The sequence below is a fragment of the Sebastes umbrosus genome, chromosome 21, assembly GCF_015220745.1.
Source record: "Sebastes umbrosus isolate fSebUmb1 chromosome 21, fSebUmb1.pri, whole genome shotgun sequence".
NCBI lineage: Eukaryota > Metazoa > Chordata > Actinopteri > Perciformes > Sebastidae > Sebastes > Sebastes umbrosus.
This window is the reverse complement of record NC_051289.1, coordinates 20,076,769-20,198,664: the sequence shown is the minus strand read 5'-3', so window position 1 is coordinate 20,198,664 and position 121,896 is coordinate 20,076,769. Positions and strand designations below refer to the sequence as shown.

At 42.4% G+C, this 121,896-nt stretch overlaps 4 protein-coding genes, 2 long non-coding RNA genes and 25 other non-coding genes across 38 annotated transcripts in view; 30 read left to right on the top strand and 1 right to left on the bottom strand.

The window, feature by feature from the left end:
• Positions 1-1,418: 1,418 nt before the first annotated feature.
• LOC119480632 lies at positions 1,419-4,765 on the top strand. Of its 3 annotated transcripts, XM_037757112.1 has the most exons (3): positions 1,419-1,872; positions 3,649-4,073; positions 4,497-4,765. In XM_037757112.1, the coding sequence occupies exons 1-3, from the start codon at positions 1,803-1,805 to the stop codon at positions 4,725-4,727; spliced, it is 726 nt and encodes a 241-aa protein (XP_037613040.1). In that variant the 5' UTR covers positions 1,419-1,802; the 3' UTR covers positions 4,728-4,765. The 3 variants fall into 3 exon arrangements, with proteins under 3 accessions (XP_037613040.1, XP_037613039.1, XP_037613041.1); XM_037757111.1 differs by lacking the exon at positions 4,497-4,765 and having other exon boundaries at positions 1,426-1,872; positions 3,649-4,425; XM_037757113.1 differs by lacking the exons at positions 1,419-1,872; positions 4,497-4,765 and adding an exon at positions 2,322-2,726 and having other exon boundaries at positions 3,649-4,425.
• Positions 4,766-5,812: 1,047 nt separating this feature from the next.
• LOC119480633 lies at positions 5,813-8,619 on the top strand. The gene is made up of 2 exons (XR_005204971.1): positions 5,813-7,209; positions 7,839-8,619. It is a non-coding gene; the product is annotated as an uncharacterized LOC119480633 (long non-coding RNA).
• A 4,341-nt stretch (positions 8,620-12,960) lies between these two features.
• Positions 12,961-47,688, top strand: LOC119480634. 2 transcript variants are annotated; one of them, XR_005204973.1, is made up of 3 exons: positions 12,961-13,253; positions 18,331-18,456; positions 47,561-47,688. It is a non-coding gene; the product is annotated as an uncharacterized LOC119480634 (long non-coding RNA). The 2 variants fall into 2 exon arrangements; XR_005204972.1 differs by lacking the exon at positions 12,961-13,253 and adding an exon at positions 16,476-16,631.
• On the top strand, positions 19,410-19,491 carry trnas-aga. The gene has a single exon. It is a non-coding gene; the product is annotated as a tRNA-Ser (tRNA).
• Positions 20,893-20,964, top strand: trnag-ucc. Its single transcript has one exon. It is a non-coding gene; the product is annotated as a tRNA-Gly (tRNA).
• trnag-ucc lies at positions 23,139-23,210 on the top strand. Its single transcript has one exon. It is a non-coding gene; the product is annotated as a tRNA-Gly (tRNA).
• Positions 24,610-24,681, top strand: trnag-ucc. The gene has a single exon. It is a non-coding gene; the product is annotated as a tRNA-Gly (tRNA).
• trnaa-ugc lies at positions 25,384-25,455 on the top strand. Its single transcript has one exon. It is a non-coding gene; the product is annotated as a tRNA-Ala (tRNA).
• trnas-aga lies at positions 25,990-26,071 on the top strand. The gene has a single exon. It is a non-coding gene; the product is annotated as a tRNA-Ser (tRNA).
• Positions 26,788-26,859, top strand: trnag-ucc. The gene has a single exon. It is a non-coding gene; the product is annotated as a tRNA-Gly (tRNA).
• Positions 27,562-27,633, top strand: trnaa-ugc. Its single transcript has one exon. It is a non-coding gene; the product is annotated as a tRNA-Ala (tRNA).
• trnas-aga lies at positions 28,199-28,280 on the top strand. Its single transcript has one exon. It is a non-coding gene; the product is annotated as a tRNA-Ser (tRNA).
• Positions 28,997-29,068, top strand: trnag-ucc. Its single transcript has one exon. It is a non-coding gene; the product is annotated as a tRNA-Gly (tRNA).
• On the top strand, positions 29,771-29,842 carry trnaa-ugc. The gene has a single exon. It is a non-coding gene; the product is annotated as a tRNA-Ala (tRNA).
• On the top strand, positions 30,408-30,489 carry trnas-aga. Its single transcript has one exon. It is a non-coding gene; the product is annotated as a tRNA-Ser (tRNA).
• trnag-ucc lies at positions 31,205-31,276 on the top strand. The gene has a single exon. It is a non-coding gene; the product is annotated as a tRNA-Gly (tRNA).
• Positions 31,979-32,050, top strand: trnaa-ugc. The gene has a single exon. It is a non-coding gene; the product is annotated as a tRNA-Ala (tRNA).
• On the top strand, positions 32,616-32,697 carry trnas-aga. The gene has a single exon. It is a non-coding gene; the product is annotated as a tRNA-Ser (tRNA).
• trnag-ucc lies at positions 33,413-33,484 on the top strand. Its single transcript has one exon. It is a non-coding gene; the product is annotated as a tRNA-Gly (tRNA).
• Positions 34,187-34,258, top strand: trnaa-ugc. The gene has a single exon. It is a non-coding gene; the product is annotated as a tRNA-Ala (tRNA).
• trnas-aga lies at positions 34,799-34,880 on the top strand. The gene has a single exon. It is a non-coding gene; the product is annotated as a tRNA-Ser (tRNA).
• On the top strand, positions 35,256-35,327 carry trnag-ucc. Its single transcript has one exon. It is a non-coding gene; the product is annotated as a tRNA-Gly (tRNA).
• Positions 36,229-36,300, top strand: trnaa-ugc. The gene has a single exon. It is a non-coding gene; the product is annotated as a tRNA-Ala (tRNA).
• Positions 36,841-36,922, top strand: trnas-aga. The gene has a single exon. It is a non-coding gene; the product is annotated as a tRNA-Ser (tRNA).
• Positions 37,296-37,367, top strand: trnag-ucc. Its single transcript has one exon. It is a non-coding gene; the product is annotated as a tRNA-Gly (tRNA).
• On the top strand, positions 38,919-39,000 carry trnas-aga. Its single transcript has one exon. It is a non-coding gene; the product is annotated as a tRNA-Ser (tRNA).
• On the top strand, positions 40,418-40,489 carry trnag-ucc. Its single transcript has one exon. It is a non-coding gene; the product is annotated as a tRNA-Gly (tRNA).
• trnaa-ugc lies at positions 41,183-41,254 on the top strand. Its single transcript has one exon. It is a non-coding gene; the product is annotated as a tRNA-Ala (tRNA).
• Positions 43,461-50,629, bottom strand: map3k8 (mitogen-activated protein kinase kinase kinase 8). Of its 2 annotated transcripts, XM_037757109.1 has the most exons (8): positions 50,479-50,629; positions 49,146-49,520; positions 48,882-49,052; positions 47,524-47,785; positions 46,502-46,608; positions 45,255-45,407; positions 44,152-44,398; positions 43,461-44,058 (listed from the first exon to the last, which is right to left on the bottom strand). In XM_037757109.1, exons 2-8 carry the CDS (start codon positions 49,491-49,493, stop codon positions 43,934-43,936), a joined length of 1,413 nt encoding a protein of 470 aa, XP_037613037.1. In that variant the 5' UTR covers positions 49,494-49,520; positions 50,479-50,629; the 3' UTR covers positions 43,461-43,933. The 2 variants fall into 2 exon arrangements, with proteins under 2 accessions (XP_037613037.1, XP_037613038.1); XM_037757110.1 differs by lacking the exon at positions 50,479-50,629 and having other exon boundaries at positions 49,146-50,150.
• A 908-nt stretch (positions 50,630-51,537) lies between these two features.
• LOC119480743 (mitochondrial poly(A) polymerase) lies at positions 51,538-67,903 on the top strand. 3 transcript variants are annotated; one of them, XM_037757281.1, is made up of 9 exons: positions 51,538-51,716; positions 53,075-53,238; positions 53,375-53,608; positions 54,498-54,722; positions 56,625-56,836; positions 59,406-59,632; positions 62,069-62,161; positions 62,276-62,349; positions 66,995-67,903. In XM_037757281.1, the coding sequence occupies exons 1-9, from the start codon at positions 51,560-51,562 to the stop codon at positions 67,331-67,333; spliced, it is 1,725 nt and encodes a 574-aa protein (XP_037613209.1). In that variant the 5' UTR covers positions 51,538-51,559; the 3' UTR covers positions 67,334-67,903. The 3 variants fall into 3 exon arrangements, with proteins under 3 accessions (XP_037613209.1, XP_037613208.1, XP_037613210.1); XM_037757280.1 differs by having other exon boundaries at positions 51,539-51,716; positions 53,072-53,238; XM_037757282.1 differs by having other exon boundaries at positions 51,552-51,716; positions 53,110-53,238.
• Positions 67,904-111,921: 44,018 nt separating this feature from the next.
• Positions 111,922-121,896, top strand: part of jcada (junctional cadherin 5 associated a) — a 27,961-nt gene continuing 17,986 nt past the window's right edge. Inside the window, exon 1 of one of the 2 annotated variants that reach the window (XM_037756869.1) lies at positions 111,922-112,277. The gene's annotated coding sequence lies outside the window, so the exon portion shown is untranslated. Of the gene's footprint in view, positions 112,278-112,314; positions 112,559-121,896 lie in introns of those variants that run through there. The other variant, XM_037756870.1, reaches the window with a different exon arrangement.

Here is a 121,896-nt window from a genome sequence, read left to right as displayed (position 1 = left end):
GACTTACTGATCTTATACCTTCACCATAAAGAGGAGATGTCAGGATTGGACCTGGGGCCTCATATATGCAATGCTATAATTCAATTCTGTACCTAATCATACCTTACAGTTAGGTTAATTAAGAAATGTTGAAACACAGAAATATGTAAATTTGTAGAAATGTAGCAATGCATTGAGGATATTTATTTATTTAGTCCTGTTTCCTGAATTTATGAATTATATTATTTATTTCTATATTAATAAATAAATAATTTTATATTATTACTTTATTAATATTTTTTTTTAATTTCATTTATTTATTCTTTTATTCAAATATAAAGTTATTAATGTATGTACTTCTTTCAGGATTTATTCATGTATTTATAGTTAGGCTATTTATTTTTTGATGAATAAGTCATTCTGTCCTCCATGCAGTCAGGGACAGAGAGAGAGGAAGAAAGTCAACAGAATAAATACGAGACACAAGTATCATCCATGTGTATTATTATGTCTATTATTATATTATTATTATATGTATTTCCGTCTGCTGAGAAACCTAAAAGTGCGATTATAATAGCTTGTTGGTTGAGGCTACACTTAGGAAATGAAAAAAAATAGCTTTAGATGTTTCTTCCTCTTTGATCAGCCTGTAGACGTTTTTATGTACAATTATATCAACATATACGGAGCGGCTCCATAAAAATCTAAGTTGTCTGCAGGTGGGGTTTTTTCATCTAAATATTCACCTGTAGCATCATCAGCAGGAATATAGTCCCCTGGTTTGATGCACATAGAATTTGACGCAGGCTCATACAGCGGGGGAACCTTCATTAATGGAAGTCCTCTGGCATCTATAATTAATTGAACTGTGCTTTTACATGAAGCAAATCTCCAAACCTCTTTTCCTCTGCTACCAATTAAAAATGTGTTAAACACACAGTAATAATAAAAACACGTCTCAGTCTTTTTTTAAATAACTTGCGCACATCACCAGCAGAAACAGGCCTACCCTTTTTCCCAACGCCCCTCTGCACTACTGTGAACATGAACAGATGGGATACTTAACCTTAAATAATAATAGGCCTATCATAATATCAATACTACTACTACTACTACTACTAAAGATAAATAAATAATAATAATAATAATAATAATAATAATAATAATAATAATAAAATGATTAATTATTATTTCGTTATTGTTTTAATTTAATTACTAAAATAGTTGCAGGTTGTTTTTGTTGATGGACTATAATAGTTTCCGTTTAAATATAATCAGGCTTTAATACAAAATAAAAAATTAAATCAATCTCATATAAAATAGCATCTTATTGCTAATAATAATAATAATAATAATAATAATAATAATAATAATAATACCTTCATTCTATTTAAATGGTCCATATTTTGTTACACTTTGTTTAGCTCTTTTTTGTGTTAGCTGATGCATCTTGTTTTTTGCACTATCCCCTTTGCTGCTGTACACTGAAAATTTCTCCACTGCGAGACTAATAAACGAATATCTTATCTTATCTTATCTTATCTTAATTAAATCCCATATTAGTTTCCTAATTAGAGCCCACGCCAGCAACGTGTCACTGGTAGTCAAGGTGATGCGTAATGACGCATTTAGGGTCTCCTATAAAAGCGGAGGCCTCAGTTCTAATCTCATTCTGCACCTGAGCTCTGACAGTGAAGTGAAGTGAAAACTCATCAACTGTGGAACAAAAGTGTCGATTTGTTGAAAAGTGAAAACTTTGAAAGCAAGAAAACATCTGTACTGAACCTTTGACATCTAGAAGTGAGAGAGAGAGAGAGAAAACAATGTTGTTCTTCCCGCGTGAGATCTACCTGCTGTCTGCAAGCATCAGGCGTCTGCTGGATGACAGATATGGTAAATAGCTAGATATCATTATTAAATAGAGCATGATAGAAGATAATAAATTAACTGATACACGTATATGATATTTATAATTAGATTTATTATATATAAATATTATATATATATATGTATATATATATATATAATATTAATATTATTTTATATATATTTATATATTATATATTTATTATTATATATAATAATAATAAATATATATATATATATAATATTATATATATATTGTTATCATATATATATATATTATTTAATATTTATAATTAGATTTATTATATATAAATATTATATATTATATATTATATATATATTATATTAATATTATTTTATATATATTTATATATTATATATTTATTATTATATACAATAATAATAAATATATAAATATATAATATTATATATATATTGTTATCATATATATATATTATTTAATATTTATAATTAGAGTTATTTAATTGTGTTTGGTTGAAAATATTTCCCCAAAACAGCAAAAAACAAATCAACTAACTTGTTATCTCCATATAATGTAGACTAAAGGTGGAAAACAGTATGAATAATGTGATTGAGTGATTGTTTTTGAGGCGTTCATATCTCAGATATGAAACAAACAAAGTGTTTTTTATCTTTTGTTCGAGTTTAACATTGAAAGTTTAGGACAAAGATGGCGACTGGGCCATTTTTTAATAAATGCTAAAATAAAGTTGAGCTTGTTGCCACGGAAACGACGTCAGCTATTATAACGGCGTCAGAGACAGACGTGTGACGTCAGAGTGGTCGACCTGGGCCTGTTGTTGTTGTTTATATCTGGATGAAGGAGTTAGTGAGCACGTTTTCGTTGTTGAAGCTAGCCGGTAGGTTTTTAAGAAAAGTTAGCTAGTTAGTTAACTTTGAAGTGTCCTCGAGGATTAAATATGTTTTAATATGCGCACCACATTCCTAATTATTGATAAATAAACACTAGTCACGTATAGTAGAGTTATTATGGGAAACGGATGTGATGCAACCGTGACCTAAACAGACTATAGCTTCGTTAATATGATAGTTTAAGGACATTAGTTTTTAATGTTAATGTAATATGTATATATAATAATGACCTTGAAGTCCCTCAGTTCCGTTATTACTGCTGTATTGTCCCCATGTGTCAGAAATATATATATATATATATATAATATAAATATTATGGTTTGTATTAATTCATCACAGTTTGACAGTTAGCCTGCTTGAAACATGGAGCTTAGATGTTAATTACTCTCTGCACACAACACCAGATAACATGTGTTTTTAAATTTAGCTTTTCTGTTATGATATGTTAAACAAGTTCAGCTTCACAGGGAAAGTTACATTTTCATCTTTTGATTTGATCATGAATGTAAATCAAAGTATAGAATTGACAGCATATTTTACATGTTATTGTCAGAGAGGCAGACAGTCAATCTGAAGGATATTTTAATAGTAGTTCATTCTTATGTCACTTGTATGTGTAGGTGTCAAAATCTAACAGAAGAAACATTTTTTAATGTTTACAAAACTGAATTTGGATTGTGTTCTGTTTGATGTCGTGTTGTCTAGACATTATTCATGCTGGGCTTGAACCACATCAATAATCTTTAATAAGGTTTTCCACAATAAGATGTTTTTATGTTCTTCTGTGTGAAATGATGTGAACTGTGTTTAAAGCTGTTCTGACTTGTTAATCTGGGCTTTAATTAGTCCAATCATGTCATCCTGACTATAATGTGACTAATGTTTTCCTTTCCTTGACTCTCCATTCAGCTTCTCTGATTCGGCCCGGACAAGTCCTTCATCTGGTAGTCACCAACTTGAGGAACCGTCCTCTGAGCAGGGCCAGCGTGGAGTCCATGGGGGAGTCCCTCGTGTGCATGTACCACAACCTCATTACAGGCTTCAATGACTTTCCTCTAGTCCCGCACAGGGGAAAGTTACGCATACGTCGCGTGGCCACACCCTTCGCGAGGCGGAAGCAGAAGCAGAGGCATAGAGAGAACACCAGACCGTCTCCTCCAGAGGAAGCACCGCCAGGTCTGATTGTGCTCGCTCCCCATGCCAGGCATACTCTTCCAACTATTCTGACTCCAGGCATTCCTGAGAGAGCAGATCTGGGAATCCTGATGGGGGACCACAGGAACCACGTCCGATGCGTCGAGGTTGATGGCAGGACTGTGACCAGAGTCGTCTCCCTTGTTTACCGCTCCGATGGCACTCAGCTGAGAAACCGCTGGAGGGTGAGCGACTACGGAGCAGACGGACAAGTCCTCATGTCAACCCTCTGCAAATTCAACACAGAGACGCAGAGTCAGAGTCAGAGTCCGAGTCCGAGTCCGAGTCCGATTCCGAGGCAGAAGAGAAAGGTCGCTGAGGAAGGGAGCAGTGGCCGTCCGTCTCTGCCAGAGAAACGCCTCAGAGTGTGATGGGATGACTTGAAAGACCCTGCATGTGACTGACCATGTTTGTGTCCTGAGCGTCTGGCAGTGACAGCAACACCCCTGGTAGCGTCTTGCACCGGGGTCTGTCCACCAGCGTGACATAAGAGACATTTATTTGTTACTCCTCAGGGTCGGCCTGTGCGTCTGGCAGGGCCGGCGCAAAGGCTAACACCCTCCCTTGTTTACCGCTCCGACGGCACTCAGCTGAGTAACCGCTGGAGGGTGAGCGACTACGGAGCAGAAGGACAAGTCCTCATGTCAACCCTCTGCAAATTCAACACAGAGACGCAGAGTCCGAGTCCGAGTCCGAGTCCGAGTCCGATTCCGATTCCGAGGCAGAAGAGAAAGGTCGCTGAGGAAGGGAGCAGCGGCCGTCCGTCTCTGCCAGAGAAACGCCTCAGAGTGTGATGGAATGGCTTGAAAGACCCTGCATGTGACTGACTATGCTTGTGTCCTGAGCATCTGGCAGGGACAGCAACACCCCTGGTAGCGTCTTGCACCGGGGTCTGTCCACCAGCGTGACATAAGAGATATTTATTTTTGACTCCTCAGGGTCGGCCTGTGCGTCTTGCAGGGCCGGTGAGGCCTCTGGTCGCGTCTTGCACCGGGGTCTCTCCATAAGAGACATTTATCTTTTATTCCTCAGTGTTAGCCTTTGCGTCTGGCAGGGCCGGCGCAAAGGCTAACACCCTCCCTTGTTTACTGCTCCGACGGCACTCAGCTGAGTAACCGCTGGAGGGTGAGCGACTACGGAGCAGACGGACAAGTCCTCATGTCAACCCTCTGCAAATTCAACACAGAGACGCAGAGTCCGAGTCCGATTCCGAGGCAGAAGAGAAAGGTCGCTGAGGAAGGGAGCAGCGGCCTTCCGTCTCTGCCAGAGAAACGCCTCAGAGTGTGATGGGATGACTTGAAAGACCCTGCATGTGACTGACCATGTTTGTGTCCTGAGCGTCTGGCAGGGACAGCAACACCCCTGGTAGCGTCTTGCATCGGGGTCTGTCCACCAGCGTGACATAAGAGACATTTATTTGTTACTCCTCAGGGTCGGCCTGTGCGTCTGGCAGGGCCGGCGCAAAGGCTAACACCCTCCCTTGTTTACCGCTCCGACGGCACTCAGCTGAGTAACCGCTGGAGGGTGAGCGATTACGGAGCAGACGGACAAGTCCTCATGTCAACCCTCTGCAAATTCAACACAGAGACGCAGAGTCCGAGTCCGAGTCCGAGTCCGAGTCCGATTCCGAGGCAGAAGAGAAAGGTCGCTGAGGAAGGGAGCAGTGGCCGTCCGTCTCTGCCAGAGAAACGCCTCAGAGTGTGATGGGATGACTTGAAAGACCCTGCATGTGACTGACCATGTTTGTGTCCTGAGTGTCTGGCAGGGACAGCAACACCCCTGGTAGCGTCTTGCACCGGGGTCTGTCCACCGGCGTGACATAAGAGACATTTATTTGTTACTCCTCAGGGTCGGCCTGTGCGTCTGGCAGGGCCGGTGCAAAGGCTAACACCCTCCCTTGTTTACCGCTCCGACGGCACTCAGCTGAGTAACCGCTGGAGGGTGAGCGACTACGGAGCAGACGGACAAGTCCTCATGTCAACCATCTGCAAATTCAACACAGAGACGCAGAGTCCGAGTCCGAGTCCGATTCCGAGGCAGAAGAGAAAGGTCGTTGAGGAAGGGAGCAGTGGCCGTCCGTCTCTGCCAGAGAAACGCCTCAGAGTGTGATGGGATGACTTGAAAGACCCTGCATGTGACTGACCATGTTTGTGTCCTGAGCGTCTGGCAGGGACAGCAACACCCCTGGTAGCGTCTTGCACCGGGGTCTCTCCACCAGCGTGACATAAGAGATATTTATTTTTGACTCCTCAGGGTCGGCCTGTGCGTCTTGCAGGGCCGGTGAGGCCCCTGGTAGCGTCTTGCACCGGGGTCTCTCCACCAGCGTGACATAAGAGACATTTATTTTTGACTCCTCAGGGTCGGCCTGTGCGTCTTGCAGGGCCGGCGAGGCCCCTGGTAGCGTCTTGCACCGGGGTCTCTCCATAAGAGACATTTATCTTTTACTCCTCAGGGTCGGCCTTTGCGTCTGGCAGGGCCGGCGAGGCCCCTGGTAGCGTCTTGCACCGGGGTCTCTCCATAAGAGACATTTATCTTTTACTCCTCAGGGTCGGCCTGTGCGTCTTGCAGGGCCGGCGAGGCCCCTGGTAGCGTCTTGCACCGGGGTCTCTCCATAAGAGACATTTATCTTTTACTCCTCAGGGTCGGCCTGTGCGTCTGGCAGGGCCGGTGAGGCCCCTGGTAGCGTCTTGCACTGGGGCCCCTGTAGACATACAGTCTGAGGGGTAAATATTGTACATATGTAAATAGTTTGTTCATCATGGATGTAGCACACAGGTCAGCGTTTTCGGTGCGTCATGCACTGGTGCGACTTGCACCGGTGCGTCTTGCACCGGTGCGTCTTGCACCTTTCTTTATTTCTTGGAGCCGGCCTGTGTGTCTGACATGGTGAATTTAAAGGGAGCCATGGGGAACTCACCTCCTGAAACACCTCCAACTTTATTTATTGTTGCTGACTCATCATCAGTTGAGATCAAGCGTCAGGCTCAGTGAGGAAAGAGAATCACAGCCTATCCACCAATGACAGACAGGACGAACAGGAGAGGACAGACTGACTGACAGAAGGAGAGGGAGAGGACAGAGACAGCTTGATATAAATCAGGGATGGCTTTGACTCCACCTGCACGTCTCGCCCAGCTAACTGGACCAACCAGCTGTGGACAGAGTGATGAACACGAGGCTGGTTGTGAAGGATAGAAACCTGGGAGCCAAGACGTTTTGACTTTTAAATGAAGACCAACTCTGCTGTGAAACGTCACCAGGAGAGTGAACAGACTGGTAAGTAGTCCTTACAGAGATTCTGTCTCCCTTGTTTATCGCTCCGACGGCACTCAGCTGAGAAACCGCTGGAGGGTGAGCGACTACAGAGCAGACGGACAAGTCCTCATGTCAACCCTCTGCAAATTCAACACAGAGACGCAGAGTCCGAGTCCGAGTCCGATTCCGAGGCAGAAGAGAAAGGTCGCTGAGGAAGGGAGCAGTGGCCGTCCGTCTCTGCCAGAGAAACGCCTCAGAGTGTGATGGGATGACTTGAAAGACCCTGCATGTGACTGACCATGTTTGTGTCCTGAGCGTCTGGCAGGGACAGCAACACCCCTGGTAGCGTCTTGCACCTGGGTCTGTCCACCAGCGTGACATAAGAGACATTTATTTGTTACTCCTCAGGGTCGGCCTGTGCGTCTGGCAAGGCCGGTGAGGCCCCTGGTAGCGTCTTGCACCGGGGTCTCTCCACTAGCGTGACATAAGAGACGGCGTGCACTGCGAACTCATTTGAAAAGATAAATACTGGTACACATTTATTTGTTGTTCTGTTAATGAAAATTCCTATTTTGATCAACAGTTCTTCTGTGTGCCTCATTGCTGAAGTTATAAACTGTTATTCCCCTTATCTGCCATTTGTCTTTTAGAGAGAGACGAGGAGCTGCGACGAGACAAGAGGAAAAGGAGACGGGATGCACCGTCAACCAGCTCATATAAAAAGAGAAATATACATTTATTAAGTTATTATCAGAATTCTTATATAGTTCAATAATTCTGCTGTAGTTTATTAATTATTGTCTCCTTTTGTTTGTCTTTTGTCTTTTAGAGAGAGGAGAGGAAACGAGGAAGAAACGAGACCAGACCAGACCAGTCCAGACCAGACCAGAGACAAGACGGGATGTTTTGTGAACCCTCTCCTTCAAAAAGATAAGTAGACATTTACTCAGTGTTTTCATCAGATATTTCATTCTTTAAATCTCTCATTTAAAAAGATAAATATTCATTTATTGTGCAATATTATACTTCTGTTAGAAGCCACTGCTGTAGTTATTAACGTTTATTCCCCTTGTCTGCCATTTGTCTTTTAGAGAGAGACAAGAGGAGCTGAGACGAGACAAGAGGAAAGGGAGACGGGATGCACCGTCAACCAGCTCATATAAAAAGAGAAATATACATTTATTAAGTTATTATCAGAATTCTTATATAGTTCAATAATTCTGCTGTAGTTTATTAATTATTGTCTCCTTTTGTTTGTCTTTTGTCTTTTAGAGAGAGGAGAGGAAACGAGGAAGAAACGAGACCAGACCAGACCAGTCCAGACCAGACCAGAGACAAGACGGGATGTTTTGTGAACCCTCTCCTTCAAAAAGATAAGTAGACATTTACTCAGTGTTTTCATCAGATATTTCATTCTTTAAATCTCTCATTTAAAAAGATAAATATTCATTTATTGTGCAATATTATACTTCTGTTAGAAGCCACTGCTGTAGTTATTAACGTTTATTCCCCTTGTCTGCCATTTGTCTTTTAGAGAGAGACAAGAGGAGCTGAGACGAGACAAGAGGAAAGGGAGACGGGATGCACCGTCAACCAGCTCATATAAAAAGAGAAATATACATTTTTTAAGTTATTATCAGAATTCTTATTTTAGATAAATAATTCTTCTGTAGTTTATTAATTATTGTCTCCTTTTGTTTGTCTTTTGTCTTCTAGAGAGAGGAGAGGAAACGAGGAAGAAACGAGACCAGACCTGACCAGTCCAGACCAGAGACGAGACAGGATGTTTTGTGAACCCTCTTCTTCAAAAACATAAGTAGACATTTACTCAGTGTTTTCATCAGATATTTTATTCTGATTTTATTCTTTAAATCTCTCATTTAAAAAGATAAATATTAATTTATTGTATGATATTATAGTATATAATATATAGTATATTTTATACTATAATATCATACAATAAAATAATATTTATCTTATCTATAATATTATTATATATTATATATTATATAGATATTATATTGTAGTTATTAACTGTTATTTCCCCTTTTATCTGTTATTTGTCTTTTAGAGAGAGAGGAGAGGAAATGACATGAGGACACGAGACAAGAGAAGAAGAAAGGAGACAGGATGCACTGTGAACCCTCACCTTTAAACAGATGAGTCTACATTTACTTTATGATTTTATACTTTTATTTAAAGCCGCTGCTGATGTGATGAACTGTTATTCCCTCTTATCTGCCCTCCTTATCTTCCCTCTTACCCTTCTTTTTAAAAAGATAAACATGTGTTTATTTAATGTTACCAGCATGAGTATACTAATACATATTTACTGTGTTCACCATGTTGCTGATGTGATGAACTGTTCTGTCTGTCTTTATCTATTTCCAGATGTGTTCTCATCTGCAGCAGCATAACAGACAGTCTGTTGTCCTGAACATCATCCCGTCTGTCATCACACACAGATGGTGATCTACCCCGGTAAGAAGTGAACCACCTTCGTAGGATGGAAAACCCAGAGTTAACCCTGAAGTTACCTCGCTAACGCCAAATCCTGCTTCGTAGTACAGACCTCTGGTCTCCACAAAGTCTTCAAGTGTCACAGCTCCATGTGTCAGCTTTAACATGTCAGGAGTTCCTTCAATCAACAATGAATGAATCCTTCTGATATGTTCAATCTGTGTACTCACATGATGAACGTCCTTTATATTTGTGTTAACGCTGCTGTCTGTCTTTAATAAACTTGTCTTCATATGAATTTACAGTGTGTTTGTGTTGATACTCATGACATCTGGAGGAAACTGATTACATACTGAACATTTTAACCACAGTGTATTTGTTCTGATCTGTTCAGTCCATCCAATAATAATCAGGATGAATCACATACTACAAGTATAAAAGGTCAAAGATACAACTCAGTGTCACATCTAAAGTTACATCATAGTGGTAAGGTAGAGCAGAAAAGTAATTTTAAAGGTTTCAGTGTCACATTAATAATAATCTCTATTTCCATCACTGCAGTAGATAAAGTCTGAGTGATGAAGTGGGTTTAAACAGTAAAAGTCTGCATGAAACTTCATGTGTTGTTTGTCAGACACAGATTACTTCAAGCCTAAATCATCGAAGGGCTCTTATTAATATAAATAACATCTTCTCATTCAGTTTGATGCACAAGAAATCTCAAGATCTGAACATTTAAACCACCGCTTCTAATAATTCAAATAGTTCTGACAACTGACAGGAAATCAGATATCAAAAGATACACAGAAATGGCCATCAGTTTGTTTTAAGTACTTTTTTTTATTATTTTTAAAAATAAAAAAAGATAATTTTCAATCAGAATCACTTACATAGTAAATGATTAAATATCATTAACAGATAAACACATTATGTTTGATAAATTGCTAAAGAGTGAGTTGGGCTGAAAACACAATGAGAATAAAATATTGTCTGCATTATCAGTATTGACATATGTTATGTGGGATATGTAAAATAAAAATACATCATCTTTGAGAACAGAGGACCCAGATTTCCATTTTTTTTCTCCATCCACTTTGGAGCCGATCCCAGCTCACAGCCTGGACAGGTCACCAGGGTGTGAGCTGGGATAGGAGGCTGGAGGAACGTGGGGAAGTAAAGGATGCTGTGTTGTAGGCCATCAGAGTGAGGATGTGCGCCAGCAGCACACTACCCTGTTCAAGAGTCCTGATTTCACCAAAGATCTCCTCCTCTGTGAGTGAGGGTTTCACAGGAGTATATTCCTAACCCTCTCTGGAGGGAGAAATTACACCTGATCATAATGAGGTAAGCAATAAGGCTGTCTTTTTGTTCTCACTGATACTGATGTTTCATGTTTGCTGGTTTAATATTTGGTTAGTAATGTTCCCTGTTGTAATGTCTCCATCTTGTCGCTCTAACAGGTACAGGCTCATCTCCACTCATCTCCTGCCAGTTCATCAGCATTAACGTGCTTCTTGCCTTTCTAGTTTTGTTTTATGAAACCTGTCACCTGCCTGTTTTAAACCTCTACCTGATTTTTTGGACTTTGGATATTAAAGTTTTGACCTCATGATTCCTGCCTGTGAGCCAATATACACCTTCACTTTGGCAATAAATCACGGATTTATCACCTCTCCTGTCTGCCCACTTTGTCTGCATTTGGGTCCTACTGAGCCCCCCTAGACCCTAGGAGAAAATTGTATTAATTTGTTCCCTCAAGTTAGTAAGTCAAGTTACCTCATAGTGCACTTCCTCCAATCATTCCTGAGAGTCAAGACAGACTTGACTGTCAGACTGAGGGAACGAGTTAATAAAATGTTCTCCTAAGGGTCTAGGGGGGTTCCGTATGGAAGAAACATCTCAACTAACAAGCATTCAAATCGCACTTTAAGGTGTCTCAGCAGACGGAAATTCATAGAATAATAATAGAATAATACACATGGAGGACACTTGTGCTTTATTCTGTTGTCTTTCTTCCTCCCTCTCTGTCCCTGATTGCATGAGGACAGAATGACTTATTCATCAAAAAATAAATAGCCTAACTAAATATATAAATAAATCCACTAAAAAATGTCTGCTGTAAAACAGGCTAATTATTACATATTTATTAATACACATGCAAACAACACTAAAAGAGACTATTATTTAAAAGGGAACTTGAAAGACACACCCGTTTATTTTCTCAACTATCCTGTTCATGGTCACGAGGTAGGCTTTAGGCTTAAAGTTAGTTGAAAACTCCATCTTTAATTAAAAAATGAATATGAGAGGCACACACAACTCAACCAATGCTTGAAGGCGATACACAATGTGAATAAACTTGGGGGACTTTAAAATGAATTCATAGTTATTTCTAACCTGCATTACCTAATAAATAGCCTACACAAAATGTAGCTGATAAAAAGGAACCGTGTCAGAGGTCAATGAAGACATGTTAACGTCACACGACTTGCTCGAAGAATAATGCTCTGGATTGATGTAGCTGACTTTCTACAAAAGTTGAATGTGGAAATAAATGTGTTTCATGTAATGCTATATTTTAGTCAAGATAAGATTGAAAATAGCATGCTGTATATCATACAATTATTTTTGGGGAAAATGTCATATTCATAAGAAAAAATGGTCAGGAGCCAAGACAACTTTTCCTGCAACATTAATTAATTCAAACAATATAGCACCATCTTACCCAATGTTAAAAACAAAACAAGCCATTAAGACCTTTAAATTATTAAATGAATATAACATGATGTATATAGCATAAACTCTGGCATTATGAAATGTATATGTAATAATTGTTGTTTATCTTCTTTTTTTTAATTGTCTATGTATGTTTGTACCTCTGTTAATAAATAGATAGAAAGATAGATAGATAGTAACTTTATTAATCCCGAGGGAAATTCAAGTTTCCAGCATCACAGTTCCATAGTGCAAAACATGTTAGTAAAAAGGCAGTAAAAAAGAATAGTAGTGCAAAGTACAAAGTACAAAAAAATATATACCAGATATAAAAATACAAGGAGGTGAAGAAAATTGTTAAAACTGAATATAGTGCTGTGATACAGGACTATTCAAAAAGTGAATATAGTGCAGAAGAGACTGTTAAAAATTAATATAGTGCAGGGTAACTCCAGTAATTAGTCTATGAAAGGGCACTGTGTGTAATGAGCATGTGTTCAATAAAGAAAGCATTAGAAAAAAGAGAAAAAGAGCCCCCTGCCACAGAGGCACACGGACAGGATGTGGTCTGGTTTATTAAAACAAATAATGATCGCGAAACTCAAATAGATGAATAATGAATCAATACGGAAGTCAACAGCCCAAACATCTGTCAGTGCAGGTGAAAGGCCGCTCACTGATGTAAGTAATGTATGTAAGTAAACACTACAAAATGAAGAGGTGGCGAGCTAATTTATAGTAACCTTAGCTAGCTAGCTAAAGTTTCACACGTGTTTATTTCAGCCCGTTATCTCCTGTAACGTTAGCTTTAGCTCTGTAGCTTCCTTTACTATAAAACACCGGCGGGCCTCTGAATCACAGTTTGGGAGGAAGCTTCAAGAGAAAACAAGGTTTGGCTTCATGTTATCCAACATTATATCAAGTTGATAAACTTACTACAAGCAATTCATAGACTAAGCTACTGGAGTTACCCTGCACTATGCTCATTTATAACAGTCTCTTCTGCTCTATATTCACTTTTTAACTAGCTAAAGTCACTAGTGACTAGCTAAAGTGACTAGTGACTAGCTAAAGTGACTAGTGACTAGCTAAAGTCACTAGCTAAAGTGACTAGTGACTAGCTAAAGTCACTAGCTAAAGTCACTAGTGACTAGCTAAAGTGACTAGTGACTAGCTAAAGTCACTAGCTAAAGTCACTAGTGACTAGCTAAAGTGACTAGTGACTAGCTAAAGTGACTAGTGACTAGCTAAAGTGACTAGTGACTAGCTAAAGTGACTAGTGACTAGCTAAAGTCACTAGCTAAAGTCACTAGCTAAAGTCACTAGCTAAAGTGACTAGTGACTAGCTAAAGTCACTAGCTAAAGTCACTAGCTAAAGTCACTAGCTAAAGTGACTAGTGACTAGCTAAAGTCACTAGCTAAAGTCACTAGCTAAAGTGACTAGTGACTAGCTAAAGTGACTAGTGACTAGCTAAAGTCACTAGCTAAAGTCACTAGCTAAAGTGACTAGTGACTAGCTAAAGTCACTAGCTAAAGTCACTAGCTAAAGTCACTAGCTAAAGTGACTAGTGACTAGCTAAAGTCACTAGCTAAAGTCACTAGCTAAAGTGACTAGTGACTAGCTAAAGTGACTAGTGACTAGCTAAAGTCACTAGCTAAAGTCACTAGCTAAAGTGACTAGTGACTAGCTAAAGTCACTAGCTAAAGTCACTAGCTAAAGTGACTAGTGACTAGCTAAAGTGACTAGTGACTAGCTAAAGTCACTAGCTAAAGTCACTAGCTAAAGTCACTAGCTAAAGTCACTAGCTAAAGTGACTAGTGACTAGCTAAAGTGACTAGTGACTAGCTAAAGTCACTAGCTAAAGTGACTAGCTAAAGTGACTAGTGACTAGCTAAAGTGACTAGTGACTAGCTAAAGTCACTAGCTAAAGTGACTAGCTAAAGTGACTAGTGACTAGCTAAAGTGACTAGTGACTAGCTAAAGTCACTAGCTAAAGTGACTAGCTAAAGTGACTAGTGACTAGCTAAAGTGACTAGTGACTAGCTAAAGTGACTAGCTAAAGTGACTAGTGACTAGCTAAAGTGACTAGTGACTAGCTAAAGTGACTAGTGACTAGCTAAAGTGACTAGCTAAAGTGACTAGTGACTAGCTAAAGTGACTAGTGACTAGCTAAAGTGACTAGTGACTAGCTAAAGTAACTAGTGACTAGCTAAAGTGACTAGTGACTAGCTAAAGTCACTAGCTAAAGTGACTAGCTAAAGTGACTAGTGACTAGCTAAAGTGACTAGTGACTAGCTAAAGTGACTAGTGACTAGCTAAAGTCACTAGCTAAAGTGACTAGCTAAAGTGACTAGTGACTAGCTAAAGTGACTAGTGACTAGCTAAAGTGACTAGCTAAAGTCACTAGTGACTAGCTAAAGTGACTAGCTAAAGTGACTAGCTAAAGTCACTAGTGACTAGCTAAAGTGACTAGTGACTAGCTAAAGTGACTAGCTAAAGTGACTAGCTAAAGTCACTAGTGACTAGCTAAAGTGACTAGCTAAAGTGACTAGTGACTAGCTAAAGTCACTAGTGACTAGCTAAAGTGACTAGCTAAAGTGACTAGTGACTAGCTAAAGTGACTAGCTAAAGTCACTAGTGACTAGCTAAAGTGACTAGCTAAAGTCACTAGTGACTAGCTAAAGTGACTAGCTAAAGTGACTAGTGACTAGCTAAAGTGACTAGCTAAAGTCACTAGTGACTAGCTAAAGTGACTAGTGACTAGCTAAAGTCACTAGCTAAAGTCATTAGTGACTAGCTAAAGTGACTAGCTAAAGTCACTAGTGACTAGCTAAAGTGACTAGCTAAAGTGACTAGCTAAAGTCACTAGCTAAAGTCACTAGTGACTAGCTAAAGTGACTAGCTAAAGTCACTAGCTAAAGTCACTAGTGACTAGCTAAAGTGACTAGCTAAAGTGACTAGCTAAAGTCACTAGCTAAAGTCACTAGTGACTAGCTAAAGTGACTAGCTAAAGTCACTAGTGACTAGCTAAAGTGACTAGCTAAAGTGACTAGCTAAAGTCACTAGTGACTAGCTAAAGTCACTAGCTAAAGTCACTAGTGACTAGCTAAAGTGACTAGCTAAAGTGACTAGCTAAAGTCACTAGTGACTAGCTAAAGTGACTAGTGACTAGCTAAAGTCACTAGCTAAAGTCACTAGTGACTAGCTAAAGTCACTAGTGACTAGCTAAAGTCACTAGCTAAAGTCACTAGTGTCTAGCTAAAGTGACTAGCTAAAGTCACTAGTGACTAGCTAAAGTCACTAGCTAAAGTGACTAGCTAAAGTGACTAGCTAAAGTGACTAGCTAAAGTCACTAGTGACTAGCTAAAGTCACTAGTGACTAGCTAAAGTGACTAGCTAAAGTGACTAGCTAAAATCACTAGTGACTAGCTAAAGTCACTAGTGACTAGCTAAAGTCACTAGCTAAAGTCACTAGTGTCTAGCTAAAGTGACTAGCTAAAGTGACTAGCTAAAATCACTAGTGACTAGCTAAAGTCACTAGTGACTAGCTAAAGTCACTAGTGACTAGCTAAAGTCACTAGCTAAAGTGACTAGCTAAAGTCACTAGTGACTAGCTAAAGTCACTAGTGACTAGCTAAAGTCACTAGCTAAAGTCACTAGTGTCTAGCTAAAGTGACTAGCTAAAGTGACTAGCTAAAATCACTAGTGACTAGCTAAAGTCACTAGCTAAAGTCACTAGTGACTAGCTAAAGTGACTAGCTAAAGTGACTAGCTAAAATCACTAGTGACTAGCTAAAGTCACTAGTGACTAGCTAAAGTCACTAGCTAAAGTCACTAGTGTCTAGCTAAAGTGACTAGCTAAAGTCACTAGTGACTAGCTAAAGTCACTAGCTAAAGTGACTAGCTAAAGTGACTAGCTAAAGTCACTAGTGACTAGCTAAAGTGACTAGCTAAAGTGACTAGCTAAAATCACTAGTGACTAGCTAAAGTGACTAGCTAAAGTGACTAGCTAAAGTCACTAGTGACTAGCTAAAGTGACTAGCTAAAGTGACTAGCTTAAGTGACTAGCTTGTAAGTAACTAAGTAAACACTGCAAAGAATGAATTATCAAGCTGACGAGCTAACTTATTGTAACTTAAACTAGCTTGCTCAAGTCTGACACGTGTTTATTCCAGCCTGTTATCTCCTGTAATTTCCTTTATACTTCAATAAAACACCGGCGGGCCTCTGGATCACAGTTTTGGAGGAAGCTTCAACAAAAAACAAGGTTTGGTTTGTTATCCAGCATTATATAAAGGTAATAAACTCCCTATAAGCAGGAATACCAGTTAGTGAGTTAAACCAGAGCTTGTAAGTAGCTAAGAAACACTGCTGAATAGGAGTTAGCAAGCTAACAAGCTAACCAGACTTATTCTTATTCATTCATTAGTTCTTTAAGCATGTTAAACTGTGTCAGTTATAATCAGTTGTGGTTCTGTTGCTATATTATTATACTTGGGCTTTGCATCTTCTATAGTAGGCCTATAATACTCCAATAATAAGGTGGTGTGTTTGTTGTGTTAATGGTTGAAGTGTCTTCCTGTGTTATTTGTAGCCTACAGCATCACTCTATAATATATTATAGGATGTCTATAGGCTGGAATCAACAGCAGCCAGCCAGACAGACGGGGAGGTAATCATGCAGAGCTGAGGTGTGTGAGCTCTTCATTCAGGTTTTAGGAGCAGAGTCCCAGTCAGGATGCTCCTCCATAAATACAGAGACACATTCTGAGTTTCAACAGTGAATAAAAGATACTAGGAGATATTGGGTTTGGGGGGTCGACCCCCAAGAATATTTGAAGGTTTTTGACTTAAAACTATGCATTTTGCATCATTTTGGACCATTATGAATTCTAGTTAAATAATTATTTTATTATTCATCGCAGCCTTAAAGGGACTATTTGTAACTTTCAGAAATGCTTCTTAACAGCGACACCAATGAAAGTCAGCGCCGGGCTTGCGCTTGCTCGCTCTAAATATACCTGAACGAGCATCGCTCAAAACAGTGAGGCGACACACGTCAGCTAAAAGCACAATATCACTCTATATTTCAGCTGCTTGGCAGTAATGTTAGCTGACCAGACGAAGGTCTCTCCATGAACATGATTTAGATCTGGTCCTAGTGTTGGCTTTTCCTGCCTAAGTGCAGGCTGATGCAGCGGGGCTCTGCAGCATGTCTGCTCTTGCTCTCTCCGCCCGCAGCCGGAGAGAGCAGAGGAGACACCGGCACCCGGTCGGTAACGAGAGGGTCTCTGAAGAGCTCCGTCACTTCACAAGACACAGGAAAGCTCTGTTGGTCTGGAGGAACTGCAGAATTTATTTCTGCACAAACATCCCCTGTGCATTCACTAGATATTCTCAGAGCTAAACTCTTCTGCAGTGTGTAGTGAGCGCGCGTTCACGTCTAGAGGTGGAGCGAGACAGCGAGGACGCGCGCGCATTGAGTGAAGGAGAGCATGCAGCGGAGACGAGGCTCCAGCCACACGCAAGCGCGCATATGCGAACGCGCATGTGTGACGACCTGCTACATTTATGCGCGTACAAAGTTACAAATAGTCCCTTTAAGTCTGAACTTTTAATTCTTCTGGAAATGTTTGTTTTGTAAAATCATATTCTATAAATCAGAAGAGCTGAATCAGAAAACTTTTAAATAATGTTTCATTAATTATATATGTAGAAAAAACAATTCACTTATTATTTTACAAAAAGGACGTGAACATTGTATTGATAAATAACACCACCTTTGTTTTCCCTTTAAGCAATAATACCAAAAGTTTATCTCCAGTCTCATACACTATTCAAATGCATCAGTGTAACGTTGCTGTAGATAGGTGGTTATCATAAAATGCTTTCAAGTCTGCATTCAAAATGTACCATTGTCACTGAATTGGTTGACAATTAACCTTTTTTCCCGTTTGCCTTTTTAGTATGTGTGAAGTACACTAAAGGCAACGAGTTGGAGACTTCTGGAGGAGAATGGCTCTGAATTTGTTTGAGAGGAGACGGACAATCACACTGATGCATGGAACGGCATCATTCCACAGCCTTGCAAGGTACACTTCCCCACACATCACACTCTGTCCCTTTTCACGTGCATGTGACTTCTAGATCTTAGTAGTGGGTTACCTCGAGGTTACTTTTAGAAGAATGTGAACCACTGTCATCCTGTGGGCAAGTTATGGAACTAAGACTAACGGGTGCATTTTCTGAATAAACATCCTATGTTGGAAGTAACAAAATTAAATTGAGTTAAAGTCATATCCCAAGTTCAAGTTTACATCAGATAAATCAATATCAAAAATACTTACTTAAATTGACTCCACATGAATGGAGGACAGTTAAGGAGATTGTTGTAATGTTTTTACTTTCACTTTACAATTTGTCCTTTAGCTAAAAAAAAAAATGGTTATAATTGGGATCTACTCAGGGCCGGTTCTAGCCTACTATTTTTGGGTGGGCAACTTGTGCGGTGGGTAGTTAGAGAAGAGGACCTGTAGGTTGAGGTTGCGGTTCGAACCACTGGAACAAAAATTGGTATTGACTACTACATTTCTGGTATCGTGACAGCCCTAGTGGTAGAAGGCATGCTTTGCATGTAGGAGGCCCTGGGTTCAATTCCCAACATCTTCAATAGGCTTAATATTGCCAACAGTGAAGGTGTGATTACAGCACATGTGGCCTGGTCAGCTGAAAGAACTTGAAAGTTAAAAGCATTTTACACTCAAGACTGAAAATACTCGCACTTTGTACGTAAGAGCTTGTACCCGAGTGGGAGGGTGGGGGATAGATAAGGAGCAATAAGAAAGGACATGAAAAGCGGTTGAATATTTCTTACTTAGTAAAGCAAAGACAATTGTGGTTTTTATTTGGTGGTGATGGGCTATCTGTTGTAATTCTTATCTGTAAGATATTTGCTAATTTCGTAAAAGTAAAGGTTGAACTATAATGAAGGACAGGTGGTATATCTATTAATTTAGCAGCCAAACAACCTGTACTTGGCAAGGTGGTTGTCGTGGCCGAGTGGTTAAGGCGATGGACTAGAAATCCATTGGGGTCTCCCCGCGCAGGTTCGAATCCTGCCGACAACGTCAGAATGTTTTGAACAGTGGGAACCAAAGGAATTTTCACAGTTCTCTACGAACAGAAAATGTTGAGTTCTGAGGAATGTAATAGGGTTTTTTCCGTTGACACTTTTGGCCGCGCCCGGTCAAACCATGCTGTGCTGATTTGCAATTCCATTACCAGTTTTAGTGAGAGTTGTGCCGTGCCCACTGCACCACATCCAAGATTGACCTTTTTTCTGGAGTTGGGCCAAAGTGCGCCCGACCTGCCTTCAAGCTTGCAGAGACATCTCGCCGGCCGCGGCCAACCTGTGACAACCCTCCTTCTCCCCCTCAAACAAGCCTATGTTGCGAGACTCAACTCATGTCTGTGCAGGAGACCAGTAGCTTCTAACAATTCTTTGTTAACGGGGGAGTATAGGAAATGAAATGTGTTCATCCACCGTTTTACAGCCACTTTGACCACTACACACACCTTAAAGCGGGTTGTTCTGTTGTAATGGAGACGCAAATCCCTGCTGTGCTGGGCTGATGTGCTGAGTCAAACCGAATGAAGCCAAGCCAGCAGATGTTTATGGAAAAACCCTATAAATTTCCACATCAGAAAAACTAAACTGTTTGCAACATCAGTTCGCCAGAGCCAGGCAACCTCCAAACTGTGTCAAATCCTGGTCGGGAGGCTGATGCACGCTGAACCATTCAGATGTGATGTGGGTTTGACCTGCATCCACGTGTTGGTCTGAATGGGGTGTGAGTCACTCTACATCCCTTTTTGTTCATTCTCTTCTCTTGTCATGCTTGTGCTCTGTGTCTCTGTTTTCACAGATGATGTGACTCAGTGGTAGAGCAGTTGCTTTGCATGTATGAGGCCCTATCAATCTTTATAAAGCTCTATGTCAACAGCAATGAAGCTGTGCGTACGTGGCCTGTGTGTGGCCTGGTAGACAGCTGAAAGAATTTGTAATGCTGCGTTTACACATGTAGGAGGCAGTGTGGCCCCATGAATCTGTAGCTCTTTGTGTGTCTTGTGTGAGCATGCAATTTACATACTGTGCTCTGAATGGACAGTAGTTTTCTGATGTAGCTGCCACATTAATTTCCTTTTTTGTTTTCCTGAATAGTTTAATTTCTGTCTTTTTTTATCTCGTGATAAGCGTTGTTGATACTGCTTTAATGCAACAGTGTCCTGGAAGCAATACCCACTTTTGAGAAGTGGGAGTCAAAGGACATTTGCAAAGTTCTATACTAAGAGACACTACCGATACTTGATAAAAGCCAGATTCTGAATCTCAAGGGCAATAAAACAAAGTGGAGGTTTTGGGAATGTACCTCCCCCTTCCTCTCCTCCATTCCTTCTCCTCTTCTTTTCCCTCCCTCTTCCGTTTCTGACAAGAAGTGGAGACGATGCTGTGGAAAACTTACCCTGCGGCGATGGTGGTATAGTGGTGAGCATAGCTGCCTTCCAAGCAGTTGACCCGGGTTCGATTCCCGGCCATCGCAAATGTTTTATTTTCTGGCAGTGTTTTTGGTACAAGTAAAATCACTCTATCTTGGAAGGATAGAGCTTGATATACGTCCCCAGACAATGATTACACGTCATCAGGGCACTAGACTGTGACCAAAATGATCGCATATGGAATCTTTTTTTGGGAGTGTGGGAGTAAAATTTTTACCTAGTCGCATTTTGCGAGTGCATGATCATTACTATTTTGGTAACACGGTAAGAGCGTTGGATATTGCAGATGAAAGCAGTGCTTTTTGATCCTCACTGGCGCAGCCTCTCTCTCCTCTCCTGCACTCTCCTCTGTTCTATGGAAACCCTCGATGATGAAAATGACTGCACGTTTTGTGTAGCGCGCCGTTATTATTAAACCTCCGTGACATCATAAACACACACGCATACACACTGTATTCGGCCGATCCGTCCCGCACGTACACACACACACACACACACACAGACACATACAACATGTACCGCCGGCCTCTGATCTCAGGAGCTGCAGCGTCAACGGGGAATTATTCTCAAGTCAGTGAGTTAAACTTTCTAGTAGTTACCAGTAACGTTACAGTTGGCTAACGTTAGACTGTTGGATGTTAACGGTAACGTAACCAGTTAACGCTCACTAACGAGCCGGCAGCCGACCTTTGCAATCACAGTGAGTGAGCTGACGATAACTTTACGTTAACGAGGAGTCAAAACTCTGCCACAGCTCAAATGATGTTACTGATGTTAACCACTTATTTACTTATTTACTCCTCTCTTTGTCCCCTTTGGGTAACAAGGCTGCAATGAATGAATTTAGCTAGCAGGGCCGGTCCTAACTTTTTGGGGGCCCTATGCAAAATCTTGTTTTTCGACCAAATGCAATTTTTTTCGCAGCAATATGAAATAGATAATAGAAAGGGAATTATGATTATACATATTATATTTAAATAATCACAATTAATAATTATGTTTTTACGCAAATAACCACTACAGATGGCAATAACAAACTACAGTTAATGGAAAAAGTTAATTTCAGACCCTGCTCACGCGCATCACACACTGCAGAGCGCCAAAGTTTTGCTGTTCACCAAAATGAAGCGGTCTATCGTTGATTATTTAAAAAAAACAAATGAGGAGAGAAAGGAGGAAGCTGGTGGTGAGGGAGAGTCTAACAGAGGTGCCGAATCAGACACCACCGATGATGAATGTGCAACAGGCACGGATAGACTGGCTGACAGACAGGTGAAGAAAAAGAAGTACCACTTTCAGCCACAATGGCTAACACAGTACCCGTGGTTATGGTACGAGGGGAACACTGTGCTGTGTTTTTATTGTAGACAATGTGGTCCGGCCGGTGCAGGCAACTCTAAACTTGTTAGTTAAAATATTTTGCAAATATCAAGTTTTGAGGCGTTGTCAATGTTTCACTAGGGTATGTAAATTAAGACAACTATTTATTAGCATGCAAGGTCATTGATTAATACCATGCTGTAACCCAAAAAAAAGGGTGCGACCAAATCATGTGCTTGTGCGACCAACTGAGAAAGTTGGTAGCACCAGTGCTACCAGTGGAAAACTTAGTCTAGAGCCCTGGTCATGTTGTGTCACTCATGCTGGATTTATCAACAAGTGTTTTTCTAGTGATTAATTGCTGAAGTCATTCATAGCTTCTCAGCTGTGAGGATTTGCCTCCTCTTTTTGTTATGTAATGACACAATAAACCTTGATCGCTCTGACAGACCCATCGTTGTTTAAAGTGACGCCTTCTCCCGCTGGCAAATAATTTAACCTCCAGAGGTATACTACTCCCTTGCCGCTCATCATCACTTCTCGTCGGATTGTGCCCCGGCTGTAGGAAAAGGAGCTCACCTACTGAAAGTTTGAGAATGAAAACACTCTGGGGGTGTGGAGTTGGAATGAAGTGTGCTTACCAGGCCTCTGTAGCCCACTCCTCATCTATGCTGGAGGCGAGAGGCTACTGTTTACCTTTGTGACGAAGGATAGAAATATTGTCACTAGTTTCCAGAGTTGTAAACTCAACTTCTTGGACAATAAGGTATCATCTCACAGATACCTGAAGCGAGCCATCCCCACCAATGCAGCCCCATGCATTTTTGAAATGCAGGGCTTGTTTCCGTCTCAATACCCAGAAAAATTGGATAATTTGCTGTAAAAAACGTCTTGTGCAGCGATGGTGGTATAGTGGTGAGCATAGCTGCCTTCCAAGCAGTTGACCCGGGTTCGATTCCCGGCCATCGCAGATGTTTTCTTCTTCTGATGACAGTATACTGTTGCTTGGTTTTGTTTTCAGAAAGTAAGCAGTAAATCCCCGGCATCTCCAACAGTTATTATGGTCACAGTAAAAGGGTGACTTTTGGGCAGGTTAGTATGTGGATAGCTATGTTCACAATACAAAACTTTCAAGTCATCTGATATGTCTTGACATAAAGTAAGTTCCTACTGTGAGCCCAGGTTTCCACGCAACCCGTGTCTTGCGCTCTCATTGGCTGTAGCTCGTGGCTGGAGTCAGGTCCCGACAGGTCTAGATATTTAGCATGCTAGATATCCGGAATGTGGCTGCGAGGCATCGGCGAGCTTCTCGGCTCGCGTTTTTCAGCAGTTCACACATGACACTTGAACGCCGATGTGCGAGTGGCGAGACAATGTCGATTTGCCTCTGATCTGGGGCTTTTGTTGGGGAGCTCCAAAATCTGTCGGAGAGCGGAAAATCGGGGCTACATTTGTGCAGTGCGAACCAGCTATAAGGAGAACTGAAAAGATCAAGCACTGATAGCACAAAGAAAATAATGCAGCAACTATCACAAAGGCAAGAAAACAAAGTGGAGATTTAACTGAGCAAGTACGTTACATATACTGTATATACCCTGTTCTTCTCAGCAATTGGGAAAGTTCAGAACATTTTTTTTTAAATTGGTATCTCAGCCTTTTTACAGGTTGTCGTGGCCGAGTGGTTAAGGCGATGGACTAGAAATCCATTGGGGTCTCCCTTGCGTAGGCTTCCTTGCGGAGACATTTCAGGTGCAACTTAGAAAAAAACATCATTATCACAGCAAACAAAGTGTTTCTTTGACAGTAATTGTTAATTGAGTAGACACTTGATTTTGTGTGTTGTCTCTGAGAATCCTTAAGACTGTCAGTCAATCAAACCCAATTTTTGATACTGTGTTTGATACAATATTGAAAATAAGTAAGTAGAGGTGACAGGAACTTGTCATTTTAACGTAAAGGGGAAACTCCACCGATTTTACACATCATCTCTTAACAGGTTTTGGGGAGTACGACTGCTCATGTGAAAAAGTTGCATAAAGCCTTTTGTGTAACCGGGGAGCAGTGTGCAAAGTCTAATAAATGTCCTCAAGTCAGTGTCGGTTGGGGCCGAATACTGGGTCCGCACCATTAGCATGCCGGCGTACGCCTGCGGTGCACAGAGTAGGCAGATTCTGCAAACTATTTAAAAAAACATACACCCTTGTCCCACTGAATTCAATCGGCGTGTACGCTTACCTCGATCACATGGCTTATACAAACACAGTGTATCATCTTTCATGTACCTGAAGCGAGCCATTGAAATGCAGGGCTTGTTTCCGTCTCAATACCCAGAAAAATTTGAAAATTTGCTGTGAAAAATGTCTTGTGCAGCGATGGTGGTATAGTGGTGAGCATAGCTGCCTTCCAAGCAGTTGACCCGGGTTCGATTCCCGGCCATCGCAGATGTTTTGTTCTTCTAAAGACAGTATACTGTTGCTTGGTCTGGTTGTCAGAAAGTAAGCAATAAAGCTGGGGACACCCCAAACCGACATCAAACACCTAGCCGCGACGAAGGCCGACTGATGCGTCGCCTCACGTCACCTTTGTTTTGGCCGACAAGTTGCAATTGAACACACCGCAAAGACTAAAGCCGACGGACAGTTAGCATATACGTTCTGTGCCTGCCTGAGACGAAATAACTCTCCCTACCAGCAGGTCACGGTAGTCTGTATTTGTCATTCAAAAAGGGAAACCGGAAGACTGAGGACGGCGGATATACAGGCCGTTATTTTGATACAGACATAAAATAAAGCAGTGTTTGCCGACCACATAGCTTCATTCCAGATGGCCATGTCGTTTTGAAAATATTCGTGTATTGGAATGATCAGATGAGATCAAGATGAAAAATGGGAAGAGTCCTCTCTGTTTTTCCTCTTGACTATACACGTTCCAAACTTTGCGACGACTGGGTATCGGCTTGGTGTGTCAGGGCCTTAAGGCAGTAAATGTCCTACTTTTCCACTGTGATTGCTGCTATAGTGGTGCAAACACTATATTTCAAAGGTTTTAAAGCAACGTACCAGATTAACCTAAAGTGTTTTATACAGATTTCTTCTTTTATTCAGGTGTATAGGTATAATTGTCAAGTATTTCTAATAACCACAGGGGATGTAGCTCAGTGGTAGAGTGCATGCTTTGCATGTATGAGGCCCCGGGTTCAATCCTCGGCATCTCCAATAGCTGTTATGGTCACAGTAAAGGGTGACTCTGTTGGGCAGGTTAGTATGTGGATAGCTATGTTCACACTACAAGACTTTCACAGTCATCAAAAATCTAAACTGCAAAACTTGTCTTGACGTATAGTAAATTCCTTCTGTGAGCCCAGGTTTCTGCTCAACTCGTGGCTGAAGTCAGGTTCAGAGACTTAGCATGCTGGAATTTGTCTGTCTTTTGAGCAACTTGAACGCCGATATGCGAGTGGCGAGACAATGCCGATTTGCCTCTGATCTGGGGCTTTTGTTGGGGAGCTCCAAAAACTGTTGGGGAGCGGATAATCAGGGCTGAATTTGTGCAGTGCAAACTAGCTATAAGGAGAACTGAAAAGATCAAGCACTGATAGCGCAATGAAAATATTGCACCAACTATCACAAAGGCAAGAAAACAAAGTGGAGATTTAACTGAACAAGTACGTTACATAGAAATGCCCTATTCAAATTCATTTGGAAAGTTCAGAAAATGTTTTCAAATTATTATACACAGCTGTTTTACAGGTTGTCGTGGCCGAGTGGTTAAGGCGATGGACTAGAAATCCATTGGGGTCTCCCCGCGCAGGTTCGAATCCTGCCGACAACGAATTGCACTTTTTGGCCGTGGAAGCCCACCAATGATACTTGCGTAGGCTTCCTGCGGAGACATTTCAGGTGCAACTTAGAAAAAAACATCATTATCACAGCAAACAAAGTGTTTCTTTGACAGTAATTGTTAATTGAGTAGACACTTGATTTTGTGTGTTGTGTCTGAGAATCCTTAAGACTGTCAGTCAATCAAACCCAATTTTTGATACTGTGTTTGATACAATATTGAAAATAAGTAAGTAGAGGTGACAGGAACTTGTCATTTTAACGTAAAGGGGAAACTCCACCGATTTTACACATCATCTCTTAACAGGTTTTGGGGAGTACGACTGCTCATGTGAAAAAGTTGCATAAAGCCTTTTGTGTAACCGGGGGAGCAGTGTGCAAAGTCTGATAAATGTCCTCAAGTCAGTGTCGGTTGGGGCTGAATACTGGGTCCGCACCATTATCACGCCGGCGTACGCCTGCGGTGCGCAGAGTAGGCAGATTCTGCACACTATTTAAAAAAACATACACCCTTGTCCCTCTGAATTCAATCGGCGTGTACGCTTAACTCGATCACATGGCTGATACAAACACAATGTATCATCTCTCATGTACCTGAAGCGAGCCATCCACACCAATGCAGCCCCATGCATTTTTGAAATGCAGGGCTTGTTTCCGTCTCAATGCCCAGAAAAATTTGAAAATTTGCTTTAAAAAATGTCTTGTGCGGCGATGGTGGTATAGTGGTGAGCATAGCTGCCTTCCAAGCAGTTGACCCGGGTTCGATTCCCGGCCATCGCAGATGTTTTGTTCTTCTAAAGACAGTATACTGTCGCTTAGTTTTGTTGTCAGAAAGTAAGCAATAAAGCTGGGGACACCCCAAGCCGACATCAAACACCTAGCCGTGACGAAGGCCGACTGATGCGTCGCCTCACGTCACCTTTGTTTTGGCTGACAAGTTGCAATTGAACACACCGCAAAGACCAAAGCCGACAGACAGTTAGCATATATGTTCTGTGCCTGCCTGAGACGAAATAACACTCCCTACAAGCAGGTCATGGTAGTCTGTATTTGTCATTCAAAAAGGGAAACCGGAAGACTGAGGACGGCGGATATACAGGCCGTTATTTTGATACAGACATAAAATAAAGCAGTGTTTGCCGACCACATAGCTTCATTCCAGATGGCCATGTCGTTTTGAAAATATTCGTGTATTGGAATGATCAGATGAGATCAAGATGAAAAATGGGAAGAGCCCTCTCTGTTTTTCCTCTTGACTTTACACGTTCCAAACTTTGCGACGACTGAGCATCGGCTTGGTGTGTCAGGGCTTTAAGGCAGTAAATGTCCTACTTTTCCACTGTGATTGCTGCTATAGTGGTGCAAACACTATATTTCAAAGGTTTTAAAGCAACGTACCAGATTAACCTAAAGTGTTTTATACAGATTTCTTCTTTTATTCAGGTGTATAGGTATAATTGTCAAGTATTTCTGATAACCACAGGGGATGTAGCTCAGTGGTAGAGCGCATGCTTTGCATGTATGAGGCCCCGGGTTCAATCCCCGGCATCTCCAATAGCTGTTATGGTCACAGTAAAGGGTGACTCTGTTGGGCAGGTTAGTATGTGGATAGCTATGTTCACACTACAAGACTTTCACAGTCATCAGATATCTAAACTGCAAAACTTGTCTTGACGTATGTTAAGTTCCAACTGTGAGCCCAGGTTTCTGCTCAACCCGTGTCTTCAGCTCGTGGCTGAAGTCAGGTCTTGACAGGTTCAGAGACTTAGCATGCTAGATTTCTGGAATTTGTCTGTCTTTTGAGCAACTTGAACGCCGATATGCGAGTGGCGAGACAATTCCGATTTGCCTCTGATCTGGGGCTTTTGTTGGGGAGCTCCAAAAACTGTTGGGGAGCGGAAAATCAGGGCTGAATTTGTGCAGTGCAAACTAGCTATAAGGAGAACTGAAAAGATCAAGCGCTGATAGCGCAATGCAAATATTGCACCAACTATCACAAAGGCAAGAAAACAAAGTGGAGATTTAACTGAACAAGTAAGTTACATAGAAATGCCCTATTCTCAGCAATTGGGAAAGTTCAGAAAATCTTTTGAAATTATTATATACAGCTGTTTTACAGGTTGTCGTGGCCGAGTGGTTAAGGCGATGGACTAGAAATCCATTGGGGTCTCCCCGCGCAGGTTCGAATCCTGCCGACAACGAATTGCACTTTTTGGCCGTGGAAGCCCACCAATGATACTTGCGTAGGCTTCCTGCGGAGACATTTCAGGTGCAACTTAGAAAAAAACATCATTATCACAGCAAACAAAGTGTTTCTTTGACAGTAATTGTTAATTGAGTAGACACTTGATTTTGTGTGTTGTCTCTGAGAATCCTTAAGACTGTCAGTCAATCAAACCCAATTTTTGATACTGTGTTTGATACAATATTGAAAATAAGTAAGTAGAGGTGACAGGAACTTGTCATTTTAACGTAAAGGGGAAACTCCACCGATTTTACACATCATCTCTTAACAGGTTTTGGGGAGTACGACTGCTCATGTGAAAAAGTTGCATAAAGCCTTTTGTGTAACCGGGGGAGCAGTGTGCAAAGTCTGATAAATGTCCTCAAGTCAGTGTCGGTTGGGGCCGAATACTGGGTCCGCACCATTATCACGCCGGCGTACGCCTGCGGTGCGCAGAGTAGGCAGATTCTGCACACTATTTAAAAAAACATACACCCTTGTCCCGCTGAATTCAATCGGTGTGTACGCTTAACTCGATCACATGGCTGATACAACACAATGTATCATCTCTCATGTACCTGAAGCGAGCCATCCCCACCAATGCAGCCCCATGCATTTTTGAAATGCAGGGCTTGTTTCCGTCTCAATGCCCAGAAAAATTTGAAAATTTGCTTTAAAAAAATGTCTTGTGCAGCGATGGTGGTATAGTGGTGAGCATAGCTGCCTTCCAAGCAGTTGACCCGGGTTCGATTCCCGGCCATCGCAGATATTTTGTTCTTCTAAAGACAGTATACTGTCGCTTAGTTTTGTCGTCAGAAAGTAAGCAATAAAGCTGGGGACACCCCAAGCCGACATCAAACACCTAGCTGTGACGAAGGCCGACTGATGCGTCGCCTCACGTCACCTTTGTTTTGGCCGACAAGTTGCAATTGAACACACCGCAAAGACCAAAGCCGACGGACAGTTAGCATATACGTTCTGTGCCTGCCTGAGACGAAATAACTCTCCCTACAAGCAGGTCACGGTAGTCTGTATTTATCATTCAAAAAGGGAAACCGGAAGACTGAGCACGGCGGATATACAGGCCGTTATTTTGATACAGACATAAAATAAAGCAGTGTTTGCCGACCACATAGCTTCATTCCAGATGGCCATGTCGTTTTGAAAATATTCGTGTATTGGAATGATCAGATGAGATCAAGATGAAAAATGGGAAGAGCCCTCTCTGTTTTTCCTCTTGACTTTACACGTTCCAAACTTTGCGACGACTGAGCATCGGCTTGGTGTGTCAGGGCTTTAAGGCAGTAAATGTCCTACTTTTCCACTGTGATTGCTGCTATAGTGGTGCAAACACTATATTTCAAAGGTTTTAAAGCAACGTACCAGATTAACCTAAAGTGTTTTATACAGATTTCTTCTTTTATTCAGGTGTATAGGTATAATTGTCAAGTATTTCTGATAACCACAGGGGATGTAGCTCAGTGGTAGAGCGCATGCTTTGCATGTATGAGGCCCCGGGTTCAATCCCCGGCATCTCCAATAGCTGTTATGGTCACAGTAAAGGGTGACTCTGTTGGGCAGGTTAGTATGTGGATAGCTATGTTCACACTACAAGACTTTCACAGTCATCAGATATCTAAACTGCAAAACTTGTCTTGACGTATGTTAAGTTCCAACTGTGAGCCCAGGTTTCTGCTCAACCCGTGTCTTCAGCTCGTGGCTGAAGTCAGGTCTTGACAGGTTCAGAGACTTAGCATGCTAGATTTCTGGAATTTGTCTGTCTTTTGAGCAACTTGAACGCCGATATGCGAGTGGCGAGACAATTCCGATTTGCCTCTGATCTGGGGCTTTTGTTGGGGAGCTCCAAAAACTGTTGGGGAGCGGAAAATCAGGGCTGAATTTGTGCAGTGCAAACTAGCTATAAGGAGAACTGAAAAGATCAAGCGCTGATAGCGCAATGCAAATATTGCACCAACTATCACAAAGGCAAGAAAACAAAGTGGAGATTTAACTGAACAAGTAAGTTACATAGAAATGCCCTATTCTCAGCAATTGGGAAAGTTCAGAAAATCTTTTGAAATTATTATATACAGCTGTTTTACAGGTTGTCGTGGCCGAGTGGTTAAGGCGATGGACTAGAAATCCATTGGGGTCTCCCCGCGCAGGTTCGAATCCTGCCGACAACGAATTGCACTTTTTGGCCGTGGAAGCCCACCAATGATACTTGCGTAGGCTTCCTGCGGAGACATTTCAGGTGCAACTTAGAAAAAAACATCATTATCACAGCAAACAAAGTGTTTCTTTGACAGTAATTGTTAATTGAGTAGACACTTGATTTTGTGTGTTGTCTCTGAGAATCCTTAAGACTGTCAGTCAATCAAACCCAATTTTTGATACTGTGTTTGATACAATATTGAAAATAAGTAAGTAGAGGTGACAGGAACTTGTCATTTTAACGTAAAGGGGAAACTCCACCGATTTTACACATCATCTCTTAACAGGTTTTGGGGAGTACGACTGCTCATGTGAAAAAGTTGCATAAAGCCTTTTGTGTAACCGGGGGAGCAGTGTGCAAAGTCTGATAAATGTCCTCAAGTCAGTGTCGGTTGGGGCCGAATACTGGGTCCGCACCATTATCACGCCGGCGTACGCCTGCGGTGCGCAGAGTAGGCAGATTCTGCACACTATTTAAAAAAACATACACCCTTGTCCCGCTGAATTCAATCGGTGTGTACGCTTAACTCGATCACATGGCTGATACAACACAATGTATCATCTCTCATGTACCTGAAGCGAGCCATCCCCACCAATGCAGCCCCATGCATTTTTGAAATGCAGGGCTTGTTTCCGTCTCAATGCCCAGAAAAATTTGAAAATTTGCTTTAAAAAATGTCTTGTGCAGCGATGGTGGTATAGTGGTGAGCATAGCTGCCTTCCAAGCAGTTGACCCGGGTTCGATTCCCGGCCATCGCAGATATTTTGTTCTTCTAAAGACAGTATACTGTCGCTTAGTTTTGTCGTCAGAAAGTAAGCAATAAAGCTGGGGACACCCCAAGCCGACATCAAACACCTAGCTGTGACGAAGGCCGACTGATGCGTCGCCTCACGTCACCTTTGTTTTGGCCGACAAGTTGCAATTGAACACACCGCAAAGACCAAAGCCGACGGACAGTTAGCATATACGTTCTGTGCCTGCCTGAGACGAAATAACTCTCCCTACAAGCAGGTCACGGTAGTCTGTATTTATCATTCAAAAAGGGAAACCGGAAGACTGAGCACGGCGGATATACAGGCCGTTATTTTGATACAGACATAAAATAAAGCAGTGTTTGCCGACCACATAGCTTCATTCCAGATGGCCATGTCGTTTTGAAAATATTCGTGTATTGGAATGATCAGATGAGATCAAGATGAAAAATGGGAAGAGCCCTCTCTGTTTTTCCTCTTGACTTTACACGTTCCAAACTTTGCGACGACTGAGCATCGGCTTGGTGTGTCAGGGCTTTAAGGCAGTAAATGTCCTACTTTTCCACTGTGATTGCTGCTATAGTGGTGCAAACACTATATTTCAAAGGTTTTAAAGCAACGTACCAGATTAACCTAAAGTGTTTTATACAGATTTCTTCTTTTATTCAGGTGTATAGGTATAATTGTCAAGTATTTCTGATAACCACAGGGGATGTAGCTCAGTGGTAGAGCGCATGCTTTGCATGTATGAGGCCCCGGGTTCAATCCCCGGCATCTCCAATAGCTGTTATGGTCACAGTAAAGGGTGACTCTGTTGGGCAGGTTAGTATGTGGATAGCTATGTTCACACTACAAGACTTTCACAGTCATCAGATATCTAAACTGCAAAACTTGTCTTGACGTATGTTAAGTTCCAACTGTGAGCCCAGGTTTCTGCTCAACCCGTGTCTTCAGCTCGTGGCTGAAGTCAGGTCTTGACAGGTTCAGAGACTTAGCATGCTAGATTTCTGGAATTTGTCTGTCTTTTGAGCAACTTGAACGCCGATATGCGAGTGGCGAGACAATTCCGATTTGCCTCTGATCTGGGGCTTTTGTTGGGGAGCTCCAAAAACTGTTGGGGAGCGGAAAATCAGGGCTGAATTTGTGCAGTGCAAACTAGCTATAAGGAGAACTGAAAAGATCAAGCGCTGATAGCGCAATGCAAATATTGCACCAACTATCACAAAGGCAAGAAAACAAAGTGGAGATTTAACTGAACAAGTAAGTTACATAGAAATGCCCTATTCTCAGCAATTGGGAAAGTTCAGAAAATCTTTTGAAATTATTATATACAGCTGTTTTACAGGTTGTCGTGGCCGAGTGGTTAAGGCGATGGACTAGAAATCCATTGGGGTCTCCCCGCGCAGGTTCGAATCCTGCCGACAACGAATTGCACTTTTTGGCCGTGGAAGCCCACCAATGATACTTGCGTAGGCTTCCTGCGGAGACATTTCAGGTGCAACTTAGAAAAAAACATCATTATCACAGCAAACAAAGTGTTTCTTTGACAGTAATTGTTAATTGAGTAGACACTTGATTTTGTGTGTTGTCTCTGAGAATCCTTAAGACTGTCAGTCAATCAAACCCAATTTTTGATACTGTGTTTGATACAATATTGAAAATAAGTAAGTAGAGGTGACAGGAACTTGTCATTTTAACGTAAAGGGGAAACTCCACCGATTTTACACATCATCTCTTAACAGGTTTTGGGGAGTACGACTGCTCATGTGAAAAAGTTGCATAAAGCCTTTTGTGTAACCGGGGGAGCAGTGTGCAAAGTCTGATAAATGTCCTCAAGTCAGTGTCGGTTGGGGCCGAATACTGGGTCCGCACCATTATCACGCCGGCGTACGCCTGCGGTGCGCAGAGTAGGCAGATTCTGCACACTATTTAAAAAAACATACACCCTTGTCCCGCTGAATTCAATCGGTGTGTACGCTTAACTCGATCACATGGCTGATACAACACAATGTATCATCTCTCATGTACCTGAAGCGAGCCATCCCCACCAATGCAGCCCCATGCATTTTTGAAATGCAGGGCTTGTTTCCGTCTCAATGCCCAGAAAAATTTGAAAATTTGCTTTAAAAAATGTCTTGTGCAGCGATGGTGGTATAGTGGTGAGCATAGCTGCCTTCCAAGCAGTTGACCCGGGTTCGATTCCCGGCCATCGCAGATATTTTGTTCTTCTAAAGACAGTATACTGTCGCTTAGTTTTGTCGTCAGAAAGTAAGCAATAAAGCTGGGGACACCCCAAGCCGACATCAAACACCTAGCTGTGACGAAGGCCGACTGATGCGTCGCCTCACGTCACCTTTGTTTTGGCCGACAAGTTGCAATTGAACACACCGCAAAGACCAAAGCCGACGGACAGTTAGCATATACGTTCTGTGCCTGCCTGAGACGAAATAACTCTCCCTACAAGCAGGTCACGGTAGTCTGTATTTATCATTCAAAAAGGGAAACCGGAAGACTGAGCACGGCGGATATACAGGCCGTTATTTTGATACAGACATAAAATAAAGCAGTGTTTGCCGACCACATAGCTTCATTCCAGATGGCCATGTCGTTTTGAAAATATTCGTGTATTGGAATGATCAGATGAGATCAAGATGAAAAATGGGAAGAGCCCTCTCTGTTTTTCCTCTTGACTTTACACGTTCCAAACTTTGCGACGACTGAGCATCGGCTTGGTGTGTCAGGGCCTTAAGGCAGTAAATGTCCTACTTTTCCACTGTGATTGCTGCTATAGTGGTGCAAACACTATATTTCAAAGATTTTAAAGCAACGTACCAGATTAACCTAAAGTGTTTTATACAGATTTCTTCTTTTATTCAGGTGTATAGGTATAATTGTCAAGTATTTCTGATAACCACAGGGGATGTAGCTCAGTGGTAGAGCGCATGCTTTGCATGTATGAGGCCCCGGGTTCAATCCCCGGCATCTCCAATAGCTGTTATGGTCACAGTAAAGGGTGACTCTGTTGGGCAGGTTAGTATGTGGATAGCTATGTTCACACTACAAGACTTTCACAGTCATCAGATATCTAAACTGCAAAACTTGTCTTGACGTATGTTAAGTTCCAACTGTGAGCCCAGGTTTCCGCTGAAGTCAGGTCTTGACAGGTTCAGAGACTTAGCATGCTAGATTTCTGGAATTTGTCTGTCTTTTGAGCAACTTGAACACCGATATGCGAGTGGCGAGACAATGCCGATTTGCCTCTGATCTGGGGCTTTTGTTGGGGAGCTCCAAAAACTGTTGGGGAGCGGAAAATCAGGGCTGAATTTGTGCAGTGCAAACTAGCTATAAGGAGAACTGAAAAGATCAAGCGCTGATAGTGCAATGCAAATATTGCACCAACTATCACAAAGGCAAGAAAACAAAGTGGAGATTTAACTGAACAAGTAAGTTAATTAGAAATGCCCTATTCTCAGCAATTGGGAAAGTTCAGAAAATCTTTTGAAATTATTATATACAGCTGCTTTACAGGTTGTCGTGGCCGAGTGGTTAAGGCGATGGACTAGAAATCCATTGGGGTCTCCCCGCGCAGGTTCGAATCCTGCCGACAACGAATTGCACTTTTTGGCCGTGGAAGCCCACCAATGATACTTGTGTAGGCTTCCTTGCCGAGACATTTCAGGTGCAACTTAGAAAAAAACATCATTATCACAGCAAACAAAGTGTTTCTTTGACAGTATTGTTAATTGAGTAGGCAGAGTCTGCACACTATTTAAAAAAACATACACCCTTGTCCCGCTGAATTCAATCGGCATGTACGCTTAACTCGATCACATGGCTGATACAAACACAATGTATCATCTCTCATGTACCTGAAGCGAGCCATCCCCACCAATGCAGCCCCATGCATTTTTGAAATGCAGGGCTTGTTTCCGTCTCAATGCCCAAAAAAATTGGAAAATTTGCTGTGAAAAAAATGTCTTGCGCGGCGATGGTGGTATAGTGGTGAGCATAGCTGCCTTCCAAGCAGTTGACCCGGGTTCGATTCCCGGCCATCGCAGATGTTTTGTTCTTCTAAAGACAGTATACTGTCGCTTAGTTTTGTTGTCAGAAAGTAAGCAATAAAGCTGGGGACACCCCAAGCCGACATCAAACACCTAGCCATGACGAAGGCCGACTGATGCATCGCCTCACGTCACCTTTGTTTTGGCCGACAAGTTGCAATTGAACACACCGCAAAGACCAAAGCCGACGGACAGTTAGCATATACGTTCTGTGCCTGCCTGAGACGAAATAACTCTCCCTACCAGCAGGTCACGGTAGTCTGTATTTGTCATTCAAAAAGGGTAACCGGAAGACTGAGGACGGCGGATATACAGGCCGTTATTTTGATACAGACATAAAATAAAGCAGTGTTTGCCGACCACATAGCTTCATTCCAGATGGCCATGTCGTTTTGAAAATATTCGTGTATTGGAATTATCAGATGAGATCAAGATGGGAAGAGCCCTCTGTGTTTTTCCTCTTGACTTTACTTGTTTGCTTGCTTTCTACACGTCCGTTTCTCTTCTTGTGCACTGATTTGTTTAAGCTGAACCAAAGGATGAACTGCCAATGAGAGTGATTTCTCTTGGCACCGCCAACTCAACATGCTGAATCGGTTGAAAAACGTTCAACACGGGCAGACTAGAGCCGACGGTGCGGGACAGCGGGAAAAAAATGCCGACGAGCGCTCACCGACGGCCCCAAACTGTGCGACGGCTGAGCATCAGCTTGGTGTGTCAGGGCCTTAAGGCAGCAAATGTCCTACTTTTCCACTGTGATTGCTGCTATAGTGGTGCAAACACTATATTTCACAGGTTTTAAAGCAACGTACCAGATTAACCTGAAGTGTTTTGGTCAGATTTTCTTCTTTTATTCAGGTGTATAGGTATCTTTGTCAAGTATTTCTGATAACCACAGGGGATGTAGCTCAGTGGCAGAGCGCATGCTTTGCATGTATGAGGCCCCGGGTTCAATCCCCGGCATCTCCAATAGCTGTTATGGTCACAGTAAAGGGTGACTCTGTTGGGCAGGTTAGTATGTGGATAGCTATGTTCACACTACAAGACTTTCACAGTCATCAGATATCTAAACTGCAAAACTTGTCTTGATGTATGTTAAGTTCCAACTGTGAGCCCAGGTTTCTGCTGAAGTCAGGTCTTGACAGGTTCAGAGACTTAGCATGCTAGATTTCTGGAATTTGTCTGTCTTTTGAGCAACTTGAACACCGATATGCGAGTGGCGAGACAATGCCGATTTGCCTCTGATCTGGGGCTTTTGTTGGGGAGCTCCAAAAACTGTTGGGGAGCGGAAAATCAGGGCTGAATTTGTGCAGTGCAAACTAGCTATAAGGAGAACTGAAAAGATCAAGCGCTGATAGTGCAATGCAAATATTGCACCAACTATCACAAAGGCAAGAAAACAAAGTGGAGATTTAACTGAACAAGTAAGTTAATTAGAAATGCCCTATTCTCAGCAATTGGGAAAGTTCAGAAAATCTTTTGAAATTATTATATACAGCTGCTTTACAGGTTGTCGTGGCCGAGTGGTTAAGGCGATGGACTAGAAATCCATTGGGGTCTCCCCGCGCAGGTTCGAATCCTGCCGACAACGAATTGCACTTTTTGGCCGTGGAAGCCCACCAATGATACTTGCGTAGGCTTCCTTGCCGAGATATTTCAGGTGCAACTTAGAAAAAAACATCATTATCACAGCAAACAAAGTGTTTCTTTGACAGTATTGTTAATTGAGTAGGCAGAGTCTGCACACTATTTAAAAAAACATACACCCTTGTCCCGCTGAATTCAATCGGCGTGTACGCTTAACTCGATCACATGGCTGATACAAACACAATGTATCATCTCTCATGTACCTGAAGCGAGCCATCCCCACCAATGCAGCCCCATGCATTTTTGAAATGCAGGGCTTGTTTCCGTCTCAATGCCCAAAAAAATTGGAAAATTTGCTGTAAAAAATGTCTTGTGCGGCGATGGTGGTATAGTGGTGAGCATAGCTGCCTTCCAAGCAGTTGACCCGGGTTCGATTCCCGGCCATCGCAGATGTTTTGTTCTTCTAAAGACAGTATACTGTCGCTTAGTTTTGTTGTCAGAAAGTAAGCAATAAAGCTGGGGACACCCCAAGCCGACATCAAACACCTAGCCATGACGAAGGCCGACTGATGCGTCGCCTCACGTCACCTTTGTTTTAGCCGACAAGTTGCAATTGAACACACCGCAAAGACCAAAGCCGACGGACAGTTAGCATATACGTTCTGTGCCTGCCTGAGACGAAATAACTCTCCCTACCAGCAGGTCACGGTAGTCTGTATTTGTCATTCAAAAAGGGTAACCGGAAGACTGAGGACGGCGGATATACAGGCCGTTATTTTGATACAGACATAAAAATAAAGCAGTGTTTGCCGACCACATAGCTTCATTCCAGATGGCCATGTCGTTTTGAAAATATTCGTGTATTGGAATTATCAGATGAGATCAAGATGGGAAGAGCCCTCTGTGTTTTTCCTCTTGACTTTACTTGTTTGCTTGCTTTCTACCCGTCCGTTTCTCTTCTTGTGCACTGATTTGTTTAAGCTGAACCAAAGGATGAACTGCCAATGAGAGTGATTTCTCTTGGCACCGCCAACTCAACATGCTGAATCGGTTGAAAAACGTTCAACACGGGCAGACTAGAGCCGACGGTGCGGGACAGCGGGAAAAAAATGCCGACGAGCGCTCACCGACGGCCCCAAACTGTGCGACGGCTGAGCATCGGCTTGGTGTGTCAGGGCCTTAAGGCAGCAAATGTCCTACTTTTCCACTGTGATTGCTGCTATAGTGGTGCAAACACTATATTTCACAGGTTTTAAAGCAACGTACCAGATTAACCTGAAGTGTTTTGGTCAGATTTTCTTCTTTTATTCAGGTGTATAGGTATCTTTGTCAAGTATTTCTAATAACCACAGGGGATGTAGCTCAGTGGCAGAGCGCATGCTTTGCATGTATGAGGCCCCGGGTTCAATCCAATCTCCAATAGCTATTATGGTCACAGTAAAAGGTGACTCTGTTGGGCAGGTTAGTATGTGGATAGCTATGTTCACACTACAAGACTTTCACAGTTATCAGATATCTAAACTGCAAAACTTGTCTTGACGTATAGTAAGTTCCTACTGTGAGCCCAGGTTTCCCCTCAACCTGTGTATTCAGCTCGTGGCTGAAGTCAGGTCTTGACAGGTTCAGATACTTAGCATGCTAGATTTCTGGAATGTGTCTGCTATGTGTCTATGGGCTCGCGTTTTTGAGCAACTTGAACACCGATATGCGAGTGGCGAGACAATGCCGATTTGCCTCTGATCTGGGGCTTTTGTTGGGGAGCTCCAAAAACTGTTGGGGAGCGGAAAATCAGGGCTGAATTTGTGCAGTGCAAACTAGCTATAAGGAGAACTGAAAAGATCAAGCGCTGATAGCGCAATGCAAATATTGCACCAACTATCACAAAAGCAAACAAAGTGGAGATTTAACTGAACAAGTAAGTTACATAGAAATGCCCTATTCTCAGCAATTTGGAAAGTTCAGAAAATGTTTTCAAATTATTATATACAGCTGTTTTACAGGTTGTCGTGGCCGAGTGGTTAAGGCGATGGACTAGAAATCCATTGGGGTCTCCCCGCGCAGGTTCGAATCCTGCCGACAACGAATTGCACTTTTTGGCCGTGGAAGCCCACCAATGATACTTGTGTAGGCTTCCTTGCCGAGACATTTCAGGTGCAACTTAGAAAAAAACATCATTATCACAGCAAACAAAGTGTTTCTTTGACAGTATTGTTAAATGAGTAGACACTTGATTTTGTGTGTTGTCTCTGAGAATCCTTAAGACTGTCAGTCAATCAAACCCAATTTTTGATACTGTGTTTGATACAATATTGAAAATAAGTAAGTAGAGGTGACAGGAACTTGTTATTTTAATGTAAAGGGGAAACTCCACCGATTTTACACATCATCTCTTAACAGGTTTTGGGGAGTACGACTGCTCATGTGAAAAAAGTTGCATAAAGCCTTTTGTGTAACCAGGGGAGCAGTGTGAAACGTCTGATAAATTTCCTCAAGTTATGTCACTCGAGTCAGCATCGGTTGGGAACGAATACTGGGTCTGCATCATTATCACGCCGGCGTACGCCTGCGGTGCGCAGAGTAGGCAGATTCTGCACACTATTTAAAAAACCTACACCAATGCCCCGCTCAATGCAAGCGGCGTGTACGCTTGCCTCGATCACATGGCTGATACAAACACATTGTATCATCTCTTATGTACCTGAAGCGAGCCATCCCCACCAATGCATCCGCATGCATTTTTTAAATGCAGGGCTTGTTTCCATCTTAAAGGGACTATTTGTAACTTTCAGAAATGCTTGTTAACAGCAACACCTGTGGCCGTTAAGTCAATAAAAGTCAGCGTCGGGCTCACGCTTGCTCACTCTAAATATACCTGAACGAGCATCGCTCAACACAGTGAGGCGACACACGTCAGCTAAAACAACAATATCACTCTATATTTCAGCTGCTTCGCAGTAATGTTAGCTGACCAGACGAAGGTCTCTCCATGAATCAATGCTGATCCTAGTGTTGGCTTTTCCTGACTCAGCAAAAGCGGGTCGGTGCCGGGGCTCTGCAGCATGAAGAGAAACGTTATTGTCTCCCGACTGCGTACGCAGGGAAGACACCGGCACCCGGTCGGAGACGGTAACGTTTCTCGCTGCGGAGCCCCGTCACTTCACAAGACACGGAAAACCTCTGTTTGTCTGGAGGAGCTGCAGCATTTATTTTTGCAGAAACATCCACTGTACATTCACTAGATATTCTCAGAGCTACTAACTCTACTGCAGTGTGTAGTGAGCGCACGTTCACGTCTAGAGGTGGAGCGAGACAGCGAGAACGCGCGCTGTGTGAGTGAAGGCAGGCAGCCAGAGGAGGAGAGGCTCCGGCCACACGCGAGCACGCATAAGCGAGCGCGCATGTGTCCCGACCCGGTACATTTATACGCTTAAAAAGTTACAAACAGTCCTTTTAATGCCCAGAAAAATTGCAGAATTTGCAGTAAAATGTATTTTGTGCAGCGATGGTGGTATAGTGGTGAGCATAGCTGCCTTCCAAGCAGTTGACCCGGGTTCGATTCCCGGCCATCGCATATATTTTCTTCTTCTAAAGACAGTATACTGTTGCTTGGTTTTGTTCTCAGAAAGTAAGCAGTAGAGCTGGGGACACCCCAAGCCGACATGAAACACCTAGCGGCGACGAAGGCCCCCTGATGCGTCGCCTCACGTCCCCTTTGTTTTGGACGACAAGTTGCACTTGAACACACCGCTAAGACTACAGCCGATGTACAGTTAGCAAGTACGTTCCGTGCCTGCCTGAGATGAAATAACTCTCCCTACCAGCAGGTCACGGTAGTCTGTATTTGTCATTCATAAAGGGTAACCGGAAGACTGAGGACGGCGGATATAAAAGCCGTTATTATGATACAGACATAAAATAAAGCAGTGTTTGCCGACCACATTGAAGGGAAGAGCCCTCTCTGTTTTTCCTCTTGACTTTACTCATTGGCTTGTTTTCTACACGTCCGTTTCTCTTCTCGTGCACTGATTTGTTTAAGCTGAACCAAAGGCTGAACCGCCAGCAGCAAATGTTCTGCAAATGTGATTGCTGGTATAGTGGTGCAAGCACTTTACCTGGTTGGATTGCCGGTCATCGCAGTTGCATTTCACAGGTTTTAAAGCAACCTACCAAATTGTACCAAACAACGTAACAAAATTGTTTTAGTCCGATTTTTTCTTTTATTCAGGTGTGTTGAAGAAATTGTCAAACCTTCTCAGCAGCCACAGGGGATGTAGCTCAGTGGTAGAGCGCATGCTTTGCATGTATGAGGCCCCGGGTTCAATCCCCGGCATCTCCAACAAGTTTTATGGTCACGGTAAAAGGGTGACTCTGTTTGGCAGGTTAGTATGCGGATAGCTATGTTCAAACTACAAGACCTTCAAAGTCGTCCGATATCTATACTGAGTGGACTAGTTATACTGGGACAGACAGGCTGAGTACATCAACTGCATTGAGGGAAGCTATGTTAACATCTTGCTGAAATAGAAGAAGACTGAATAATTCTTGCATATTCAGAAGTTCACATAAGGTCAGAATAAAATAGGAGGGCCAAAGATATAGATACACCTAAACCCCTGTAACAGGACACGTAGCCCATGAATAACATTCAACAAGTTGTATCTACTGTTACCAGCAGATGGTAGTATTTGTCTTCCTCAATCATTGGGAAACCATTGAATAGTACTGTAAACGCTGCCGCTTTCAGATCAGACTCTGAGGCAAGCCCCTCCACAGCAGAGCTCGACGCCCACTCACATGTGACGCTTTTAGAAAGAGGAAGAGTAGGCCTGAGCCACAGATCGGAGAAAAACAACTCACACAGTCACTTGGGTTTCCCTGATGCAAAATCAGTAGTAGATACTGCCCATGACTAAATAAGAACAATTCAAAGTAATGTAGTAGAGGGCTTCGCTAAAACTTTATTCATGCCTCATCCGTGATCTAGCTGCTTGATGGGGAATCCAGGAAACCCCACACTAAGCAGTTTCCAATGAAATGGTAGTTTGGGATTTTTTTCACCATTGTTTTGCTCTTTTTTGATGGCATACTGTAGAATATGTAGCAGGAACATTACCAGGCATGCAATTTTGCTTCATGCGGGGTTATTAGTATTCACTATAGGCAATTTGTTAATTTTTAGGGGGGGAATGGTTCAAATCGCCTACTGACTGTAGCTATCATCATCTTGGACTTTAAAATGTCCCGTAGCAACTCAACAATATTTAAAAAATGAAGTATTCAGATTCTTTACTAAAGTAAAAATAGTATAAGGCTACCACAATGGAAAAATATCTCCGTTATTGCTACATTAAATATTATCAGAATACAATATAATGTATGAAGTACTTTATAGTTTGTATAAAATAATATAAATAATAAGAAGTTGTAGGACTCAAGGTACAATTACTTTTAAACTGTTTGTAGGTACAGTCCTAGGGGGAATTCAAAAGAGATGTGAAAGTGGAACCTTTGAATTGGACCAAAAATGGTCTGTTAAAGGAATACTTCAACCCCAAAATGGCTAACATGCATTTTATTTTGCTAGGTATCGGTAGTTTAATTATGCATGATTAGCCAACTTTTTGTCAGCATTCATTTAGTACAATATTAGCTAGCTTATCTTGGTCCGAATGATTGTGTGTGTGTGTGTGAGAGAGAGAGAGAGAGAGAGAGAGAGAGAGCGAGCGAGAGAGAGAGAGAGAGAGAGAGGACATTTGTGAAACATTCTGACGTAGTGAATGTTGGAATCTCTTTGTTAAGAAGATGCAAATCTAAAATGAATAATCTGTTTAAATTATTAATTGGAAGTGGAACTGAAATATTACAGACAGCATGGGATTTTCATTTTATTGCATTTATTGCATAATGACACATTTTCAAACGTTGGGCAATTTCTATGCTCAATACCAAAGAAAACAGAAGTAACACAATTGTTGTATTAGTAAAAGCACAGCAGGCCTCATCTCACGGGATGTACAAAACACAAATTAGATATCACATGCTTTCCACAGAAGTCATTTGCATAGCATCGTGTTGCTATTAATATTCCACAGGAATAGACAAGAGGAAGTCCATTAAGAACTACTAATACTGTACATGTCTGCACGGTGCACACATAATTTAACAGATAGCTTACATATTACATAAGACTATTAGACATAGTTTTATGGGAAAAATACAGCATACATTTGATTATTGTGTACACTGAAATATAACTATGTACTACAACAACGTAGGTATTGAAGATGGAACCTGACAAGATAAAAAATAAATGAATAAATAAATGACTCAATAAAAACATTATTATGTCATTAAATGTAGCAGAAATAATATAAAAAATAAATGTAGCCATTAATTAATTGTTATATGAATTGATTGCTTATTTATTTATTTTAAATTAAATCTTTTTATTAATTCCCTTATTTATGTATTTACTCATTTGTTTAATGTTTTTATTTATGTATTTTTTTATTATCAATATTTGAATGTATATATTTCTTGCATTTATTTATTTATCTTATATTTGTTTTTAAATGTGTGTATTTATTTATTTATTTATGTATGCATGCATTTATTTATTATTTCTACATGATTTTCCCTTTGCATTTCATCCCTTGATTTTGGCAGGTCCTGTCCTCCATACATAGGGAGCTCTGGGAAATTATACCGATAGCTGACAGATAATGCTCAATGATGCACAATACGCTTCCAACAACCGTCCTGCAGTGTTGTTCAGTCACATCAGCTCATTTCAGCATCAATGTTGAGCTAATTCCATTCAATGCAGTCATTACAGAGTCTTGTAAACAATTGCAGTTCATCAACGAGCCATGTCGCCTGCAGCTGTCCACCTGTCTGAACTGTTCATCAGTCCTCCAACAGTAAAGCCATATGTTTAAAAAAAAGGCTAAAAAGTAAATTATCAGTTGGCTTTGAGCAAAGTTCAACCACAGAAATGGTGAGCTGCGGTCTGGTGCTAACCATATTCTGAGCTCGGGGGCCCTGTCACCAGTTTACAGTAACCTGACAAAGCCCCCAGGTCAATATACAAGGAGCCCTTCCTCCTCATGTGACCCGAGTCCTCAGAGTACAGAGAAGAATCTGCAGAAAAAGAACAGAGCGCATGTTTAAATAGGGCAGGTATCTTATTATTACTTACTGGAACCAAATTGACCTCAACACGTCGGTGCTTACCCTGTGTGGTGTCGTGGTGCTGGCTCTGCTGCCGTAGCGTGGTGTGGGTGGCTTCCTCCAGGGCTGAGTCGAGGCTCCAGCAGCGAGGCTGATCCTCCCTGGGCGGGTTGATGGCCTCGTCCTTCAGCAACTCGGACGCCGAGCTCCGCAGAGCGGGGTTCCTCTCCAGGGCTCGCTCCAGGAAGGAGCGCATGGCCAGGCTGCAGTCCTCCGCTATGTCCTCCAGGGGGGGGGCCTGCTTGTGGATCTGTTGGGAGAGAGATAAGGCAAAGTTGGCATTAGAAACCTGCAGCATGAGAGAAAAAAAATTACAAAGACAGTCTTCCAAATTACCAAAAAAAAACAACAACAGGCCACATATAACTCCTCCAGCAGCTGTGACCCAGTTTCCTTGTCATTGTGAGTAGTAGCTTGTAAAACAAGTTTGGCTGTGGTAAAATGGAACAAGGAGAAGTAGCAAAGCTCAGCCTGTGGAAGCAACTGAACTACGTGACATTCCTTTTCCATGACGGCAGTTTCACGAGGAAGTGAGTAAATCAAAAGAGCTGATAATCATTTCAAAAACAGAAATGGGACTTCTTGAAAGCAAAGAACCCATGTAATGGAAAACCTTTAAAAGAAACAGAAGTAGTGACTGACTAAACGAGCCATAGGTCACACTTTGAGATCAGTCATGTTAAAAGGTTTTATCTCAAGATAATCTAGGCTGTGGAAGACCTGAAGAAGGTCATGGAAAAGGGTGTCACTTTTTCAAATGCAGCAAGATACAAGATAATGTTTATCTAGCACGGCATCTTCATGTCACATAATAGCTACTACTGTAGCTCTGAGTAGGTGTGATGCTAATTGCAAAGAAAACAGATGGATAAATGCTGAGGTCCAAAACTTATGAAGTCTGCAAAAATGACAAATGCTTCGCTTCAAATAGAAATAATTCAGTGATTGTACTCTGGACAATCATGTGATTAATAGCGATTAAATATTTAAATGGATTGACAGCCCTGGTAAAGAGTTATTTCAATCTGGACCCAAGTGGGGGACCAACCAACCAACCAACCAACACACTGACGTTAGCATGGCTCATTAAAATGTACGGTACTTACAATGTAGAGGTAGGACGGGTAGGCAGTGCGCGGGTATCTCCGGACCCATGGAGGGCTACCAGTCTGCATGTGAATGATGGTGGTTCCCAGGCCGTAGATGTCCGTCTTGGTGTTGTGTCCTCGACACAGAACCACCTCTGGACTCATATACATCTAAATGAAAGTAGGGCAACATAACATGAATTAGATATAACGGGGGCTTCAAAGCATAATGGCAGGAAATAGTTCCCCTTTCAAATGAATGTATCAGTGTGCTAAACAACAAACAGGAAACAGCCTCTTGCAGTAAAAGGTTTTTTTTCTTGTTGAGATAACCTTTAGACCCACGCTGTGTGTGTGTGTGTGTCAAGGTAAGGGCAGTGCAGAAGCCTGCTGGCCTTTTGGAGTGTGAAAAGTAAACACTACCAGAGTCCATCTCTTTCTCTGCTGGAAATTCCAGCCCTTGTGTATTTGCTAGCCATGTCTCTCTTATTATTACTGCTGGGTCTCTGCCCTGGGACTTTCCACAAGCCAAGCCATGAGAGGCCCAGAGTGCATGTGCAAAGACTGACGCACAATCAGGTCAAAACTTGGGAAAAGCTAGCAGGCAGATGAGGAAAGAGCACTTGAGAAATCTCTCCTAAAAATTTCCAAAGTGCTGATTAAATGTGTTCTGAGAAACCTTAAGCATAAGCAGACTATAATTCACATCAGTGAGGTCAATGAGGGCTCTGCAACAGCGCTTGCCAATCATTGACTTTAAATCATTTTGGAGACAAGTGCTGACAAGTCTCATTTCTTTGAATCCGTGGGGATGTGTAGCCTGAGTCATGAGTCAAGAAGAGTGCTGCCTTTTCTAGTAAATCACAAGATCACAGCAAGAAAAACAAGTAATAATTGGACCATGCAATTACAAAAAAAAAAAAATAAGACATGTTGGGTTTCTGCTAGGGCTGTCAATCGATTCAAATATTTATCTTATATTTATTTATATTTATATTTATATAACATTTTTTATTTGTTCAAAATGTACCTTAAAGGGAGATTTGTCAAGTATTTAATACTCTTATCAACATGGGAGTGGGCAAATATGCTGCTTTATGCAAATGTATTTATATATATATACAGTATATATATGAAGTATTTGTTATTGGAAATCAATTAATAACACAAAACGATGACAAATATTGTCCAGAAACCCTCACATGTACTTCATTACGGGCTTAAAGTTGCAGCCTTTAAGACTCCGATCTGGCTTAATTTCTTACCTCTGTTCCTCTCATGTCTCTGGGAATGTATAGATCCTCCGTCATCTGCACCGTCAGGCCAAAGTCCACCAACACTGCCTTGTCTGACATCAGGACAATGTTGCTGGCTGAAGAAAAACAGAGAAAATAATAGTTATGGCGCTGTCTGTCTGTCAGAAAGGCTGTTTGTGTACAGTAGTTTCAGTGTTTATGCTTTGCCGTGCAGGTCTGCATTTTAGGTAATAATTAGTGACTTTTCAAAACACACTTGGCTTGCACTGCATCGACTTCAACTGGCAAAAGGCCACTGAAACCTCCCAAGACGAGACTGCATAACACGTGCATTTAGCAAAAGGAATTTGAAAGATAATTTGAAGCCAAGCCTTTCGTGAAAAGTCTCATCATGGTGCTTTAAAACCCTCACCAAGGTATAATTACATATTTTGATCGCGGGCAGGAAGAACTAAGAACCACAGCGACGTGTCAGAGGGGCCAGACTGGCCGTTGTCGTAAGTCTCCGGACCCTGCATTTAACCCTGAGAGAGCACGAGAAGCAGGCTGGAATTTCCAGACAGCAAACAGCCTTTAGGGCCGTGAGGCTGCTCTGTAGAATGCTTTGATCCCAGCAGCGCCGCTGTGATTCAACCAACTTGAAACTACCTCACATCAAACCTCAGCTGAGCCCCACCTACTGTAACTAGCATGTTCTTCTAATCTTTTAGCTAGCAGACCCTGTGACCCGGCTACACTTCCTGAAAACGTGTTTGTTAAACCTGAGGAGACATATAATACTTTGTCAATCATAGTGTGCAAGATTGTCAGTGTCTGATCTGTGGTTTGTGGCTGTTCCACCTCTTTCCCGCTCGCGCGATTAAGTCTCTCTAGAATTATTCACAAGAATCTGTCTGTGGCTTGACTTTGACGTCAAGGAGGGTAAAATCTGATATTACATAATTTCCTGAACAGTGTGTACTACCTTACTACGATGCCGTGCATCCATCAACAACATCCTACAAGTGAAATGTCTTCTTTTTTGCTCTTACGTTTGATGTCGTGGTGGATGACATTGTGCGAGTGCAGGTACTCCAAGCCCCGCAGGACCTGCTTGGTCACCCAGATGATCTCGAACTCCCTCATGGGCCCGCAGCTGTCCAGCTTCTCCAGCACCGAGCCGCCCTCGCCGGCCTCCATGAACAGGTGGACGCTCTGGTCCCAGAGGACAGCGCCGTAGAGCTCGGCGATGTTCTCGTGGCGGAACCGGGCCTGGAACTCCACGTCGGCCGCTTTGAAGTGCTCCATGGGGATCTGTGAGGATGATGAAATGTAAATGTTAGGGCTTTTCAAAGTTAACGTGATAAGAAGCCACTAATTTCTTTAATGCATTAATGCAATTTTTAGGTTGTAGCGGGCTCAGTTTTAAAGCTAGAGTGAAGATACTGGTATCATATGAAACTAGAAAAACTAATGAATACATTGGTACCAACCATGTCATACTAGCTCGTCACGAAGGACGTCGCACCAAACTAAATTTTGGAGAGGAAAACTGACATGGCCATTTTCAAAGGGGTCCCTTGACCTCTGACCTCAAGATATGTGAATGAAAATGGGTTCTGTGGGTACCCACGAGTCTCCCCTTTACAGACATGCCCACTTTATGATAATCACATGCAGTTTGGGGGCAAGTCATAATCAAGTCAGCACACTGACACACTGACAGCTGTTTTTGCCTGCCACTCCCATGTTGATGAGAGTATTTTAATTGATTGACAGTCCTAGCAAATTATGCATCATCACAAGTCTGTCCACTGATAAGCAGGAAATTGATTGTAACTCAGATACCAAGCATATAAACTGGTGCCAGTAAGCCTTCTCTGTGTATTCAACAGTGTGTACAATGTCAACATAGCATCTTGACAGTAACACCAGGCTAGGTAAGAAACTACTCCTTCCTCATTTGTCAGCATGTATGAACGAGTAAACACCTCCCTCAGGTGAAGAGTGCAGTATCACATAGATAAGAAAAGAGTGTGTGAAACAGAATGTGTGTGAAAAGTGTGCCAGGAACTTAGGAGCTGAATCACAACATGCCAATATATTGATGTTATTGTGAGTCTAACAGTCACAAACATCCAGAGGAGCTGTGGAAAGCTGTTAAATTTCCATTCTTGCATTAATCTTGGCCCATTTTGTAAGTTTGTTACAAAAAACACTGGTTCTTCCCTTTAAGCACACTGTTCCTCTTTTACTTCAAGGGGAAAAGTGTCATGTTGACATAAACATCCATTGTACAAACACAGGAGTGCACAAGTGAACAAATAGTTCTCGGCAGGTGAAGTGTTTGGCACGAGTTTCGAGAAGTCAGCGCGAGCTGGGTTCCAGCCTTTTGCTCGGCAGGACTCACCAGTTTGCAAGCCATTCTCTTCCTGGTGGCGGAATCCTGAGCCAAGTGAACTTTCCCGAACGAGCCCTTGGGCACGAGGCCAGAGCCGTGGTTCTTGTAGGCCAGATTCCATGGAAACAGGAGCACGTCCATGTTGATCTGGTAGCGGCCTTTTTTCACAGCCATGTCCTTCTGCAGACAAAAGGTCAGTTAGGGAAGTTGATCATATCAAAATGTCATTCTCATGCACACAAATGCAGTTTTCTAATCTTCTAATCTTCTCACCTTGTTCAGCAGGACGCCCATCTCCTCAGGCAGGTGCTGCAGGGCTGCTGCCTGCATGCTGGAGAGCAGGTTGACAAAGGACAGGAGGTCTGCCACCGTCCCGTACCGAACACCCCCAACCCCATCCACATAGTCCTTCTGCTGGCCCCCCGAGCCCACCAAGTCTCCCGCCTCCTCGTTCTCGTCCATCTCCTCCTGGGAGAGACCTTCCTCTTCGAACGACAATCCTCCTTCCTCCTCCTCCTCCTCCTCTTCAAGCTGATACAAAGTCTCTGCAGCGTTGATGATGTCTTCTAAATTCATGTGAGCCAACAGCAGCTCCACTCCATTATCATATTTGTAATCCATCTTGATGCTCGACTCGTGCTGCTCGGCCTAAAATGAAACATCAGGTAGTCAGTTTCTTTTCTTTTTTTTAGCTCAGACTCGCACCAGATCTAGTCAGTGATCAGACTTAAAAAAGTTCATCTGGGTACACAGGGAAACTCTGAAGCAGCTTTGATTCAGCTGGCTGGACTCACAGTTGGGGAGTGGCTTAAAACACTGTTTTTCAAGCAAATGAAGGGAGTTTCTCAGTAAATGCTGGGAAGCCCCTAGGAAAGCTTGGACTTAGTCTACAAAACACCAACTGATTTTAATAATAATAAAACATAAAAAAAAGCATTAATAATCGATGGGCTGTGAATAAACATTTATTACTGCATGCAAATCATCTGCAAAATACTTTTTTTTTTAGAGACAGCCCACCAAGCCCCATGTTAAAATTGAACAAATAAACCACAGTTACCTTTCTATATCACAATCTAATTCAGAATAGCTGCCTCTAGAAAACAATAATTATAGTAATAATTCGGGATATTGTAGATGTTACAAAGGGCTTTTGTATATTCTGCAGCCTCAGCCTGGAATTTGCTCCAAAATGACCTAAAAAATCAAGAAGCTGGTATCATTAAATATTTTTAAATCTAAAATGAAGGCTTTAGAAGCAGACTCTATGGCATGCCAATGTTTCTAGCCCCCTTGTTGTACAGCTGACTCCAAGAAAAGTGAATTTTTGTCCCCCCACTTGTCTTTAGATAGTTCTCTTTTAATGCAAATTTGAGTGCTTTTAGTGTTTGTGAATTGTATTTTATCTCTATTTGTGTCTGTGTGTCTGCAACTTTGGAAAAGAGGTTTTTAATCTCAATGAGACTAACCTGGTTAAATAAAGGTTAAATAAAAAAAAAAATACAACTAATCTCTAAAAAAAAGCAGCTGCTATTTGTTATTATTTCCACAGCATATATTGATCACAGATGATATAGTAAAGTAAAAAAAAACATGCTGTACTTGCCGTGATATTTGAATCAGAAAGTTACGGTCGTCTCTCCATGGTGCGTCTGCAGCGTCCAACACTCACTCACTGACTGACTGACTGACTGAGGTCTGACTGTTTAGAAGGAAGTAAACAGAGGAAGTGCTGTCGTCGAGCAGAGCGTAGGTGGTGTCTGGCGGAGGATTTAATGTCAGGTGCCAACACTTTGCTTTCCAGGTTTCGATTTCCTTTTAATCTGTTCCCCTCAGATGAAAAACAAATCTCATGTGAGGCTCTTACTGCTGAAACACACACACAGGACATCACCACCTTCCACAGAACCGTGGGGTGTTTTACTGTGGGAAAGTGTGTGTGCTTTTTGTTATAAAATAAGATAAGATATTCCTTTATTAGTTCCGCAGCAGGGACATTTGCAGTGCACAGCAGCAAAGGGGATAGTGCAAAAAAAACAACAAGATGCATCAGCTAACAGTAAAAAAGAGCTAAACAAAGTGAAACAAAACTATTTAAATAGAAGGAATTATAACAATAGGAGCAGTAAATACATTATTGACAATAAACAGACTATTAACAAAATTGCACAAGTGGAAAATGATATTGCACAGTGAGAATAAAATGAAATTCCAACTAAAAATATCTGGTTATTGTCAGGTTATTATTATTATTATTATTATTATTATTATTATCATCAATAAGATGCTATTTTATATGAGATTGATTTCATTTTTTATTTTTTATTAAAGCCTGAATATATTTAAACGGAGACGATTATAGCCCATCAACAGAAAAACAACCGGCAGCTATTTTAATAATTAAATAAAAAATAACTCAATAATAATTAATCAGTTTATTATTATTATTATTATTATTGTTATGTAAAAGCAACGTTTAATAGAAGTCATAATGGAAATATAACACATTAGAACAATTGTGTTCTTTAGACATAGGATAAAGGTGATATCTAAGCTATGCATGTACATGTAATAGTTGCGAAAGACACAGTAGAAATAAAGTTATAACCAATCATCCACACTATTTCTTAGATCGCGAATTAGTCTGATTTGGTCTTTCTCTCTTGCTGTAGACAAAACCAACGCGCATGCGCCTTGACGCATCTTCAGGAGCAACTATGGCGTCCTTCTTAGCAGTGTGCAGGTTACACATGAAGGGAAGAGTTAGTCTGGTGAAATGTCTACAGAAGAAGGTCGAGACATGTCTTCACAGGACTATTGGGACAAATGTCGTCGCTGCTCAAGGTGAAGCTTTAGTTTATAAAGCTGTCAGACAAACTGAGTACTTGCTATAGCCCTGACTCTTCATGCCAAACTTCATTCAGTTTTTTAAAGTTTTAAGTATCTTTTGGCTATGGTGCAAAATGCGTGACTTATTTCATAGAAAATGAAAACTTAAAGAAACTTTTAGGGCTTCGGTACAATTCGGCTTTGTGTTTGTCCACCTGTGAGTCTTAGTTAAGTGAAATGTCTTCTGTGTGTAAAGTGATAGCTGTCATTTCAGATGAGATTAGATTTTAATAGATGCTGCTTAGTGGATGATATCTATGCCGAATTGACACAGTTCCATAGTGCAAAACATGTTAGTAGTGCAAAGTACAAAAAAATATACCAGATATAAAAATACAAGGAGATGAAGAAGAAAACTGTTAAAACTGAATATAGTGCAGGGTAACAACTGTGATACAGGACTGCTAAAAAGTGAATATAGTGCAGAAGAGACTGTTAAAAATGAATATAGTGCAGAAGAGACTGTTAAAAGTGAATATAGTGCAGAAGAGACTGCTAAAAAGTGAATATAGTGCAGAAGAGACTGTTAAAAATGAATATAGTGCAGAAGAGACTGTTAAAAGTGAATATAGTGCAGAAGAGACTGTTAAAAGTGAATATAGTGCAGGGTAATTTCAGTAGCTTAGTCTATGAAAGTGCACTGTGTGCATTATTATTGTTCATCCCTGTGTAGTAGTTAGCATACTGTTGTTGTTGTTGTCAGACAAACTGCAGCCTTATCTGCACAAGTGTGGTCTTTAATAGCCTCAAAAACTGTCAATTTACAGTATGTGGCACATTCAGCAAATGTATGCATGCCATAATCACATACACATATTCCATACATCACATAGCACGTCTTATGAACTCTAGATTTTAATAGATGCTGCTTAGTGGATGATATCTATGCCGAATTGAAGAGTTGTTTCTAAGAGTTCATAAGACGTGCTATGTGATGTATGGAATATGTGTAGACTAAGCTACTGGAGTTACCCTGCACTATACTCATTTTTAATAGTCTCTTCTGCACTATATTCACTTTTTTAATAGTCGTGTATCACAGTTGTTACCCTGCACTATATTCAGTTTTAACAGTTTTCTTCATCTCCTTGTATTTTTATATCTGGTTTATTTTTTTGTACTTTGCACTACTAACTTTTTTACTGCCTTTTTACTAACTTGTTTTGCACTATGGAACTGTGATGCTGGAAACTTGAATTTCCCTCGGGATCAATAAAGTTTCTATCTTACTTTTAATACATGTCCACAAAGAAAAACTGAATGTTATTCATGTCGCCTAACTGTTGAATATTCTGCTTCTTTGTTGTCAGAAGAAACGAATGGCTGCAAATCTTTGTATGCCGTCCAGGCAGAGAGACAAGAACAGGCGGAGAGATCTGTTCTCATCAGCTGCCCCTCCAGAACCAGTGAGAAAAAGTTCCTCAAGTATTTATCTAGACATGGAGATATCAAGAAATACTTCTTCTATGAAAGCTATGTAAGTGAATGACCCAAGTTCTTCTGATAAATACGCAGTTTACCAACATATTTAAAGGTGCACATATGACAAAATTCATTGTCATGCTAGGATTCAAATGGATGATGAAATTGTGTGTATTGGTGTTATTCTCTAGGGCGTGTATGCTGTGGTGGAATTTGCCAACCGGGAAAGTGTTGCCTCATTACTCGAAGGAGTTGCTATCCCCAGCGTCAGCCATGAATCCACGGTGCCTTTTAAATCGAGACTGCTCTCACTGAGGAGCCTCGGCGCAGCGGAATCACCAAACCAGCAGTCTGGCCAACTGTGCCAACCACAAACCACCATTCCCATCAACGAGCTCATTCAGAGACTGTCCACAGAGGAGAGTGTAAGTGGTTGGGTTATCACACCCAGATTTACAGTTTATATTAAAAGACTTATCCAGTGACCTGGATTCAACTTTAAAGGAGACACGTCATGACAAACTCACTTGGGTATCTGGAGTGCCTACCAACCTACAAACTGAAATAAGACAACCCAGTCAGTTCTTTGTGGGCTGTCTAGATCAGAAAACATGTGATTCAACAAGCCATTCAGATCAGGATCCCCATCCTATGTCAGAGGCTGGCTTTATAGACCCTTTTTGTGTGGACGTCATGATGACGTCACGGTGTTCGCTGTAGGCAAAACAAAGGAAAGACTGGAGGCTAACACTAGCAGTGGGCTAAAGTTGCACATCTAAAATGTCATCTTGCTGTGTTGTTGGGTGCCAGAATCGAGATATCACAGACATTTGAGATGACAAACTGTGATTCAAGGCTCCAGCGAGCTACAGTATCAGCGAAACGTTTGAGAGATGGAGAGAAAATGTTGCTAATAGTTAACCTTCTCCTTCTGTTAGCAGAAGGCTAAACTATTAGCAACCTTTTCTCTCCATCTCTGAAACACTTCGCCGATATTGTACGACTCACATTTTGACAGACTGTTAACTATAGGCATCCATATTTTCCCCTCAAATCAATCAGAGCAGACAAAGAGAGACAGGTGCTAAAATACAGCGTTATGAATACAAGTATATTCAGAAAGACAGTATGAGAAGAATAATGTGTTTTTTGAACATTAAAGCATGTAAACACGTTCTAGTAGAATCCCAAAATACAAGTATGAACCTGAAAATCAGCATGATATGTCCCCTTTAAAAACAAATACATGTGTGAATCCACTTCAGTAGGTTGCATAAAGTGTTAATCATGGCCTCTGTCCTCATTTCTCCTCAGATAGACCAGCAGATAACCTCACTAACAGATGTCTATCAGCTAACAGAGGAGAACAGCCGACTGCGTTTCCTCGTCTGCTCTCTGCTCAAGGATATTGCCGTTGCTTATTTCCCAGAATGCACGATCAGGCCATTTGGCTCATCGGTGAACGGCTTTGGAAAGCTGGGCTGTGACCTGGACATGTTTCTGGACCTGGATGGCATCAGTGGGAGAAATATAAAGATGGTAATAATGGGAGTTTGGGGGTCGTCATTTAGTAGGCGCCATTGGACTAAATGAGGTTAGTTTGTGAAACCAAAGCCACCAGCTGACGGGGTGATTACATTCATATTGCCCAACATAACATTTTCAGTTTACAAAATAGAAAGTTGTGCTTGGTAAACAGTTACTACATAAAATTAATGTTTTTTGGTACTTGGTAATACTGATTCAACGCACATTGAGCTGGACAAATTGAAGCACCTCTTTCCACTTGCAACAACTAAGCCTTTCCAAACCAAAAAAGTGAAACAGCTACCAGCTGCTGTGGCCACAGTCATTTGCCGCCATCTGAGTTTTGTGAAGGCTGAGTTCGGCAGAGTGAAACCGAAGACAGCTGTGAATGACAAAGACCAAAAAACCAAACCAACCATAAAATGCTACAGACATGCTTAGCTGCTTTGCATGAAAGCTTGTCTTTGATATTCTTTGAAGCTTTTACTTTGAAATCAAACAAAGGTAAAATGGTAAAGGGTTTGCATAAATTCAGTTAATGATGCCTGAAAATACTTAATAATATTTTATTTGCAGAGCTATAAGTTTGAAAAGTATCAGAATCATTTGGCATTATGCAGGTAAAATTTCATATTTTATGAAAAACTTGATATAATAAATCAAACCATTGTCAGAATTGTCCTACTTCATAGATCATTTTCCCTCCTTGTAATTGAGGTGACATACAGTAAAAGAGGAGCGTTTATTAATTTGGTAACTTTTTGTTAATAAGAGCCAAAATAGATTTTTTTGTTATTGTGGTTTAATAAATGTAATTTATAGTGTTGTTAGATTGCTGCTAGACCGCCCCGTTAATACAGGTGCGGGCCAACCTTTGTATAAGTTCAGCAGGAGAGCAAATAGGTTTTCGACCGCAGTGAAAATGTTGTTTTCGAAAGGCTAAACGCCAACAAATATGGATCGAAGCAGAATATATTACATTAGATTTTGTAGTAGTTGCAAAAAAATATATCTTTAGTCTAGTTTAGTCTAGTTTCATATACAGACTTTTGTATAAAATAGGGCTGTCAATCGATTAGCATATTTAAGTGTGATTAATCGCATGATTGCCCAAAGTTAATCATGATTAATCGCACATTTTTTATCTGTTCAAAATGTACCTTTGTCAAGTATTTCATACTCTTATGAACATGGGAGTGGACAAATATGCTGCTTAATGCAAATTTGTATATATATACATATATATATATTTTTTTTTTTAAACTACATGAACATTTTTCCTTGCGAGCCCACTACAACCTCGCAAGTTGCATTAATGCGTTCAAGAAATTAATGCCGCTAAAACGAATTTGCGCGTTATTATTGCGTAATATATGTTAATATATATTTGTGTGGATATAATAAATGGCTTATAATACACTATAATGTAGTTGTAAGCAGCTATAAGTACAATACACTTTGTTTATGTTGTTTATGATGTCTTTACATGAATGAACATTTAGAAATGTATTTATATCTGCATACAACTACATTATAGTGTGTTATAAACCATTTAATAGATGTTTGTATACTGCTTATAAAGGCCAAATCAGGTTCTGAAACAGGTTCAAATGGTGCTGCTTCCTTACATATTGAAACCTCAATAGTTTACTCTATATAGTAAGCAGTAAATTGAGAAACACATCACTGATAGGTGCCAAAGGTGTTGAAGGCAAAGCATGTCATGTCAAGTTTTGTTTGTGCTATGATACTACTTTTTCATTCCATCATAGGATCTTATGATCGGGCATAATATAGTGCACGAACAAAGAATGTGTAAACCCAAATAAGATGCCGTAGAGTAAATATAGTTACCTAGGTAACAAACGGAGGGTGATTTAGGATCATTAAAATCTCTAAAACTTGTGTGTGCAGCCAAACTCAGGTCTGTCCCTGGAGTACCAGATGAAGAGGGCCACCTCTGAGCGGTCCGTCACCCAGAGCATCCTGTCCGTCATCGGGGAGTGCGTGGACCAGTTCGGGCCCGGATGTGTGGGGGTGCAGAAGATTCTCAACGCCCGATGCCCCCTGGTTCGTTTCGCCCACCAGCCCTCCGGTTTTCAGTGTGACCTCACAGCCAACAACAGGTATTCACCCTGTGCACATACTGTATAATATAAGACCATTGCCTATTTCCCATACATAAACGGTATGAAACAATTATTTGTCATGGCTCTGCTGTTGCAATGATTCATTTATGATTCATTTATACAAAATCGGGAGAGTCGTGTCTCGAAATGTCACTTAGAGTTGGTCATAAGCCTCTTGCTTCACAGAAACTGCTAGTTTTATGTCGTCCCGAATATCACCTCTGGCGTTGCAAAAGCCCCAAACAGAAAGCAGACTCTGGCAGGATGTGCTGCGATGGTACAGTTGCATGCATGCCACGGCGAAACTGAACTTGAGGGGGCCAAAGAGGGTGCTTGTTTGTGTTTCACTTCTTCCCTTCCACCATTCAACACTTTGTGGTCTCTGCCGATGGAAGCACAAACACGTACACACATGCTAACGTATAGAAAACCACCCTGCAGTTTCAAAGGAAATAAGGTTGAACCACCGGCTGTGGGTGGATGTGAGGGGGGACTTTTTCTCTAACTGTCCTCTGATAATCTTTGTAGCACAGCACTTTTTCCTGCCTGAGATGTGTGTGTGTGAAGCAGTCACTGTGACGAGCTGAAGGCTGCTCTCTGGTGGTGGTTTTGTTGCAGTTGTAGTTTCACTGACCCTTGACATTCAACACAATACAGTATTTCATTTTCTGAACTCAACGGGATCAAATAGACACTAAATACGTGCAGAAATACAGGCACTTAAGGGCATGAAGGACACGCAAAGGCTTGGACTGGCATCAAGAGGTTTATAGTGATGCTTTCCTAGGAATATCTACTGTACAAAACAGTAATGGGATGCTTACACTATTGGTAAAGAGCATTGGAAATAGGATCCTCTTACATAATGACATATTTAACACAAACAATTAACGTTATGAGAATATATAAGGATATATATAAGGATAGACATACTAAAGCACGTGATAATAACTTTATAGCAATATCAAAGAACAAGCCAAGAAGTGAGAGTCATAATATACAGAGCTACATATATAAATACGATGGCTGTCACTCAGTTAAAATATTGAATCGTGATTAATCGCAAATTAATCGCAGCTCAAAATGTACCGTAAAGGGAGATTTTTCAAATATTTAATATTCTTATCCATAACTGAGTGGGCAAATATGCTTGCTTTATGCAAACATATGTTTATATTTATTATTGGAAATCAATTAACAACACAAAACAATGACAGATATTGTCCAGAAACCCTCACAGGTACTGCATTTAGCATAAAACATATGCTGAAATCATAACATGGCAAACTGCAGCCCAACAGGCAACAACAGCTGTCAGTGTGTCAGTGCGCTGACTTGACTATGACTTGCCCCAAACTGCATGTGATTATCATAAAGTGGGCATGTCTGTAAAGGGGAGACTCGTGGGTACCCATAGAACCCATTTACATTCACATATCTTGAGGTCAGAGGTCAAGGGACCTCTTTGATAATGGCCATGCCAGTTTTTCCTCACTAAAATGTAGCATAAGTTTGGAGTGTTATTTAGCCTCCTTTTCGACAAGCTAGTATGACATGGTTGGTACCAATGGATTCCTTATGTCTAGTTTCATACATCGTCACTCTAGCTTTAAAACAGAGCCCTCTAAAACCTTAAAATCGTGTAAAAGAAATAGTGGCGTTAAAATGAATTTGTGTTAACGCGATATTATCGTAAACTTAACTTTGACAGCCCTAGTTTTCCTAATAATATCTACTGTACAAAAGAATACTAGGATGCTTACATTATTGTTAAAGATCATTAGAAATATGATCGTCTTACATAATGACATATTTAACAGAAACAATTAACATTATGATAAGGAGAGACACACTAAAACTCGTAATAATCTGAAGGCAGCCCACTGACAAAGCCAATAACTTTATAGCAATATCAAAGAAGCAGCCAATAATTGAGCGTCATAGTATACAGAGCTACACATAAAAAAGAAATATTAAAAAAAACTGTACAATGCATGGGACTTTATTTTACTTTCTGCAATTAGTTTCCTGTTGGGTATTTTTATTATGATGTTGGTGGGTGGCAGCATGTCCTATGTGGCTGTCCCAGAGCAGGACTTTCTATCCAGTTATTAATTGTTAGTTATTTTGGATAATAGAACAAACTAACAATGCAGAAAAATCAAATATTTCAATATTCACTCATACATCATACATATACATACTACATCCTGTTTACATTCAGTTTTCCCATCTGAAATACTGTCTTCAACAAAATTACAAATTTAAATTACTATTTTATGTTTACTTATGTTTATATTCAATCCCTATATTTTAACTGCACTATTTTATGCCTCAGATTATCATTTTGCATTTACATTTACTTGTGTGATTTCCTGTTTTAAATATACATATTTTATGAGCATTGTTGAAGGAACCTGAGACCAAAGATTTTCATTGCCAGTGACTGCTTTGCTGGAATTGACAAATGACAAATAAAGAACCTTGAAATGAATAGCCCCAACGAAGACCCCCATCAGAACAATGCAGTAGGAACAGCAGTAGTAATCCTGTATGTTCTCCACAGGGTGGCGATGAAGAGCACAGAGCTGCTCTACCTGTACGGAGAGCTGGACCCACGGGTGCGTTTACTGGTATTCACCGTGCGCTGTTGGGCCCGAGCTCACGGCATCACCAGCACCATCCCCGGGGCATGGATCACCAACTTCTCCCTCACCGTCATGGTGCTGTTCTTCCTGCAGAGGAGGAGCCCTCCCATCATCCCCACCCTGGACCACCTCAGGGACCTTGCAGGTAACACCCAGCACCACCTCTCACTCAGTAGATATCACTGTCACTTTAATTCACCCCAGAGGTCCTTTGTTAGTTTTATTGCTTTTCTACACACAAATATAAATAGCACTGCATAAGGATGTTATGAAAAGATAAACCCAAGACCAAATCAAAGCAGTGTTCCGCAATAGACATCTCACCTTATCAACTATAGGAGTTCATACATTAATGCTGTGCTGTTTTTCACCATACATTCAACTTATCAAGAAAAAATTTGACCACTGAGTACGCTCAAGTTAGGTGAGGTTTCCCATCCATACAGTACAGCTGCAGTCAGACCAGCAAATAAGATATGCTGTTGTAGATTTGGTAACGTCAAAGAGTATCACTCAATAAGGTATTTCGCTGTCAAGGAAGACAAATAAATTATTATTATCGATTGATTGATCTCATAATAATTGTCAAAAAATGGCTCATTACAATTTCCAGAAAGTTTTTAGGTCTGGCCAATCAGCCCAAACCCCCCCATCCCAGCCCCAAATATTATTTACTATCAGATTAGACAAAGGGAAGCAGAAAATATTCACAATTAAGATGCTTGATGAGAGAACATTTGGGATTTGTACTTAACTATTTTTCTGTTGATTGACTATGTGATTTAACAACTAATCTAGGGGTACACATAATGATTATTTTCATTACAAATTAATCTGCAGATTATTTTCTCAATTTATCAATCACTCGTGTGATCTTTTTTTGAAGTGGGGTTGTATGAGGTACTTATCCATAGTCAGTGTATTTTCAAAGCCAGGCTCCATTGACGAAAACAGTCATTTTACCTTGCAGAACATGGGTGTTGCTGGTCTGATCGGTGAGTTTGTTTGTGTTATTGTGTGTTTTTAAAAGGTTGTTTCAGATTTACCAAAGTCACACAATAACACAAACTAACCAACCAACCGAGTCTGGTGGCTTTGATAACGGCTTCAGTTCCCTGTCGGAAAGAGCTGTGTGATGGCAAGGTAAAGCGTCGAAAATATTCTAAATACAGCGTATAATTAAACTGTTATCGATTCTTTTAGGTGTCTAAAATACATTTTGCTGTCAGCCCCATTCACACAGCAGTACATTGCTTTGCTGCAGTGCTGGTACTCCTGTCTGTTTCTCCAAACTGCCGATCGCCATCTACTGTAGGTTAATACACTGACTCTAGATAAGTACCTCATACAACCCCACTTCATACAATCCAAACTATCCCTTTAACTGAATAAACGATCCTCAGACTAGTTGCTGGTAACGGGTGGATCGACTAATCATTTTGACTTTAAACTAATTATTTCAGCTATAATATTTATGATTTCAAGAGAGGAAGTTCTCTACGGATTTTGGCTTGTGAGCCCTTAAAACGAAGCAATATCTACTAGCGACCTCCTCACGCGTCTAGCCATTGACCAGTGACTTTTTTTCCTTATTTTTAAAGATAAAGTTATCCAATAATTCACAGAAAGCAAAGATTAAAGGAAGACATAAACATGAACATAAGATGATGTAGCAAAAATGTTTTTTTTCTGCTTTTCCCATCCTGTCGAGCAGGTCAGGATCCCCATTGCTCTAGATTATCTCCGCTCTGACATGCACACTAATTGTCCTTCACCAGCCGCAGAGTGTCTGCTGTTGTTTTTCTTTTATTTCTACAATCCTGGCGGTTCCCATTTTTGGCTCCGTACAAGACTTAAGAGCACACTATACTATGCTTTATTACCATGTATACATCTGTAATGGATGTGCTCTGTCATCATTTAAATGCCAGCACACCAGTCTTGCCTGCAAGTCCACTGCAGTTCCTCCATCTCTGCCTCTCTCTGTCACCTTGGCTGCCTGATAATTGCCTTCCAAAAGCAATCTACCCCCCACCCTCCACCCTCCACCCTCCAACCCCTCTCCCCCGCCCCTCCTCCCCTATCCCCTTCCTCCTCCTCGGCCCCGTTTAGCGCAGACTCTATCACACAGAGTGCTTACGGGACAATAAAAGGGCCATCACTCTGGGAAGGTCGATGACCCCGCCTCCTCCGGACACACATGCGTGAGCATACAGGCGGCTATTTAAACAGTGGTGTAACACACACACACACACACACACACACACACACACACACACACACACACACACACACACACACCACCAGCCTCATTGTGGTGAAGGAGACTGGTAACAAGGGCATTGCTGGAGAAGCAAACCAACCAAGCAAGGACACAAACTAAGCCCTCTTTCTTCCTTTTCTTTGACCACCTTGACACACACACGTCCATGCACCTGCTCTCTCTCCTTCCTCCCCCCCCTGTGTATTTCTGTCTTCTCTCCATGAATGCACCCACACCATCCATCTGTGTCTTGTTTATGACCATCACAGGCGTGTAAAGGCAGTAATTTACCTTGCATTCCCGCTCTCGTCCCACAAGGTCCCGCGGACAAGAGCATGATTGAGGGGAACGACTGCACGTTTGTCAGTGACTTCAGCAAGATCCAGCTCCAGAGCAACACGGAACCGCTGGGTGAGCACGAGAGCGTAGAAACAGGGGGGGGCGCGAAGGAGGGCTACAGTTCAGTTTGATTGATACCGATGTTTCTGTTCATCGCTAACTTGACTTTTCTCGCTTTTGTCTCAGAGCAACTACTGCGTGAATTCTTTGAGTTCTACGCCACCTTCGCATTCAACAGGATGTCCATAAATATCAGAAAGGTATGTATGATTATTCACATCCATTAAGCAGGATTCAACGTTAATGTTTGTAAGTGGATCAGAAATCTTCTTACTCAATGTCAGTTTTTACTTGGCCCAATACAAATTATTTTATTTATTAGTGGTTATCAAATATCAACAAAGACTAAAGTAAATTGTCGTTTTTTTTATCCACCTTGCTCTCAAATTTGTGGCAAACTGCGCAATACATAGCTAGGAGTTTTGCCCACATCCTCTCTTACGGCACCTATCTGAACTCCTTGTTTCCAGGATAATTGAAATGAAAATCAGCTTATAAACTTTGTCTTTACCCGCCGCCATTTTCTAACGAGTTCCCAATCGGTACTGCGCGTGTGCAACTCTCAGCAGAGATGAGGAGGAAGTGAGATGGCTCAAGTGTTAAGTTTCAAGTTTAATTTATTTATAGAGCACATTTATAAAACGACAAAAGTTGACCAAAGTGCTGTACAGTGGTAAAACAACAATACAATAAAAAAAGAAGGCTCACTCTTTAGCTACTTCCATCATCAGCTCCGGAAAAAAGAGATTTCCAGGGCAAGCAGGCAAGCCTTAGAAGTTCTACTGCATTCATTCTCTTTATGTATTTGTTCATGTTTTACAAAGGGTTTAACCTGAGCCAGGCCGTACAACAAAGATAGTAATCATATCACACCGATACATTGAAATATTCAAATACACCATTTAAGAACTGGCGAAAATAACATATTTATACTGCATAAAAAAAAAACGGCACAGGTTTTGTCCCAAACTGCATGGGATTATCATAAAGTGGGCATGTCTGTAAAGGGGAGACTCGTGGGTACCCATAGAACCCATTGTCATTCACATATCTTGAGGTCAAGGGACCCCCTTTGAAAATAGCCATACCAGGTTTTCCTCGCCAAAATGTACTATAAGTTTGGAGTGTTATTTAGCCTCCTTCGTGACATGCAAGTACGACATGGTTGGTAGCAATAGATTCCGTAGGTTTTTTCTAGTTTCATACGGTGCCAGTACCTTCGCCATAGCTTTTTAATTGAGCCCGCTACGACCTCCAAAAGACACAATAGCGGCCAGGTCTGCCGGTGGGTCATAGGATTTTTAAGAGGTTAATGTAAGAATCGATTCAGTATCGCAAAACATAATATTGTGATACTCATGTGTATCAATATTTTCTTCCACCCCTAATCTCTGAGTGAGGCTGGAAGTCACCTACAGTATGTCTGAATGACGAATAGCTGTCACCTTGACAGTGATTTCCATGTCTGAAAAGGGCTTTAGTCTTATTCTTGTGCACTTTGCAACTTTGATCTCATGCCAAATGTCAAAGATTTGTTTGATATATAATTTTGAACCAGTGTCGGTGTTATTTTGTTTGTCCACCAGAGAGCACTGACCATTCATTAAAATAACATATTTAAGGGATACTGATCAAACATTTTTTGTATATGTTATGCGTTTATGTAAAAAAGTGGACATTGGCCATTGCTTTTTGTAACTCTCAAACACCTTTAATGGTAACAACAAAAAACAAAACGGTCCGTCCAACCCTGTTAACTCTACTACTACTCTCTACTACTACTCTTCTAATTTTACTTGAAAATCAAACTGTTGCATCGCTGATAGAAACCAGAGCATAAATAAAAATCTATTCAGAAAGAACCTCAGCGCTCAAGGGGAACCCAGTTCAAGCTCCTTTCAACATTTCCTCCCAGCCTCGGAGCTGAGCTCCAGCAGAGAAATCTGTTGGTAATAAAGGCAGTGTTTGGCGGATGGCGTCTTCCCACACACACACACACACGCACAGACGTCAGCTGTCCTTGTCATATGTGATTGATGGCAGCCCCACAGGGCCCGGCGCCCTTGAGCTGCGCTCCCAATTAGGAGCTCCATCGGGCTAAGCATAAACAAACGCATATTTATTCTATTTAGACCCGTATTCAGCCTGTTGCTGCCTGTGTAATACTGTTTATAGGCACTGAAAGAGAGTCCATGGTGGAGCTCTGGAGCTTTTATAAATAAAATGGAGGGGAAACATCAAGCCAATATGGTTGGAAATCTGTTTCCAAGTTATACTGTGTCTGAAAGGTATCAGAGGGAGTAGTCAGGGCTGATTTATCCTCTCTAGATGTGCAGGATGGTTCATTAATAGGGGTGTAACGAAACATTTTTACAACGATGTGATACGTATCACTTTCAATGGTTCTGATACGATTCAAGGACGATATTCGGCTCATCTACAGCGATACGATACGATTCAATGACTTGAAATCGATACAGTAACTAATTCACTCAGTGTGACTGTGAAATAAATAGCTGGATACTCAACAGTGCCAGTGACAGATTCCTCAAAGTTTTTCATGTAAGGGATCAGGGATAAATAATTATGGATATAAACAAGTAAACACAACGATTAATGGCAAATATATGTCTTGAGCCTGAGGTGAGTTTTGGCCTAATTTCTTACCAAAAATGTTGGCGAGGCTTTTGCAGAGCTAGCTGGCGCCGCTGCGGGAATGCTGCTAGGGTTACCTGGGCGTTCGGTGTTAACAATCCCATGGCGTCTCAGTAGGTGTGTGGAAAGATTGTATTTTATCTGGCCTTTGCATATTCTGCAAACAGCGAGCGATTCATCCAGGACATCTCCCTTTTTTTGTAAAAGCCAAAATGTTTCCACACGCTGAAAACCTCAATTGCTCGTCTGGCTCTTCCCCGATATCAGCCCTGCTTCCTTTTGTTGTCGTCTTTCTGAGAATCGGCTCGTTCAAGGTGAGCTGCACCTCGCCTAGAAAGTAGACGAGATCAGGCGGCAGCAGCAGGGCGACGGTGACAAAAAGCTGAGGTCAAGTCGGACAGTTTCCAGCCGTTTTGAGCAGCCTTCAACGAATTTACAGGAAGTCACAGAAAAAGTTACTTCCTGTTAGATCCGATCTGTTGGCCACTTATAGTTTTCAGACCACGTTGGAATTTATTTATATTTGTTTGTAGATCTATGTGGAAATGTGCGTGTATCTGGCATTGGATTCTATCCTTTATTATTTTTATGTCCACCTTTTAAAGCACATAATGAGCACTCGTGTTATAAGTGTTACGAAGTGTTATATAAAAATAACCTTCATTATTATCATAATTATTATTATCAACCACACAAGATATGTTTGTTAACAGATGAAACCTTCATTACACAACATGAGACTAATACAATCTAGCGTTAAATATTACAATTACACAGAAATTTGAGACTTTCTACAACACGTGGTGTTTGCTGTCAAAACTAAGAGCCAATCAACTCCATAATGCTCTGGGTCTTGTAGTCGGTGGAGAGCAACTGAGGCGCCTGGCTCTAAAAACTGCAGCCGCCTCGATCTCGTGAGGTTATCGTTGCCCGCGTGTGCACGACGTCAGAGCGAGTCGGCATCAAGTCGCACACAAATCTAACCGGCATGCATTGCGCGGCGATCGCTGGTGATCGGTTCTGCGCAGGCCTGGCTCATCCCGAACGAGCCTATTGGCGCTAGCTGGCGCATATCGATGACGTCACACACAGGGAGAGTGAACCGGAGTAACGTTTAACATTTTTTTACTGTTAAAAGTGTTAAAAAATACATCCAGATAACATTTGTTGTGCAAATTCTTAGTATCAATACGATAGATTATTTACCTTGCAAAATAAATTTTAAATCTATATGTCCTCCGTGAAGGACAACTTGCCGAGTACCTATCGATGTAGTAGATGAATCGTTACACCTTTTATTAATTAACATACCTCTAAAAATTTGTAACATTGAATAATATCCTATTTATCTTATTTTATTATCACATTACTTTTGACCCTAGAAATGAAGTTGATAAAGTAGGTGTTCATGCTTTGCTGACACATTATATGAGATGCAGGGACTTTGCTAGTTCTTGGAGAGTTTAATGAATTGATGCCTCTGAGAAAGAGAGACCCTGCAGCTTAATATATGAGACTAATATCAAGTTTGACACCGCAGAGGAAGCCTGCAGGTAGACGGTGGCCGTGACCCGTGCCTATAGGCTTTCACCAGTGGAGCAACAGCCATAAATCTGCTTTACTGTGCTACAATTCTCCGGTTCAGCTCCCCTCCTCTGACTGATGGCTTTATGTTGCCATCTTCTGCCCCCTCCCACAGCTCCATCCCTTTATCCTTCCAGCCTCTTTAGTCTGGATACGGCATGCAAAGCAGCATGGGAGGTTCTTGACTTCTCTCCGACCCACACATTGATGGTTCATGTGACAGCCATGACTGCCAGACAGAGGCACAGATCATATATGCTTCCGTTGCTAACGCGTTCGGCGCGCATAGCGGGTTTCCACGGCAGTCTAGCTCATTCCTGTCACTTTCTGAATTATTCTCACTTTTCACAACTCAAGTCAATGTCTTCCAGAGCCATGTCTATGCCTCTCCCATCTGCTAGCCTGCTGAGAGATGCCCCAGTCAGCTATAGGTTCCCCAGATACAGCGGCAAAGACCTAAAACCGTGACCAACGAGATCGATGGACCATAACATGCAGTACATGCAGTGACTGCGCTTATGGCTGCTGCTGCTGCTGCTGCTGCTGATTCTGCTGCTCGCGAAATGTGTTTTGATCTGTCAGCATTGTTCCTTTCCCGTTCTTTAGGGCAAAGAGCAGAACAAGCCGGCGGTAGTCCCGCTGCACATCCAGAACCCGTTCGAAACCTCTCTGAACGTCAGCAAGAACGTCAACGCCACGCAGCTCGAACGTTTCGTGGCTCTGTGTCAGGAGAGCTCCTGGCTGCTCCAGCAGAGTGAAACCAACACACCCACAGGGGGTAACGAAGGAAAGGCTTCCACGCCTTGGGGACTCGCCACCCTCCTCCTGCCCACTCAGGTCGCAGGGATCAAAGGTCGCAAGAAAAGGAAACGGGAGCCAGCCAGTGAGAGGATCAAGAGCTTGCTGGACTCCTTGAAGAACACCAATCATCAAAAGAAAAGCTAAGACTCAGCTCCATCCTCTTACTATCACTTTAGCTTTGGTGGACACCTTCTGGTGCCTCACTGAGGAGGCAAGGGGCAGCTTCTGCAGTTGAATTCATCTGCTGGACTATAGTTCCCAACACGGACACTGGAGGGTGTCACTGAGGCCTGCATGTGCAAGTGTTTGGGACCTGGAATAAGGGAGTGATTGCTGTGTATCTTACTGTAGACACCTACTCTGTTGTAATTAAAGACAATACTGTGGAAACTGATGCAAGTTCTGCCAGACGCTCTTTAAGAGATAAGATTGTAGATTCACAGCTTTATTAGATTGAAAATCTGTTGTACATAGATGTTATGGTTTACACGGATCACTAACATCTGTTTACACCTCAAACAAAATCACTATTTTTTTTGTATTAATGTAACAATACAGATGGAATAATCAAGTTTTTATTGCAAACTGAAAACTCTGGGGTTGTTTATTATCCAAAACTGACAAAATGTAGAACAGATACAGAAGTTTTCTTCTACTTCCAGTAACTTGATAGAATAAATTAAAGTGGTATTTATTTCGCTCCTCTGTTTATCTCTGACTAGTTAATTTTTTATGTTTTTGGATTGTCCGTCCGTGTGTACCATTCTTGTGAACGCAATATCTCAGGAACACCAAATTCAAATTTGGCACAATTGTCCATTGGACTTAAAGGATGAACTAATTAGAATTTGCTGGTCAATTGTCACTGTGACCTCACAAAACACGTTTTTGGCAATAAATCAAGGATTCATATGCTAATTATTGGTGCCTTCAAATGGGGTCGTGTTTACCGTGTTTACGAGTTGGGCCCATATGAACGGCCCCTCATGTAATATTCACGACCTCGGAAGTAGAACGTTTCTGAAATTTCTGAGTTCACGACTTGTGACGTGTTTTTTCATTTTGACAGAAATGCCGGAAGTAATGGAAGTTATTCTTTCAATGCATAATAAGTTAATATATTGTAATTTTGGCATATATTGTTTTGTTTAGGTCTGAGGAAAATGTTGATATTCCCAACGGCCTCATCTTTCTCCTCTGTCATTATACCTTTGCATTTACTGCATTATGTTACCCACTTGCTAGCTTGCTAAATTGTTAGCCTCTGTGGCTTCCAGACGCCGACAGTAACGTTAATATTGCCGTTGCTTAACAGCGCTGTTCTCACGACTTCCCATGTGGTAAACACAAGCTCACGAGTTTCATTTAAAGGCATCATAAGTCAATTTCACACAAATTTCTAACAGGATAAAAATTATGAAGTGATGACATTTTGGACAGACAGAGATGTAAACTGCAACTTGACTAAACTTATACTACACTGTATAATACTGAAGTTATTGAAAATGTTTCCCTTTAAAAATTCACCAAAATTATGCAAAAGCACCAAAGTTACCTAACTCAAGGGAACGAGTTACTAACTTGAGGGCACGAATTAATAAAAAAAAATTCTCCTAGGGGTTCAGGGGGGCTCCGTAAAGATGAAAGTAAAGTGTAAGTGTCATAAACGTTTGTTTGCCACAGAGCTTTGTTTTCTGCAATAATCCAAAACCCAATGGAACAATCCCGTTGGCTTTTTGTCGAGATAGCCAGGGCGATGCTGACTTCCTGGTTGGCCTACAAAGATCATCCCTGGAACACTAGATTTCTGTGCTGCGTTAACAGTAATGAAAAACTGCTTTAGCTAGTGGGTTAGCTAACAGGACTTTGTACAGTAAGGCTACAGTAGTATGTATTATGGATGATTAATATAACCTGCACTGACTGAGTGTTATGATTATCTTCAGCTAGGTACAGTAGCTGAAGAGGCTGCTGTTTTCATTTCAGCTAGCTAGCCACATAGTCTGATGCATGTCCAGTAAAATCTGGAATGTTCCTTGGAGAAAATAACATATATAGTTTTAATTTAAACTTAAAAACATTAATTGGAGATTAAGAAAAAGTATAAAGCTTTATATTTGTTTTTACAGTGCATTTTAACTCTTTTTTTTTTTACTGTTAATGTATTCACTTCTATTTTGGACTCGTCTGATAACCTTTTACTGCCTTTTGTACACTTCAAAGAACACTCTTCCAGCATTTTCTCTCAAATGTTACATCTGGATTTCAATTTTTAGCAGCGAATGATCTAAAACAGTGACATAATGGTGCTAGCGTGTGTTCAATTTATATAGAAGTAGACAGCCCATCAACTTGGTCGTCCGGTTCATTGGAACCAAAGTCGGCCAGCTTTGTGGCAAGTCTGTTGAATCTATCGACCTCTCTGAAAACCCACTGATTGATATGTTAAATATGTGACAGACATACCACTAAACTAGTCTTAATTCAGTTTCCAGCTTACAATCACGTTGCTCGCAATGTGGCTGAAACACCAAAAAGGTCATTCACATCCTACTGTTTTTTTTTTTTTGTTGTTTTCAAAGTTACATAACCTGTAATAAGTGTGTCTGTGAGATAGAGGAAAGAGAAAAGACCTTAGGGTGCGTGTGTTAAGAGTGCATCCACAGGTTCACATCCTATGAGTGTGCCTGGGTGTGTTTGTATATGAGTGTTTCGGGCCCGTGGGACAGTGTTTGAGGAGCAGGGAGTGTGCAGCCCACAGCTGTTTTTCCGCTCATTGCTGTGGGAGGTCGGGGGTGAGAGGATAGACTTTTAACTACCTCCCCTCCTACCACCCGTCCACCCTTTGCCACGGGAGCACGGCACGGATGGGAGGAAAGGAGCGAGGCAGAAGAGAGCCTCACCCCCTCCCATGGTTTTGAACTTCAATCACTGTCCCTGCCTCCTCTGTTCTAGCATCCATTTCTCTTTCAAATTCAACTTTCTATCTCAGTCATCTCTTTCCTCGGAGTGGCAGCGCTCAGAGGAAAGAGATGACTAAGATAGAGAGATAGTTCTTTGAGGTTTGTTTATTTCCATGAGTGAGTTTCTGACTGATGGATCCGGTGGAGCAACAGAGTGGTTATGAAACGCGGTGGTTAGCGAAGCATCGGGTGGGGAAATCAACACCTCAGGAGAATTTGATGAAATGAGACTGCTGGGTGTTGCAGGGTTCATTTGAAGGAGCTAGATGTCAGCGGCCTGGAACTTCTGATTTGTATTTGGTGGTTTAGAATGTGTCGTGCTGTTTTTATATAATTTATTGACCCCCTCTTTGAGGGCACTCTCTCCATTTATTGAACAGTTTATGGGGTAATTACGGAGATAGATAGAAACTGTGGCCACTTGCCAAAGGTTGCCACAGTTCAATGTCAAGGTTAATTTTTTTTCTTTCTCATCTTAACCATTGCAGCGGCGATTTTATGTGACCGACTCCCAGCGGTAGAGCACTTAAGTCTGCAAAGGGACCAAGGTTGTGTTTGGCTAACCTGCCCAGTAGTGACCTTTCTCGGAGGTGTTTGTAAAGCGGCACACCGTGGGTTCCGATTTTATTGGGAGGACTGGCTAAAAGTCCAAGATGGATTGGCCCCTCTCTCAGGAAGTCCAGAGGTTCAGCAGGGCAATGGCCAGAGTTTATGTTGCTGGCTTTTTCTTGGCTCCTAATGCGTCTTCAGAGCCTGAAAGAATGTAAAAAGGTGGCCTGAGGGTTTGAAAAACATGGAAGGGATTTGAGGAAACACGGTGAGGGAGGAAAAGAAGGAAAAACAACAAGAAATGAAAAAGATCTTGGCACGCATTTGAGGTTGAATGCCCTCTAAAAATGTGAGCAGTGTCTTTCACGGTGAGCATTCGAGGAAAATTGCTTCACTTCTGGAGAACATGGTGTTTGATGTGGAGGCCTTATCAGTTGGAGCCCTTTCAGAAGTTATTTTATCAAGCCGTCCGATCACCACGCCACTCCTTCCACTTACGTCCACCGACTCCACTAAGACCTGTGAGAAGTGTGGAGAACACAATCTCCAAAGCACTTCCCCTTGCAGTTCCATGAATTGTCCCCGCAACATTGTGAGTAGTCATTATGCTGTGTTTCCATGGTTGAGGGACAAGCGTCTTGGCGGCCCCTGGGGGACCCAACCTTCCACTTACTGCCATGTTTCCCACTCATCAACACCCCGGTTGGCGGTGCGTAGGATGTGGTGAGAGGGAGCCGGGAGCGCTGGAATGCACTTGTTGCCCGCTGAGGCTCAAGAGGTTATCACTGTGTGCATCTCTGGCTGCAGAGTTTCTACTGCGTAACTGCAGAGGTGTTTAGTGGCTGAAAAATGTGTTATTTAAAGCTACATTCAAGTGACCGCAGTCGAAATGTGGCAGCCTGTATATCCGTGTCTCTATGTTCAGCCGATTAGACTGCTGTCAGGCTTGTAAATAGGTGTTATTAGTCGATAGCGGCCTACTACACCCACTACAGGTTTTATCATCTATTCACATGATAGATCATGTAAAGAAGGTATAAAAGAACACAACAGCAACTTCTAGGGACCGTAGTAAGAAGTAGAAGTCAGGCACTGTAGTATAGATAGTGTGAAACTCCATAATGGGTGTAGGTTGGGAACGACGGATGGGACACAATACCGGGCTTTCACCCAGGAGACAGGATTTCACATTCTGTTTGAAACCACAAGGTTATTATTTGATGTAGTTATTTTAACCCGAAACACAATGTTTTTCCCTAAACATAACAAAGTGTTCAAAATGTGACGTTTCATTCAGTTTTACATGTTAGAACGTGTTGTTTTTAAGTTTCACTTTTTCAACTACTGACCCACATCTATGGTGCTTATAGCGACTGATAACGCCTATTTAAACGCCTGATAACAATCAATTCGGGTGCCATGTCCCTCTACAATGAAAACACGAGGCAAACTATTGGCAACCAACTTGATAATTTACACTATGTGTTTGCGCTGCATGGGAATGCCTGGGACTTACTGTACCCACCAACAATACCATTGTTTCAGTGTAGGACGCATGGCTGCCTAATTGGAGCCTGGCACAGAGTTACTGGCAGCCGAAGCCTCCGAGTGTCAGCGACCGTGGTGGTTTTTCTACATTCTTCCTCTCACTGGACAGTAGAGAGGCTACATCCATTCAACACTGGCCAGATCAGGCCCCCGTTGAGACAGTGACTGCATGCTGTGATGGAAGATGAACGGTCACATGGGCGCACCACACACAAGCACACATTGCTATTGTACCACTGCGATCAGGACATGGGTGGGTATCCATGGAAACGCGCCCCGCTCCTCCACAGCGCTCCACCAAGCTCTCCTGGGTGCCTTTACTCCGTGACTGAAGAATGCATGTGTGATGCCACGTATATACTGTACATGTGACACCAAGTCCCCAGAGCTCACGCTGCTGCATTTGTACCATCACACATGTGCTTTGTTGTTTTGTCAAAGCTGCTCGCTCCAATGCCATGAAGAAACTGAAACTGGTTTGATGAACAGTATTTATATATAGGAGTTGAGAGTTTTGTTCCTCCTTGAATTAAACATAATTAGGGTAATGATTTCATTTTCAGGTTTGTAATTTCCTAATAATTTGCAAGGACATGTTCTGGAAAGAACTTCGTAATTTGGAACTAATTACAGGGACACCGGGATGCTTCATGTTCAATCTTGATAAGCCTATGGGGGCAAGAGGTTATATTTCTGGGTTTCCGGTGTAACCAGCAGATGCCAGCTAATTTTAAGACCGTAAAAAGCTAAATCATCGTCAGACGATAGCCGGTGGGTTCCGAGACTGTATTTCAGCCAATGCGATCCGCCTCTTTTGCTCTCCCAATGAAATGTTTACCTACATTCAACCAAAGCCCGCTCGAACGTGATTGGTCAATACTACTAGGACTACAAACGGAAACCAGAACACTTTCGATACCAAAATCTTGTGCCGTTGCCTACAGATCCTATATGTGAATGCAGAATCTATTTATAGAGATTACTTCATGTTAATCTGTGTACTTTCCTGTAGATGTATTTCTTATTTTTGTTGCATGTTTAGCTGACCTGCTGTGGACTGACAAACGAGACGACTCCCGAGATATACTATAACAACTATTTAAAAGTTATGATTGGATAGCTACGTTTCGGTACAGCAACCTTTTTCAGGGTCTTCCTTGATGTCATACTGAAATGTAGCAATTCAATAAATCTTCCATCAGATTTTTGTTTTACTTATTACAATGAGAATGGAAACAGTGTTCACTTTGGACGCTTCCATTAATTAATTGGAATTAATTGCTAGTGTAACCTAGAGACACATCACTAATGTATCAATCAGCGGCGGCCATCCCTGCAAACTCAACCCCGAAAGTTCCGATACTTTCATAAAATACTATCCCCCAACCAGGGCTTTTTGGGGGGTAAAAAGTCCTCGGAAAATGTCCCTGGAACTTACTTTAGACCCTGGTCCCTGCGGTCAAAATGCAAGAAGTTCCTCAAAAGGTTCTTAGTTCTGGGGGAAATTTCCTGCGGTCGAAACAGGGCTAATGTTTTCATGTATACAGGTATTACTTTTCTTGTATGACTATAATATAAGGTCCAGATTACATCCAGGAAACCTTCTTCTGGGAATTACTGGGGAAATAATGTGGGAAATTAGTGGCCACACTTCTCTGTTGTATTTGAACTCCAAAGACCCGCTTCAGCTTTATCAGGATTCTGTTATAATTGCTATGTGAAGACAGCTCTTCTAAACTCTTCCTGAATTATGAGTTCATTTTTTATCAAAACTGCCTTCATTTGCCAAATATTTGGAAGCAAAGTCATGGAAGCTAATTAATATTGGACCTTAAAATGTATTGTTGATGTAACCCTCGGTCAGCTTTATGCAGTGTGTGGGATACGGACCCTGAACTGAGCATCAAGCCAGTGTCCAGATTGTTTGGCCGTCTGTGTGCGGCCCCTAAAGGAGGGTATAGACAAGGCTACTCCAAGGACAGTAAGGCTGGAAACGGGGCAGTGTTGGGGCTGTAGAGATAATAATGTTGGCCCAGTGCTGGGGGGGGGGGGCGTTGATCACTAACATCCCCTCTCCCTCCTCATCCTCATGAGCCAGATTTCTCCTCCCTTTTCTATAAGAGCTTAATCTACAGTCTGCACCGCAGCCAGTGAGGGCCTTATCAGCTGTGTGAGAGCCGGCATGTCAGCTGCAGCCTTGGCTCCCCGTCACTGGACAGACCTGGCTGAGCAGATACACACACTCATATGGAAACGCAGCCACAAGGCTAGTTCAAGTTCACACTCAGCTCTATAAGGAATACAGCAATGTTTTAGATTCAGAAGTTGTGAAAGCTTCAGAATAAATAACAGTATCAGCTTTAGATCGCTGAATAGGGAATTGGTATTGCGGAGCATTCTGCAGTGCGCCGCCATCTTCTTAGGGTGGCGTATGGAGGTATAGTAGTCATTCTCTGTCACCGGTCTATTCATCTGTCATCTGTAAATCCTTCATCATCAGAAATGTATAAAGTACGTGCAAAAGACAAATACCCATATAAAGAGAAGCTGACGGGCATGGGGGCGATATATTACTAAACTGAAGATATCGATCTTTATGTATTTAGAGGACATTGACAGTTTGCCACCCATTACAGTCACTGATGTGTTTTGGCGTTAGTGAACACCTGTCAGTAGTTGAAGATATGTAAATCTTTGGAGGCCGATGTCCAATTTACAAACGGGTAGGTATATGACATTAAGATCTACAAGCCAATCATTCGGACAAAGAGAAGCCAGCTAATGTTATGCTAACGGAATACTAACAAAACGTTGGCTAATACTGCATAATTTATCTTCCGGTATCTTGCAAAATGAAACCCATAAAGTTAGCCAACCTCTGACTGCATACTACACTGTATTTACTACATTTCGGCTTTTGAATCTTATTCATTGTGTAGTGTTTTGTGTTAGCTTTTGACACTTGCAGTAGACAGCCAACGGATGTCACTCCTTCATCCTCCAAAAATTGCCGACTTGCTGTCGGTGACGTCACATTCCCATTCCCTATAGGTTACAGCACTGGTTCCAAACATGTTTGGCTTGTGATTATTTATAGTTGAGTAATGCCTACCCAGTGACCAGTTGCATATGAGCAATGAGCAGGTCAATCAAGTAGTTAACAACTCTCCGCTTCTGTTTCTGTGGGCACCAATAAACGTGGCACGAAATTCTTTGAGGCATTCGATTTTTGTATGACTCAGCACTGAAATTAGGGTGTACTAATCCATACATTGTATGTACATGTATACATACATGTATTCTGTTAGTCAAACTAGACTATAAAGTTTATTTGGTGTGACACCTTATGTTTGCATCTTATGGCTCCAACAATTCTGTGCTCCAGGGGTGATGTATTTTTGTAGGCCAACCAGGAAGTTAGCATCGCCCTGGGTTCCCTCGACAAAAAGACAATGGGATTTTCCGAGTGGCGAACATGTTTATGATACTTACACGTTTTGTTCAGCAAGATGATCTTCAAGAATGAACACCACTTTTGTGATTTTCGAAGTGTGAATGCAATCGGCAGAAGTAAAAAGCTAACGCTAGGCTGGACGTGTATCTGTGATGACAGTTTTTAGTCTTGTTTAGCCACTTGTTAGCAGCCACCTTTTCTAAGATGCATAAAAGCTACGATGCATTTTACGTCGTAGAACAAACTTTATTTCAGGCATATAACTAAAAAGCCATTCAAAGAAACCCATTGACTTCCAGACGAGGGAACCAGAAGTGCTAAAATGCTAACTCATTTCCGGGTTTAAAGACTCATTCCTGTAGCACTATTCTGTGGTGTCTGTCCAGTGATTGAAATGAAATGTTTCCTTCCAATTACTAGTTAAAATTTTGGTGCAAATTCACAAATACTGAACGGTGTTGCAGCACAAAAATAACATGCATGTGCATATGTTAAAATGGGCAGCATACCACTTTTAACGTCTTCTCAAGCCAAACTCCTCCGTGTTTGGGTTCCTTTGGCTCTCATCCATTTAGACGAAATGGCATTCCTTCTAGGAAATTATAAAGATACAATTCCGAGGCTCTGTTTTTATAATCAGAAACTAGGGGCTCCTCTTTTTTTCTATTATTTTTCCAATCAAAGCCGCAGTATTTCATTCCCCCTCTCAGTGTAAAAGATTGTTTTCCTTCAGTGGTATTGCTCATGCAATAGACTGCGACCTCCACGCGTTTCACTTCTATGGAAAACATTTTCCTCCCTCCACTCCTCACTCCTCCATGCACAATTAATTTCAGATGTCACTTGTAGGTGGCTGGTGAATTCTTGAAATACTGGAGTGTTTTTTTTTCTCTGCCTAACTGTATTCCAGTAAGTACAAATTGGAGATCTGTGCGCAAGACAGAGCGACGGAAATGAAATGAGACAGATTGAAAACAAGCCGTGTGCTGCCGGTGCCCTACAGAGAGGTACTTATTCAAACTTATCATTAGGCCACTGTTAGGGAGCTGGAAGAGGAAGGGTAACCATCCAAATGCCACGATCAACTTGATTAAAGTGCACAAATGACTCTGACGCTGTGGCCAGATGATGCCGTTCTATTAAGGCAGAGAGCAGTAACTACAGCTTACGTTTTCGGGTGAATGGTTAAACTGTAACAAATGGAAAGGATGTAATGCTGTCTTTCCATGTGTTTTTGGACTTTTACAACACAAAATCATTGTCATAGTCTTGTGGAAAACATGGAAATATAAGTGGAAACATGACAAATGTAAGCATTTAAGAGAAAAAATATCATCTTTCATACAGGTCATGCTTTCATCTTTCCTGCAGCTTTCGTGACAAGAGTGCCGCCATGTTGCAGTACTCTAGCATCTGACGTCACTCGGTTGGTTAGGTCGGCTGAGTTACACAGATACAACGGTAGGGACCGTGAAATACAGAGACTGAGGAGACACTGGACAGAAGAAAAACAAAAGGGGGGACACTATTGCATTTCTCCTAGATGTAAAGGTGAGTTTTACAATGTTAAAACCATGGACAAAACAGTCTATTTCATAAACGGACGTTGAAAAACGGAGATCAGTAACGTTACTGCAGCGCTGGCTAGTGGCACTGAAAGAGCCCTCCGACAGAAACGGAGTCCAGCTGCAGCTGACTGTCTCCCCATCTCCCATCCTCTCCCCTCTCTGATCTCCTGTCTCTCCTCCTCTGCTGTCTCATTCAGACCCTTCAGAGACAGGGCCGCTAAGAAAATAAACGCCCCAAAAGCACCACTTCATTCTGAAGCCCACATTATTGTGTTTGTTTCCGTAACTTCCCGGTAGCTTTTGCTAGCTACCGGCTCAACATTAGCATAGCAAAACTCCCGTCACAAAGTAAAACTTTAGCCTAAAGCAAACAATAGAGACATTATCAGCCTAATGTTACCTGTGTTCTCCTTTAACTAACTAACTATTTAACTCGGTTATACTCCCAAGCCGACGTGCACACGGACCGACTCGGCCGTGCTTTCGGCGTTTATTTTCTTAGCGACCATGTCTTTGAACGGTCTGAATGAGACAGCAGAGGAGGAGAGACAGGTAATCAGAGAGAGGAGAGGACGGGAGATGGGAGACGGGGAGACAGTCAGCTGCAGCTGGACTTGGTACCCATCGGAGGGCTCTTTCAGTGCCACCAGCAAGCGATGCAAGACCGCTCCTCAGTCGCCGTCTCTCGCGGTCTATACCGAGCCAACCAACCTCGTGACGTCACAGGTTGTACTACTGCAATATGGCGGCGCCTTTGCTGTGAGAGCTTTTTTTTCTTCTTTTAAATACTTACATTTGTCATGTTTGTTATGTAATTGTTGATTAGTGTGGAAATCCATTTAGTAAACCAGCTTAACTTGATTGACTGATTCATTTCCACTTTAAGCTTCATTGTAACTGCACATTTCGCATGCTGATTACTTTGAAATTACATCTCTATGGCATAAAAGGCAATATAAGGGTCAAGTCAGGTCTGGTTTGGCTAATAACTGCATTTTGGCTCTGTAAGGTATTGTGAATCAATGCTCTTCTTTCTGAGTTTCCTGGAAGGTGGGGATGCTACATGGGAAGGGCGGAAACAAGCCCTTAACTCGGTGGGCTCGGTTCAGGACAATATGGGCGTGAGGGTGGAAGCCACAAAGGCAGCTCTGTGTTCCAGCATGAGCTCCGAGTGGCTCTGCTGGCAGGCACACATAGATCAGTATTGTATCTGTGGACAGTCCATGGGACCCAGCGTTCAGTCACGCCCCCGCATGGGCTCATCCAGATGTGTTGAGCGTGCATCACGAGGGCGGAATCAGATGTTTATTCAAAGACAATGCAAAAATAGAGCAATAGTACTGTATCAGTCTCATCACTACCAGTGTCTGTTGTTGTCACAGAGAACAAGGTCTCATATTTATCTCTGCAGCTAAAACTGGGAGTGCAGATCTTGCATCAACTCTTGCACTCTGACATGAAAAATCTACACTAAGAGTTTGGATAAATATAGGCCCTGAACTAACTATGGAAGTAGCCATACTTAGAATCAACCCAAATTCCTAAAACATCTGAAAATACCTCCCAAACCTGCTTCTGTCAAACATCACAACTCCTCGCCTCAAACAGCTCCTGATGCCTGCCACCGGCACAACAGGATTGAGGTTAGCTGTGCAGGAATGAGAGAAAGGGAACAAACATAAACTCATCCTCAGGAGTATTATCCTATTTTTGCGGCACATTTCTATTCATCTCTCTCTTCGCCTCCACCTCTGATTTTCCTCAAGATCAGGGAGAATAACGGAAAAGGCAGAGATGAAACGCAGTTTACCGCCTCGCCCCCTCTCCCACCATCTCCCACCTTCCTCGGTGGCTCCAATTAAACCGGCCCTGGTTCCTCTTGCGTAATAAAACCCTAATAAAACCCCCTATCGGCTTCCTGTGCAGGTTCGTGGTGTGGTTAATGAAGCCGCTATCAGCTCACAGGAGCAGGACAAGGTCTTATTAGAGCCGGTGGAATGTGGCGAGGCCCACTGGATCAGAGGCTCCCAGCTCATTAGAGAGCATCTGTAGCGGCCCACTTACATGGGAGACTGGCTGATTGGGTGATAGACTGGCTGGCTGACCACGCTGATTGACCTGTATGCTTTTAATGTATCCATTTTCTGTCAATGCGCCTTGTTTACTTGGTTTCTCTCGGTGATTTCAAGCTAAGGATTGGTTGAAATAATTACCCAGTCAGGTCTGCAGTCAGAAGTCCACAAAAAGAACACAGTGGTTTACATTATTAACGCCTTTATGAAGACTTCTATTTGACAATAGCTTCTAAAATCATCCTGATGACAGATTTTCGGTCGACAATGCTGGTGAAATTGGTCTGTGAGTTGCTTTCAGCCCATTCTCGATGTCCTCAGGTCAGCTCAGTGGAGCCGGGTTAACCCTACCATGAGGAATCGTTGAGATTAAAAATTCTCAAATCCTACACATAGGTGCTTTAAATGTGTAATTACGTGTATTACATAAACCAGTAAAATTGGAAATGGTCCATGACATATTTTACCTCTTACATATAACCTGCATTAATTAATTATAACCCTGCGACAACGTAGTCGGGGGTATATGGTGCTCCGCGTGTCCGTCCTTCCGTCCGTTTCGTTTCTGGAGCAGAACTCGGAAACTATTTACCTTAGGAACTTAAAATTTGGTATGATCATTGACAGTGTGGTCTAGTTGTGCCTCTTGAGGAAGGTGAGCTAATAAAGAGCTACATTGTGCTCAATAGACTAATTCCATTAGTTCCTAAAGGTTAAAACTTTTGACCCTGCTTTAGTAGGGATCAAGCAGTGAGCGGGGATATGTGAGCCATGCTCACTTTTGCCTTGTTTGACCATAGGGGACAGTGCAACAAGTTGTAAACATCTTATCACCTCCGCGCAGTTTGAACTTTAATGTTGGGGGTTGAGAATAAAAACACAAGGGAGGCACGCGAGTTATATTCATTAAAGGAACCGTGTGTAACATTTTGTGGGATCTATTTGGAGAAATGCAATATAATATTCATAACTATGTTTTCATGAATGTATAATCACCTGAAACTAAGAATCGTTGTGTTTTCGTTAGCTTAGAATGAGCCCTTCATATCTACATAGGGAGTGGGTCCTCTTCATGGAGTCCACCATGTTCCTCCGCCATGTTTCTACAGTAGCCCAGAACGGACAAACCAAACACTGACTCTAGAGAGAGCCTTTCACGTTTTTACGTTACCTGAAGGCCACCGTAGTCAATCCGAAAAATGAATGAGCTGCAGAGCAAAAAAAACGTGGTACCGCCAGCCGCCATCTGACTTCCATTGCTCCTAAAGTAGTGTTATTATGGTAAAGATGGCCTCTGATTAAAAAAAAGACTGATTTAATCCGATCAATCGCTTTATTCAAATGGAGGATTTTGTTCGCAGATTTTTTTTTTAGGGTGATGACTTCACAAAACATGAAAAAAGACTTTCGGTACAGCTCTAACATGTCAGTAGATGCTACTGTCAGTGGAGACATTGATATCTGCCTTATTGATGGATTGCCAACTTTTGGACGCTGTAGCAGATTTTTGGAAGGTGAATTGTTCCTTTTACTACATGAGGTGGGTGACGATGCTTTGCAATAAGCAACAGTTCAGACAACTAGTTCAGAAACAGTGCTCTTTAAAGATTATACCTCAGCAATGAATCACTCCGTGAATCACTTAGGGTTTTATGTGCTCCGTATTATCGCTGTAAATCCTTCAATATGGCTATGATGTCACTATACTATACTACTTTTACCTTTCACTCCATGCACTGCTATGTATAATAGTAGCATTCAATCTCGTGCATTATTTGGCCTCGCATGCTACCCCTTAAGCAAAGTCAGTAGGTCACATCAAGAAAGGTTACGAGGGTTAAGCTCCCTGGGGCTTTCATGTCAAGCAAACCCATTAACCAGCCGATCATTGTTCATTTCAGTCGTTGGCTTTAAGTTATGATCAGGTTTTGCGTGTCTAATACCTCCTGGCCCGGTAGCCCTTTGCACGAGGAAGCATCCCATCATCCCATCATCCCATCATCCGTCCGAAGGGGCCCCTGAAATAGAACATCATTGTCTGGGAGTTAGGAAGAGGCCGATGTTGTGTGTGTTGCATTTCCTCTGCTGCAGGGGGGGAGTTCATTAGAGGTCTTCTGACTGGAAAGAAGGAGTAAAAAGAAAAGAAGAAGGACAGACATTTTTCGAGAAGCGAGAGGGGGGGATCGGAGCCTGACTGGGGGCCCGGGAGAGACGGGCCTTTCCTCTAAAGGGATTCATTATGGTAACACGATAGCCCTGTCTGGGATAATGGAGCGGAGAGGAGAGGAAGAGGCCATGCGGGCGAGGGCCGAGAGCAGCGTGATGTTGATGCTTTTTTCCTGGAAGGAGGCCCTTCTCCGCAAAAATCCGGCCTCAAATGCTCTGTAACAAGAGCTGTGTTGTGGTTCGGAGAAAACCCCAAAAGCTGTTGTGTCGGGGATGGAGAGTTCGTACCAATTCAGCTGATGCTGAGGCAGATAGGAGTCCTTGGAAAGCGGTTAATCTCGGGATGGTGGAGTGCACTGAATGCTCAATTGCTACAACAGGGGAAAAAAATGATTTTAGGACACCCAAAATAGATTATTTCTCTTATCGTATTTCATTATCCTTCCTCATGCATGAATGTGGAAAAAAAGGCAATTCTGTAAAGCTATTTATTAAAAATTGTCTTTGATAAGAATGTGAATCAAGAGCCATGTTTTCATCTGGGTTCATTTTCTCAAACATAATGTATGAGCTGAGTGCAGGGCGTGCCTTCCTCTGCCGTGTTTAGGTAGCAGGCGTGGGGGTAAAGAGACACGGGCCAGAAGCCTCCACGCTCCAACAGCAGGTTTCAATTCCCCACCAGCGAGGCAGGTTAACTTATGCAGACACCAATATGTGAATTTGCCCAGGTTTATTTTCTTTTGATTAAATAGGCATTTGGGGCATGTGCAGCCGGGCTTGAGCCTCTATAATGCCTTTATTCTCCTGGCCCTCGCCATGGGGAGGGAGGGCGGAGGGAGACGATGTGAGAGAGTAGCCGCATAGGGAAAGCCAAACACAGTCTCAGCAGTTTGTGAAATAGTCACAACATTTAATCTATTTAGTTTGTGTACATAGGCATGAATTTCCCTTTTTTTTCGTGACGTGATCACGACTTTCAAATGCTTATTTTTCGTGTGTTTTCTTTCGTCCAGCAACACTTGACGCACATGTCAATTTCCACTCCAGTCTTTTCAAAATAAAACTACTTGGTTAGGTTTAGGAAAAGATCGACTTGGTTAGGCTTAGGCAACAAACTACTTAGTTAAGTTTAGGAAAAGATCGACTTGATTAGGCTTAGGCAACAAAACTACTTAAGTTCAGGAAAAGATCGACTTGGTTAAGCTTAGGCAACAAACTACTTAGTTAGGTTTAGGAAAAGATCGACTTGGTTAGGCTTAGGCAACAAATTACGTAGTTAGGTTTAGGAAGAGATCGACTTGCTTAGGCTTAGGCAGCAAATCTACTTAGATAGCTTTAGGAAAAGATCGTAGTTTGGGTTAAGATAACTCCAGAAGTAATGTAACTTAAGCAAACAAATAAATCAACTTTGACTTCCGGTTACACACGGGTCACGAACACCGGTCTCCTTGGGCAAAAATCCTGTGATTTTTGACCCACCCATCCACCCCGACCTCTTCCCTATGCGGCGTTCGCCACTCTCTATACTTCCAGGTTCCCAATTACGTGGATTACATACAAATTGATTTTGTGCTGACCATCACGGAAAAAATGTAATTCGTGTCTATGTACACAAATCAATACATTCGATTTTATGACTATTTCACGAGCTGCTGTGCGACTGGGCTGGAAAGCCGCAGTGAGGGAAGAAGTGCTAGTAGTCTGTTTCTTTCTCCCGACTCCTCTCCTCTATTTCCTCTGACACCTTCGTCCTCTTCTCCATTGTCTTCTCTCCCATGTCAGCGCATGAAATTCCACACATGCCTTTAATTTGGAATGAGGTAGCTCAGGAGAGAAGTTATCTTACCCCTGTGGAATTTTCCACTCCTGCCTCCGACGTGAGCCAAGAAGCAATTAAGCAAGTGGGGTGTATTATCGAATTGGGAAAGCGGGGCGACGGCCGTCTGTGAATGAAAGCAAATTGCGGCACTCGCTTCTGTTTGTTCAGGCCAGTGTTTACCGGAGAGTGAGAGTGGCAGGACGGAGAGATAACGATGAGAAGGTGAGAGGTGACGGAGGGATAGATACTGCAGTCCTCTCTGGAGTCTGCGCTAAAGGGGCTGCAAGCACCGAGGATGAATTGAGAGAGGATGGGTGAAAGAATATTTATCTTAACCCAGATGCTCGTTATCTTTCACTCATTCAGAAAATGTTTGCCCATTACTCCTCACATGATGAGCCAAATCTCAACTGAGTCATGTCTTTTAATAGGCTCCACAGCCCGGACGGAATAATGACCACTGTTACATAAAAATGGAAAACATTTTATACATCCCACAGAGCAATTCCTCTTCCGTCTCGCTCGTCCTCCTCTGGGGAAATCTGCGAGCCACGAGTAACCCAATCGCAGACGTGCGTGATGGATCCGTCAGATATGTTAGATCCGTGGCTCTGCGTTTGACCGCCTGGCCTGCTTTTGTACTCACGTCCCTGGTTTGGTTTCTGCTCCCTTTGTCTAACTGCCGAAGAAAAAGCTGGGTTATAAAAAGAACAGTGACGGAAGGCCTTTGAAGTTTTCTGCGAGAAAACCGTGAGGAGGAGTGGGGAAACAGTTGGGTCCCTTCTACTTGAAATAGCAATTATGCTAACGCTTTGATATTTTGGATCTGGGAGCACGCGTTCAAGCCTCCCATTCTCAGAGAGGAAAATTCCCATTCTCCTGAATAATAACCACATTGATGTTCCGAAAAAAGATCTTTATTCTGGAGAGTTCAGAGACATACGCCGCTTTTTTCTCCCCAAAATCTGAGAATAAACCTTCCTTTTCAAACACTAATTGATATAGAATCTAATGACCGGCTCCTTCTTCTTCTTCTTCTTCTCTCTCTGAGTAAATGGCTCTATGCCAGCTGCACGGCTAAAAAGAGAATTCACTGTGTGTTAACAGGCATCGTATGAAATATAGGCTACGCTCAGGCCCTGCTCTAGTTTCCGTTTGTTCAGGTCATAATCTGAGAAAATATATTGGATCTGCAAAAGGGATTCTATCTTGACTGATATATATTACACATAGGAAGGGGCTCCTCAGGGTGCAACCACACTTTGGCAGTCAGTCATCTTCTCCGTCACCTGGAGTCGGGAAAATGCATGACTGTGCCGCTATGAGCTATTATCAGGAAGTGAAGAGAGGACAACTCTGAGAGCTTATTGCACCAGTTTCAGTTACATGAAACCCACCCCTGCTGTCTGGCCAACTCCTGCTCTACGCCCTGTGCTGCAAATGAAAACATGGGTGTGTGCCGGAGAAAGAGGGAAGGAAGGAAGAAATAGCTGTCTTTTTTTTTTTTCCTGAAATCTCTTTTTTTTTTCTTCATCTGGCTATTGAAGATATCCAGAGATTGAAAAAAAAACTTGCAAAGCAATGTGATGACAAGCGACGTACGATCATGAAGACAGAGTGAGAGATAGAGATTTAGACAACAGCAAAGGCAACCCAGTCGCCAGAAAAAATGGTGGCGTTGTACGTTCCTGCAAACCACAGGATATGTTGAATGTAAACGTTTCTGAGCCAAAAAGTTTGATATCAGCCTCGTATCACGCTTGCAGAAACGCATAATACCATGTGGTTACCATTGTGAAACAATTGGTTTGGTTTAGGCAACAAAACTACTTGGTTAAGGTTTGAAGAAAGATATTGGTTTGTGTTAAAATAATAACGTAACATAACAACCGTAACAACGTAACTAGCATAACTAAATAAAAATACCCCTTAGTGGACTTGCTTATGCTTACTTATGCTTGTTACGTAACATTACGTAACAAGCATAAGAACATTACATAACAAACGTAGAGTCAACGTTTACTTTTGGTTTTAAACGGGACATGAACAGTGGTCAACAGCTTCTCCATATACTATGTCACTTGCTCTGCCCCAATGCGTTATAATAAATAAACACATTCAACATATCCGTGGTTTGCAGAAACGTACAATGCTGATATTTTTTTCCTGGCTTCTGGGCTGTGTCAAGTTCCTTTTAAATCGCGTGTAAAATGTATTTAATTGTAAAATAATTTATACATTAGTTTCAAGGTAATTTTGACAAATGGCAGATGGAAAGCGGTGAAAACATGTTTTGTTTGTGAATGTTAGTAACAATGTCACTAGCGTAAATAAATAACAACAGCAGACTATGTAACTTTACGTAACAAAAGTAACAACGTAGCGTAACAACGTAGCGTAACAACGTAGCGTAACAACGTAGCGTAACAATGTTGTGTAACATCCGTAACAAGAATAACAACATTGCGTAACAAGACAACGTTGCATAACAAGCGTAACAACGTTGCGTTACAAGCGTAAAGTCAACGTTTACTTTTGGTTTCACACGGGACACAAACAGCAGTCTCCTGGTTGAAATTCATAGAAATATGGTGCAAGTCCTGTGACTGATTGGCCAATCCACCTCCCCTCTTACCCGCCCTTAGTTGACTTTCTCGCTTGTTATAATCCTTACAGAGTCCTACAGAAATGAGTCCTAATACCCAGAAATGACTTAGCATTTTAGCACTTCCGGTTCCCTCGTCTGGAAGTCAATGTTTTTTTTTTATAAATGTGTTTTTAGTAAGATGCCTGAAATAAGGTCTGTGGTTAACACAAGCTGAAGAGATTTTAATGTTTTGTTCTACGACATAAAATACATAAAAAATTACCCCACTCGTGAATTTCAAAGCTTTTACTTGGTGTCTGTGTATCGATATTGTATCGATACACAGACACCAAGTATCTTGAGGGGTCCAAGGCGATGCTAACTTCCTGGTTGGCGTACAAAAATATGTCATCCCTGCAGCACTTTATTTTACCATGTAACTATCAATAACTCGATATATTACTTTCTCTGCGCGTTGTACTATCTCACTTGTTTCGACCGAATGCGAAAACCGTGGTTATACCTTGAAGGTTTTCCTGGCGACTGGGCTGATAAAGGACCGAGACAGAGAAAGAACAAGTAGATGAGAGTAAAGACTAAAGAGCCTTTTCATGAAGGAGAGGTGAGCAGATTTGCGGCGGGTTGTCTGGGCTGTCTACCGGGAGAGTGTGTCCTCTCCCTGAACTCAGGCACAAGGAGGTGACACCGCCGTCTGCCTCTCAACAGTCGATATCAATAACCGCATTGGACGTCACAGGAGGAGGAAGTGAGGAGGAAGGAGTGGATGCTCTTAGTGGGATGGGTAGCGGGTGTGAAACCTGCACTTTTACTATTCTCGTGAAGTCGTGAAGAGGAGGTTTAATGGTGGGGTTGGACTGGTTGGCTTTTAATACAGTGGTTAGAACATGGACACCGAAATCATCCGTCTGTGAAAATCAGTGAACAATATTATCCAAAGCCAGAGAAAAAACGACCTTTTAGAGAACAAAAACTATGGACTACTGTTAGCATTAAATCCTTAAAGCAGCTTTACTGGATCAGAAGAAAAAAGCCTGGCTGCATCCTGTTTTGTAAGTCTGCAACATTTTGTGTTTGCCCTTGGAGTTTCATCAGTATGGTGGACAGTTTCTCTTTTATAGACTTTTACAGACAGTAGATTAGTTTCATTTGTGTGGTGGATCAGTTATTTTTATGTAACTTGCTTGCAGCATTCAGAATACACTGTGTTTGTCTTTGACTGCCTGTGGTGAGCAAGGCCAGTGCTTTGGCCATACAGTACAATCTTGTCCAGCGACCTCATTCCCAGATTCTCAAATACAATGTTACTGGTAAATAGTCCACATTGTCATTTGATTGGTGGATGCAGTGTGCATATTTTGTATCCCTCCATAGAGTTATTCTAGTTACCTCCGCCATGGCCGAAGGCCTAGGAAGGAGGTTATGTTTTCACCGGCATTGGTTTGTTTGTTGGTTTGTTGGTTTGTCCGTTTGGAGGATTACTCCAAAAGTCTGCGATGGATTTGAATGAAATGTTTTGGTGGGGTGGGGTGTGGCACAATGAACAATCCATTAGGTTTTGGTGGCGATCTGGATCATGATCTGGCTTCGGGATTGTTTTTTAATAACTCCGCTCAGCCTGTGCACCACAGGCTTTAAGACATGCGCAGTGTAATTGATGACGCATTCATGAAGCGACGTACAGCTCATCTCAACATAAACAAAACACGTGGATGATGGCGCAAGCTGAACGGAGAGGGGGGAGGGACAGCGACGTACATGAAACCTGCCTTGGCGGAGGTCTGCGCTCTCCGAGTGCACTTCTAGTTATATATAAAAACCCGGTCACACAGGAAGGCATGTAAATACCACAACATTACACGGACATTTCGCGAGTCACAAGGACGCATTTTAACGTTTTCGCGTGCCCATTGTACGCCACGCAAACGTCTGCAGTTAGGTTAAGGCAAGAAAACCACTTAGTTAGGGTAAGGGAAAACGTCATGGTCGGGCTTAAAATAACTATGTAAACTCAACTCCAGAAAACGTGTTACAAACTTCAACAAAAAACAATGTCATGTGACAAATGTCACTAATGTAACTTACAAAACAAAACAGCGGTCAACAACGGTCTCGAACACGGGTCTCCTGGTTCAAAGTCCGGTGTTTGTTGGACCCGCCCACCATAAGCGGTCTTTCTCACTTTTTATGCTACGTCACTAACTCTTACCGTAGCATTTAAACGTGAATGCGTTTACATTGCAGTCAGTACAGGATATGTGGCATACAAAAGACGGGGAAATCAAGAGAGGCGTACTTATTGCACGCTAAACGCCTTGCGCATAATCGTGGCATTTATTCGCCTTTTTGTGCAAACAGGCTGATAAAAAATATGTTAGAGAACCTTGTACCCCATGTCTAGTTCTACTATGTTGTACACAAGCCATAGTCTGTTTGGCTAGTCCGAATCCAAGTTAAATTGATACTTTTGGTTCGTTTTTTATTTAGTCTGGTTCTGATTCACAGTGCACAAATCAAAGCGGACCAAATTTAAAAAAATATATTTTCTGAGGGGCGTGTACAAAGAAGCAAATTGATCTTTTTCATCTGGAGAGCTTCCACTTCTATGCAGGGAATGACTGACTTTGACGCTGTTGACGTTTTCTTTCACTTTGACTCGCTACTGATTTACTGTGAGCATGAATCCCCTCTCCTCCAGTTTATGACTTTAGAAATGTCACTATTTTTGTGGACTTTATTTAGCATATTCTGTATGTTGTCTTCGGCCCAAATGTCAAGCAAACATCGAACTTCTGCAGAAGTCCGGCTCCGTCCTGATGTGTCCATCTCAATGATTGCCCACACAGGCAGCCTGCAGTTTTGGTTCGCTTGGAAGCGGTCCGAGACCGCTTGCGAGAGGTGGTCTAGGACCCAGGAGAAATTGCGGGATTTAGTGAAAGCATGTGGTTCGGGGAGCGAGGGACTTATAAACACTCAAATATCTCTGGGTGCTTCTAAAACAAACATACCCCCAAATCAGAAATGTAGTCTTTAGGCACCCAGGCTCACTGAACCGTACCGTTCATCTCGCCACGTGGCGAACATCCAGAATCTGGCCCGTGACCTGTTTCAGAGCCCGAAACTGAAGAAGTCGAAAGAAGTACTCTGCCGTGAGCGATTCGGAGTCGGCCATCGTTGTTGTTTTTGGAGTCCAGAGTTACCCGCTGTGAACTTTGCTGGTTCAGTCCAGACCGGGCCTGCTGATCCGTGCTCTGGCTTTCTCACCAGACCCCTCAGCGCGCCGCTCCGCTCGCCTGCCTGCTGGCCTTCCTGTGCTGGGGAGAGAGAGAGAGAGTTAGAGCGGGAGGGAGGCGGGTGGCAGGCAGCCAGGAGCCAAGAGCATGTGTGAGCAATCTGTAGAGCCAGAACCAGCTGAGGAGGGTGTGTGTGTGTGTGTGTGTGTGTGTGTGTGCGTGTGTGTGTGTGTGTGTGTGTGTGTGTGTGTGTGTGTGTGTGTGCGTGTGGAGGCTGGGGCTGCTGTGTGTTTGCGAGGGTGGGGAGGGGTTGCCATACCTGCTCTGTGTAATCACGTCTTAATCATACCTCTCCATGTAACTCTCTGCATTTAGCTGCATGCAGTCTTCCAGTAGACGGTCGGTGATGAGAGGTTTCAGTTTGAGGTGTAGTCTGCTGCCAGTTTATTTTTCTGTTATCTGCACTGGGAAAGATTCCCCCTGAAATCTCATTTAATTTCCATGTAGAGCACAAAATGTACAAAAGGCCGATTTATCTCCAGAGGACCTGTTTGTTTTTTTTCTGATGTCCAGATTAGTGTAAAAAGTGCTATTGCGCAAGCAAACCAGTGACCCTGATCCTTCAGGGTCCGTCCCCACCACCACCACCCCCCGAGGCCTGCAGAACCTCTGAGCCCTGACCCATGAAAGTGACCGCCCGGCCCTCTGAGATTAACCCCCGACCTCTACCTTCACTAATATCTGACCTGCATCCAACCCACACAGAGCCACAACAGAGCCCCATTCACACAGATAGACTCCCCCGCTGCTCGTTAGACAGACGGACAGACACTCAGGGCGGCGTGGGCTCGCGTCCGGGCTAGACCAAACATTGCACTTCAGATTGCTACCCTGAGATGAACTTTACAGTTTACTCCAGCACGCAGCGTTCGAGACATCACTCCGCTCTGTTTGTCCCACAGCAATTTACTAGTATAATTTCCCCTCCACCTCTGGGACAAATACTCCCTTCGTTTCATAACTTAGCGGAGCCGCGGATCACAGCTGATCCACTCCCCCCCCAAATAAGGAGCACCGTTTAGGTGGCACGTTGTTTACGGAAATGTTTCTTTTCATCACATGGGCTGGTGGTTGTTGCCAACCTGGACTTGGCACTAAGCTTGAACTCCTGAAGCCAGTCTGCTTGTGAGCAATGTGTGTGGAGGTGTATTCCGAGAAAGCAGATCACTGCATCAGCCCAAAACAACACGCTCCCTCCTCCGACCTACATGGTAGCCTATTAAACTGACAAATGGAATGTCTTCGCTCTACAAACAATCAGCATGTGGGTGTAAACTTCAAAAGTTCATGCTGTAATTATGATGGATGCCTTTTTTGCTTCTGCGTTGCTGTCAGTGCAGCGCTCAAAGGCAAAAACAGCTTATTGATGGAATCAAGGCCGTCTTGGAGTGTCGTATTTATAGTGTTATCAGGTTTGTTTTGGAGTGCTATCACAGAGACGTGCTATCGGTTTTTCCCATGCTGTTATCTCTAGGAATGTGGATCGCCCCTGGCTGGGTTCCCACGGAGACGGGAATGGGTGCGTCTCCCACCGGAGATGCTGTCCAGAGCGAGCGAGGACGCTGCAGAAATCACAGTTTGCCTTGAAATCGAGTAGTGGCGTTGACGTCTGGATGTAGAGACTGAATCCACTGTGAGTGTGTGAGGTAAAGACGGGGGGGGAGGGGGAGAGGACTCACTGCAGAGGGGAATCAATCTTGTATAATGTGAATTACAGGAAAGAAAATTCCACCTTCAGACGCTCTTGTAAAAGAAAGTATCATCAGTTTTTGATGTTCAGTGCATTCCACTGGTTGCAAAAACATTCAGTAATTCAAATGAATAAGTCACCACAATGGTGTAGGAATAGGAATGTCCTAACTACAAGCTACAACTTAACCTAGTAGTTTTATTACCTATGCCAAGGCCAAAGGCCTGGGAAGGAGGTTATGTTTTCACCAGCATTGGTTTGTTTGTTTGTTTGTCTGTTAGCAGGATAACTCCAAAAGTCCTCGATGGATTCGAATGAAATTTTTTAGAGGGGTGGGGTGTAGCACAATAAACAATCCATTAGATTTTGGTGGCGATCTGGATCATGATCTGGATTCAGGAATATCTTTAAGAATTCCGATCAGCCTGAGCACTAAAACCGAAGGGTTTAACACATGCGCAGTGTGACTGATGACGCGTTGGTGACGCATGACCCCGCCTTCTTCCTTCAGAGAGAGAGCGCGCAACGGGGGGAGGACTGTAGATTTGGCGTTTTTTTCACATTAAACTTGGTGCTATTACAGTCGAGTTCGACCAAAGCACACTTGGTGATTGTTGGAAAGAGTAACGACGACGGTTTAGGTGAGTTTTATTTTGTTTCTGTCCAGTTTGAATGAAGTGTTTTACGATGCACCGCTACGTACAGCTGATCTCAACATAAACAAAAATACACGTGGATGATGGCGCAAGCTGAACAGAGAGGGGGGCGGAGGTCTGCGCTCTCCGAGTGCCATTCTAGTTAACTGTTGCGTTTTTGTTTTGTTTCAATTTACGTTAATCACATGTTTAAAACTGTTTAAAAACTGATAAAACTGCAACAGTAATCCGGGAGAAAACACGTTTTCATCAAAACGTACACTCACCAGCCACTTTATTAGGCACACCTGTTCAATTGCTTGTTAACACAAATAGCTAATCAGCCAATCACATGGCAGCAACTCAATGCATTTAGGCATCTAGACGTGGTGAAGACGACTTGCTGAAGTTCAAACCGAGCATCAGAATGGGGAAGAAAGGGGATTTAAGTGACTTTGAATGTGGCATGGTTGTTGGTGCCAGACGGGCTGGTCTGAGTATTTCAAAAACTGCTGATTTACTGGGATTTTCACGCACAACCATCTCTAGGGTTTACAGAGGATGGTCCGAAAAAGAGAAAATATCCAGTGAGCAGCAGTTGTGTGGACGGAAATGCCTCGTTGATGTCAGAGGTCAGAGGAGAATGGGCAGAGTGGTTCGAGATGATAGAAAGGCAACAGTAACTCAAATAAGCACTCGTTACAACCAAGGTATGCAGAATACCATCTCTGAACGCACAACACGTCGAACCTTGAAGCAGATGGGCTACAGCAGCAGAAGACCACCTGGTACTAGCACCGGACACTTTATTAGGTACACCTTGAACCTAATAAAGTGGCTGGTGAGTGTAATTGCGAAAGCAGTTTAGTTGTATGGGAACGTCATTTTTGGGAGACAGGGTCGGTACAGCTGCAGTCGTGTGATAATTCCCTGTGGTTTTGCCACTACGAGTAACATTTTTTATACAACACAGACATTTTTTTTCAATTGTTACTAAAAAAATATATATTGATTAGTGCAGCTTTAAATTGTGAAATGTAAATTGCTCAGGATGATGAAATCCCCAAAACTTCTAGAGTGTGACAGTGAGAGTTTCTTCAGGTGAGAGCTGTAACGCTTACTCAAAGCAACATGTGTTCTGGTTTAGTGAGGCCACAGCTGCTTGAGAAACTGGGATCTCTGCAACAGATTTCAACCTTTTTACAATTACTGAAGTTTGGTGTTAAATAGTGACTTCACAAAGAGAATCTTCATCTTCCATTGATCTATATTTGACTAATGAGAAGTAAATCCACAAAACAAAATGGGCCCCAAACATGGATGTGACATCACCCGCAGCTGTTTGTAATAGCACCGGTGTTTAATGGGTTTCCTTTTAATCCACTTGTTAACCTGCAGGTGTCCGAGCATTCGTCACTGCCCCATATATAAACACAGCAAAATCATTCTCCGGGAAGCAGCGCTATCGCAGAATCGACCTCGCTGCTGACCTCTACGCCGAACCGCTTGGATCAATATTTTCATAGTCTTTTACCTTGTCTTATTTCCACAGACATCAGTGAGGCTGACGGTAAAACCCTGTAATACCCGCTAACTGGGGGGAGGGTGGGGAGGCTGTAGAAAACGACCACTAAACGGGCCCTCCAAAGGGCCTCGCTACGTTGGTGGTCCTCCCCGCCTCCAATTTTATGGCACAGTCTAGTCGGTGCTCTCGGGGCTTTCTTGGAGAGCAAAAAGGGGCAAGTAGATGTGGAATGCTGTAATGTCTTCTATATGGGGAAGCACCCTGACGTGTTTGGAGCTCTATTCTTCTGTTAAACAATGATGGCCTACAGTAAAAGCAGACACTGACACAGGGCCAGCTGTTGTGGGATAATTCTTTCTATGGAATTCAACTAAAACATGAACAAGATGAGAACCGAGAGGGGAAAACATGTTGATAATAATAAATAAGTGCGGGCAGATTGCGAAGCTGTTTTAATTCACATTCTACATCGTCCCATCTCCCCCTCGGCTAGTGTCGAGGCTCCGTGCCCTCCTCGTGTCCCTGACTCCCACCACTGTCCCTGAGCTGCAGCTGGACTGCAGATTACTGCTGTTTACAGAGGGAGAGGGGAGGTGGAGGTGGCTGGTTGGATAGTTGGTTTGCTGGCTTTAGATCACAGGTTGTGTGCGTACAAACCTCAGAGCAAAGCAGGCCATGCCAGGCAGCACCGCAGATCTGCCCTGCAACATGACCGGGCACTAAACCTGCACTGCTCGTTAATTCATGTTTCGACCAGCGCACACGTCATATTTGTGATTGATTTGGATTTTTGCCAAGCCCAACATTTTGTCTTCGATACCCTTCAAATGTACAGGAAAGCCATTTTTTCTGTTCTGTTCATGTCTTATTCATGTGCACTAATGCCCGGTTCAGACTACACGATATCAGCCCGATTATAGCCCGACACGGCCGTCGTAGGGTGTTGATTCAGATCGGGAACGATAAACGAGTGTCGTGTGAGACAATCGATCGTTTTATCTCGGGTAGTGTTTCATAGTACACAACAACCGACACCACGTCTGGGACGCCTCATGACGTCCCAACAAAAAGTCTAGCATGTTTGGTTTTATTTTTTTTTTGCTTTCCACGACGTGTTCCGTCATGGCCCTGAATTTGACCGGCTGAGCAGATGCACACAGCTGTAAATAGAAGCACATGGCTACTTATTATGCAGAATGATGCCAAACTTGCATTCTTTCTAACAGCCAGCAGGGGGCGACTCCTCTGGTTGCAAAAAGAAGTCTGATTGTATAGAAGTCTATGAGAAAATGAGCCTATTTCTCACTTGATTTATTACCTCAGTAAACATTGTAAACATGAGTTTATGGTCTCAATCGCTAGTTTCAAGTCTTCTTCAATACAGCATGATGTTCATTGAGTAAATTATGGTCCCATTTAGAGTAAAATAGACCATAAAGCAGGGTATGCTTTAGGGCGTGGCTACCTTGTGATTGACAGGTCGCTACCACGGCGTTATCCGGTCAGGGAGTTGTCCGTATTTTCGTCTTAAGACTTTAACCCTTTCACAGTGTGTTTTCAGTTCATGAAAGTTAATTGTAATATTTTGGTCGCCTAAAAATGTCCTATTCAGCGTTCGGTTGTACTTAGCTCCACCCTCTCGTGTCACTCCTGGTTGCAAAAAAACAAGATGGCAACAGCCAAAATGCAGAACTCGAGGCTTCAAAATGTCAGTCCACAAACCCAATGGGTGACGTCACGGTGATTACGTCCACTTCTTATATCTATGGTGTGAACTCTGCGTTACTGCAGCATCCCTCCTTCCCAGGCATGTCTGGATTGGCTGAGGCTAGTCCAGACATGCCTGTAACAACTGCAGGATGGGAATGGATGTTGATGGAGATGTTTTTTTCCAGACAGAAGAGATTAAGTTACACCTAAAAAAGTTGGAAAGATTATTTTGTTGTGCAGCTATACTCATAGACAACAGGATGTAGATACAGCTGATAGACTTAATTAAGTCAAAGAAGTCGTGCATTTGTCCTGCATCCCTAATCACAGCCTCTTCTTCTACTGTGTCCCTCCACCGGGGTACATTATGTAATCACGGTGTGTGTGCCTGTTGAAGAACAATACATGTTAGGAACGACCACAGTACATGTTTCCCCTATAGAGAAGATTGATGGAGCGCCTAGATGCATACGTTTGCATACTAATGACAGCACCATAATGCTTTAATATTATTAATAGCGGTCATGTGAAGTGTGTTGACTTGTACATATGTGCTAATTATTGCATTAATTTACTGAATCAATGACCTCTGGAATTGCAGGTTGTGTTATGGAGATTAGAATGAGGACGGCAGGCAACTCAAGTGCCTCTACATTATATTGTAGAGCTGAATAGGCACATTTTAACACAAATTCCTTGCCTCCCAATTAATTTGCGCATAGATTACACACCTTAAAAAGCTGAAAAGTGTGTAGTTCAGCTTGAGGTTGGAGCAGTTTGGGCTGCAGTAATTCGCTACAGCTACATCTGTATTCAGCAGCCTCGGTCTTACGGCTCAGAGTAAACTCTGGAACAATGATTCAGCGGTGATGCACTGTGTCTGACCCTGTGTGTGCTGCTTCCAGTCTGCTCCGATGGACTCGGAGTGAACTGGGCAATTGCTGATAATGTCCACAAATGAGTTGCTGGAAGTCAGCGGAACGCATTGAGCGATGTGTGCGTATGCGGCTGCGTGGTAGGAGGTCTACACGTTGTTTGATTGGTAGCAGACCTAATCGGGCGGGGCGCACGACACAATGGAGCATCCAGATTTAGTCCCTAGAGCTTCCTACCGCGTCCCTGCCATCACGTTGTTTACACGTACACAAACTGCTGGAGAGAGGCAGTCGGCCAGATGCATGAATTATAAATCTGACACATGACACGACTGCCCCAGCTCCGTCCCACACCGAGCTGCGCCGCGGCAGATATAATGAGGCACGGATGGGCCTTTTGAGAGTTGCGGATTGAGCCTTTAACTTCATCCTTGAGCGACTCCTCGCCACAGACCTCCAGCGTTGCACAGAGCAGCACGGAGAGCCTGAGATTCCACTCAGGATCAACATGCTGAAAAGCAACAAACGCTTTTAGTCCTCTTGGCTCAACTTCTGCGCTCGGTCTTTTACCTCTCAAGATCGCTTTGCATCGGAGCTTAGCAGAAACAACACTGTGTCATATTTCCCTCGCCCCGAAGTGATTTAATGTTCAATTGAGCTTGAAAAAAGGCGAGCGGTTTTGTTTTGATACACTCAGGACACACCTCTCCCACTTCCCCACGCTCTACCTCCCTGTTTCTTTCTGCTTATTTATTTGTCTTCTGTTCTTTTTTCTCTTTGGGTCAGTTTCTCTCCAATTTCTGCATCAGTTCAGGCAACATTTGCCAAGAACTCCAAATAATATCCCTTGGAGCAGGACACACAGGTACGTCTTTTTGAAGTGCACTTATGGACTTATTATCCAGCCCAGTTGCACAGCAGTTTATGAAATGGTCACAAAATTGAATGTATTGATTTGTGTACATAGACACAAATTTAACTTTTTCTTTTCATGATGGTCAGCATGAAATCAATTTCTATGTAATCCACATAATTGTGAACCACGAATAATATAGAGCGGCGATCGCCGCGTACGGAGACTGGTGTTCGTGTCCCGTGTGTAACCACAAGTCAATGTTAAATTATTTGTCTCGTAACTTCAGTATTTAAGTTACGGCACTTCCGGAGTTATTTTAACCCAAACCACAATCTTTTCCTAAACCTAAGTAGTTTGTTGCCTAAACCTAACCAAGTTCATCTATTCCTAAACATAACTAGGCAGTTTTATTCTGAAAAGACTGGGACAGAAATTGACTCATGCGACACGTGTTTCTGGGCATTCGTAGGAAAAAGCACGAAAAATACGTTATTTAAAGTCGTGCTGAGCGTCACGAAAAAAAAGGGAAATTTGTGTGAATGTACAAGAATCAAATAGATTAAATTTCATGACTATTTCAAAAACTGCCAGGAGACTGTGTTGCATTATCGGAAGTGCTTCTCATGCCATCGGCTCCCACTCCACTCCCAACCCGTCCATTAAAATAAAGTAAGAAGTAAGTATGAGTTATGCCTTGTTTCTTGCATCCAGTAAGAGCAAAGTTTCCTTTGCTGTAGGCGAAGGCCAGGAAGTCTGTGGAACAGCTGGGTGTAGGAATGGGTGCAGATAGGCTGACACTATAATTAGTCACTGGAAGGGTTCCTAGGAAAGTTAACAGTGGCTGCTGTGAGTCGTCAGGGTGGAGGAACAGAGTTTCTTATCCATGAGCAACACGTCAAGAGAGGGAGGAGGAACCTGCTGAGGAATCCCAACCATGTCTACACTCTTGTGTGTTTGTGTTTGTGTGTGCACGTGTGTGTGTGTGTGTGTGTGTGTGTGTGTGTGTGTGTACGTTCTCCATCAACTGTTGTCGCTCATCCATCTCTCACGCCTGTTGGGCCCCCACAGAGCAAGTCATACTGCTGATGTGTCTTCTGGGAAGGATGGATGTCGTTCCGAGTGTTTGTGCACATGCTGAAGAGAGTGAGCGATTATGGAGACCCCGTGGCATGCACTTCAGACTAAATCGTAACTTTTGCGTATATACCATCTGTAATAATCAACCGGCACATAAAGGTTTTGCAGGTTTTAGTTATATAAACATGTTATCATCACCCTCAGCTATTTTGGAATTCCATTTTTGATAGGAAAGACTTTACAGACATTTTGCAATCCTGTGGTTTCGGTCAGTTTCAATGTTCCCTTTCTGCCTCTTGTTAACTGAACCACTGCTCTGCTTTCCCACTGAACAATGAATAAGCAGAGGCCCAGTGTAGTAGACTAGACGGAGAGGTTTTCTCAGAGTAGAGTATTTAAGCGTTCCAGCTGACTCAAGTGAGGGTTTTTTTGTCATCTCTCCAGCGCCTTAGTGACTCCAGTGAAAGCTGAGCGGAGACCCTTCTTGTGGCTCCAGATGTGAGTTATCTTCCACGTCAGTGGCTCAGCATGCTCATCATCACCCCCCTGCTGGGGTGTATGGACTTAGTGGGGGGTGGGGTGAACTGGGGGTTGATGGGTAGAGATGGGTGCCTGGTACTGGTCAGGGAAGGACTTGCGTCATCCTCCCGGCACACAGATCCATCAGCTCTAAAGGGGTTTGTTAACTGAAATAACAAAAAGAAAGTTTTTGTTTTCTTCTGATGATGCTTTCTACTGCAAATAGTTTGTCCAGGTGTATCTGTCGCTGAAATTTCTGCCTCCACCAACAACAGAGAGCCAAAGTGAAACGAGAACGAGTTTTCTTCTAGAAGTGAAATCAAAAATCTAGTGCTGTCAGTCGATTAAAATATTTAATTGCGACTAATCGCAAATGAATCGCACATTTTACCTTAAAGGGAGATTTGTTAAGTATTTAATACTCTCATCAACATGGAAGTGGGAAAATTTGCTGCTCTATGTAAATGTATATATATTTATTATTAGAAATCAAGGCCCCTATAGAACCCAGTTTCATTCACATATCTTGAGGTCAGAGGTCAAGGGACCCCTTTGAAAATGGTCATGACATTTTTTCCTCTCACCAAAATGTAGCGCAAGTTTGGAGTGTTATTTAGCCTCCTTTGCAACAAGCTTTCAAATCTGTTATTGTGGGCCAGCCTTAACCGGTACTTGGCGTTCCTTCAAGCCATCTCAACCTGATCTCAACATGCCCGCCCGGTTACACAAACTTCCTAATTTTGCAGCTAAACAGTACACTACAAGATGATTCTGAAAACATTTGAGGAGAGAAATAGTCATCAACGTAACATAATATTGATTCATATTTGATCAGCGCTGCCTAGTTTGACCGTGTGGTCGGAGTTCGCGAGTGATTGACAGCCGGCCCTCAAAGACGGCAGATGGACAGCAGACCTCAGATCAGCTCTGACTGCTTGTTTTCCTCCGGTCCGTGAAATCTTGCAGATGCCGTCAGGAGCACCAGAGGACACAGAGGCACATGATTTTTTTCAGGTTACCTGTTTCATGTACTACTGTCAGGATATAGCGACCATTTTATAAAAATAACTTTTTTTAATCATATTTGCTCCAATCTTGCCTACTTCAGCTTTAAATAATTAAAGATGAATGGAATTTGGTTTGTCGTGCTTGAAGCATTTACAAATTATTTTTCAAAACTTTAACAGCAAGGAGTCTTTTCAGAGACGTCTTGGTTACTCTGGAACCCACAAACCATTTTTACAGAAACTAAGTCTTCGGTATATAATGGTTTCCAGAGTGACACATTTCTGGAAATTCTTTTTAAATGAAATAACAAAAGTAGAAAGTAAGAAAAACGTTTTCTGTGTGGCCAGACACCGCAAGGGTTAAATGAAAAACTTTTCTTTTTTTTTTTACATAAACCCTTTAAAAACTCAGTCTGTCACCTTTATATCATCCGCCACTTAGCCCAGGAATAAAGCACTTTCTCTTCATTGTCAGACTGGTAATTAGGCTAGCTGTGGTGTAACTACGCATTACTGCTAACTTATAAAACTTTTTGCAGATTGGAAACACTGGGCTGTCTACACGATAAGCCTGTATTTTCCCTCTGGCACTCTTCCATCCTCCTTCCCTCTCTTTTCCATGTCTGGCTCACTGGGCTGTCTGTGTGTCTGCTGCACTCTAGTCAGCTCCCATGAGAAATCGAGGACAGCCTATATTGCTCCGACCATGTGTGTGTGTTGCTGGGATTGTGTGTTTTGCCATATGACAGCCCAGTGATACTTGGAGGAGCAAAGAGTGCAAACAACACACTTGGATGGCAAAACACACACAGTGATTCACTTAGTCGTCTACCAAGCCTGGCAAGCATTTTCCGAAGGAGTGATCCATGTGAATGCACATACTCCGAGCAGATCTGTCATCCAAATGATGCACGCGGTGAAATGAATTAAACGTAATGATTTATGAAGGATTGTTTTGTGCAGTGGGATTCAGTGTCCCGGCTGCAGAGTTAATGCGAAATGGATCATCATGACTCTGCTATAACCCCCGATATTTCTTCTGCAGAGGTCGGCAGCCATCAGTCACACTGACTTTGTCATGCGTCGTCCCTCTGCGAAGTGTACTGATGTCATCTCTGGCATGAACGGCCCCCGATATGGACATATCAAATTAGCCATGATGTCTGCATGAAAGCACTTATCTGCGTGACTCATATACCAAACAGAGGTCAAATATCTCACCCACGGGCACCTCATGACCTGCACTTCACAGAGCGTCTATATCTTATCTAACTCAGATAATGGAAGACATACTTCTGCATTCAAACAAAATGACGTGTCACAGAGAGCAGCAGGCTGGTGCCCTGTGCTTTGTCAGATCTCTGTGAGTTTGATCCAAATCAGTCGCACAGCACTCTGTGAAATAGTCAAAACATTTAATGTATTGATTTGTGTAGAAACACAGGACTTTTGTCCAGGAGACCGCTATTTGTGTCCCGTGTGAAACCACGAAGTCAGAGTTAATTAGTTTGTCACTTAACTTCCGTACTTAAGTTGCGCCACATTCAGTGTTATTTAAACTCAAACCGCGATCTTTTCCTAAACATAACTAAGTAGTTTTGTTGCTTAAGCCTAACCAAGCCGATCTTTTCCTAAACCTAACTAATTTGTTTGTTGCCTAAACCTAACCAAGTCAATCTTTTCCTAAACCTAACTAAGTAGTTTGCTACCTAAGCCTATCCAAGTCGATCTTTTCCTAAACCTAACTAAGTAGTTTTGTTGCCTAAACCTAACCAAGTCGATCATTTTCTAAACATAACTAAGTTCTTTGTTGCCTAAACCTAACCAAGGTAATCTATTCCTAAACCTAAGTAATTTGTTGCCTAAACCTAACCAAGTCAATCTTTTCCTAAACCTAAGTAATTTGTTGCCTAAACCTAACCAAGTCGATCTTTTCCTAAACCGGAGTAGTTTTATTTTGAAAAGACTGGAGCGGAAATTGACACGTGTGTCATTCCTGGACATTCATAGGAAAACGCACTAAAATGACATTGTTGAAAGTCGGGCTGAGCGTCACAAAAAAAGAGAGAAATTCGTGTCTATGTACACAAATCAAATAGATTATATTTCACAGACTGCCGTGAGACTGCGTTGTTTGATCTGATGTATCCTTCCTTTTTGAGACACCAAATTGTCAACCACCCTGAGACTCATGCAAAAAGCTTAAACGGAATGAAAATGAGAAGTTTCCGCCAAGTGGGGTCTAGTGACCTTGCAGGCTCCTCTCAGGCTGGCAACAGCAGACTGAGGGGTGGATTAATTTCATTTACCAATTAGCGCGGGGAGAGAATGGGTGTATCATTACTTCATTGGTTCCACTCCTACCAATTATTTCACCACTTTTAAACAAGCAGCTTAAAGCAGATTAAATGAAATCTTAGTAAAGCGAAGAGGAGAAGCTGATGAGGTCCGCAGCCAGATGGCTCACTGTTTTGCAGTGCTTGGCTAAATATCTGAGATCCACTGAAACAAGCAATTAACTACAAGGATTGTATTGATGCAAACTGCTTCCTCAGTCTCTTTTTTCCCCCAGCCATGCTCAAAGGTCCATGCATTAACAGAAAGCTGGTTAATGGCATTTCTTAAGACAAATAAACACTGTAAGAAATGTTAAATACAGCTATTGCTGATACAGTACCTTGCATTCTTGACATAACACTTTCTCCAACAACATAAGCAAAAAATTGGACCAGAGTGCAATGCAGCTACAAGACATGTTACATTAAATCTTTTTCACCTAGATAATACTTCTTATCACTCTTTCTCACTGTGGCATTTAACTCATTTGTCCATTACTTTTGGATTCAACTAGTTTTCACGCAGACACTCAATTGCAGCACGTGTTAAGGTGTTGGTTAGAGGCGTGTCCTCGGCAGTCAGCCTATCACAGCTGATGATTTATTGGCTATTGTGAAACGATGGTATATGCTCCTGTAGAAAGTCCATAATTTCACCTACATGTATGAAATTTGGTAGGCATATTCATCATGTCCAGATGAACAAAAAAGTCTCTTGGAGGTATATCTTAAACCCAACGGGAAGTCAGCCATTTTGAATTGAATGTACTATTTTAGGGCTATTTTTGCCATTTCGAGGCACTGTATTTTAACCAACTCCTCATAGAGATTTAACCCGATCAACTTCAAATTTGATCAGTACAATCTTAAGACCTTTGTGATGAAAAGTTATTGAAAGCATGAGTTGTTATGGAACAACATTGCCGTGGCGGCGAAGAGCGATTTTCGCCAAAAAACAAGAAGTTGTTGTAAATTTGGCGTATATTTCCAATCTGCTCCAAATTTCTCATGCATAAGAGTCTCGTCCTGAGGACATCCATATGCAAATTTTGGCTCATAATCCTAGCGCCACCTACTGGCAACAGGAAATGAATGAATGTTTTGCACTTTGACGTACTCCGCTTTGCAAATGAATCAGATCCACCTCAAATTAGGTCAGAAAAGCCTTAAGACATTAATGATGCTTTATAGTGAAGTCCGTATGACGTCAACCTTGTTTTAAGAAAAACATGTTTATTTGTGACATCGTGGAGAAGTACTTCACTACCCACAAATTCAATTCTAAGTGTAACAGCGGCGTCTCTGATTGGTGGAGCTTGCTGTTACCATAGAAATGTGTACCACACTCGCAAACAGCTAGTGAGGGTGCGTGCTCGTACATGCTGCTCCGTGGTCTGGTCACGGATTTCAAAACGGACCAACATGCGGCTCATTTGGAAACTTTCTCTTATATTACTAACAGTTTATCGAGATGTGCTCCTAAAAACATCTGAAGCAGTAAATAAGGCATGCAGCTGCTAAATCTGTCTTCATTTTAGATCAACAACGGTTAGTTTAAAAGTTTTTCGGGAGTTTTTAGAGGCGGCGAGTCGCCCTTCGCAATGGTATATGGGATGAGTAGTTCCTGAGTAGTACAATAATTATGTACACAGTCTTGTGTCTTTGCCCTTTTTTCCGTTCTCCAATGTTTTTTTGCTATGAATCAAATGTTTTATGATCATGATTCATTTCGTAGCTGGTTGGCTTGATTCCATGCTGGAAACTCTCTATATAAGGATTTCCTGAAACATCAGTGGAGTAAATGAATTGGAAATTCACTTCCGAAAGCGGGCGGTCACTGTTGAGCTCTCTATATAAGCTTATTTCAGATTTATCAGTATCAGCGTACAGTATATGATGGCAGACAGCTGACATGAAATTGCTGTATAGAAATTCCAAAGATATGTTTGTGGTTATTAAGAAACGGTGTCTCCATTTCATCATTTGTCTTCCAGAAAGCACTGACAAGTTGACATTTTTCCAATTGTGCAATCTCCTCATATTCTAAAGATCAGCCTGTTAGTCATGTTGTTAATCACTGCTTACTGCTTAAAGGGATTGTTGTAAGGCTTTCTGGGAAGTGTAGGAAGTCATTTAGTGAGTAGAAGTAGACAGTTTTAGTGAAAGTGCAGGACAACATGAAAGTTAAATACAACTTTTAATCCCAAAATAACTGCTGGAGTGCATGGATCATCACAAATTGGCGATGTAATTGTAAGAGTATCTTTGGGTGACAAGGCTTAATACCAGCTGGGAAAATCTGGCATGTACTGATTAGTATAAACTGAAATATGAATGGCCTTAAGGCAACTCCTGCGTGTGTACCTCCCTGTTTTATAGGTCAACATCTTTTAAATTCTTTCAAAGCCTTAAATATTTTAGATGATAATATGCTTACGTGTTTACAACGGCATATTAAGCCCACTGCAGGTAAAAAAGTATTATGGAGTCGAGAAAAAACAACATATCCAAGATTATAAAGTTATATATTTACAATAAAAAGAAAACTCCGAAAAATAGTGGAGGCAAAACCGTGGTAACACCAGCCACCATCTGAATTTCGTTGCTCAGTATCAGTATTGTCTAAAGTTTGCTAGAATGAGGGATGTCTGGAATACCGTGCTTAGCCTGCTACTCCTGCGACCCGGCTATGGTAAGCAGATGAGAATGGATGGATGGATGTCCGCTACAATATAATATATTTTGCACTTGGCGGCTCACGTTACCGCAGTGTTTAACGATGGCATTCTGTATGTGGTGTGATCAGGTTGATCCAACCTTGCAAAATGAAGCAATGTGTTTCCTTAACAAAAAAAACCCCAACTATTTTACATTACCATAGTTTTGCCCCCCACTACTACACTATTTTTCTGAGGTTTTTCATTGGTGTTGTAAATTTACGACTTTATAATCTTGCAAATGTGTAATGTAATAATATGTAAATAGTAATATTTTAATGAAGTTATCACCAAACCGAGTTGGGGAACACGGGGGGGTCATTAGGGGCCCACCACTCACTTCTTGCCCCTAGGCCCGCCAGCGGGTTAATCCGGCCCTGGTGGGAGAATATTTCGGCCAAACAGGTAGATCATTGTGTAATTTCCAAAAGCGACTCCCCTACACAATATGAACACAGTTTGTCTGCATGAATCTGGATCAAGGTGGATCAAAGTGAATCTCTGCATCAACACGAGGCAGCTGTTCACACCGCGGGTTCAGAGGTGAGGGGGCTTTACATGATCCTCATGTGTTGAGAGTGGCCCGCGTGCCCTCTTCCCCACAGATCTCTTACCTTACAACAATAACCACAATCCACGGCCGGACCAAACACAGAAAAATCCCCGGTCGGCCCTTCAGATCTCCTGAGCAGATGCCTGTGGGTGGTGTGATACCGCTAGGGAGGCTCAGACCTCATACAGTCCGGCCCTCTCCACATCTGTGCCGAGTTACGGTAGGCACTTTACTCCGTCAAAACCCAGCTGTTTAGGGATTTGCTTAGTTGGTGTGGAGCAGGTTTGATCACGGCTGTGTTATGTGGGAAGAGGCCTTAAAATCATATTTGAAGATTCAGTACTTCTGTGTGTGTGAGAGCATGGGACTGCATATGTTTGTTAATGTTTGGAATATTATCGCTTTCCCCACCAACTTTCTGTGTGCTAGTTGCTGACCAGTTGCTGTGGGATCACAGCCTAGGAAAATAAAAGCTCTCCGGAGGAAGAAACTGCGTAGATTAGATAACCAGAGTTAGGACACAATGTAGTGAGCTCACTCTTTTCTCAGTGTATTTGAAAAGCAATCATCTCGTCGCATGTGATGGCTGAATAACACGTTGTGTTTTCAAATGGGTTTTTGGTATCCAGACATTTTTGTTACAGACAGACAACAGTGTTACCGAGCGGTAAACAAGGAGCACATGTTCATAATCACCGCCCCCAAATGTTGACAATGGTTTCCTGCTGTTGGTTCACAATTTCGTCGGAGGCGGCCGTGATGGATCGAGGAATGTAACACAGAATCAGTTTTGTGTTTATGTTACACTGTGGTGCAATTGTTTGGGTTGAGGGCAGCTCCTGTGGCTCTGTGAGATAGATTCAGAGGATGCAGTGACCACTGGATACTCTGGCGTTCCTAAAATAATCCAAATTATAGGTCTGCAGATGGATTCTGATGGGAAATGGACAATTTTGGTCCGACGAGGCCCACAAATGCGCAGTTATTATAGCCGAGCCAAGTTTAGCACATTCTTTCTGTATGAAAACGCATCCAACTTCTGAAATCAGCTAGATAGCCTATAAAATCATTCTCTTTGAGAGCGAGCCATCAAGGTGACGTTAAATAGAATCCGTCTGGAAACGGTTTCACAACCCCTGCATGTTTTAAAATGGGCCTGGCAAGTTTTCTTTTTTGTTTCCAAGAAGAAAGATTAAATCATCATCAGTTATTTGTCAGAGGAGAACTGAAAACAAATGCTGAGACTACAGGGCATGCGAGCCAGCTCCTCCTGGATGACCGGTGGCCGTAAATTAGAGCGATCACAGAAAAGAATCGTGTTTGCCAGGTGGCACCGTACCCCCCTGATGGTAATCTGTCTGGCCCATGCCAAGCTTTAAAAGGTGGCCGCGCTCGCTACATTAGGATTGCTGCAATTACAGCCTTCCAAAGCCCATTACCTGCTGATCTATTTAAAGCTACTGTAGCAAGCCTCTCTCCACAGCCGCCACCTTTGATGTGAGCCTCACCTCAGTGGAGGTAACTTATACAATACACCATGTCCACTGATTGAACATAATGATAGGGACATGTAGTCCTTTCAGACAGGGCCGAGGCATGGATGTATTAAGAGAACTGGATACAGCCTTCATTCCTATGAAAGTTGCTCAATGGCCTATGATGCCAAAATGGCTCGACTTACGTCTTGAAAAACTACCCGGATCTTCCGGTGATCTTCCGCATCCATTGGGCACATGGAACATGCGCAGTAGCGTCCGCTCGGTCACATGACTCGGTCACGGTATCCCGACGTCACGCCGTCGTCACGGCTTGCGCTCCAGCCTCGGTCTGGATCTCATTCACATAAACGGAGGAAGGGAATTAACTCTGGATTCAGCTGTTAGTGTGTTTTACAACTTTTAGGACCTAATGATTTAAATAAGGACTATTAGAGTGTTCGTACTGGGAAGTTGATTCACCTCAAAAAAAATATCTGCCCAGTTACAGACATCTCTTTCCCAATGTAAGTCTATGGTAAAAAGTTTTTCTGGGCCCGTTGACGAAACAGTACAAATAAGTTTCACTTTCAGTTCAGCGTCCCGTCGGACAATATTCTAAATAGCCTTCACTTAAATGGATATTGATTTTTTTTAGGTGGGCCTTATTTTTTTAAACAAGTGGCTAATGATCTAAATGTCACCAACATCATGGCTATGGTGCTGTTTTTAGACAAGAAACCGATTATGTAATTCTGTTTAAATTTCATTTATTAAAAGTAGTCTTTTTTTCAGAGTAGTTTTTTGAAATATGCTTATTCGCTTTCTTGCCAGAAGTTAGATGAGAAGATTGATACTACTGTCATATCATATGTTAGGCGACGGTTAGTTTAGCTTAGCATAAAGATTGGAAACAGCTAGCCTGCTAACCTCTGAAGCACTAATTGTTATGTTGTATCTTGATTTGTTTAATCTGTTGGCTACAAAAAAAAACAGTGTAAAAATGACAAGTTGTGGTTTTATGGGAGGTTACGTGGTGGACCATTTCTTGTCCAGATGCAGTGACTAATATAAGAGGTGCTGGTAAGTGGTATTCTTTTCCCCTCAGAACAAGCCAGGCTGTTTCCAGTCTTTATGCTAAGCTACGCTAACTGTCTCCAAGCTGTAGCTTCACATTTAACGGACAAAATACGAAGGTGGCATCAATCTTCTCATCTAACTTTCAGGAAGAAAGCAAATAAGCGTGTATCCCCAAATGTTGAACTATTACTAGGTCGGCCATCTTGAAAAACTTTGCAAGAGTACACTAGATTTTTTAAAATTGATCCAACTGAAAAACCCAGCCCAGTGTTGCCAACTTTTTTCCCTTAAAATAGTTGGAAGCACCAACTCCAAAAATCCCTAAATCTAGAGAGAAAGTCAGCAACACTGACAGCTCGTCCCTTCAGGCCTCCGAAGTCACTCCCCCAATATCATCATTATTGACGTAAACAACAAACATGGTTATTGTTAGTACTCAGCAGCTTGTGGAAGACTTTTTTTTTTGTCAGAGCATTTGATTTATTGATTGCTGTCGGGATGTAATGTAAACTAATACAACAAAAATGTTTCTTAAATCTTTACCAACCCTGCCTTTAAATCTGTACCAATCACAAAGGAGGAGCTATACATAAACAAATGCAGAGGAGCTAGCGGAAGATTTGTGCAAAATGGACTGCAACTCTATCAAGACGTCCCTGATATTTCACTTTAGTTTGTTTTTTTTGCCCAGAAATTGCCAGACTCAGCTTTTCTAATTTCCTGCTCCGTCAGAAATCCAGCTACCGCCCTGTATATTTAATGCCACTCTTAAGATTCATGAATTCATGTTAGAGTTTTCCCAGGTTGGTATTGCTCGCTGGCTAGAGGAGCAGAGAGATATCAACATAACCCCCCTCCACACCCACAGAGTGGAGATGTTAGACCAGGGTTCTTGGGAATTGGGGAGCGGCAGCAGCAGCAGCAGCCCACAGCGGGCAGCGTTGCTCACCAAGCTCTGAGACGCTCAGACTCGAAACCACAAAACTGGCAAACGGAGCGGTGACATCAGCGTCTCTGCACCACATTTCAGTGCATTGCATATGAGCTGCATATGTACGGCACAATTGGAAACAGACACAGCCAGACGGTTGGGTGCAGGGCAGTGCAAGGCAGCGTAGCGTACGCTCTACGAACACAGGGAGCAGAACAAGTGTTGACCTTCAGTGATACTGAGCAGATGCCAGCAAGTCACAGGCCAAATCAAATGATATGCCTTTTCCCAAAACTACTGTATCACAGCAGTTACAGGCATATCACTCCCATTGTTCTTGTCAGGTTCCTTTCACTTTCTTCTCGCCTTTACATGTCATGTTTTCCAAAGTCATAACCTCTGCTATCTAAACACTATTGGAAAACTGTGTACAAGCGCCACAGAGAACTCAAACACCACTATGTCTTTTACTCTATTTAGTCATTATGGATGTTTTTCTCCATGTAGTAGTGGCAACAGTATATGTAAAGTCAACAACTGGAACAATGGCTAGCTTTACAGGAAAGGAGATAATCATCAAGTAAGTAATTCAAAGTGGCCGTAGGCAGAATGTTTTTGGCATCGTTGGGCAAAAAATTCCATAATAACCTTTCAGCATATTGTAATTCAAGTGTTCTGAGAGAAAACTAGACTTCTGCTCCTCCTCATGGCTCTGTTTTCAGGCTTTAAAAAAAGCCTGATGGGAGATTTTGGCCAATCACAGGTCATTTCAGAGAGAGAGAGCGTTCCTATTGGCTGTGCTGCGGCTGGTGAGTGGTGCTTGGTATTTCCTCAACTGATCTCAACATGGCTGCCTGGTCACAAACTTTCTCATTTCACAGCTAAACAGTACACTACAAGATGTTTCTGAAAACATTTTATGCAAGAAATAGGCATTACAGTAACAGAATATTGATTCGTATTTGATCAGCGCTGCCTAGTTTGACCGCTTGATCGGAGATCGCAAGTGATTGACAGCTACTCAGAGACGGCGAGGCTCCAGCTCGGCTCTGATTGGTTGTTTTCCTCTAGTCTGTAAATCTTGCAGATGCCATTAGGAGCACCGGAGGACACAGAGGCACATGATTTTTTTTTCAGATGACCTGTTTCATGCACTACTGTCACAATATAGTCTTATAAAAATAACGTTTTTTTTAATAATATTTGCTCCATTTCTACCTACTGCTGCTTTAAGTCGTGATGGATGTTTTTCTACATATAGTAGTGACTACAAGATGTGTAAAGTCAACAACTGGAACAATAGCTAGCTTTACAGGAAAGGAGATAATGATCAAGTAAGTAATTCAAAGTTAATCTGGTTTAATGGAAACATGATCATTATTGTTGCAGCTTTTTGCCAAGGGGACACATTCACAGCTGTGATCAGCCAAAGATGTATTTCAATGGTCAGATATGAGGCATTCCACTGAAATGATTCTCACTGTGGGAATACAGAAGCCTACCAGCCTCCCTTAACTTTCAGGGGAATTCAGTTGTATGCAACATCTGTGTCAATATTGTGGAGGTTTCAGGGTCCTCTGTTCTTTTTAAGAGGTGGAAAAGGGAGCACAACTTTCAGCTCTTAATGGCCGGGAGCCAGACGGGTGTGAAGCAGGTTTTGGCAAACCTTAACAGGAGAACCAAAACAAAAGAGTGGAGGACCAGAGTTTGATTAACTGCCGTAAATAACTTTTTTATAGTCTAATCATGATGTAATACACAAAGAATGATTTGTGTTCTGCAATATCCCGTGAAGGAAATTCTAGCAGATGCACGTATAGAATTAATTTTCAACAACCTGGAGCCAGAGAACTTCTGCTTGAAAATTGGCTTCAATAATGTCGAAACTGTTGCGGATTAATTTTCTGCTGATTGACTAATCAATTTTTTGGTTAGGCTAATTGTGGAAGCTCTGCATATGTTAACAGAAAAAAAGCGAGTCTGGGAGGCAGGGCCGGCTTAAGGCATAGGCCATATAGGCAGTCGCCAAGGCGCCACCCTCCTGGGGGGCACTGGTTGCCTTCTAAAAAAAAGAAAAAATAATATATATTTTTTTAAATGCCGGTGGGCGCCCTTCCTCATTTTTTGCATTGAGATATAATTATTTATAGGGCTGTCAATCGATTAAAATATTAAACGCAATTAATCGCATGATTGTCCAGAGTTAATCGCGATGAATCGCAAATTAATCTCACATTTGTATCAGTTCAAAATGTACCTTAAAGGGAGATTTATCAAGTGTTTAATACTCTTATCAACTTGTGAGTGGGTAAATATGCAGCTTTATGCAAATAAATGTATATATTTATTATTGGAAATCAATTCACAACACAAAACAATGACAAATATTGTCCAGAAACCCTCACAGGTACTGCATTTAGCATAAAAAATATGCTCAAATCACAACATGGCAAACTGCAGCCCAACAGGCAACAACAGCTGTCAGTGTGTCAGTGTGCTGACTTGACTATGACTTGACCCCAAACTGCATGCGATTATCATAAAGTGAGCATGTCTGTAAAGGGGAGACTCGTGGGTACCCATAGAACCCATTTACATTCACATATCTTGAGGTCAAAGCTCAAGGGACCCCTTTGAAAATGGCCATGACAGTTTTTGCTCATCAAAATTTAGCTCAAGTTTGGAGCGTTATTTAGCCTCCTTCAAGCTAGTATGACATGGTTGGTACCAATGGATTCTTTAGGTTTTTTCTAGTTTCATATGATGATGCCAGTATCTTCACTCTAGCTTTAAAACTGAGTCTGCTACAACCTAAAAATCACAAACTGCGTTAATGTTTTAAAGAAATTGGTGCCGTTAAAACAAATTTGCGTTAACGCGTTAACTTTGACAGCCCTAATAATAAATATATTTTCAAAAAGCCGGTGGACGCCTTTCCACATTTTCTGCATTGAGGTAAGAAATGAACAAAAAAATAACGAAAGGAAGAAATACACTTTTCACCCACCGTAACTCTCTTTCTCAAACTTTTTGTTGAATTGTAGTGAAACTAACTAACTAACTAACTAGTAAACACTTTTAAGCCAACATCATCAGGGACTAATTGTTTATTTATATTATAATAAATACAGTTAATTATGAATGGGTAAGACATGGGCGGCTGGGGGGGGCTCCAAATCCAAATTTCGCCCAGGGCACCAAAAGGGCTAGAGCCAGCCCTGAATAATACACCATCATGTATATTATTATTATAGGCGAAGTGTTAAATACATAGTCTATACAATATTTAGCATGCACAGTATATATATATATTTATAGATAGATAGATAGATAGATAGATAGTAACTTTATTGATCCCGAGGGAAATTCAAGTTTCCAGCATCACAGTTCCACAGTGCAAAACATGTTCGTAAAAAGGCAGTAAAAAAGTTAGTAGTACAAAGTACAAAGAAATATACCAGATATAAAAATACAAGGAGATAAAGAAAACTGTTAAAAGTGAATATAGTGCAGTGTAACAGCTGTGATACACAACTATTAAAAAAGTGAAGATAGTGCAGAAGAGACTGTTAAAAGTGAATATAGTGCATTATTATCTGTCCTGCAGACCGTCCTCCTCCCTAGAGATGTGTTGTACAGTTTGATGGCTCTGGGGACAAAGGATTTCATACATGAAGGCAGATATAAAGCTTACATACATTATTATTTGCATCCTTTTTCAAGCAGAAATCAATCATGCTGATTACAGCCATAGTATGTAAATCATATAATTCCTGTAGTCTGCTTATTTAATGACAAGATAGACTGTATTAGATCACTTTGTTTTGCAGAGTGAAGTGTCCTCATCTCTCTGAGCAGCATCCAGCTGCCTCCCCGCTGGAGAAGAGGGATGTTTCCTCTCTGCTCTGCTGTGTAGACTGTAGTGTAGTGTGTGTTGGAGGTGGAGGGGGCTGTTCTCTCAGCAGATCTAGGCTCAGTCCGTCCAGAGCAGCAGAGCAGCGGCTGGTGGGATGATGATGAGAGCTGGGGACTATAGGAGGCACAACGAGACGACGCATCTCACAGGTAAGAGAGCAGCTCCTCCAGGTCGACAAGGAGCGACACATTCTTGTCTCTAATTCTTCAGGCTTTTGTTGGGTGTCTGTTTTCAAAAATCCCACGTTTGCATGCTGAGGAGGTCTGCTGAGGAGGCGCGAGCAGAAGAGTCGCATCTGCTCCTCCAGCGGTCCCTCAACTTGCAGCCTGCAGCCGCCTCTGCTCTCTCCTGTCCGGCTGTCTGCCTCCTGCTCCTCCACCACCACCGGGATTAGAAGGATTTAGGAAATTTACCGTGCAACATGTAGCAGGTGAAGGTGCAGTGGGGATGGCGGTGTTTATTATTATGTTTTAACTTGAACTGTGTGCGTGGGCGCCGCGCTCCTCTCAGCTGAAGGTTAAAGACTGCTGATGGAGCTAGCCTCGGCTAGGCCAGACTCCGTGCACTATTACGCAGTTTTAAGCGTCGCATCTGTCGAGCAGAGATTTATATCACTAGAGGAAGACTAATAAGCACTTAAGTGAAACACTGCAGTCATGGCTTTTATTCGGCGTGTCACTACAACACACATATTACACTTATAAAGGATTTTTTTTTAACTTGTAAGAATTGCTTTTGGAATTTCCCTCAGTGCACATCCACAATGTGCTTTGATGGAGGAGTTATAAAACACAGCTGTGATTGAAATACAGTCTGTTATAGTGGGTCATATATGCGCCGAATTCAACTATACACATATACTGATCAGTATAGGGTGTTAAAGCTTGTTAAACAGGTATGCATATAGTCCTGACTGTAACACAACCTTAAATAAGCAGATTTTTTAATGGAGTCTGGTGTAGGGTTTTCTCCTCCGCATCTGTGAACTGCGCGCATCAGAGTGCTGCTAGGCTAAGCATGCTACTGCAACCTGCAACGGGAACCAGCAGGGCTAGCATCATGCCAAGCCTGTCAATCATTTCGTAACGACATGGATGACAAACACATAACGTGTAGCTTATATGGAGCACCAAATGGTGATGGAAATGAGCTGGGAATATAGCACCCTTTTGGAACAAACGGTATGCCAAGTTGGAGGTTTGCTTTGATGTTTTGCATGTTGTCACTTTGTCACACCTGCTGTTTGTATGATGATGGCTGCTGCTTGACCTCTCTTCTCCATCCCCCCACCCACCACCACATGCACAGCCTCCAGCACCCCATATCCTCACAACCTTGCATGATCACACTGTGAAAAAAATCCTTGCTGCCAGTTTTTGCTTGAATTGGTAAATAATGTCTTAAGATTTATGTCTGGATATTGAACGCTGAACTTGTTAGATTTTTACAGCGTTGTAATATTCAATAACCTACAAGACTGGATGGATAAAAAACACTGTCCTTGCTCTTTTACTCACCTCAAATTATGTCACAGTTTGCAATCGCTTAATGGCTTTCATTTTTAGAAGGTCTTGCAACATAAATTGTTACTGTCACTTAGGGACCTCTAGAGGCCACATTGCCGAAGCCAAGATTTCACCTGATCTGTTCTTAAGTCCAAGATTAACACTTTTAGTTTTGCTACCACTTCTTCTTATTTGCTCTGTCATGGCCTCGGGTCTGATTATTTTCGGTCGTGTGTTTATGGAAGTACTATTAACGTTGCCCGGGAGTGATGATCTGTTCCTTCTTGCCAAGACCTTTCATAGCTCAGTGAGCTGACATCAAAAGCTGTTAGTAAATGTCAGTAAAGAAGCATCTTTTTTCTTGACAGCGTGCAGGATTTGTAGTCAACAGCAGCAGATGATGAATTAAAAACACAAAATGTTGCACAACACAGCCCAGATCGGCATAGCAAAAATGTGCATTTTCATAGAAAAAAGGGGTCAGAAAAAACATTTGTGAAGGTGTTATGTGGTAGGTCTTTCACACATCCTTGAGACTGGGATGTGTGTGTGAACACAAGGCCCTGCTAGATGTCCTGAGGGGGTAGCGGGGGTGGTGCTGGTGGTGGTGTGGTGTGGTGTGGTGGGACGGGGAGCGTATTAAGAAGGGAAGCAGCTCATTAATTCCTTCCAGCAGCGGAGGAAAGGGTTGGTCAGCGAAACTGGAGGGGCCCCTCCACGGCTATGAAATGAGTCATACCAGTTCAACTTTCAGGAGTGGTCCAAACAGCCGGCGATAAGTGTGTTGCTGGGATGACTTCCTGGTGTTGCAGGCGGTCCGGTTATCCCAGGGCTACACTTTCCCTTTCCAGTAATCGCGTGTCGTTGTTTTAGCAGGTTTGACAGACTCTTACTCTCGCAGTCCGCTCTTCTGTCCGGTTTTGTTTCTAGGCCAAGTGCATCAAGAAAATTAGTTTTTTTTTCTGCCATTGGGTTGCAGCCAAATGCCTTTGAAAGTCATCTGATGTTTGCCCGGTTACAGGGATCCCCTCGGAGGTCCTGCCTGATGTCACATGTGATGTCAGAGCAGAGGTGACGCAGGCAGCGGGAGGAGGAAAAGAAGGCTGGCGGACGAGGCCAGCCGGAAACGTGTGAAAACCACTGACATCTGCCAGTGTGAGAGTGAGAATGCAGGGTAGAGGATGCACGAGGCATGCTGAACGTGTAGTGTATAGTGCACATACCGTTATGTCCTATCTTGGATGCTGAGCCGGTTGATGTTCATGTGCTCGGCAGATGGTTGAGCTGCCTGCTTTGTGGTTTCCGTGTGCCGGTTTTGTGCCGGTGCGGTGATTAAGCCCTTGAGATAACCCTGACCGTTCATTTTCACGTGTTTACCTTGCCACATTCACCACCGGGCCATCCATCATGACAACACTGCGCTTACATTGCGTGGGAGAGCCTTTTCATCCCACCTGTAATCTGCATCGCAGTCATCTGTCAGCATCAGCTGCCTTTTAAATATCGCACTCTTTAAGCCAGTGATTCTCAAAGTGGAGTCCGTGGCACTCTGTCAGGCGGTCCGCGAAATAATTTGCTATAAATTATAAAACTGTGCTGTATCACTAAAAAGTGCCAAAAGGCGTCACGTGTCTTCAGGTGCTAGCGAACGAAGCCATGAAGCCGGCCAAGCTAAAGAGACATCTGAGATTCAGGGCAAAACAAAGTGGTGTTATAACATGATTTAAATTTAAATGCGTTTCTGTTTATCACCATCAAACATGTCTGAAGTACTTAGATTGAACAGTTTTAGAATACAATTACTTCCAGTGGCATCTAAGAGTACAAATTAGGGCTGTCAATCGATTAAAATATTGAATCACGATTAATGGCATGATTGTGAATCACACATTTCTTAGCTGTTAAAAATGCACCTTAAAGGGAGATTTGTCAAGTATTTAATACTCTTATCAACATGGGAGTGGGCAAATATGCTGCTTTATGCAAATGTATGTATATATTTATTATTGGAAATCAATTAACAACACAAAACAATGACAAATATTGTCCAGAATTCCTCACAGGTACTGCATTTAGCATAACAAATATGCTCAAATCATAAAATGGCAAACTGCAGCCCAACAGGGAACAACAGCTGTCAGTGTGTCAGTGTGCTGACTTGACTATGTCTTGCCCCAAACTGCATGTGATCATCATAAAGTGGGCATGTCTGTAAAGAGGAGACTCATGGGTACCCATAGAACCCATTTTCATTCACATATCTTGAGGTCAGAGATCAAGGAACCCCTTTGAAAATGGCCATGCCGGTTTTTCCTCCCTAAAATTTTGCGTAAGTTTGGAGCGACAAGCTAGTATGACATGGTTGGTACTGATGGATTTCTCGTTTTTTTAGTTTCATATGATGCCAGTATCTTCACTCTAGCTTTATAACTGAGCCCTACAACCTAAAATTTGCGTTAACGCGTTATGATCGCATTAACTTTCACAGGCCTAGTAAAAATGGTAGTAAGCATTATTCTCTATCGGTGTTACGATTAAGATGGGGTCTCCCCTTTAAGGGGTCCCTGACCCCAAAAAGTTAGCTTTAAGCTGTCTTGATGAGGCATAATCTCCTGGATTGGTCAAATCAATTTATGTCAGATTGTTTAGTACCTTTCCCTTCTGTAATACTGTGCAAGAATCATGCAGAGTCCATCTGATTAGCAGGAAGCCAGCGCGTGCTAACCCCTTTGATCACTGCGTTTCTGGCTGATAAACCATGCCGCTGTCATCTCCAGCGAGCCCCGGACCTTGATAGACACTAATTACAATGAAGCCGGTTTGGCGTGCTCAGAAACAGTATGGGTTGGGAATAGTTCAGTGCAGGTGAAGCCCACTGTGCTGCAGAACAGTTGCCTCGGCGGATTAGCGTGCCTAATAACCTCTCCTTTATGTTCTGTTTTTTTGTTCCTCGTATGAAATGATCATTGGCACGAGCTGCGTTGTTTTTGGTGCAAACGCCCCGAATCTCACTCGCACTTTGTGAGTGTTGGATGCATTCAGTCGGAGGAAATCTTGTGACGTCAAATCGCTACACTTCAGCTGAACTGAGCTAAGCCTGCCATACAATGGGAAATGAGTCCATTGATATAATTACCCTCAGTGTCTCGCTGGTTGCTGCACAGCTTTGCGTTGTGCATTAATGAGCTATGAGCTATATACTGTTGTTGTGCGTCAGCCAGTTGTTATTGAAATTTTCTCTTTTTGGATTGAAACACTCATACTGCGTTACACAAATGTTCGGCTGGAGCACTTTTTGACAGTCTGAAATGAATCAGAACCAGACCAGACTGTGATGTGTTGGAATATGGTGGAATAAAAACAACCCCCCCCCTCTCCCGCTCCCCTTCCCATCCTGCCTTTGATTTCGCTGCCAGTGGAGTCTGACTGTAATAAGTTTTGGACTGAAGCAATGCAGCGGGAATATTTTAGCAGCCCACATGCTATTGTCTGCGAGCTGCCATTCACAAAAGCAAAACAACTGTTGCCATGGGATATGCTTCGACAAAATAATGTAAGTGGGTGTTTTTTTGGCGAAAACTTTCCGCATGAGCTAATTGACTCACAATGCACGGGCCCTGCCTGTTCCTAGGCCTACTCTCTGTACTAGGGAGGGCGTGGATTATGGGAGAAGCACACGGGTTGCAACGTGGTGATGAGCTCTCTGTTGTGATGGAGAGGGAAAATGTTTTTGTTGTTGTTAACCGTCATTTAAAGGACCAGTGTGTAACATTTAGGGGGGATCTATTGGCAAAAATGGAATATAATATTGATAAGTATGTTTTCTTTAGTGTATAATCACCTGAAAATATGAGTTGTGTTTTCGTTACCTTAGAATGTGCCGTTTTATATCTACATAGCGAGCGGGTCCTCTTCATGGAGTTTGTCATGTTGCGCCGCCGTGTTTCTACAGTAGCCCAGAACGGACAAACCAAACTCTGTTAACTTTTCCTGCTTGGGCTGGACCCGATAGCGTTACTCGCTCCCGTTGCTGCCGCTCTCTCTCTCTTACTTCACCACTCACTTCCCATGTATACACACACACACTTTAAGCACTTTATCTGCTCCAAATGATCTTCGCTACTCTTACAACAGCTGGCTCTATAGAGGGCCATTTTTGTTTTTGCGTCGGCCACCGTAGCTCTCCAACACGCTCGGTGAGGAGATTGCAATTGACTGAAGCCTCTCCCGGCTTCAGTCGGTTGCAATCTCCTCACCTCACCGCTACATACCGCCAGATCCTACACACAGCACCTTTAAACACACATACATTTTTCTTTTCTTTTTTCCTTTTTACAAAATTAACTAAAACTCTGACAACGATGAAGATCTTGGGTAGATAATAATGAGAATACATATGAAACAAAATTTAAATCATACCCTCTAAACTCAAATGAAATCGGGTTTGAACTGAAATCAAACACAATTATTATACCCCCTGCGTCCGTCCTTCGTGTGCCACACTTTCGTTTCTGGAGCAGAACTCGGAAAGTATTTAACTTAGGAACTTCACATTTGGTATGACGGTTGACAGTATGGTTTGGTTGAGGAAGGTGAGCTAATAACAAGCTACATTGTGCTCAAAAGACTAATTCCATTAGTTCCAAAAGGGCAAAACCTTTGGCCCTACTTAAGTAGCGGTCAAGCGGTGAGTGGGGGTATGTGAGCCATGCTCACTTTTGCCTTGTTAAGCTTGTTTACAAGATATTTGATCATTTGGTCAACTTTGATCTATAGAAGAAACCATAAAGTGCTAGCTAGCTGGCGAGCATGGAGAAGTATATGAGTCAGTCCATATCGTAGCCCAAACTAGCCAAATTGAGAAAATATGACGACAGTTATATTGAGCGACAGCGACGGGAGACCAAAATGCGTCATGTGTCTTCAGGTGCTAGCGAACGAAGCCATGAAGTCAGCCAAGCTAGAGCGAAATCTGATTACAAAGCACCGGGAATATCAGGGCAAAACAAAGTGGTAATAACATGATTCAAATTGAAATGTGTTTGTATTTATCACTATGAAACAGTTTTGAAGTATTTAGGTTGAAAAGTTTTAGAATATGATTAGTTCCAATGGCATCTAAGAGTACAAAGGGTAGTAAGCATTATGCTTAATCAGTGTTACGATTATGAGGGGGTCTCCAGTAAAGTTTCTCCTCTTTAAGGGGTCCTTGGCCCCAAAAAGTTTGAGAACCCTTGCCCTAAACTACAGTTTGCCTGGCTCCTGAGCATAGTTGTTTCTTTCTGATGGATGCTTAGTGTCCAGACGGCAGATAATATGTCCACACTTTATGTTGCTGAGTTACAGTCTACCTGAAGTGGGGAACATTGTGCTTTCTAGAGGTCACTGTGGGTGAAATATGGCCCGAGGTGGCTGTTTATTCCTCCGGCCCCGGCCAAGAACAGGCCTCCTCTGACTCCTTTTCCCCGGGACAAACAGGAGCCCGCAGAGAGCCTGATTGGAAACAGTTGCGACACCGTCGGCTCTCCTCCGTCCCCCCGCGACGACGCACTTCCTCAGGAAGAGAGATGGCCCCTCTCCGCTGGACACGGTGATGTCACATAGATAAACAATCTGCGGAGCGTTTGCTGTTTGCCGAATGTGATGGGCTGTCATCCCTGAGAAATCCCTGTGCGTGCGCAGCCCCTAACAGATGCAGGCCAGAGACTAGCCAAGTACACACCCACTCGGGGTCGGTTGTTATAGATCCAAGGAGACTGGGAACAATGTGGCGGAGAGGTGCGGCTCTGCTGGTGGAATATTTTAGGAAGCGGGCTAATCGTCTTTTTGGTTGCAGGCTCTGGCGTATGAGATTTCTTTTGTTGTGGTGGTTTTCATGCCGGAGGCCTGTTCAATCCAGATTTGTTTTTGTCCGTTGTTCTCCACTTTTAGGAGGGATGTGCTATTTTAACACATCACAGTGTGTTTTCTCAGGACAACATTAATCACTGTTGCTCAATTTGTTTTGACCACAGCGCAGAACAGCTTCTGTTTTTCTACTTATACGGTGTATTTCCATAGACTGTCACGGCTGCTTACTGTCTATAAAGTTTATTTACATACTCTGTAACCCATTCCCGCCATCTCGACTATTTACTGACACCCTCTAACTCTGCACTTCTGTCCTCCCCGAGGCCTGATCTAGGTCTCTGTCCTGCATTGTGTGCCACCCATGCTGCCCCTCTGCTTCCCTTCCTCCCCACCATGCCCTCATCTCAGTCTGGCCATGAATAAGGAGCTGACACCAAACTGTCAACCTGCAAGCCGTCATGCCCCTACAGCCTGCCGCTGGTGTAGCCACCAGTATAAGTGCGCAGGCCCCCCTTCCTTCACGTGGCTAAAAAAAAAATATGCTTGTATCTGTTTTTAATAAACAAGCCGTGGCCTTGACAAAAGTTCACTTGACCTCAAAAAGCGGCGGCCTCACATCTTTCCCTGTGTAGTAAATGTGAATGATGTTACAGTAGCAGTGCACGGTGGCTGATTGGAGAAAATGCGGAGGCTGGCGGTGAGGGTCGTCTGCGGGGAAACGCCAGCCCCCATGTGGTTCTTTTTATTTTTAGCTTACTTTGCAGCACATGTTATCCATAAAACTGTATCATATATTCTCTCTTTTGAGTGAGCCGTGTCATTAAAATACAGCAGATCTGCCCCCCTTTTATTTTTCCCCCCCCGGTTGCCAAATTCAAGAGCCTGTAATGCCAGTCTTTTTTCACACAAGAAGGCATTGTAGCGAAACACAATGTTGTTGTGTTTAGGGGGATGAAAGCCGACCATTGTTGCGTACCGTTGCTTGAATCCGAGGTTTTATTTGATATAAAATGGGTAATTCCATTGCGTAACAGCATTAGCGGTATTTAAATGGGGCTTGTCGTGGGAAGGAAGGAGGGGGAGGGGGCGGGGGTGTGGTAACGGTGGAGGACTGAATGCGGGCAGGTCACTTTACAGGAGGAAATCCTCACTTTTGCTGATGATGGAGATAATCCTCATTTAGTGATGACACCAGGAGCAATTGCCTCAGATTAAAGGTTTAGCTAGATTAGACAGCATATGGATGCACAGTTAAAAAAACAGGTTAATGTGCAACGATCATAACAAAAGTGAATTATCATATTAATGAACATAGCCCCTTTACCTAAGGCTCACTTAATTAAGCCTTTGCCTGGTTGGAGGGATAAGCTTCATCTATGGTGATACCAATCTGACTCTGATCTCTGAGTCTGATATGGGATCTCCAACGCTGTAGGGAGAACTGGCGTTGGTTCTTAAAGCTGCAGTAGGCGAGATTGGAGCGAATATGATTAAAAAAGTATTTTTTATAAAACGGTCGCTATATCCTGACAGCAGTGCATGAGACAGGTAATCAGCAATGTTGAGATCAGTTGAGGAAATACCAAGCACCGCCCACCAGCCGGAGCAAACTTTCTAATTTCACAGCTAAGAACTGTGAGGCGAGAGCTGAGAACATCTGAGGCGAGAAATAGGCATTACAGTAACGGATTCATATTTGCTCAGCGCTGTCTAGTTTGACCGTTTGATCGGAGTTGGCGAGTGATTGACAGCTGCCTCCGTTGAATGAACAGCCAATAGGAACGCTCTCTCTCCGAAAGGACCTGTGATTGGTCAAAGTCTCCCAGGCCTAATAGCCATGAGGAGGTGCAGAAGTCTAGTTTTCTCTCACAACACTTGAATTACAATATGCTGAAGGGTTATTATGGAATTTTTGCCCAATGACGCCACAAACATTCTGCCTACCGCCGCTTTAATTGAAAGCAAAGACGAAAAGAGTTTACATTTTAGAGAAGCACTCTCGTTCATCAAATGAGTTTGAATAATCTGTAGTGACAAATGACCACAAATATGACCATCTTGGGTTCCATTTTGCCGGCGTTCGCAGTATTTCAGAGACACTGTGTGACTTATTGAACATAGTCACTGGCCTGTTGCCCAGCAAGTTCAACTACAGTTCATGAAATTCTAGTCAGTGTAAAACTGTGTATGTCTCAGGTCTGCAGGCTCTTCTGGAAGCAAATGAAACCATTTTTTTTACCGTTGACATTGTTCACAAGAACCTCCCGACCAAACTCCCGAACTAGCCTCTCCTTGAGGAGATTAGTCCAAATGGAAAGAGTTAAACTCAACAAAAGTATTAACTGGGTAAGCGCCAAGAGTCAATCCTCCAAAACTAACAGGTTTAAGGTTTTAAATGAAGAAGATAATCGTA

Bases quoted from the DNA above. Each gene is read 5' to 3' on its own strand.
- LOC119480632 (XM_037757112.1), top strand. From the start codon at position 1,803: ATGTTGTTCTTCCCGCGTGAGATCTACCTGCTGTCTGCAAGCATCAGG. The intron at 1,873-3,648 runs GTAAATAGCTAG...CTCTCCATTCAG, and splicing joins TCTGCTGGATGACAGATATG to CTTCTCTGATTCGGCCCGGA. The intron at 4,074-4,496 runs CTTGTTTACCGC...CTAACACCCTCC, and splicing joins CTGTGACCAGAGTCGTCTCC to CTTGTTTACCGCTCCGACGG.
- map3k8 (XM_037757109.1), bottom strand. From the start codon at position 49,493: ATGGATTACAAATATGATAATGGAGTGGAGCTGCTGTTGGCTCACATG. The intron at 45,408-46,501 runs GTAAGAAATTAA...ACTTTCATTTAG, and splicing joins GAGACATGAGAGGAACAGAG to ATGTATATGAGTCCAGAGGT. The intron at 44,399-45,254 runs GTAAGTACCGTA...CTCTCCCAACAG, and splicing joins ACCCGTCCTACCTCTACATT to ATCCACAAGCAGGCCCCCCC.
- LOC119480743 (XM_037757280.1), top strand. From the start codon at position 51,560: ATGCGCCTTGACGCATCTTCAGGAGCAACTATGGCGTCCTTCTTAGCA. The intron at 51,717-53,071 runs GTGAAGCTTTAG...CTTTGTTGTCAG, and splicing joins AAATGTCGTCGCTGCTCAAG to AAGAAACGAATGGCTGCAAA. The intron at 54,723-56,624 runs GTAATAATGGGA...TTGTGTGTGCAG, and splicing joins GTGGGAGAAATATAAAGATG to CCAAACTCAGGTCTGTCCCT.